The 105981-nt window shown below is 33.9% G+C and overlaps 2 protein-coding genes across 3 annotated transcripts; one reads left to right on the top strand and one right to left on the bottom strand.

Annotated features, from left to right (window-relative positions):
- Positions 1 to 7862: 7862 nt before the first annotated feature.
- On the bottom strand, positions 7863 to 12507 carry LOC121375226 (cytochrome b-c1 complex subunit 8-like). Of its 2 annotated transcripts, none has more exons than XM_041502544.1 (3): positions 12374 to 12507; positions 11144 to 11302; positions 7863 to 8101 (listed from the first exon to the last, which is right to left on the bottom strand). In XM_041502544.1, exons 2-3 carry the CDS (start codon positions 11295 to 11297, stop codon positions 8007 to 8009), a joined length of 249 nt encoding a protein of 82 aa, XP_041358478.1. In that variant the 5' UTR covers positions 11298 to 11302; positions 12374 to 12507; the 3' UTR covers positions 7863 to 8006. The 2 variants fall into 2 exon arrangements, with proteins under 2 accessions (XP_041358478.1, XP_041358479.1); XM_041502545.1 differs by having other exon boundaries at positions 12349 to 12473.
- Positions 12508 to 18085: 5578 nt separating this feature from the next.
- LOC121375527 (phosphorylase b kinase regulatory subunit alpha, skeletal muscle isoform-like) lies at positions 18086 to 100446 on the top strand. The gene is given in 35 exon segments (XM_041503022.1): positions 18086 to 18244; positions 21526 to 21684; positions 22365 to 22581; positions 23225 to 23307; positions 23996 to 24076; positions 24415 to 24513; positions 24794 to 24835; positions 25116 to 25220; positions 26437 to 26490; positions 26909 to 27031; positions 27677 to 27772; positions 28805 to 28912; positions 29678 to 29756; positions 30172 to 30306; positions 32236 to 32345; positions 41473 to 41617; positions 55564 to 55639; positions 56061 to 56149; positions 58112 to 58181; positions 58183 to 58292; positions 61078 to 61122; positions 63977 to 64000; positions 72370 to 72568; positions 78177 to 78203; positions 81593 to 81668; positions 83273 to 83350; positions 84140 to 84216; positions 84761 to 84839; positions 85875 to 86004; positions 86698 to 86796; positions 89250 to 89341; positions 93784 to 93927; positions 94793 to 94846; positions 95233 to 95439; positions 96288 to 100446. Coding segments are annotated over 35 exon segments (3567 nt in total). The 5' UTR covers positions 18086 to 18166; the 3' UTR covers positions 96465 to 100446.
- The last annotated feature ends 5535 nt before the right edge of the window (positions 100447 to 105981 follow it).

Genomic DNA, 105981 nt, shown 5'->3' with positions numbered 1-105981 from the left:
GAATAAGGACTATTAGAAAATTTGTTTCTAATTTCATTATTATTCATACTTACCTAGTGCTAGCACAACAAACTATACCTCCCACCCACCCCTATGAGGCTTTCCCTCGGTGGGTGGACTTTGAACCGAGAATGAAGTTACAGGTAGCCCGTGCAAGGATAGCATTGCGCATATCCGGCAAGGGAGAGAATTCTGCAGTGTGTAGGTATGACTCAGGTTGAATAGCATATTTGTTGTGCTAGCACTAGGTAAGTATGAATAATAATGAAAATTAGAAACAAATTTTCTAATTAATAAGTAAACTGTCACATGGGAAAGCTACTAATTGGGGGGATATATACATGTATTTTTTGCAAATAATAAGTAATAACCGTAACCCCTCCCCCACTAATCTCAGGTATTAGCCCACCATCTTAATTATATCTTGTAAAATTACAGCATCAATGGTATTGCTTTTTTCAATATTAAAGTAAAACAACATCACACTTTTAGCCACCTTTACTTGGTTTTTGACATACCATGTTGTCGGGTTTTTGTTTTTTGTGTGACAGCTCATATAATTTTTCTTCAAGTATTATTAACATTATTTTATTTTAGATTGGTAATTATTCTTCACTACGTTTTGTTTTTCATTTTCAGTTAGTTATGTCCAGTGATAAGATATCTTCATTACAAACCCCCTTGTTGAACCTCGATCTTCAGGTCAAAAATGGTGCCAATAAAAACAAGATGGTCTCTCTTGAACTGGATCAGAAAGATTTAAAGAAGTTGATAGCCTCGTTAGATAATGCAGGAAAGGTAACCGTAATAAGTAATTTGTTAATTAATAGTTATTCGATGTAGAATTATTCATAATTACAATTTATTTTTTTAATAGAAAGTATCAGTGTAAAATATATAGTACCGGTATATGAAACCAGCTACTAATAAATGCCTACAGTGATACTGTTATGTAGTACTGAATGAAATATCTCACTGAATTATCAATATGTACAATCAGCAAAAAAATCTTCTAAATATTTCCTTCTTACTTTTTTTGTCTGCTACTTATTTATCAGTACCTTTTTAATTAGACCTAAAAAGATAAATATATAAAGTTTCTTATGAAAAATTCTCCTTTTTTCCAGGCCCTACAACAGCTAACAACGTGACAGTGAAAGGAGTTGTGTTTTTTCTGGGACAATTGAATATAACATTACATAAAAATCAGCATTGTTGACTGCCAAGATGGTCTCTGTAATCACGTTATAACATGTTTTTCAGCCCTTGTTGATAAAAAAGTACCATCACTTTGTAATACAATTTCCTAGTATGAAACATTGAGTGGTTTCAAATTGACTATAGTAGGTACGGAATGAAACATAGCTTTATTAAACTATGTTGTCAACTAAAATGAAAAAAATAAAGTTTTTACAACATAGAAAAGAAGTTTACAAAAATATGTTTAATTTTAAATATATCCACACTTGACCTTTTTATTAAATTTAGAAAATGGTTTACCCTTTTTCTCTATATGCAGAATTTTTTTATATATGTATGGATTGTCTTAAAATATTATTCCATGCATTAAATGAAAACATGGAGCCGCAAAAAGTGTGCGAATAGCATTTACAGGGTGTTTCACAGACTGTATTTCAAGAGAAATGGAAGAAATAAGTTGACAGATCAATGACTTAATTAATAAATGATTACACACATAACTGAACATTGGTGTTGATTTAATAGTTCTGTATTCATTGCATGGTATTAGTTTTTAATAAGAAAATTATATTACAGTATGCGTATCTGGAAGTTATTTCTGAGGGGTGGGTTGTAGTTCAGTGGTAAAGCATTTGACCAAAGGCCATAGCACTGATGACAGTTGATGGACTGGGTTTTTTTTTATGGTACATCAAAGGCTGTGGTATGTACTGTCCTGTCTATGGAAAGTGCATATAAAAGACCTATTAATGCTTTATCTTTAGGAGTAATCTATGTGAAGGCAGCTGCTTTACAATTTCTCTCCTGACCAAATGTTAATATACCAACATGGTAGACATCACAATTGTAGTTTAAAATATGCCAAGCTGTTATTAAACAAATATTCCTTCCCTTTCTGAATTTACAATCAACTAATAGTACTTGATTACAAATTACAATTTTTGTCTTAACAGTTTAGCCTCATTTATTTTCAGAATATTTATTTCAGAATATGTAGCCTACATTTATTTTCAGAACTATGTATTTCTACTTTGTTAAAAAAGGGACTATTTGTTTGCCAACACCTAGCATGTACACCTTTAATCAGTCCCTAGCATGTACACCTTTAATCAGTCACTGTAGTTTTTTGAGAACCAGAGAAATAACACAGCTTCCTCCTTGGAGGCCTTTCCTTTTAACTTATTCATTAATTTCAACTTATTTCTGTGTGCTCTTATCAATTAAGGTTCAAGCATGCTCTCCTGGGTACACACCTCAGTTATCGGGGCTGTCTGCTAGTGAGAGAGAAGTCGGTGTAGTGGTCTTATACCTACTCACGGAATCGTTAAAATTTGCTCTGGATGGGAGCAGGTACTGGGCTGCGAGCCCAGCACTTACCAGCCTCATGTCCAATGGCTTAACCATGACATCAATGAGGCAGGTCTTTCAATTTACAGTGAGGATCCTTTATATACAGTGAAATTTGTTAAACTGGAAACTCAAGGGACCAAGAAAAAAGTTCAGAAGAATCTGGTTTACAAGGGTTTTTACTGAAGTAAAGACCTTTGTGAAACCTCAATAATCCAGACTCCAGTAGTCCGGAAGCCCCACCTTATGGACACCCAACATACAAAACAAACTCTCCACTATATAAATGCATTTGTTAATCCGGATATTCAGCTTCCGGAACTTGACAAACATTATGCAAAACAATTTGTAAAAAATAAAGACCATTTGCTTCTCTTGACCAAATTAAATTTCTTCTCTCTGACCGGATGTAATTTTCTTATGGCCAACAGGCGTGATCATGGGGTAACCAGGGCACAAGAGCAAGCTATTGTAGCCGCCTCGGGCACAAGAGCCGGCCTCGGCCAGCTCCTCCATCCCGGACAGTAAAGGTGGGAGAGGGGTGATGGTGCTATTGAATTTGGAATGGAGCAAAGTATTATGCCAAAGAGAAAAGGTGCACAATTTGGGTAGAGGAAATTGGGCGCAATTTTGAACGGTTGGCCAAAAAGAAAGTTCCAGAGCTAATAATTTAAAGTACTTGTTAATTAGACCTCTGTGATGCTGTGGGGGTGGCACACACACACAGTGGCCAGTAAGCAGCGGTATCCACCACCTTGGCCAGTACACGTCAATACACAACATGTGCCAAAGTTTACATCTCACACCTCCAACTATGTTTAATTGTTGGTCCTTTTCAATAGTTTTCCTTCAATGTGGAAATGATATGGTTCACTGATCTGGCATATCGTTTTGTTAACATGTTCATGTAGTAGTGTAAGTATAAAATGCTCCTACTGGCAGTAGCTAGCCCTATGGGCCACCTAGGGAGACACCACAGCATCGTAAAGGTCTAAAATTAACGAGCTATTCTCGATTCACTAATATCAAAACCTATATTAGCTCGGCCATTTACCTTTCGACAGACCGTTCAAAATTGCACCAAATTCCCTCAATCAAAATTGCGCACCCTTTTCTCTTTGGCATTTAACTGCTCCATTCAAATTCCATAGCACCACCATTTGATCGGGCTGCTGGTGCTCCCTTGCACCTGCCAGTGCAGGCGGTCCCTCCTCTCCCCTCCCCCCACCTTTCCTGTCATGGATGGAGAGCCGGCCAAGGCCGGCTCTTGTGCCCACGACAGGCGTGCGCTACAACAGCTTGTTCTGAATGTGCACGTAAAACCCTATGACATGACACGACATAAGTAGCTAGTGGGAATTTACCTACTAGCTCAGTTGGTAGAGCACTGGATTCTCGTACTGAGAGTCCGTGGTTCAAAACCCCTCAGTGGAGGTTGATTTTTATCTGTTACATTCATTGCCTTTATAAAGTATAATTACTAAAATTAAGACCAATTGTCACTGGCAACACATAACTGTATATTATTTTTACACTATTTCCAAGAAATTAAAATGTCACAAAAGTACAGCCTTTAAATTGAATGAAAAATGTCTGTACAAATACATTTTAAAATTCTAAATCTACTAAATGATTTTTTTTTTTTTTTTTTTTTTTTTTTCTTAAATATTAATTTAGAATAATTTTTCACCAATAGATGTTTAGATAAAAAACCAAATGTTTATACAAATCTGTATTTGTTGCTTATTTCTTTTATTGGTTTGTCATTCAAGGGAAATAAGTGTTTAGGTACGATTCAGTACTACGGACATTTGTTAAATCGGACACTTTCAGGAAAAAACATTTCTGGATTATCGAGGTCTTACTGTATCTTAATTCGGTTCTGTAGGCCTACTAATATAACAAGTTTTTAAAACTGCAAAAAAAAAAAAACACCAATGAAATCTCGTCATTTTACACTGATTTTGCAATAAAATATGCTATTGACATACTTTTGATCAAACTAAGTCAAATTTTACCCATGCTTACTCTTTGTTAAATAAACATTACAAAAGAAAAATGAATTCAAACAATGGATGGTTGTAGGGCATTGTGGTAAATCAACTGACGTGTGTAATGGGATTACAATAATTCTAAAACCTGACCTAATTCCAAGCTTCGAATACCTAGGTTTACTGTAGTCTGTTAAGCATCAACACTGCCAAGTGGACTTCAACTATGTGACTGTTATTTGTTCAATTATGTGACCGTTATTTGTGAACAAAACATGAGCAACCTGTAAAAATCATTACAATCAACTCTTGACAGATAAGTTGAGGTGTATACCACTAAATCAAATCCCAGATGACAATGGTAACATGTGGCTAAAGCTACTATACACATTCTCATAACATATGAACTGTAAACAAATATTACAACCCCTCACTCTTAAATACATTTTTTTTAAATGGGGATTTAATCTTGGGTATACTGCTAGTTTCAGGCCCAATGCTCCAATAGAAGGAAGGAAATGTTTTATTTAATGATGCTCTCAACACATTTTATTTACAGTTATATGGCATCGGACATATGGTTAAGGCCCACACAGATATTGAGAGAAGAAAACCACTGTCGCTTTTCATGGGCTACTCTTTTCCATTATATGCACAATCCCATAGACAGGATAGTACATACCACGGCCTTTGTTACACCAGTCGTGGAGCACTGGCTGGAATGATATAGCCCAATGGGCCCGCTGATCGATCACGCATCAGGAGAGCGCTGTACCACTGAGCTACATCCCACCCCCTGCTCCAATAGTGAGACTTTTAATGTCATGGCAACACCATACAAATTGCATGCGAGTTGAAGTAGAATTTTATAAGCCCAGATATATCAGGAAGCTAGTCCTGTTACATATCTCAATAATGGCAGTATTTAATGTGCTATTTAAAGTTAGGCGAGCTTTGACCTGGTGCGATGTATTTGGTATACCAATTTGACAACATTCACATTTTACGCTCTTGTTTTGGCTTCGTACACAATAAATATATCTTGCCATTGTTTTACTTTATATCCATATTTCATAAAGAGTTAATTTTTTTAATTGCAAAATTTTCTTCAGTCAGGTGCATCAGCAATTTCCAAACAAAACATTTTTAATAGCAATTTTGCATTGGAATTTTTCCAGTGTTCTAAAAATGTATTACAAATGTAGGGAGATGCAAAGTTACAGCATTGGAATACTGATGTAATTTAAATAAAAAATTAGCCATATTATTACAATGCTTCGCCACAGTAAAATAACAAGAGGCCTGAGTAAATGGTTGAATGCAGGATACCCATTTTCTGGGAGGTCAGAATGACTATGATTTTGTTTCTCCACAGGTCAAGGAAGCTTCCCACCAAATGTAATTGGAATTGGCCTAGTAGTTGTGAAGAAAATACAGTATAAATGCATTGCTCTATATCATGCGCCAGGAATTTAGCTCATTCAGTTGAGTGCTTGCATCGCAGGATCGAACCACCTCTATGGATCTATTAAACTCATTGGGTTGTTTTTTGTTCCATCCAGTGCACCACAGCTGGTCAAAGGCTGTAATATGTGCTCCCCCCCCACCCCCCCCCCCCGTCTGTAAGAAAGTGCATATAAAAGATCCCTTGCTGCATTAGGAAAAATGTAGCAGATTTATTCTGTATAGTAAACTTTAACCACTCCCCAGGTACCTGACATTCCCATGAATCTTTAAATATTCGAAGACTGTTCAGTTAAAGCATCTTTGGTAGACAGGGCAGGATGTCACCCAGTAGTAAAGCACTAGCCCGAGCTATTTCTCATTCTAGCCACAACTGGTATATCAAAGGCTGTGGCATGAGTTATTCTTCCTGCCACAGTGTGGGATGGTACACATAAAAGATCCCATGCTACTAATGGAAAAAATGTAGCAGGTTTCCTCACTTGACTATATACTTTGACATCCAATAGCCAATGATTAATAAATCAATGTGCTCCAGTGTCGGTAAACAAAACAATTTATGGTAAAGACTATTTTTTAAAAGTTGCTTATTTTTTCCCTTTGGGGCCCTACCCCTCAAGTCCTAAATTCATAAATTAGGTGTTTTTTTGCTCAGATGACCTAAAATTCGGTCTACTTAGACCTGTGAAAATAATTCTGAATTATATTTTGAGCAGACACCATTCACATGTCTGCATGTTTTTATTTTCTTAAGTTTAAACAAAGTATTAAGTTTAAAAACAGCAATCAAATATATTGTATAAACAAATTTCCAAGAGTACGAAAAGTGACTGTTGTTGACCTTTAACTTAGTACTGCTATATGTTAAGGAAGAAATAAGAAAAGAACAAGGCCAGCATGGTATTTTCCAAGTTCTCTAATTGAACTTTGAACTTTGCGAACATGACCACTGCACAAATGCAAACAAGGAAGCAGTTGACACTATTCAACTAAATTCTCATAATTAAACCAGTTAAGTTTGCTTTGTTTAACAACACCACTAGAGAGCATTGATTTATCAATCATCGGATGTCAAACATGTGGTGATTTTAATTCGGTCTTAGAGACGAAACCCCCTACATTTTTCCATTAGTAAAAAGGGATCTTTTATATGCACCATCCCACTAACAGGACAGTACATATCATGGCCTTTGTTACCACTGGTTGGAACAAGAAATAGCCCAATGGGCTCACAGATGACGATCGATCCTAGACTGACTGCACATCAGGAGAACACTTTACCACTGGGCTACATTCCACACCTCTGTGAACAAGACCACTGCTGCTCCATCAGAAGGAAGCAGAGGTGAAATTATTTACCAGAATTCTCATATTTAAACCAGTTTAAAGTTTTTGTTTAACAACACCACTAGAGCACGTTGATTTATTAATTTTGACAGTCTTAGAGAGAAAACCCACTACATTTTTCCATTAGTAGCAAGGAAAATTTTTATATGCATCATCCCAGAGAGGACAGTACATACCACAGCCTTTGATGTACAATCATGGTGCACTGGCTGGAAAAGGAAATGGCCCAATGGGATTGATATTTAAACCAGAGGCAAGAAAAGGACGAGTTACCAGCATCCATAGTGGTGAAGCTATCAGACTCGAGACTGGTAGATACTGGGTTCAAATAATTCTACGGACTTGAAAAAAGCAAGACATTCATAGCTTGATCATGCAAGCTTTTATTATCTATTAACCAACACTAAAATGTATTTGTAGAGTAAATGTTGGCATTTGTTTATAATATTCCCAGAAAGTCCAAGGTGTATGACTGTGAATACATGTATATCAAAGTAAGACCACACATGCATGTCAGTGTTTCCAATAAGTTTTATTAGTCTCTGATTTTTAAAAAGTATTCCAAAAGATATCTCTATCAATATCACTTCTAAAAATGTTCTGTGGATCTTAAACTAAGCCTCACATATCTCAAAATATATTAAAGAGCATCACACATTATTTGTCGTTAACAAAATCTGTAGGAGTTTTCCTTTTTGCTTGTTCAAATGCTTTGTCACCCCAGTCGATAATCAAATAAGCTCCAATGAAAGCTGAAAAGACAAAAACCAAAAATAAAATATGGAATTTATTAGATGTATATATATTTACATACAATAAATTATTAGATTTAACATGTTAAAAAAAAAGCTTTCTTTAATGACATCCATGTACTTGGCACATACACACCAATTTACATTCATATGTGGCCATGTTCAATTCACCTTCTAGTTTTACTTTAGTTTATTGTTTAAATTTAGGTTTTGTAAAGTTTAATGTGCATCTGCTGCAACTTCTATAGCGGAGTCGAAGACACCATAATTTAAACAAGGAAATGTGAAAGCGGAGCTTAAGTTAACCTGGTTGAAAGTGGATATTGACCCTGGTATGACTATAGAGTTAAAATAACCCTGTGTTAAATTTTAGCTGTGCTATTTTCACTGCATACACTCAACTTGGATTAAAAAACCTCGACTAGATGAGCCTTTAGTTCTATAGGTCAGAAATTCATAGTTACAAGTAACAGTATTAGTCACTGTTTAAATACATTACAGAATATTTTTAATTTTTTTAATAAATAACACAAACTTGTTGAATTATCAGTGCACATCATTTAAGCATGGATGTCTTGACATTATTTTAATACCGTATATCACTGTGTATTAGCCAACTTTTCAAGCCTCTAAATACCATCATGAGAAGAGGGGTCAGCCAATACATGGAGTCAACAAAAAATGTCTAATAAAATACAACAAACTATTGGCGTGTACAGAAATGTGATACTAACGAAAACACGTCGGTCAATCTCGGCTTCAAAACCTTACCGTTGCGTTATTTAATCAGTATTTTTAACAGCCTGTATTAAGTCCAATACAAGTATGCATTTGATTGTTTGATATACACAATAAAAGTTATATTTTATTTGAGAAATTAAATTTAGTTTATTTTCATTGTGTCGACAATTTCCAGTAAAAGCCATAATATGTAGCACCAGTATTTGGCACCAAATGTGTCACATGATCTGAATGGTCATTAAGGTTTTTTTATGACCACTGATATTTTGTCCTCAATTGCAGATTTAATTTGTCAGAACTGACGATTTTTAATTACCGTCATTGTTAATTAGAACTACAATTCCTAATACATTTTATTAGAGATATCACAACTTAAAAAAATAACTGAATAGGTTGTGTTCATCATTGCAATTATCTGTCGTGGGTGTTAAATAATATTTACACCGCCGTATAAAAGTGAAACTACATTTATCAGCGTGCAATCAATTCAATCGAGAAATAAAATGAACAGAATAATGTTATCCCACATTAGGGGATTTTAAAAAATAAACCTTTATTCTTTTTCAGCTATTGAAAAATCTTTATTAAAATAGTTTTTGTACATTGTACTTAGATCGGTTCACCAAAACAAATTCCCGCGATTTACTGTTGCCCAAGATTGACAATATCTTGATCTATGTTTTTGCCCATTTTAACTATGTTGAGTGTTCTTGCGGGTGAAAATTAAAGGAGGGCGGCCGCTCGGCACCACACCCTTCAAAAAAAACCGAAAAAAACTCCCACACCAATAAACGAAAAGCAAAAAAATAAAAAGATAAAAAAAAAGGGGGGGGGGGGGGGGGGGGGGAGTAGTAGTTTGGTTACCATATTATTGTGTGTTGGTAGACTTTGAGAAAAGACATACTCCTTATTTTGCCTACAAAAAAGTGCAAAGGGGTTTATAAAAAGACTCGTCTTTTAACTGAACCGAAGATGATATCGGTCTGACATTCATGGGCAGTTCCGGTTTTGCTGGACCGATCAAAGTTTTAATATTATTATTTTTAATAAAGATTTCAAGATATACGAAAAACAATAAAGATGTTTGTAAAGTGATCTCCTAATGTCAGATACATTTTTTTTATTTCCATCTTCATCGAATGAATCGATCACTTTGATAAAATATTATCACCAGCTGATAAAAAGTAGTTTTGTTTTTGTAAAGACGGTGTATATATTATTTGGCACTCAAGATAAATTATTTTAATGATAAACACTACCACTTCCTTTGTTTTTATAAGCGTTCATATCTCCTCAAAATGAAAAGTTTACAATATTTTATAAAGAACTGCTGAATAAACAGAATAACAGAAAGTAAAAATCATCAGTTTCAACCAATTATATCTGCAACTGAGGACAAAATATCAAACGGATAGTTAGTGGAAACAAAAGACAGAATGACTGTTCTGATCACGTGACAAATTTGGTGCCAAATAAGAGGGGTTTTTTTTTCAATCGGAGATTGCCGAATCCGTAAAAAATTAAATGTTTTCGTTGCTTACATAAAATATAACTTTTATTGTGTCTATCAAACATACAAATGGATACAGATATTGGATAAAATATAGGCTGTTAAAAATACTATTAAATTACGTTACGGTAACTGTCGTAAATGTTTCATCAATTGCTTTTTTGTACACAATGCAGCTTGTTTTCTTTGATGTCCAGTGTGCAGACTGATCGTTGTTTTTTGTGTGGAAAAAAGTGCATTTGGAAATAGCAGAGATAGGTGATGGAAAATAAAGAAGGGCGCTCAAAAATAAAGGAGGGCGGGGAACGTGAAAGGAGGGCGGCAAAATGGAATAGCGGGGTGGGGCGCCCCGCTTAAATGGGGCAGCGAGAACACTAAAACTACATAAAAGTTGAGTTGGCTTATACATCATACCAACTATTTTGTACCAGATATTGAGTCGAAAACTAAGGGGTCAGCTTATCCGCAGAGTCTGTTAATACATGACGATACACAGTAGTTTGCTACTTCAAAGTCTTTTATAACTAGAACAAAAGATTTTACAGACTGAGTCTCATAATGCTAGGTTCAGACTAATTATCACAACAGAGTTGGGCTACTCGCCATTCTCACGACTTCTACGACTATCTGTTGCTAGTCTGAACGCTCGTACAACTCAACTATTGTTGTATACAACTTATACTTATTGTAAGTCATGAAAATTACAATGCAACCGTTGTGTTGGTCAACTTTGTTGTGATAACTGGTAGTCTTAGCCTAGCATAATGATCAATTTATAAAATAAAACTAACGTGGTACAACTCTAAAAATCTGTTCACGGACTCTTCTCCACATGTTTGGAATTCCTTTTGAGATGACACCAGCAAAGGCCCGTTGTTCAAATGGTGATAAACTGTGTGAAATGATCCCCCGGACATAACCGAGATGTCCAAAATGACGACCCATGGCAACTGCAAAAAATTCAAAGACAGAGGGTTTTTATATTTACTAAAAATCGTGAAATTAAGGTGTGCAAGATATTAAGGCAAAAAATGTGACCAGTGTATAGGTGAAATAATTACTTAATTATATTTTTAACCAATATCACCACTAAGAATAAATTTTAAAAAAACCCCTGCATAATGGGACTTAAAAAATAGCATACAAAATGAGGGTTTAATTTTTTTTAGGTTAGTACAATGATTAACAAAATGACCATTTCTCAACAACTACTTGGAATACACAGCCCATATTTCAGATTTATTTTTAATTTCATGTAGATGACAGGAATGTTTGGTACTAATCTCAAGTGAATCTGAAACCGAAGTGCATGAGGAATTGGTTGATTTGAAATGGAATAACCCAATGCAAAAAGGGCATATGATGATCATTTACATGTTTATATTATATACACATTTAGATCCAACTAATTACAATTGTTATAGTAATAATTTAAAATTGCAAATTTCCAATCTATTTTACGTTGTATTATAAATATTTTCTTTAAACACACACACAGAGAGAGAGAGAGAGAGAGAGAGAGAGAGAGAGAGAGAGAGAGAGAGAGGAGAGAGAGGAGAGAGAGAGAGAGAGAGAGAGAGAGAGAGAGAGAGAGAGAGAGAGAGAAAGATATGCAACTAATTTCCTAGTGACTAGTCCCGACAAATTTACAATATGTGAAATGGCATATGCAAACGATTTTAAAGAAATATTTGTAAATTAGTTTAAGGTTAGGGTTAGGGTCTAATGTACATTTCCGTTTTTTTAACATTTACATCCCGATTACGGCACACCCCAAACATATCGTGCCGGACATCTATATTTGGTCTAAACAAAACGTTCTAAAAACCAACATAATGTGAATTTGTTAAGGAACTCTAAAAACACGTACATGATATTACATTAGTGTCTTTCCAGCAAAGGACAAACTAAAGCAAGGTCAGACAGTAAAACAAATAATACAGTAATTAATATGCAACAATTAATTAAGCAAATGAATTTATCTATATCATCTTACATATAAAAATAAATAAGTATATTACATTTGTTGATAAATAGTCCTGAAAGTTAGTTATTAGACAATCATTAGCCAAAGAAACCGACTGCAATTCCCATCCACAAATAGTGTTAGTAAGTCGTAAATTCCTCAACGTGCAACTGGCGCTCTTGAACATTTAACAAACAGAAGTGGATTTACGGGAGCGAATCGGCATCCCATTAAATTTGATGCGGTCACTGCATCCTGACAATATTCTGTCTCGTTCGTATTCAATATTAATATTACAAAAACATGTATAAATACCCTCATATCTATGTTCCCTCAGCTCTACGCTCCCCCAGCTCTAATGATCAGAAGATAGCAAGGCAAACTGAATTTGCCAGATCCTCTACCTCAGTGCAATGTCTAAACACAAAACACTAAATAAATACACAAAATGTTATTATATCATCAACTGCCCTAAAACATAACTCATTACAGTCGCACAACTCTGCTCAGATTTGGACACAGCACGAACTACTCTGCTAACCAGACCCACTGCCACTTAATATTATTTATTTTAATTTACCGATTATCGAAGATCAGACAAAAGACAATAAAATCTGTTACACTACATGTACTTTATTAGATAGAGTTGTAATTTTTTAATGTTAGCGATTAATATTTTATGTAAGCTACTTTATTATTGTTGGTCAACCAGACTATGTTTTTATTATTCATATATGAACATGGAAAATAAAGTTATTGTATCGTATAAGCAGTATAGTTTTTTATTAAATCATCTAAATTATACACAAAATTGTGTGCTATTATTAACTTTAAATCCATGCATGATTGTATATACGTTCTTAGTTAAATATTCTTACTTATGTTTTAAAATGTGCTATGTTCTTTGTAAATATTTTTATTCATATATAGGCTCATATAAAGAAATAAAATTGTATTACACTGCATTGAATTGGGGGTCCATCAGACCCACAAAGACTATAAATGTGTCAGCTGTATGGCATTTCAGATCAAACTAAATATAATTTATAAAATTGCTGATTGTTATTCTTTATTTATATTTACTGGAACAAGTAGAAACGTATATATTTTGGGAATGTTTATTAACACAATTACCCCGTGTAAAGTGAAATTTAAGTAATAATATAACAAAAATGGATATTCATGGTTTAGAAGCCCTTTTGGATTGAAATCAACAATAAAAATTGTGAAATATTACTTGGCACATTTTATCGTGCTCCCTCTAGTAAAATTGATTCATGGAATTTAATTGAAGAATCTTTCAATAATGGTATTGGTGATCGTATAAATAAGGTTGTGATCGTTGGGGATTTTAATACGAATGTACTTGAACGTAATAATGTAAATATAGCTCATTAAACATCATTAACAACATGACATTCATTTCTGACAAAAGACCTGTATTACCTTTTAAAATGAAAATTATGCTAAACAGAAACACTAAAAGTAGAGAGACATACACTATTTTGAACAAAAAAGCACATCACAAACAAAATATGCATCCAAAGGTTTAATGTTTGATTATCATATGTGGGAACAGTTTTATTCGTTACCTTTCAAATATATGAAAGATACAACCTTGTTATGGTTTCAATATCGATTGCTTCACAGAATTCTAGCTACAAATTCTATGTAGATTCGATAAAATGTAACTATTGCAAAAATGCTCCTGAAACATTACAACACTTGTTTTATGACTGTCATAAAGTTAAAATTATATGGGAAGCATTACAAGAATGGATATTTGAACAACTGAAAATTAAAAGTTTGCTAAATAAACATATAGTTATGTTTGGCATGATAAATGGTGAAATAAACTAAGTATATGTAGTTAACTGGTTAATAATTAATGTAAAATATCATATCTATTGTACGAAAATACTCGGCAATCATCTTAATATTAATATTATTAAAAATACACTGCAACATTAATTTCATATTGACAGATATATTTACTTCAAATTTAATGAACGTTGGGGAAAGTGGCTTCACCTTTTTAATGATGATACATAAAATTATATTTTGCATATTTGTATGCCTATGTTTCTATCTATAAAATGACATAGCTTGTTTGGAAATTAAAAACATATCTTTGCTATATCTCTTTTTAAACATCATACTTTTACTTTCATACTTTGTCTCTTTTTCTCTGTTAGATACCAAATGTCATTATTATTATATTAAATATCCAATAACAATCAGTTTTAAAGTTGACCTGGGTATCTAACGAATCTCTGCTTGAATTCTTTTCCTTATCTTCCCTTACCCTTTCCTTCTCTTCTCTCTTTGTTTTTTAAAAATTGTATTCCCTTTTGACCCTCAGATTACAAGTTAGAAACTAATTGTATGAGGAAGCCTATATAGATTCATATTTGTAAACAGAATATATTAAACATCACATATAATATATATTTTTATAATTTTGTATGTCATAATATTTGTATATAACTTTTATGTGATACTGCAAGACAATGATTCAAGGCTTCCCAACCTTGACATTGTCTATGATCTGGGGGTAATAATAATTTAAAAAAAAGTAAATATAAATTATTTATATGCTCGTTTTCAGCTTTCACAATTAATTACAGAACCCACACGAATCACTGAGTACAGTAAAAGTATTATTGATTTAATGTTTGTATCTTATCCATTATTTATTACGAAATCCGACAGGAAATGGATGGAGGGAAAGAGATCAGAGCAGTATTCTGTTATATAAGTAAAGCATTTGTTGGTCATAAACAGTGTGTAGTAGGCCTAATACATGGTCATTCTTCGAGAGCAAAGAAATTCCTTCTGGTGTCCCTCAGGGTTCTGTGATTGGTCCAATCTTGTTCTTGATTTATATCAATGATATTGTAAATGGAATTACATCCAACATACGACTTTTTGCTGACGATACCGCTCTTTGTATCTCAGTCGAAAACCCAGAGGCCGGTGCAAATATTCTTAACAGAGATCTTGAGCAAATTAATACTTGAGCCAAAACGTGGTTGGTTAAATTTAGTCCAGAAAAAAACTAAAACTATCATATTTTGTCGCAAATGTTTTGCTATGAATAATCCATCCCTGCTTTTAGATAATGTACAAATATCAGAAGTTGAATCTCATAAGCATCTGGGCCTGACATTTCAAGGACCAGGAGACTGGCATTATCGATAAAACAAGTAAAATGATAAACTGCCTCAGGTCTTTTAAATATCGTCTTTCTAGAAAGTCGTTAGAAATAATATATATAAGTCATTTATTCTTCCAGTATTTGATTATGCTGATATTATTTGGGATAACTGTTCCTTTCAGTTAGCACAAAACCTTGAAAATATTCAGTTAGATGCTCTTAGAACAATTTGTGGTGCTGTTAGGGGAACTTCACACGATCTTATTTATAAAGAAACCGGTTTCGCACCACTCTCAAAAAGGCGTGAACAATGATGTTTAAACTGTCAAATAATTTGTTACCTATTTATTTAATTCTTCATTTACCACGACCTTTTCGTTCTTTCCCTCGTCAGTTAAATTATGGAATAATACGTCTTCTAACATCAAAAACCGTAAATCACTAAGTAGGTTCAAGCATGCAACTAATGCAACTGAACCTATCCCATCATACTTTTATTATGGCGAAAGACGTCAGCAGATACTACACTGTCGACTTAGAATGGGTAACAGTAACCTAAATGGTCATAAATTTAAGCGTCATCTCATAGATAATCAAAAATGTGCTTGTGGACATCATGTGGAAAATGATGAACATTTCTTGTGTCATTGCCCTCTGTTCAGGGTGCATCGAAATACCCATTTACAGAAATATCTACATGTTAATCATAACATTTTATTATTTGATGATCTACACTCAACTATTCAGGAAAATATAGAAATATGGTATAGAGGTATGGTACAACGCCTTTCCAGTCGGTGAGTGGGAGATTTGCCTTGAAATTTTGACAGTGGCCAGCTGTTGGCATACGCATTGCATGTAAGGGGGTGTTACTAATTACGTAACGCTCTAGGGGTAGAGGAAGAGGGTACTGTGTTCGATTTACGTAACATTTTTATTCATTACTTAGACCTAAAAAGGTGTTTTTTGGAAATGCTCCCCCCAAAAATACATTTCGATTTTTTTTTAAGCTTGGGCAAGTAAGTGTTTCGACCTCCAATACCCTCCCCCTGCACATGCACCCGATTCCTCTCTAAGATTATATGTCAAAATTACCAAATGTTAGACATCCAACAGCAGATGGAAGGAAGGATAGGATATGTTTTATTTAACGACGCACTCAACACATTTTATTTACGGTTGTATGGGGTCGGATGATTATTAAATCAATATGCTTTATCTTTGATGTCGTTAAACCCCCCAACTTTACACTTTCCAAACGAAATAATATTTATTTGAATTTGTCGATTTTAACACGTAAAATTAAGAAGTAAAAACATTCATTGTCTACTTTAGTATATTTTATTTTAAAACATATATACATGATTAATGTGTTACTGGTATACAAACTTAACTTTGAAAGTTCTACTAACACTTTATAAAATATCAATTCTGAAATAGGAACCCTACAATTTGAAATCGGCAAACGCACGTGTTAACTGAAACTGACAACAGGCTGTCGTTTGTGCTTTGCCGAGCTATAGCGGCACAGGCGACGAATCAAGCGTATACGTTTGACGATATCCGTTCATAGCGAACACACACGACTTTTTTAAAAGTGCATTTGAGCTTGTATTTCACATTTGTACATGATGTTATAATATGGTAACCAGAGAATGTAACTTTAATAGCAGTTTCAATTCTCTACTAGTCTGTCTTAATTCTCTGTACGTACTTTTGCTTTCTGTAGCTCACTTAAAATTATGTTAACTATCTACTATTATGTTTTATTATTGTTAGTTATTATATGTATTTAGTCTGTCATTTTGTCACAGCTTGTTTGTAAAAAAAATGTAGGGAAAGGTCCTAATATAGGCTTGTCGACCAATCCCACCAGAAAACAAAAATGGAATAAATATTGTTTAAACTAAATTTAAGTAATAATTTAAACCCGTGACATAGATTAAAGAGCTGAGGGAACAAAAAGCTGACCCTGTCCATACCGACAAAATAACACAAAAAGTAAAAACTACTAAAATAGCTAAAACTGCTGATGACTTCAACTAAACATGGGCGTACATAGGATTTTGAAAAGAGGGGTTCCAAAATAGATTGCAGAGATATTGGGCATATATTTCTATGTTAAGTTTTGAAAAGGGGGGTTCCAAAATAGGTTGCAGAGATATTGGGCATATATTTTTATGTTGAGTAAATATAATAATGTCAGATATATTAAATTATAAAAAAGCGATTTCGGGGGGGGGGGGGAGGGGTTCGGGGTTCGGTCGAACCATCGAACCCCCCCCCCCCTATGTACGCCCATGACTAAAATAATGTAACAAACGCTTCGACCTACGTCATGGCGGATATCCTAATACGCGGATTAAACGTTTGTTTCAATGTAGATTAAGCAAAATAATAATGTCTCTTTTTGTCAATTTCGTAATTATTTGTAAAAGTAATTAGCGCATCAAACATAAACTTTATCATTAGCTTGTGAGATTTATGAAATACCCCAGGATATGTAAACACACTTCTATAGAATATATTGCGTTTCACGATCCTTAGGCCCAAGTTCTATATTAAATTTAAAATAAATAACTCAGATGCGCAATTATGGGGGATCACGGTGTTTGGTTCGACCTCAGCCTTAACCCAAGAACAAGGTCAAGGGATGTTGCTAACAATTTATGTTATGACTTAGGACTAACAATGAGGAATAGAAGCAATTCGGGACTTCGTCTTGACTATTATCAAAGATTAGTTAACAGAAGTATATTGAAGTATCAGGTAAACGTGTCCCTTTTATTTGGACTTCGGGGCTCTATCAAATATCGTGATAGTGTGTTGTTACGTAACATGAAAACGACGGTGGTTTGCCTCTTTTTTTGTTACTGATAGTGTCCAGATACCATTGACGTCCCTAACTTCGTTCACCTGATTACAAAAACACGAATACGATATTTACGGAAATACTATTCTACATTTTTCAGCTACGATACGTGAAACAAAATAAGATTGCAATCTGTTAAAGGGACATTCCTGAGTTTGCTGCATTGTAAGATGTTTCCGACTAATAAAATATTTCTACGATTAAACTTACATATTACATACATTTTCTTGTTTAGAATATCAGTATCTGTATATTCAATGTGTTTCTGGTCGTCTTAATATTTGTAAGAAGCCCAAACTTGATTTTGTCTTCAAATAATTTCATGATGTATGAAAAAATAAATTTAGGAAATAAAATGAAATTTAACCTAAGGTTGACGACAGTCACTTTTCGCACCCTTTTTGGGGGTTCGTACACAATAAATATAGCATATCTTAACGTAATTTGACTTGAAATCCATATTTCGTAAAAGGTAAAAAAAAATAATTGCAAGATTTTCTTCAAACACATTCAGATGCATTAAGGTTGACGACAGTCACTTTTCACACCCTTTTTTTGACTTCGTACACAGTAAATAAAACATATCCAATGATAATTTTTTGATATGATATATTTGACAAAAGGTATTTAATTTTTATTTTTTTCATCTTTTGAAACTTAAAATTAATATTTTGTCCAGAATTATGAAAAATAACAAAATACCAACCTGTAAAAACGTTGTCCACTTGTTATAGAAATTTTACGGGTCAAGGTTAGTAGACCAGTTTTTATTTTAATGTGGCGAAGCATTGTAATAATATAGCTAATTTTGAATTTGATTGACGTCAGTATTCCAATAACATCACTTTGAATCGCCTTACATTAACCATACTCTGGGTACATGATGTTTCTGTTTTAAAAATGCTGGAAAAATTCCAGTGCAAACTTGCTATTGAAAATGTTTTGTTTGAACATTACTAATGCATCCGAATGTGTTTGAAGAAAATCTTGTACCTTTTACAAAATATGGATTTGAAGTGAAATTATGGTAAGATATGCTATATTTATTGTGTATGAACCCAAAACAAGGGTGCAAAAAGTGACTGTCGTCGACCTTAGTAATATTCAAACAAAAAAATTTCAATAGCAAGTTTGCATTGGATTTTTCCAGCATTCTTAAAATGGAAACGTCATGTACCCAGTGTATGGTTATTGTAAGGTGATTCAAAGTGACGTCATTGGAATACTGATGTCGTTCAAATTTTAAATTAGCTATATTATTACAATGCTTCGCCACATTAAAATAAGAACTGGTCTACTAACTTTGACACCTGTCAAATTTCTATAATAAGTGGACAACGTTGTTTACAGGTTGGTATTTTGTTATTTTTAATCATTCTGGACAAAATATTAATTTTAAGTTTCAAAAGATGAAAGAAATAAAAAGTACGAAGCCAAAACAAGGGTGTGAGAAGTAACTGTCATCGACCTTAGTACAAATATTAGAACGATCAGAAACACATTTAATATACAGCCACTAATATTTTATGCAGAAAAATATATTTGATATATAATTACTATCGTTAAAAAGTCTCTTTTAGTCGATAACATCTTAAAAATTACAGCAAACTCAGGAATGTCCTTTTAACTTAAAAAAAAAATCAACAATGTGGACTGAAACAAATCCATTCTAGGCCTAAAGTCCAAACCAAATTGTTAACAACTATGATACATTACTTTCCTACCTTTAATTATCGTTAGATTTCACCCAAATTTTGTCCAGATACAAATCGTGAAAAAAACATTACAGTGACAGAGTTTCCACATACGAAAATGTAGCGATGTCACTGATATAGTCAAGTTGAGATTACATAGGGCAAAATACATGCAGTTTTCTGCCGTCTGCCAATTTGCATGTTTATGGTATACTCTTCAAGACTGATTGGTCAGTATGACGTAATCTAACATCATGGCATGTGCTATGTAATAACGCACTCATGATGTCAGATTAATTACTTCACATACTTAGGAGGCTTCCACCCAATCGAAAGAACCATGCAGACATTTTTTGCATGAACACCTATGCAGAGTTGTACTGTGTGACATGGTCAGTCACCTGATCAGAGGTCATGTCCTCTCAAAAAGCATATATTCCACAATGTGAAGAGATGATAAATATTACATGGGTGTCTCTTCCACTGCTGTTTAATAAAAGCAGGGGTGCAGAAATAGAAAGTATTTGTCTAGCCCGCTGGACCAGAGCAAACTAAAATTTACTAGCCTGTCAGGATTTCTACTAGTTCACAAGCCTAAAGAAAAATATATGCACACTGAAATCTCTGAATGGCCTGGCAGTCTTTGCAAGAGCGTGTGTAATTTTAAATAGCATGCTTGGAGACCGTCGCCCAACCATTCACAAACAAGTGAAATTTGGTTTTGTGGAATATTCTTCAAGTGGGGTGGAAGCCTCCTAAGTATGTGAAGTAATTAATCTGACATCATGATGAGTGCGTTATATCATAGCTCTTGCTACCACTTCAGATATCGTTCCTATTGGCCTGTTTACTTAGCTTTATTATTCCGTGACAAAATCACCGGTTGCCATGGCTATCGTGTAGTTTTAGCTTGCACGAACATGATTAACTGAAACATGGTTATAACAGTACGTTTGCATGTTTTCGTATTTTTAAAAAACGTACACAATATATTTTGGCATACATTAAAAAAAAAATTCTTTCAATCTTATTTTATTAGTCACATTTACAATATACACCAGACAGTGCACATGATTATTATACAGCAACATTTAGTTTTGATTTTGGCTGTGCAGTTAAATTTTAATGTTATAACTGGAGGGCTAGTTGGATTTGATAAGGGCCAGTAAAACGTTTCTTAAACTAGCCCTGCTGGCGACCATGGTTTTCATGTTAAGTTTCAACCCTGTTGCTTCGGACTAACAAGAGTAACAGAAGTGGGACCGGCAAACACATGTTTTTCGGTCTCGGAGACAGAGAATCTGTCTCAGATTGGGGAGAAAAGTGCTTTTATTTCCCCATACTGGGAAAAAAAGGGCTTTTTCCCATCTCTAGTGTATAATGAAAATATTTAACCATTGCTTTATGTGTTTTTATGTTATTATCATTAAAAAAAATCATATTTATAAATGGAAAATGTGACATAGTCTCTGTTAATGTTTCAGAATGCTGCATCAGGTTTGCTGTCCACCAGTGATACGAACAGCCATGCGTGGGTGCGAGACAACCTGTACTCTATTATGTCAGTGTGGGGCCTCGCACTCGCCTACAGGAAGACTGCCGACTTAGATGAAGATCGAGCCAAAGCTTACGAGCTGGAACAGGTTTCTAATAATTTTATGCTTTCAATATGAGTATATAGATATACGAAAACTGTCGATGTACATTCATAAGTAATGTTTACATAATTGTTTTAAACAGTACAGTGTATTTCTGAATATCATTGCAGGATAGTACATACACAAGATCCCTTACTGCTAATGGGAAGGAATAACGTATATCGTAGCACAGGGCTAGAAATAGTGGCCTTTGAAAAGCACTCCATTGTTTAGACCTAGCAGATGAGATAGAAATTCACCTGCTAAAACCACCAAGCAAAAATCACAGGTCAATTTTCAAAAGACCGATGCATGTTTGATTATCTCATCTGCTATTCATCCTGTGATTCTGTGATATTTTAATTCCATTAAGCTCTAAAATAATCTATTTTTCCAAACCTTGTTCTGTCTTATTTCCATCTCATAATATTTCATGTACAAAAGACAAACACAACAATACTATAGTTTTAATCAACTTGTGTGTTTTTGCTATCATGAACATGGTGATATGATAAACAATTGTGTACCTTAGCTGGTGTATGATACAGATTAAATAAACTGTTTTACAATAGTGTTTCATCAGACTGGGTGATGTCTTGTTATAGATCTGTATTTATATGTATGAATGATATTACGTGACAGTTTAATAAACAGCTTGATGATGATGCTGCTGTATCTGATTGCAGTCTGTTGTGAAGGTAATGAGGGGACTCTTGCGTAGCATGATGATGCAGGTGGACAAACTGGAAGCGTTCAAGCATACCCAGAACCCACGTGATGCTCTGCACGCAAAATACTGCAGTAAGACCGGGAAGCCGGTTGTGGGCGACCTCGAATGGGGTCACCTGCAGGTGGATGCTACGTCCCTCTATCTCCTGACCCTCGCTCAGATTACTGCATCAGGTAACCCTTTTTTGTTTTATTAATTAAAATTCAAGTATGCTACATGTAAGAGCTCTAGGTGATCAGAACATTTCGCCAAATTATTTCAAAAATGCAAAACCCATATATATTTCCCAACACATTATCGATTATTACACTAATTGTTTTCACCAAAAACAAACAAATCACCAATTATTCTTAAAATTAGCAATTGGCATCTATATGTTCCAACTCCGTCCATCTGTCCGTTCATCACACATGTAGTTTACTTGATGTTTCTTCACAATTGCCTTGAGATATTGAGCTGAAATTATGTGTATAGCTTTAACATATATTGTTACAGATCAGGTTTAACTGTCGTGATTTACCTATTTTTGACAGAGTTATGGCCCTTGGACTTGGGAGATACGAAAACAAATTTCCGGACTTTTTTGTTTTTGGTTTTTTGCAATTCCTCAAGTTATTGAATTGAAAATCAAGTTTAACTTTCATGTCGACTTACTTATTTTCACATAGTTATAGCCCTTGAATTTTGGAGATATGAAAAAAAATTGAGCCCAGTAGGGGACTGCTTTTGCTTTAGCAGTACTCTCAGAATGCTTGTTGAATTGTAAGATTGCAAAAATAATGTATTAAAGTTGAGAATTTCATTTTTCCCCCATAGGTCTACAAGTTGTGTACACATTGGATGAGGTGGCATTTATACAAAATCTAGTCTTTTATGTAGAGAGTGCCTACAGAACTCCAGTAAGTTTTAACAACATAATTAAAATCTTGTAGGTTTTACTACTAATGGTTGACAATATTGATTCATTGAATATATGTAAATATAGTTATGTGATCGGATGCTGATACTCCTGATACAGTGAAAGAATCTTGCCATTTCATTGGCTTTTGAGGTATTTGTACCAGTCGATGAGTAATGAAAGGTATGCACTGAGGTTGAGATATCATAAAAAGAGGAAACAAAAAAAATTTCACAGCAAATTTTTATCTTTATATGTACTTGTAGTTATAGTGATTGGTATATTAAAGGCAAAATTCAATGCTTTTGCATGTATAATTATGTACTTTATGCCTTTCTACTCACCCATAAAGGTATTGAAAATGCAATGTACTATTATTCTAGCTTAATTTGAGGTGTTTTAGTTAAAAGAGCTTGTCCTTGATGTTCCATTAATCTTGGCAATGATAACTGTCTGTTTCCACCAGATAAACTAAGATATTAAATGCTGTTTGACAACTAAACTAGTAGTTGCTCACTGGATAATGTTCTGAGGTTGCTTTCGAACTAGCACGTTAATAAAGTGTCTTTGTTTGGCATTATGCCATTATCCCTCAATGTATTTTCATTTGATTAGCTATTATACTCTTGTAAATCTTTTTTTTTGTTCTTGTGATAACATTTGTTTTTTAAATTTACATTTTATTTCAGGATTATGGGGTTTGGGAACGAGGTGACAAGACCAACCATGGACTTCCTGAACTCAACTCCAGCTCAATTGGCATGGCTAAGGTACTTATGTTTTTATTACACCATCCATTTAAGTATTTTACATACTTGGTTGTTAAGAAAATAGTTCAGTTTGTCATGTTTTTTTTAGTTTTTTTTAGTTTTGGGAGTTTTAAACCTGGAAAATGCTTTAATCGATTTAATCTTTGAAACATAATGTTTTGACATTATGCATAAATGCAAAATACAATTAACAGTACATCTTTCTGATCTCATAAGACAGTTCTGTTAAGGTAATAAATTATTACAGGGTTTTATTTTTAATTATTTTTAAAAGAATATGAAATTTGTTTGATATTTTATTGGCTTTTTAAAAATGTTTATTACATTTGTTTCACTAGTCGGCACTTGACGCCATTAATGGACTTGACTTGTTTGGGGCTCTTGGTGGTCCGGCTTCAATCATTCATGTCCTTCCAGATGAAGCACAACAATGTCAGGTGTGTATATTATTAACATATATAAGTAGGTTTTTAAAATTCTTTTATTTAATTGCTAAAACCTAAATGCAAGCCTGTGTCCTTTCCCAACCCCTATGAATCCACTCTAGTTTGCTTTTTACAGATTGTACAAGGGTGTCCTTGAAAATGTACATGACCCTTCTATTCTATTGAATTTTTATTTTATTTTATAGTAACTATACTTAAATAAAATTAAAGTAGCATAGCACTAATTAAAAAGTACTTATTAACTCATCATAATTATAATGTTTGTTTTTAGGCAATTCTGCATTCCATGCTTCCAAGAGAATCAAATTCAAAAGTAAGTAATTTGTTTTTTTTGATTGGTACATCAAAGCAAAATATTTCTTAACATATTATAAATAATCTGTTGACAAATAGGTTTGCTGGTAGTATTTAAATGAAAATCACACGTTGTACATACTACACGCTAATAAATATCACAAAACCATATTCAAATAAAGGTATAAAGTATTTGATTTTTATAATATTAAGGAATCACAATCACATTTTGAACATTAATTTCTTGCAGTGAAATGTTTCATTAATAAGTTGTTTTTTTCCGGGTTTTTTTATTATAGGAAATTGATGCTGCTTTGATAGCCATTATTGGTTATCCTGCGTTTGCTGTGGATGATGTCGACATCATTGATGAAACAAGAAGTACAATTGTGAAAAAACTTGAGGTGTGTGAACGTTATTTTAAAATATTTTATTGTTACATGTATATTTACAACCTTAACACTAAGTTTATGATACAAATAACTTTTCTTTTACTTTTTAAAGTTTTATTGTCTTGTTCAAAATAAAAACAGTTGGTTTGCTTTTGTCAAGTGAGAACTAATCACTACACATATATGAAGGCTGTGACTCTCTGTTGAAGATCCAGGTCAATTAAGAAACAAGCAAAACAAAAGTTCCATAACTTAAACATATCTTAATTTTCTGCTTTAATTTTTATAATACAAAAGCGAGTGTTCGATGCTTTACAACATATATCCTCTTGTTGACAAAATAAAGTTTGTTTTGTTTTATGACACCACAAGAGCACATTGATTTATTAATCATCAGACCGGCCTCGGTGGCGTCGTGGCAGGCCATCGGTCTACAGGCTGGTAGGTACTGGGTTCGGATCCCAGTCGAGGCATGGGATTTTTAATCCAGATACCGACTCCAAACCCTGAGTGAGTGCTCCGCAAGGCTCAATGGGTAGGTGTAAACCACTTGCACCGACCAGTGATCCATAACTGGTTCAACAAAGGCCATGGTTTGTGCTATCCTGCCTGTGGGAAGCGCAAATAAAAGATCCCTTGCTGCCAATCGGAAGAGTAGCCCATGTAGTGGCGACAGCGGGTTTCCTCTCAAAATCTGTGTGGTCCTGAACCATATGTCTGACGCCATATAACCGTAAATAAAATGTGTTGAGTGCGTCGTTAAATAAAACACTTCTTTCTTTCTTTCTATTAATCATCAGCTATTGAATTTCAAACATATAGACTTAGAGAGGAAACCAGCTACATTTTTCCATTAGGAGCAAGTTACCTTTTACATGCACCATTCTATAGACATGATAGCACATACCACAGCCTTTGATATACCAGTTGTGGTGCATTGGCTGGAATAAGAAATAGCTCAATGGACCCTCTGACTTGGATCGATCCTCGACCAAATGTGTTGAGTATGCAAGGGTTTATAAATACTACAACTAACATCACCATACTGTATAGAACAAAATTATGTCTGTCATATACATGGAAATATAATTTTGTATTTTAGTTGTCAATTCAAAACGTATTTAGGAAATACAATGCCAATAATATTTTATTCAAAACTTACATTTGTATTTAGTATTTGTTATTTGATTTGGCTTTTAGAATTCATTAATGTGTTTTAATATTTCAGGGTAAATATGGCTGCTGTAGGTTTCTGAGGGATGGCTACAAGACAGTAAAAGAGGTGTGTAAAGTAGCTAGTTCTTTATCGAGTCTAATGATCTTATTGACTAAATTGTGAGTTTCTTTTCCCAAACCTGTTGTAGAGTTTTCCTAAAAGTAGGTTTCATGTAACCATGGGAGAGGAAAAGATTTTAAAACATTGTGGGGAAAAATTTATAAGAGTCTTTAAAATTTTGTTTTCTTGTAGTAAGAAATCAAGAATTTAAAGAGATTTTAAATAGATAGTATTTTAATTGAATGTGTCATTGCTTGATGCCCATGTCAGTATAATTGATTTTGGCTGGGGTGTCATTATAATGCATTCATTATTAGGTTTTGTTTCTTGTCTTTCTTTCCATGTAGTTCTAATGACTATTCAAAAACTGTTAATATTTTATGATCAGATGCTTTAATTATTATTATTTCTTTAAAAAATTCAGGATCCAAATCGTCTCCACTATGAACCTTCAGAATTGAAAGTCTTTGAAAACATAGAATGCCAGTGGCCATTGTTTTTTGCTTTCTTCATCCTTGAGGGGTTATTCCGTAATGATAGAAAGCAGGTATGAATAACTGAGATCAGAATTCAGGAATAGGTTGTAATTCTGTGCAGGGCTCTAAATAGTCGTCTGGGAAAAACAAAATGTAGTCTATTTTTAGACCTAGCAGGTAAAATAAAAATTCATCTGCTAAAACCATAAAAAAATTGCAGGTCATTTTCTCAGAGACAGATGTAAATACTATTATCTTTTCTGCTATTTTGTTCCTGATTCTGTTATATTTTAAATCCATAATGCTCTAAAATACATTTGAGACGTCCTGATTTTGCACACACTGTCCGAAAGTTAAAAACTTCCCTTCACTCTATTCTGTGACTGTCTTATTTGTATCCCTGCAGTGATAGAATGTACTCCTGAGGTGTGATAGTTCTAGAATTGAAGCTCCTATTAGGGTATTCATAGAGTTATTTTCCGTTCTGTAATTTCAATAGCAGTTTCTTGAATAGTTGATTTAAAAGATCCTTTGCTATTAATTGGAATAAGTAGCTTATTTGACAACAGTAGGATTTCTTCTGTAATAATATATATATTTTTTTGGAGTGGGTTGGGTTGTAAAATTTTTCTAATATTATTTGTCTCAAAACTCTGCACTACCTTTGAAATAAATGTGTTGTTTAATGCACAGCGTACGTAATTGTGTTTTTAAAGGTAGAGGAGTACAGACAGAAGCTTGACGAAGTCATGTTGAAGACAGATGACGGAATCCCTTACCTACCAGAGCTGTACTATGTTTCTGCCGAAACGGTTTGTATAACCAATTCAACCACTTCCATATCAAAAAAGATATATATTTTTTACTTATCTGAGTGAGACTGGGGAATTTGCTACCAGCAATCAGTACATTGTGGTGTTTGTGAACATAAATTACATAAATTTACAAATAATTAAATATTTTATAAGTTGATAAAATAAGTGTTTTAATTTGGCCTAAAGAAAACAAATTTGGTTATGATAGTCTGTTCTTTTGGTGATACACATTCAGTTAATTAATAAGATAATAATTTATTCAAAGAACCAATTAGCTATTGACAGTGTATTTTGAAAACCAATACGTTGCCAGTATATTTTTTTTAAAGTCACATTACATAACAACAGTTTACAATGACTACTGATTGAATGTGAACTTTCTATCTATGTTTAGCACAAATTAAACACCTCATAACAATAATATATATGTCTTATAGATAGACAAATCAGTGAGTTTAATATACACCAGATTCACTTGGCTCTTATGCAGCTTACTGTTATTATTTTATTATTATTATTATTATTTTAAAAATCCCCCTGCCCCCTTTGTTTTTCTTTCCTTTAAATTCCATCTCATTTCTTGCCGATCTGGCAGCTCCACCTCCATATTCCAGTCCTTGTCTCTTACTGTGACAGGTGCTTGCCTTTTGTGGCTATCCGAGCCACACACCTGCCATTTCCAATCAGTTTTATTTGTCGGCTTTGTGTGACCACTTCGGAGTTCAATAGTTACTTCTGGCTTTAAGAGGCACTTGTAGCCACCTACTATACTCCCCTATTACCGCTGTCATTTGAGGCTGTTATTTTGGTTATCTGTAACATTAAAAGTCCACATTCTATCATTCTAATTCACTGTTTTGAAGAATAACAACTGACATTATTTTTTCCCTATGAATAAATTGGTAATTGTTTTTTTATATTATTTACATGTTTTAGATGCTGTATGACAGTGTGATAAAAGTAGTAAACATGCAATGTATTTTATTTGACCATTATTTATAATGATATGTATGATTTTTGTTTATTCAGGTTGACGAGGAATATCGTTGTCCTAAAAGCCAAAAGCGCGTGCCAGGTGGTAAAATGCCACACATGTGGGCTCAGTCAATGTACATCCTGGGCAGACTGGTGTATGAAGTACGGTCATAAAACTTCTTTTCAAATGACAGACCCTAGTTTTTAAACACTGCCACATATTCACTATTAGAGCCATTTTTTGTAATGGAAATCTGACATCCATATGTCCAAGTGGTTCTGGTCATCCTGGTGTTTGTAATACCATGAAATGCATTTTCCATACTGCTAAAAATGCACGTACCTATGAGAAGTAATGGTTATGAAGATAAGCTCTTGGTCTATTTTTAGAGGATATTTCAACATCACAGACTCTTGTTTCACTTTATTGTAACTTTATACAGATGTGTTAAGGTTTGTAACTAAACTTGGTGTCCATTTTCACGGGATGTAACTAGGATCTGCAACTTTAATTGGTATTCATAGAGTTCATATTTGATTATTATTGAAGTAAAATTAAGGCTGGCCAGTGATTTATGGCATCCAATCCTGACGTTGTGATTTGTGAACTGGGTTAGTGAACATTTAAAAAAAAAAGAGAGAAAAAAGGGTAGTTCATCCACTGTATTCTTAAAAATGTTCACTACAGCTGTAGTCTCTAGTTACTTATTTGCCATTCATTATTTATTAACAGACTTTGTAAAATTCTATCGACTGGCTATTTGACATCCCAGCTTACTATGCATAAACAAGATATGAGCATTACAGGAATGCACACGTTTGACTATATGTTTTATGCTGGTCATTACTGGTTTGTAAAGTAGTAATCTGATCAAGTTCAAATATTAAATAATTTCAATATATAATCATAATGGATTTCTGTTCTAGGGATTTTTATCACCTGGAGAACTTGACCCACTTAATAAAAGACTTGTCTTAGAATCAAAACCTGATATTGTTGTTCAAGGTAAGTAATTGTTTATAATGTAGTATTTTATTTATTAGTTAGTTGTGTGGATCATGGTTTTGAACAATTAATATTGTTTAATAACCAACATTCATTCATTAATGATTACAAATTTGTTTAGCTGAGATGAAAACGTGCACTATTTTAGTAATAATATCATTCTATTTATTGTATCAGTCCAGATGGTTATGTTGGGCAGAATTCAAAACAATGCAATTAATATCTAATGAGGTCAGAACATTTTTCTATATAAGAATATGGTAAAGTCATCACAATAACAGCGAAACGTACTGATGTTCTTCTTTTTTTCTTCTTTCTTTTTAATAGGCCTGGAGATGATTTAATCTCTTCATTTTTTTTATATATTAGATTTAACATTTTATGATTCCATCCAAGTACTATGTTATTTTTACAGTTGTTATCCTGGCAGAGGACTCGATTGTTCAAGACAAGCTTGCTGAATGTGGCATTGAGGTAGCTACAATATCCCAGGTGGCACCCATCAAAGTCTACCCAGCTCACGTTCTTAGTCAGATCTACTCCCTTCTAGGTGAGACTGAGCCTCGGTTCGATTGCATGTAGCATAATAATGTAAAGGCGCTTTACATTATGGCAGCTTAATATAGTCTGGTTTAGGAAACAGTTCTTCACTGGACAAAATAATACAACATTCTGAAATTCCTTTCTAAATCTTTCTTGGATGGTTACAAGCAGATTCAGTACTACAAATAAGTTATTTAAATAATACAATGTGATAACAACTGTGCAATTGGTATACTTTGACTTATATAACAGCAAAATGGGATGTAAGGGTGACTACCTGAAAATATTCATGGTCAACAGATGTTGATTGTTTGCAAGGTAGTTGTCAATGGAGAGTACTCTCTAAAACTAGCAGTCATGTAGCCCTCTCAATATTATTGTAATTTTCACAATATATACTGACAAAGAATTTGTATTGAATTACATGGTGTAATGAATAGTGCTGTGCAACCTAAATAATAGTAAACCATGCAGCATAATAAAGTAAATAATAGTAAACCATATATCATAATAATGTAAATAATAGTTGATTAAACAACATAATAATGTAAATAGTAGTTGATTAAACAACATTATAATGTAAATAGTAGTTGATTATACAGAGTAATAATATAAATAAGACTTGATCATACAGCATAATAATGTAAATAATAGTTGATTAAACAACATAATAATGTAAATAATAGTTGATTAAACAACATAATAATGTAAATAGTAGTTGATTAAACAACATAATAATGTAAATAATAGTTGATTAAACAACATAATAATGTAAATAATAGTTGATTAAACAACATAATAATGTAAATAGTAGTTGATTATACAGCGTAATAATATAAATAAGAGTTGATCATATAGCATAATAATGTAAATAGTAGTTGAATAATAGTTGATTATACATCGTAATAATGTAAATAATAGTTGATCATACAGCGTAATAATGTAAATAATAGTAATCTATTCTTTCATCTTTCACGAAGTCCTAGTTGATTATGTTTAATGCATTCTCAGGTAGGGTCATTTCTAGTGATCAACAATTCCATCAGTGTACAAACCATATGTAAGTGGTGAGGTGATTAATGTCAGCATCTACTTACAAAACAAACAGAAATGTTGATAAAAATATTCCTTACAAAATCAGTACAAAAAATTATGTGTGTTTTTAACTGCAGGCGAGATATCTCATCTGACGTCACGCATACTGTACTCTGTATACAGTGCATTCACCAATTCATATTTCCCACAGTTTTGCACGCAGTATTCACCAGAAATAATAATAGACCAACTGGAAATAGATTATTTAAGAGTATGGCAGCTTTAGGTTTTCGTTTTTCAATGGAAAATACCTGGGAATTTTGAGTTGAAAAAGTGATTTTCGGCAAGTATTTTCACTTGACAATAATTGCGGAATGTTGCGATCATTTTCAGGGATTGACAGCTGATTGTGCCAGTTTTACCAACAACGAAACTCACAAAATACTGGGATATGAACTGTAGTTTGTTTCCCAAAACAGTTATTGTAAAATAAACATAGTTATAGGGAATAATGGACATAAATACTGGACATCTGACCACAAATGCCTGTGAATAAACATGAGTTTTTGTGGGGGTTTTTCCTAATTTTAATCAACTGATCTAAAATATAAAAATTTGAAAAACCCACGAAAATAATACTTATCGATTCAAATATAAACTTTGTTTTATTTATTTATAAAAATTATTAGTGAAAATTTGAGAGTAAAAGTTATAAATTTGTACCCCCTCATTGTGTTTTTTGTCAAAAATTAGTTCATAAGATTAAGAGGTAGAATGGAGATTATCAGATAAAGATTATGGTTTACCTGCTTGTGAAATTGTTGATAATTGTGAACAGTCCCATATGAATTAAGAACTGTAATGTTGTAACCCCCACTGAAATGACAAATTGATATTTCAGGAAAAAACAAAAGACTTGGCCTCACAGGGAGACCGTCAAATGAGATTGGTATCTTAGCAACCAGCAAGCTGTACTGTCTACAGGATCAAATCTTAGCTTTTATACCGCAGGTAAGACATTTTAAAAGTTTTTTTTTTTTAAATAAAAGTAAAATTATTAATTACAGTTATAAGGTGTATGTATAGAGATAATGTATAACAACTAACAGAATTAGTTGTATATTTACATTAAAAGGGTTCTAAATATAACCCTGGTTTTGTATTTTTACATTAAAGGGACATTATCAGTTTGCATTTATGTTAAAGCAATTCTGTCAAAAATGGTAATTGTAGCAATTGATTGAATTGGTACAGTAACTGTTTTTAGTTTTAAAACATAATCATGGATTTTGTTTTCCAGCTAACATGTTTTAGTATTATTTACAACTGTACATTGGTCATTAATGATTATAAATTAATGGTAATACTGAGCTGTGTTATGTGTGCCAATATTTATTAACACTGTATGTATAAAGCATAAAGGATCATAAGCAAGGTTAACTGTAAGCAAATTATTAAACACAAAATTAGCCACTTTTCATAAATTAATAATAATTTCTTTTGAATAATCAAAAAGATATTGATGGGTGTGTGTATTTGAAATATTGGTTGCTAAATATAAAAAGAAAAGGAATATTTAATTATGATCCCAGCACATGTTTAATAAATGACTAAAATAGTCTTCATATATAATAATTGCCACATTTGGTCTAGAGAATAAGAGAAGAAACCCGCAGCCATCATATAGGATACTTTTTCCAGTGTTGCAGCAAGGGCTCTTTTATAAGCATTTTCCCCACAAACAGTATTAATAGAATATAATACGGTAGTAGCTATCTCAGTAAAGGAGATTTTTTTTTTTTTTACTATATTTTATGATCCAATACATAGCCTAATAATTACTAGATTTCTTGTCATTGTAATGGATTTAGTTAAAGTGGCGTTGTCATGTTGCGATTTGTGTAGTAACAACTTGTAGTAGACTTGAATCATAGCATGTGAACCCCAAAATCACAATGACTTTTATAGGTATTACAAGTCATAGCAATTAGAACATGTTCACTTCTCTACCACACATCGCCACTATAAGTCATCACTACAAAAATCATAACATGAATACTTTAGAGTCAAGTTGTAACAACATCATAGCAATTAGAACATGTTCACTTCTCTACCACACATCGCCACTATAAGTCATCACTACAAAAATCATAACATGAATACTTTAGAGTCAAGTTGTAACAACATCATAGCAATTAGAACATGTTCACTTCTCTACCACACATCGCCACTATAAGTCATCACTACAAGAATCATAACATGAATACTTTAGAGTCAAGTTGTAACAACATCATAGCAATTAGAACATGTTCACTTCTCTACCACACATCGCCACTATAAGTCATCACTACAAGAATCATAACATGAATACTTTAGAGTCAAGTTGTAACAACATCATAGCAATTAGAACATGTTCACTTCTCTACCACACATCGCCACTATAAGTCATCACTACAAGAATCATAACATGAATACTTTAGAGTCAAGTTGTAACAACATCATAGCAATTAGAACATGTTCACTTCTCTACCACACATCGCCACTATAAGTCATCACTACAAGTCATAGCAATTAGAACATGTTCACTTCTCTACCACACATCGCCACTATAAGTCATCACTACACAAATCATAACATGAATACTTTAGAGTCAAGTTGTAACAACATCATAGCAATTAGAACATGTTCACTTCTCTACCACACATCGCCACTATAAGTCATCACTACAAGAATCATAACATGAATACTTTAGAGTCAAGTTGTAACAACATCATAGCAATTAGAACATGTTCACTTCTCTACCACACATCGCCACTATAAGTCATCACTACACAAATCATAACATGAATACTTTAGAGTCAAGTTGTAACAACATCATAGCAATTAGAACATGTTCACTTCTCTACCACACATCGCCACTATAAGTCATCACTACACAAATCATAACATGAATACTTTAGAGTCAAGTTGTAACAACATCATAGCAATTAGAACATGTTCACTTCTGTACCACACATCGCCACTATAAGTCATCACTACAAAAATCATAACATGAATACTTTAGAGTCAAGTTGTAACAACATCATAGCAATTAGAACATGTTCACTTCTCTACCACACATCGCCACTATAAGTCATCACTACAAGAATCATAACATGAATACTTTAGAGTCAAGTTGTAACAACATCATAGCAATTAGAACATGTTCACTTCTCTACCACACATCGCCACTATAAGTCATCACTACAAGAATCATAACATGAATACTTTAGAGTCAAGTTGTAACAACATCATAGCAATTAGAACATGTTCACTTCTCTACCACACATCGCCACTATAAGTCATCACTACAAGAATCATAACATGAATACTTTAGAGTCAAGTTGTAACAACATCATAGCAATTAGAACATGTTCACTTCTCTACCACACATCGCCACTATAAGTCATCACTACAAGAATCATAACATGAATACTTTAGAGTCAAGTTGTAACAACATCATAGCAATTAGAACATGTTCACTTCTCTACCACACATCGCCACTATAAGTCATCACTACAAGAATCATAACATGAATACTTTAGAGTCAAGTTGTAACAACATCATAGCAATTAGAACATGTTCACTTCTCTACCACACATCGCCACTATAAGTCATCACTACAAGAATCATAACATGAATACTTTAGAGTCAAGTTGTAACAACATCATAGCAATTAGAACATGTTCACTTCTCTACCACACATCGCCACTATAAGTCATCACTACAAGAATCATAACATGAATACTTTAGAGTCAAGTTGTAACAACATCATAGCAATTAGAACATGTTCACTTCTCTACCACACATCGCCACTATAAGTCATCACTACACAAATCATAACATGAATACTTTAGAGTCAAGTTGTCACAACATCATAGCAATTAGAACATGTTCACTTCTGTACCACACATCGCCACTATAAGTCATCACTACAAGAATCATAACATGAATACTTTAGAGTCAAGTTGTAACAACATCATAGCAATTAGAACATGTTCACTTCTCTACCACACATCGCCACTATAAGTCATCACTACAAGAATCATAACATGAATACTTTAGAGTCAAGTTGTAACAACATCATAGCAATTAGAACATGTTCACTTCTCTACCACACATCACCACTATAAGTCATCACTACAAAAATCATAACATGAATACTTTAGAGTCAAGTTGTCACAACATCATAGCAATTAGAACATGTTCACTTCTGTACCACACATCGCCACTATAAGTCATCACTACAAGAATCATAACATGAATACTTTAGAGTCAAGTTGTAACAACATCATAGCAATTAGAACATGTTCACTTCTGTACCACACATCGCCACTATAAGTCAGCACTACAAGAATCATAACATGAATACTTTAGAGTCAAGTTGTAACAACATCATAGCAATTAGAACATGTTCACTTCTCTACCACACATCGCCACTATAAGTCATCACTACAAGAATCATAACATGAATACTTTAGAGTCAAGTTGTAACAACATCATAGCAATTAGAACATGTTCACTTCTCTACCACACATCGCCACTATAAGTCATCACTACAGAAATCATAACATGAATACTTTAGAGTCAAGTTGTCACTTCACTAGAGTCCTTACACGTCCATAAATTTCATTGTTCCAAACCTGAATTTTTTATATTATTATTTTTAATTGTTTATTATTTGTGAATTGTATGTAATAAAAGCATTTTTGTGTACATTAACTTTAAAGGTGCAATCTCAAAGTTACAGGTGTCATATTTAGCTTTTTGTTTTACATATACAGTTAAACCTGATTTAGCAGCCACCAGTATTAAGCAGCCACCAGTATTAAGCAGCCATCTATGTTAAGACAACCCCTGCAATTGCTCACAGAGATGGCTGTGGCGTTTTTAATTCTCCACAGCACTTTTTGTTTTACATATAGAGTTAAACCTGATTTAGCAGCCACCAGTATTAAGCAGCCATCTATGTTAAGACAACCCCTGCAATTGCTCACAGAGATGGCTGTGGCGTTTTTAATTCTCCACAGCACTTTTTGTTTTACATATAGAGTTAAACCTGATTTAGCAGCCACCAGTATTAAGCAGCCATCTATGTTAAGACAACCCCTGCAATTGCTCACAGAGATGGCTGTGGCGTTTTTAATTCTCCACAGCACTTTTTGTTTTACATATAGAGTTAAACCTGATTTAGCAGCCACCAGTATTAAGCAGCCATCTATGTTAAGACAACCCCTGCAATTGCTCACAGAGATGGCTGTGGCGTTTTTAATTCTCCACAGCACTTTTTGGCCTTGGACTGTTTTCATGTTTTTTTGCTGTGGACATTTTCTTAATTGCATGGGTTATAAGAGACCACATTTTGATACTCCCAAATAATCTAAAATAGTATCAACTGACTGGTATTAATCAGCTTCCTTGTCTTAAAATTCCATTTTTTAATTCTCCCTTTAATAGCTGCTTATCACAGGTTTGACTGTATATGTGATAAATAACTGAAAGTTAACTGATCCAACTAAAAAAAATTCAGAATTATTGTGTGTTGGCATTTGGTGTAAACAGTAACTTACTTAAAGAATCCCAGGCAAAAAATATATAAACTACTAACAAATCTTCATTGTGTATCCATTAAAATAGCAGCCAGTTCTTAACAGTATGTTGTTCACTTAATAATTAATTTGAGAATTTTTTGCAAATGATTTTACAATAATATAAATTTATAAACAGTTTAAAATGAAATTTCTAGTATTTGGATGAGATTTTTGTGTGCAAGTTTTTTTGACATTTCACACAAAATATGAATAAATATTTTTGATCAATTTTGAGACTGCCCCTTAAATTATTTTTTATTATATTATCTTGCATTTACATGCTGCCACATTAATATCTGGTGTAAGTCGTATTTTCTGTACAAGTGAAGCTCGTTAACGTTGCCTTGCCTTTTCATGCTGTTAATGTAATATATGCATTTAAGTTGCACTCACATGCTGTTAATTTAACATACCTTGTAAGCTGTTCATTAAATGTGCATCACTGAAAGTTGCTTTTACTCCCTATTCATTTGATATGCATTTACAACCTGCTACTGCAAGAGAATAAGCTGTATGAAAAATAATGTGAGCAAGTTGATAAAATGTTTTTATTTAAATATATGTATGTAGCCAAATTCAGTGTATCTTAAAAAGTATCAAAAATAAGTCTCATGAAGTAAACAAGCTAATTGTTTTATTTCCTTTGAATACATTTTTTATGAAATATATTTGGCAAATTTAATTTTTATTCTTATTTGGTGATTATGACTGTATTTTAATGTACAGTCAAACCTTTCTTAAATGGAAGTAGTTAAAAGTTGCCACTTAACAGAATTGTTTTTGTTTGTGTGTTTTTTTAGTCTGTATTGCTAATTAATGGATGTGTGCTCTATAGTTTACTGTGAATTTTTTTTCGACATGTCGCCTTCTTCAGAAATAATAAAGTGTAGTTTCCCTATTTCGAATAATTTATTCTTCCATCAGTTTTTCTCTGTTCATGTAAATCCCTACATCATATGATGTATTGTTATAGTAGATAAATCTACAGATGTCTAGTTTAGCTAATATCTGTTGCTGTTTAAAATAACCCAGCTATAGAACAGTAAATATTTACTGTGAAAGTGTAACTCTGGTATTTTAGTAATTTGGGATCCAGTTTAGGTAGGTGTAGGCCGTGTTAGGCAGGTACTTATTTAATACATATACAGAACTTCACATATGTTGTTTTCGCTTCCTATTTATTGCACAAGTTTATTTTATGCAAGAATATACGGGGTATACCACGAGACCAGGTAGCAGTCAAGTGGTATGTTCTTGTGCAAAATAAACTTGTGCAATAAATAGGAAGCGAAAACAGCGTATGTGAAGTTTAGTATTTATTACATACCTTCTTATATGTTTTACAAAAACAGTTTTTAATTTAACGTCATAACAACTCTTTCTTAAATATTCCTTTCATGGATTTACGTAATGTTAAGAATCATACTCTGCAGCAGTCTTGTGTAATGTTTCAAATACGATGTGATGTAATTTGTAAATCATAGATGACATCAGTAACTAAAAGGTACTAACTGCAATAAAAATAAAAAGGGAGTTCCCCATTTAAAAGTTACTGTCCAGATTGCACATATGTGCAATACAAAATAAATTTATCACACAGTTTGAAAATGTGTTTATCACTATAGTAAGATTGAATAGGTCTGTAATAAAGTGACTTAATACTGCTTGGGCAGGTTTGACTGTACATTGAAAAATGGAAGCCTCATAATGACCATAGTACTCTATTACTGGCATAAGTATATCAAAGATCATGGTATAGGTTATCCAGTCTATGGGAAAGTGCATATAAATGATGCCTTGCTGCTTATTTAAAATTAGTGAAATGTCATCTTCAACATCATCAACTTTGAGAAGTGTATTTTTGTTGAGCTTTTCAGTTTTTCCATGTGTAATGTTAATGCCATCTTTAAGATTTGTGTCCTGTTTTTGATCAATGAATGTGCTTTTGATGCAAATGACATGTAAGTTTTGTTTTTGTTTGTTATTTTTTTTACAGTGTATAGTATGCCAATTTAAGTTTAGATTATACAATTTAATAGTCTTTGCTAACCCTTTTTATAGATCCATATGTAATTCTGTTATTTCACATTTTATAACAAGGAATGAATTGTATCATGATTAAGTATTATACTCTTTCTGTTAGGTCAGATATATTTTTGTAATTAATAACTTTATTATATTTTAATGTCATTATCTTGAAACATTAAGTGGGTTTTTGTTTTTGTTGTTTGTTTGTTTTTTTGGGTTTTTAATCCCACTGCTGCCTTTCTTTTCTCGCCATAATTCCATTTTATTTCTTCCTGATCTGCCAGCTTCTTTTATCTTTCAAGTTGTTTTGCTGTCCACCTCAAAGTCCCAGTCCTTGTTTGTACAACTGGCACAAGTTCTTATTTTTTGTGGCCATCCGTGTCACACACCTGCCATTTCTCATCAGCTTTGAACTTTGGGCTTACATGTAATCTGATGAGGACCCCCCCCCCCCCCAATCTTCATAAATCAAGGCTAATATTCGTTCCTCGTATTCAGCCTTGATACATGTAGTCAAGATTACTGATATCCACTACTAGCGCCCTCTATTGGAAGAAAATTTGTAACACCGATTATGTCCCTTACACAATGACATTGCTGACCAATCACAGCATCAGTAACATGTGACAATCTTGAAAGCAATATCAAAAATTAACCGCCGGACGCTGCCGCTGCCATCTTTGTTTACAATAACAAGGGAATCTATAAGGAGCGTTGCGATTCGTTGCAATCGGATCTCATCGCATCCAATGAAATTTAAGCATTTTATGGCACGATTTCTTGACGACATGTATCAAGGCTGAATACGGGGAACAAATATTAGCCTTGATTTATGAAGATGCCCCCCCCCCCCCAAAAAAAAACCCAGGTGAAAGTGATAAAGCAACTTAGTAAATGACCTTTAACATCAGGTGGCTTTTCAAAGAATTAAAATATACATGCTTCACTCAGCTTGCATGATATATCTGACAGATTGTTGCCCTTTATCACTGGTTTGACTTTTTAAATTGATGCAAGGGAAGTGATGCCGCCTGTAAAACATGCCTGATATTCGAGATTGCAGAATTTGAGAAAATGTAATTTCACATTTCCAAATTTTTTGCAACATTTTGTTATACATGTATTTTAATTTTTCTTTATCAGTGGTCTAGAATTTTACATGTGCTTGAAAATATGTTTGCATCACAAATATTAACTCGTAACTGCTTAATGATAATAGGTTTTTAAAAAATCAAATATCTTATTTTAAGTTTCTGTATTTTACTACAGGAAATGATTTTTTGTTTCATTTTGTTTTCATCTTTGTCCAGTTGTAAGATAATTGATATATAAATGTATTACATTTTAATAGAAAATTTAACATAAATGTTCTACTTACTGGTATATGCACATAGTGTGTTTTACATTTACATCTTACCATATTTTACCTGTACATCAATGAATACACCAATCAAATGTAATTACATTTATACATAGCTTGTTCTCTACATACAGATATATTAACTATTAACTCTATCTTTGTCATATTTGAAACTGTGGGGAAAAAAATTGTATTTCAAATCAATACATGTTAAATCTCAATAAAAGTAATAATTATGAAGAGGAAATGGCAAAATATTGTGGAAATATATAAGATTTATCAACCTGTATTAAATTGAGCTATATATACTAATCTGTGTCAAATGCCTGTGCATAGGATATGATAAATGTACAGATTATATATTTGTTAATGTCTTTATAATTAGCATTAATTTGATGTAGGGAAAAAAGTATTTTATTTTTGTTCAATATGGAAATTTATTAAATGCAGTTATTCATGATGAACAATATTCTATTTTTTGTAATGAAAATTTTCCTTTTCTTTTTTAATCCTAGTGCTAAAATTTGTATAAATTCGTTTGTGTCCAAAATGACTAATAATACAATTAACTTGCAGTGCAGTAATATGTATCGATAAACTTATTTTATTTATTATATACAGTCATATTGCACTGCTCTGTGGTTTTGTGACCCATAAATAATCATATTGCACTATTTCCAGTGTGAAACGGGGAATCCCCTTAGCACTGATTTTATCTGTTTTGTCGACAGAATTCCTAAGTTTTAGCATTTTACAGATAACGACATTGTGTTTCAAGTACGACATCATACATGTAGTGCAAAATACTTGTGCTTGCTAAATTGCAAAATGCTCCCTTACTTGTATATAATTTGTGTAATTATTTTTTATTAATTTGATTCAAGTAATAAAACAATTAAGGCACTGTGATGAGACCATTATGATGTTTTATGGAGTGCAAAAAATAAACATTAACTTCAGTGCTCTGGTCTCTGTCCATATTATATTTTTTGGCTCCATAAAACATCATATGGGTCTTCTCACAGTGCCATAATTCATAATATTGGCCAGACATCATTAACTGTGTACAATTAACCAGTGTCGTGTTATATGAAGAATATTTGTTCATCTTTGTCAACAGTTCCTGGATCAACACCACTTCTATCTGCCGCTAGATGTGGACTTCCTCATCGACCATTTCAAAACGGATGCAGAATACCTGGCACGCAATTGGCAGATACTCGGCCGTCCCACAATGCTCTTTACCCTCACCAGTCAGATGTTAGGTGTGCAGTTCTTACCTCTCACCCCTCAATTCCTAAATGTGTGTCAACTGTGTAGCTGTAGGTTTTCTCCTTCACAACTAACAAAACAGTAACTTGAATAATTGTTCATTAATTCCTAAGTGTTTGTGAACCATGTATTGCAATCAGGTTACTCACCGGTTACGCAAATATAAAAATCATGTGTTCGGTTATCTAGGATTTTAAAATATTCTTCCCTGTACTAATCATCTTCAATACCACTAAAAAGACGACGTCAGTTTCAGTAGTGCTTTTTAACAATATGTTTTCTTTTCTAGCTAGCCTGACCTCATACAGTGACCAATTTCCCTACTGAATGAGGTCAGGCTAAGTATTCCTAAAAGAAAAAACAATCCACGTTTTCTCCAATTTACACATTAGTAACTAGCAGACCTTTTCATACCAGGTGAGCACTGTCTCACGCTCACATCTTACTCACCCACAGAACTCTTTTTGCACTTGGCTTTCATCATTTTGCAATATATTATTAATTGTTGTGATGCTTATTTTTCAGATATGTGTAACAGCTCTCCTTATTTAAAATTAATCACCTGGAATTCTTATTTTCAAATAGAGAGGCCTGACTTTTAATATTTTATGGCCATATGCTATAATAGTCCTTCTCATAGGGATCACCTTTTTTCACATTATGAAATTTACTACAAATGATTTATTTCCTTAATTGCATACAAAAATAGTGGGTTTTTTAATTATTTCAAATCAAACTGAAATTATATACCAAAATGTTTTTTTGTAAGAGGATAGGACGGACTATAAATGTTTGAACATAGCACTCATCTCCTTCAACATTACTAAAAAGACGACGTTGATTTTAGTTTTTCCTAACTTGATATATTATGCTGCCCTTGAAATTCAGATCTCCATGTGATGGCAATTTGTTTTACAAATAATAAAGTAAATATCCAATAATGATAAAGATGTTACTGCAGATCCATTTTGCAACTGCTTTTTGTAGCAGCATTGCTGATGGCCATCATGAATTCCAAGGTCTGACTATGGCACCTTGGTGATATGGTCTATTAGCAGTTAATGCACGTTTACATTCTGCTGTACACTACCTGAGTTCTTTGCTGTTGCATTAATCTGTCTTAATGATTGTTTTGCTGCCCAGTGTCATTTTTGCTTGCTGTGTCCAAATATTCAAAGGAATCGAAACCTGTGTTTATCAGTCACCTAAGAGTGTACCATCTTAAATAATACAGGTGTGTGTACTACATTATTGGTACCTATTTTTGTAGTAGAGCCTGCTTGAGTACCTTTTACAGTAAGAGTAGCATTATTAAAGTATTGCAGTTTTAATAAATGAAATTCACCTGTGATCAATCTCCAATTATCAGTACTAGATAACTTGGCTTCTCGTCTTAATAACTTGCATTGGATGGCACAACATACTTAAGTTAGTCCATTTGTTCAGCTTGGCTCTCAGTGTTTCTTGTAGCTATGCATGTTTGCACCACAAAGTACATAGGTGAATGCTACATGAGTAGCCATTAAATATCATTTATCTTATAGGAATTTGTCTCACAACATATCCAATGAGCAAAAGCAAGTTGGATACATTTTTGAACAAGTTGCAAGATAACAATGGACACAAATGTAGTTTTATGTTTCTCTTCAAACACCAGGTTTACAATTAATGTAAATATGTTTTGCAACTAAACCTTAAGGCACTTGCACCTGCAGTTACATGTAACTTATGTGTTAGAGAGCAAGCAGAAGTTATGTTATGTATTAGAGTATAATTTTTTACTATGGACATTTTTTTTTTTTTTTTGTGGGGGGGGGGGGGGGGCTAGGAGGTAATTAATTAAAAAAAATGTTATTTTTTTATTTATTTGTGTACCTTTTTTTACCTGTACGGCAGTACCTTGAAAAGTGACAGCTGCATACCATGTTTGATGAACAACTGGTCAGAGTTTTTCAGTTTTTAGCATTCTGTAGAAGTATGAAGTTGATTTTACATGTTCATGTTCTTATACATGACTATATATCCTCAGATGACACGTGTATTAACAGGATATTGGCAAGTGTTTTTTGTTTATAAAGATACGATATATGGAAAGTTTCACATCTTCCCTTTAATATTGTTATTAAGTGTAATGTAATAAGTGTATTCATTGGAAGAATTGGTAGATCTCTTCAACTTTATAGGGTTAATAATTATAGCTGTTATTATTTTTTTGTTTACCATGTTTGCAGTACATAATTATATATATTAGTATCAATCATAATAAAATTTGAATCTGAAATTCTACCAATAGACATTGGAAATCCAGTATAATTATAGATTCTACTGGAAGAATTTAAAAATTCAGTCCAATTTGTGATGGCAGTTTAGAACAGCTGTTTTAGGTTAGCAGTATATATAACCAAAGCTATAATGATAAAAATACCACTGCACATCAGTTTTACAAAAGCCTTTTTGGTAGCACGGTTCCATTAATATACAGTATTTCAGCATTGTTCAAGAAAATGATTGGTGTATCACAAGCATCATATTGTATACAGTCAAACTTTGTTGTCTCATTGTTGAAAAAAAACTACCAATAAGCTTGACATATCAGTAATTTGAGATAAACATAATACATGTAGTTGTTGGTAAAATTGATTCCATAAATAAAGAATAGTAAACGAGTTCCCAGTTATTATCTAATTTATCTCCCTAGTGAAATAAAGCTCGTGACAAGTGAAAATTATTTCATGAGGTACATAAATTTGATAATGACTGGTACTGAATTTGTTATTCTATTTATTACCCCAGCTATTTTTTTTTTTTTTTAAAAGCCTTTGTGTTTGATATGGGTCCATGTATATAGAAACGATGTAAACCACCTAACACACTGTTCTGAGTATTGCTATAACTTTGTATTTTAATCATGTTTAAAGAAAAGTTTTTAAAAATAAGTTCTATATATTCTGTAAAAAGAATTTATAATTAATTTGATTAAACTACCATTTTATTTCAAGTTTAACACTGAAAACATAGACGTAAATGCAAACACTTTAAACTATGTGATGTTATTTTGGTGTGCTTTGTCAAATGGTGATGACATCATATTTAGTACCGACAAGGTGATTGGTTTGTCAGTATCAAACAGGGTCCGAAACTTGCCAAAAAATATGGTGGCCCCAAAAATAATAATGCATGTTGGCAAATTATGGTAAGCGAACCAAGAGTATGATTTTAATGTGGAATACAAATATTAATAGTGGCTCATATGTTATGCTCTAAAGAAGATAATATTATTTGGGTGACTAACACCATTATTTTTTAACATTAAAGTCTGCCAAAGAGGACATTTTTTGCAATTTGGCGACCTGGCCACAGGCTGTTTCGAGCCCTGGTCAAATCGTCCAATAGTATGTATATGTATGTTAAACCAATGCAGAATATTTCCCACTGAGAAAATATGAAAAATATTTCCCCATTATGAGTGACCGCTGGAGTAATAATACAGCTCCTGTCATTTAAAATGTCTCACCTTGAATGCTCTCCTGATTTTTGCAAACAGAGATGCCTGTATTTGGCTCTCAAGATTACAAAAGTCGAGATAACAAGTTTGATTGTCTTAGTTTATGTGGATGTTGCATTTGTTTGATAGTGGTGGGTTGGGTTATGCTTACATAACTTATTGAAATATTTTAGCAGGACATTTAATGACTAACATAGAAAAATATATAATCTAATGATATATGTAGTTTGATGAACTGTATCTTAGATTCCACCAATCATTTTACATACCAAACATGAAAGCAACAGATACATTGGATGTTACTTGTTAGTGTTTAGCCAGCAAATTAAAGTGAAGTGTTCTTATGTAAGCCAGAGATGTGATTTTCCAGTATTTTTAAAATTTAGTTTTAGATTAGAATTTTTACTTTTGAAATTTTTTTTCTCATAAAGTAATGTTTACAAAGTAGAGTTTATCTGATCTAAAATGTTTAAAAATGTCTTTTATTTAAATATGGTACAGTAAAGTACTCTTATAACGAACTGCATGGGACTACAGCAGTAGTTTGTTGTAAACATTTATAGAAGTTAGCCATTTTCATTCAGGAAGTTGGCCATTTTGGATTTTTCAAATTTAAACACCATAAACACAAGAATTAGTGGGGTGGTTTTTTAAAATATTTCATTTATTATCACCAATAGAAGCAAAATATGCAAATAAATACAACATGTTGAATCAAATGAGTGCTCAGTCAGTCACGGTTTGAAACAAAGTTGCTTATTTTTGTTTGCTTAGTGAGCTTTGGTCTCATAGTCTGCAGGGCTGTAGCAATGTCGGCAATCGAATGAAACAGGCATAGCTACATCAACTTTACTTTGGAAAAACAGTGTTATTGTGTTCATCATGATTCATCTACCGAATACTGTTCAACATTTCATAATATTTGTGTTACCTACCTTTAAAACAAAATATCTGATTATTTAACGCTAATTACAATGACTGTATTGTGAGTTTCACATGTCAGTCTTATTGTTGGATACCGGCATTTAAACAAGCACACAATAGCAGTGAAGTGAGAGCAGATGGTTAATTGCTCCATACATTAATCCCTTAATTGATACCAATCTTCTACATAACGACAAGCGGACGTTATCTGATTGGACTTATCAGTGCAATTGTTTTGGATACATTGTCGCTAATGCTACTGATTGATAAAATGCAAGTGAGTTGCAGGTGTCAATCTTCTTGTTGGATACCGGCAAAATGTCAAGGAAGCAATGGGGACTTAAACAAGTGGACTTAAACAAGCGAACAATAGCAGTGAAGTGAGAACATACCGTTAATTGTTCAATACATTACTCTCTTAATTGATGCCAATCGACTACGTAAATACACGCGGACATTATCTGTCTGATCTTATTAGTATAGTCGTTTTTGATGCATTGCCGTTGATGATACTGATTGATAAGATACAAATAAGATACAAAACAATTATGATCGGTTCGCTATATATACACTAATTTACATTCAAATTCACAATTTTGACAAAAAAATTGGTTCGTTTTAACAGTTAATTCGCTATACATTGTTCGTTCTATACATTAAAATTTATTAATACTATATAGGGGGAAAATCGGGACTTTACAATCAGTTTGTTCTAACCGGTAGTTTGTTATAAGCGTGTTCGTTCTAAAAGTACTTTACTGTATAGAGTTTTATCAACTTTTTAAAGATCATTTCAGTTTAATTTTTTTACAAAGAAGAGTTGATCTGATCTGAAATGTTTAAAAATGTCTTGTATTTAAATATTGTATAGAGGTTATCAACTTTATAGGGTGTACACTACCAAATCAAATCCCATAGACGACAATAGTAACATATACGGCTAAAACTCCTACCTGCAACGTATCAACCGACAAAAACGCCACGGATATAAATACTACCACCCCTTACACTTAAAGTGAATCAGAAAAAAATGGGGGTCAAGCTGCTCGTTTCTGAGATAACGAGTAGCGTCTATGACTACCCTAGTTTCGCACAAAATTTGAGTACTTTTTTTTACAGGTACCCCATACATGTTTCAAGCACAAGGCTACTTGACACATTGGTACTAGATGAAATAAAATTGCACATTTATTTTACCCAGATGAAACTATTATTTTTTACAACCAACACACTCACATTTATAACCAATCACAGGACTTGTGGTGTTCACTTCTCTATCAAAAGTTCGGTGCACCTCGAACTTTGACCCAGCCGGAAGTTATTTGGTATTGTACTACCTATAAAGATCATTTTATTTTTATTTTTTATTTTTCTCTCATAAAATAATTTTCACAAAGTAGAGAGTGGATCCAGTTTGAAATATTTAAAAATGATTTTTATTTAAATATGGTGTAGAGTTTTATCAACTTTCTAAACATCATTTTAGTTTTATTTTGAAATTGGGTGTCACATTTCTAGTATGTTAAAGGGCTTGGTTCTAACTGCTGACTGTATATCTGCAGCTCTTTGACTATGAGAGGTTCTACATAGCCGATGACATAGCCCAGTCTCTCAATTTCCTGTCCTCTGAGATCGAATACTTGAAGATTAACTGGAAGTTTTATGGTCGCCCTGTTCTTACTATTAATCTGTCAGACATGGTACTCGGTATGTGCTGAAGTTATGTTCATATTGCCTTCTTTGTCTTTCATCGTACAGGAGTCTATTGTCATTTAAACATAAACTTGGACTTTTAAATGTGAACTTGGTCAAGGATTTAAATATGACTTTGGGCCAGGATTTAAATATGACCTTGGGCTTGGACATAGATATGAAATTGAGTTTGTACTTAAATACATACATGTATGAACTCATGCTTGAACTTGTATATGAACTCAGGCTTGGACTTAAATATAAACTCAGGCTTGGACTTAAATAAAAACTCAGGCTTGGACTTAAATATAAACTCTGAGATGAGACAGCCATTTTTAATTTTTTTTTATTATTATTATTTTTAATGACATCACTAGAGCACATTGATTAATTAATCATCGGCTATTGGATGTCAAACATTTGGTAATTCTGACATGTAGTCAGAGGAAACCTGCTACATTTTTCCATTAGCAGCAAGGGATCTTTTATTTGCATTTTCCTACAAAAGCAGGAAAGCACATACCACAGCTTAGACCATTTGACATGCACTAGATAGAATGAGACAAAAACCAATCAGCTGAATGGATCCACCGAGGTGGTTCGATCCTGCGACACAAGGACCTCAGGCAATTAGACTGCCATTGTACTGGCCATTCTTTGCTGGTACTTTAAGGTTACCATTATTATACAGCTATTTTAGAGGTGCTTTTGTATGAACACTGGTCTTAGTGGCATAGTGGTTAAGTTGTCAACCATACACTTGCTAGATACTATAGGTTCTTATTCCATCCAGTACCGGCCTCGGTGGCGTCATGGCAGGCCATCGGTCTACAGGCTGGTAGGTACTGGGTTCGGATCCCAGTCGAGGCATGGGATTTTTAATCCAGATACCGACTCCAAACCCTGAGTGAGTGCTCCACAAGGCTCAATGGGTAGGTGTAAACCACTTGCACCGACCAGTGATCCATAACTGGTTCAACAAAGGCCATGGTTTGTGCTATCCTGCCTGTGGGAAGCGCAAATAAAAGATCACTTGCTGCCTGTCATAAAAGAGTAGCCTATATGGCGACAGAGGGTTTCCTCTAAAAAAACAGTGTCAGAATGACCATATGTTTGACGTCCAATAGCCGATGATAAGATAAAAAATCAATGTGCTCTAGCGGCGTCGTTAAATAAAACAAACTTTACTTTTCATTCCATCCAGAGTAAGTTTTAATGCTTAAATAGAGAAATGTAATGCCACTAAACCATCTTCTCTGACACTAACCACTAATGATTAACTATCATCCCTGATATCTCGGCCAGATATCAAAGGTGTGTGCCCAGGACAGCCTACTTGAAAATTAATTGGATATAAGCATACATATCAAGTTGATGAGGAATCAAATCCTTAAGATTGTTGTCATGGCAGTTACATGTATCTTAGAATACCATCATGGCAGTTACATGTATCTTAGAATACCATCATGGCAGTTACATGTATCTTAGAATACCATCATGGCTGTCACGTAAGATTAATATTATGCAATGTTTTAAACAAATCTTTCAGGAATTTTACCTTTTGAATTGATACCAGATACCACCAATGTTTAACAAAAAGTCGTTAGTAGGTCATTAGCTTTTTTTTAGAATAAATTGTTTAAAAAGCCATAGTAGGTCATTAAGTTTAACTTTTCTTTAGTTTAAATCTTAAAATAAAAACAAATGAAAACCCCCAGTAAAAATGGTTGAATATATTGCTGAATAAATATGATACTTATTACTATCCTTACCCTGAGAAGCAATAACAAGGGACACTATTGCTTATTACTATCCTTACACTGAGAAGCAATAACAAGGGACACTATTGCTTATTACTATCCTTACATTGGGAAACAATAAAGGGACAGTATTACATGGCTGAAACTTGCTTCACATGATTTCCACCATACCTAGGTAACGGATTATTCACTGACATGAATTATATTGGCATATTGATTAATAATTCTGAAATTAATTTATAATTTTTGAATGTAATGCTTCACCATGTAACCAATTGGTATTCGCATATATTTAAAGTTGCATGACCAACATGGTAACAGAACAACGTTTGTACCATATTGTGAAGTAAATAAGAATATTAAGAGCAGTTGGCATAATATATCATTCTGTAGACAAAGAAGGCAATACTGAGATTTTGCTTTGTTATGCTTGTCACGATAACCATACTCGTGTTGACACTGCTTGCTACTTGTACTTTGTTGCTATATTATAGCGATTCATGCTTATTTTTATCCTCGCAGTTTTGCATGATTATTTTATGATGACTTTCTGTAATGATCAAGTTTCAGTGGGGCATGGGGAAGCATCTCTGGGGGTGATGTTCTGGGGGGTTTTCTTTCTTTTAATTTTTTAATTTTTAATTTTTTAATTTTTGTTCTCTTTTTTCTTTCTTTTTTTATGTTTTATTTTTTCTTATTTTTGAGGAGAGGGGCTATTCCAGTTTGGTTTTTAATGCCTGATAGGTCTGATGGTTGGTTCTGATAAAATTTTATTCAAGGCATTTTGGGTGGTGAGGACACAGGAGGGTTAAATGTGAGTTTTTTAAGGGTTATATTCAATGTAATTTTATTTTGTGGGTTTTGAAAACAAAAATATGTCCCTGACAAATTCACAGGCCCTTGGTGCATGTACACCTTTTCATGACTGTATTCTCAATCTGGTCATTCAGCCTTAACTTTTGATGAACTTCTTTTATGTTTCAGTAAGAATACACACACACACACACACACACACATCCCCAGCATAAAATAAATCCGCAAAATATGAATATTTTACTGACTTCTTCCCATGGGGCATTAGTTTTAAAGTGAAATAAGAGAAGAAATCTGATTAGTTTTAAAAACCAAACAAACATCAACAACAAAACAAAACATTGAAGAGAAAACAAAAAAGTGAAAGTGGTGGTGGTTGAGGTTTTGCAAGGCCAGTTTATTACAAAGTACATTTAGACCATGAATCACCGTTCAGAATATAATATCTTGTGGAGTCGACAAACAAGAACCAATCTTGTGGATTTGATCATTAAAAATAGACTAAGCCATCGCTAGTCCAGTATACTGTTCTTGGTGGTAGAAATGTATGGTGGGTTTTCAGTTGAAGCTGCAGTCTCATCCATCTATCATGTAACATTGTTTACAAATACAAAATAAAAATAACTAATTTTAATAAAGTCACCCGTTTCCATTACTAATGGATCTTTTTGCTATTTTTTTAATACATGTCATTGTACCACTGAATTGAATTAAGCATCCCCTATTTTGAACATTAAAAATGGTTACATGACATAGATTACCAGCAATTGCAGGTAAATGATATTGAAAAAATTAAAGTGAATGATCTAAAGAGTTAAATAATAAAAATATACTCAAGACTACAGCTTTAAAAAATTTCCATTATTTATATATTTGTACATTACAGTTGGACCTCATTACAACGACCATTTTTACTATGACATTACACTATCCGACCACAAATTGTCGGGAACAAATGTACATCAGTGTTATTCGGTAAACAGAAAGAAAGAAACAGGAAAAAAAGAAACAGGAAAGAAAGAAACAATTTTGGCTAGGAAAAAAAGAAATGGAAAGAAAGAAACAGTTTTATTTCATACTTTGTTGACAATTTTATTCTCATATATGAATTTCTTTGTATAATTTAGGTCATAAGCACTTGGTAATGCGAATGTTGTGTCCGACTCCATGCAAAAACTCAGGAATGGACTTGGAACCATTGACACGGTCCTGGCACAAGGATTTGAGTCTCCTCGTTGCATTTCAGAAATATAAAATATAAATAAAATCATATACAGTACATGCACCCTTATACCAAGACTGACTTTCTTGGAGCACTTCCACCAAATCTTGTTCTTCCTAGTAGCTAACTTTGTATACATGTGGCCATGATAACAAATTTTTGATCCACCTTTCTGACTCTTGATGACCTCCATTTGTAATTTTTTTCATATATTTGTGCTATTTATTCTAATGATGGCACTAATGATTCTGAGGAATGGTGCTCCCTCACATCTTTTATGTTGATATCATGGGTAATTAAGTTGGAAGCCATCTGGGAGGCCATATATGGGATAAGATAAAGGGATAGATCTGAGGACATAAAGAGAAGGGATTATCCTTTGAATGGGTCAATTAGAGAATGGCTTCTTAAAGGGCTTCTTAAAGACAATGATAATTGAGACATTTAAAGAACCCATTGGATAGGTCAAGGACTCAATGACAATTAAAACTCAATTGGGTAAGTTAATTGGGAAATATTATATATAAATAAATTTAAAAAAAGAGGAATTTTAGTAAAAATGTAGTGTTTCTTTCTTTCCGTTTCTTTTTTTCCTGTTACTTTTTTTCCGTTTCTTTCTTTTCTTTCTGTTTCTTTTTTTCCTGTTTCTTTCTTTCCTACAATCGTGTTATTCTGTACATTTGACCAGAATTCACACCTTCCAACACTGACAGAGCAAATTAGGAACAAACATGCATTCGAAGTCTGAAAACACCTCTTTACAATGACATTACATAATCTCAGATGCCGTAGCACGTTGCCAGTACACACACAGCCACTTAGAATCCTTGAACTTGTAGTGAACTGACAGTGTCACATGCTGTCCGAGTTACCAATGTCTGCTAAATCTGTAGATGCGTATTGCTTTTAAAAGTAAGCCTTTAGTCAACCAATTAAAGGATTAACTTTCAACAATCAAGTTCTATTTTTAGTATATTTTGTAAATGAAGTACAATGTAGGTACCTGTCATAGATGTTTTTAACCGATTAAGGAATGATTAGACTGACAGTGAATACGCCTTAATCAGTGGCGTAGCCTTGGTGCGGGGCACGGGGGCCATGCCCCGCAATCAAACCTTTAAAAAAAAAAACTATTAAATTTTATAAAATTATATATAAATACATACATAGGCCTACATACATAATGTGGGTTCCCCATATGTAAAATTCTGTGTACGCCAGTGGCCTTAATTAAAGGGAGAGTAAACTAAAACATGAGCCTCATGTGTTGGAAAGATGCATACCCGGATCACCAACACATACTGACACTTTAACAAGTGAAAAACACATAACTTTAGTGATTATTCCTTTCTTTTCTATTCGAGGCGTCCGGTACAGCTAGCTTGGGGTGAAGTGATGTCAGCTCAGGACTGACCAAATCCTGTATGCACAGTGTAAACAAAAGCAGTAATTTTTCGACAAGGCGCCTCTCTGACTTGACTACCTGACTTGTAAAACACCATAAATGATGTGATAATATAATAAACTATTTAACTAAATGTATTTCAAGTTGCATTAATGGAACGAAATGGGGTTCTAGTATTTTTCTCTGTTAAATAATCCAAAGGAAAAAATGTACACTATAATAGACCTATTGGTATGCTACGTTGGAGCAAAATCGACAACCCATGATACCCAAGTGATAATTTTCTTTTCTTTGAGACTTAAGTAATTGGTCAGTTCTGTGGTTTTAGATGGGAAAGTCTACTTAATCAATAGTTTTACAGAACTATTTACAGTAATAAACCATGTCCATTTTTATTTTAGGGGCGACAGGTAATATTACACAATACTGGTATGTATTTTTGTGTCTAGACAGCGTCAATTAATTGGCTCATCTGGTTACCACTCAAATACACACCTGCCAATCAGGAATCACAGGTAGAGGCAACTAACAGCATAGACCAATTAAATAAGAAAACACTCTGTGTATCATTTCAGTGTGTAGGTTAATGCATTGACAAAACATGATGTATTTATTTCGACTTGTTGTGTAGCCACTTTGACAATAGTGATTTATTTTGCTTATTGCTGGCTTACCGGGATGTATATTATTACAGAACATTGCAATGCATGACTATTTTATCATCCCGAAAAAACTAGGTAGATTTGTTTCTTTAGTTCTAAGACTCATTCCTGATGTTATGTGTTAAGTATTACGTAACCACCAGCTCAGCAGAGGGTATATTGACTGGAATGGAACAAAATGGCTGCGTCCGTTATATCTAATAGCCATCACATTTAACCATTTTATTAATTAAATATAATAATATACTTGTTGATATTAAGCAATAATGTGCATTATATATCATTGAATATGCATACCAGTCCAAAAGCCTTGCTTAAGCATTCCTTTAATATATTTAATAATATCTTTTAAAACATTTATTTGTTGTTTTTAATAATAAATGCAATGCACTCATTATTTAAATGCTATTCAGTCATCAGTTAATATTAATTAGTTGTTTGTTTTTGACATCATTTTGGCAAAGGAGATAATTGGTGACAAATTAATTCGATACAGCAGCAATTTCGATATAACGACAAAGTGACCCAGGAACGAATATGGTCGTTGTAGCGAGGTCTGACTGTACATGTAATACCACAAGAAAACATTAACATTTTATTAAGATTAACATGTTATTTATGCTTAGGGGTTCCATAATTGATCATATGGGGGTGCTGCTGATGAGATCATTGGGGGGGGGGGGCATTTCTTATTCAAGCCAGTACTCCACAACTGATGTAACAAAGGTCGTGGTATGTACTATCTTGTCTGTAGGATGCTGTTACTTGGAATGATCAGTAGCCCATTGTGTGGCAGCAGCAGATTTCCTCTCTCATTATCTGTGTGGTTGTCAATCACATATCCAACACAATATAACCATAATTAAAATATTTTAAATGTGTCATTAAATAAAACATTCCTTCCCTCCTCCATATGGGAGGTAGTGGTGACTATGACTATGACTAAGAGGTTTACGTGCACATTCAGAGCAAGCTGTTGTAGCACACGCCTATCCTGGCCACAGGGACCGGCCTTGGCCGGTTCCATCTGTCCAGGACAGGAAAGGGTTGGGGGAGGGTTGTAGAGAGGGAACGCCTGCACTGGCAAGTGCAAGGGAGCACCAGCAGTCCAATGTTGGTGCTATGGAATTTTGAAAAGTCCCGTAGGATTATGCCAAAGAGGAAGAGGTGCGCGTTTTACATGAAGGAATTTTGGCGCAATTTTTATGGTCGTTCTGATTGAAAGAGGTAGTGGTGGTGAAGTATGTTATTTATATATCCATAAACCCACAAACTAAAATTGCATGAAAACCATCTATGCAAAGAATAAAAATACAGCAAACCCATCATGCAGAAAAAATTAATTTTGGTACCATTCACTACCATGTGATCAATCCTGGAATAGACCTCAACATTTGTTAATTTTAATGTTATTTTTAGTTTTTTTAAATAGAATTTGTTAAATTTGATGTGGGAGACAGAATTGTTATTATCTTGCCTTTACAAAGCCAAAAAGGCAAGATATAGTTATTACTTTTCCAACAACAGCAGTGACAGCAACAATGTTTACAATAAAGTTTTAATATTAAAGTTCCGCATCTAAACCAGTTTCTCACAGACTAGAAGTTCTGGTTCAATGAAACTTGGTTTATAGTTGCACCTATGAGTGTTCATCATTATGCACCAAAAATGTTTATGACAGACGAGACATTTAATTCTGAGGAATTCTTCTTTTTAATTCTGAAAACTGACAATTATAAATATTTTGTTTCTAATGATTATGTGTAGGGTATATTACTTTCAGTATTAAATATAATAGTATGTAAAAGTTATTACTAAATATGATTTTTTTTTAATTTGCAGTGAAATTTATAGAACATAAGTTTGACATTTGTAGGACATGAGTAATATAAAATATGCCATTGGTAAAATCTGTGTTCATTGACATTTACTAGATTTTCTGATTATTGTTTTCAGACAGTGCCGGCAACCCTCCTCCAGTTTTGATAGCTACTATCAAGAAACTACAGACTGGATATATTAATGGCACACGGTAAGTATAGACATTAATATTGCTTCAATGAATCATTTACTTTTCTCTTCCAAAACTGCATTTTTATTGGAAACATTGAAGACAATTTTTAATAAAATATGTGATTTTCGGAATATAGGAAATCTCTCAACGTTTTACCATTGTGGTAGTGATACGGGTATTAGGGTGGCTTGTTATCATTTGCCACTGGCTTCTGGTGGTGAAGTTTCTTAAGTAACCAACACTTTACTTACTTAATAAGTATTTAGGAAAAATATATCTGTAGGGTCAAAAAGGTCTTCATTACTGTGACTAAATTAAATGGTTTTATAATAAAATAAAATACTAGTTACAAAAATGTTGGGTCATTTTACAGCAAGCAGCATTTTTTAAGGATAAACATGACATTGTTAATTTATTCGTTGTTAATGTTGTATTTCAGAGTTGAAATGGGCAAGTTATCTGACTTTCAGACAACATCCTGTATGACCAACCTCAGTTTCATTCGTGACAGGGATGATCCAAATCAAGGTTTCTGCAGTTTGTTTTTAAAAATGTTTTTAAAGCTGCAATCTTGCCTCTCTCTCCTTTTACATCTTTTACTAATGCAGAAAAAAAACACATTTCAGGAGTCAAAATTCTGCCATCCCAACCGGTTTTTGCTAGTCAACATCACCACGGGCCAGGAAATTATTTTACATTTATACTTCATGATCATGTTTAGTCTGGCACTTTTTGATTTAGTCCAGTAGAATTTGTATCTTACTGGACCGAATTACAGTTAGCATTTTCCAATTTTTCTAAAACTGATGGTCGCTTGATGCACTTCGTATTCACCTTTAAAGGTAGGGTCAACTCAAACAAGAGCCTTATGTGTTGAAAAGATGCATATACAGACCACCAACACATACTGACACTTTAACAAATGAAAAACGCGTAATTTTAGAGTTAGTATAAAATAATCTATTTAACTAAATATATTTCAGGTTGCATCAATAGAATGAAATAGAGTTATAGTATTTTTCTTTTTTAAAAAACCAAAGAAAAAATGCATACTATTAGGCCTATTGGTAGGGCACATTCGAGCAAAAACTACCACTCACATGTGATACTTTTCTTTTCTTTGGGACGATGTAATTGGTCAGTTTTGTGATTTTAGATGGGAAAGTCTACTTATTGAAGGGTTTTACAGAATTACTTACAGTAATAAAGCAGGGCGGTTGATAATGTCCATTACGATTTGAGTGGTATCCGTGCTGTTATCACACAATGCCTGTGATCTTAATAATAGAGGCACGTCTTTTTAGTGTGTCTGGGAACTGTCTAAATATACACCTGCCAATCAGGAACTACAGGTACAGGCCACGAAAAGAAAAGACCAATTAACCAAGAAAACACTGATTATTGTTTCAGTACGTGGGTTAATTTATGTACGAAACATAATACAGTTATTTCAATACTTTGACAATGGTGGTTTATTTTGTATTTAAAAATAATATATAATTGGTGCTGGCTTACTAGGATGGATATTATTACAGAACTTTGTGATGCATCCGCAAAAATCAGGTATGTTTTGTTTCTTCAGTTCGAAGACTAATTCCTGACGTGACATGTTAGGTACTACATAACCACCAGCTTGCCAGATTGTGTATTCACTGGGATGATACGAAATGGCTGCGCCCGTTATATATAATAGCCGTCACATTTAACCGTTTTATTAATTAACTATATGATTATACTTGTTGATATTAATTAAGCAATAATGTGCATTATATATCGTTGAATATGCATACCAGGTCAAATGCCTTAATTGTCCCCTCCTTTAATCAATAAAGGTCATCTTAGTCAACCAGACGACTGCTGGTTTTTGACCCAGTTGTAGTCCATTTCTAGATACATTGTAAAACTAAATGGTATGAAAGCAGAGGATTCACAACACGGCAGTATGGCTAATATGTATTTTCATATGACCTAGACTGGAGATTACAGCAAGATTATCAAAGAATGGTGCATCTTGGGAAGATAATTTTACATTTAAATCTATTCTAAATGCTTCAATATTAAAATTATAAATGTGCAAAAGAGCTGTGTTTGTGTGATTCATAAGATGAGGATAATGTAGGTAAAATAAGAGCCAGCATTCCTTGCATGGCGATAACTGAAAATTACCTATCGGTGATAGGTACTAAGCTAATATTTCAACCCCTGATCCAAAGTACTAAGCTAACATTTCAACCCCTGATCCACATACTACTAAATGATATATTCCTAGATCTGCTTCATGTAGTAATCTTAGTGCTAAGATCACCTTAAGTATGTAACTACCGTATGCACTTACGGTGACCTTAGCCCTAAGATCACTTGATGGAAGGGGGCCCTGATGTATAGTAAAGCTGTGAGTTTAATAGATGTTGTAGTACCGTAAAAGTTTTGTGTTACTGATTTATAGGTTTTCTTCATCGAAATCTTTTTTTTTTTTTTCTTTTTTTTTAGCTGAAGAACAGGTGATTCGCTTTATTGATAACATCACCAGTCCAACCTGCCCTCGGCCACATTTGCTGTCGAAACATCCGTACGAAAGCTGGAAAATCTCAAAGGCACCAGCGATCCATGTCTGTACATGGCATTGTGCGCAGGTCAAGGTCAATACAAATAGACCGGGATCAGTTACAAGGTATTTATGTTTAGTACTTATGTCTGATTTCTCAGATTGTTTACATTTTGGTGGGTTTATGTTTAGAAAATGTTTTTTCTGGGAATTTTAAAACCAAAAATTACTGCAGTAAGTCTGAAAATTCTGCTTTTGTTAATCCTTACAAGGATGCATTGTTTTAAAGAATTTGACCAATCATGTATTTTTGATTATATGTCTCTTAGTTGTTAACATATTGAAACAAAATTATACACACACACAAACATATTTATTAATTTATAAGTAAAGAAATACACTTTGTTATCATCTTGGTATGCACTTAAGATGTTTTTACAATTTACTTTCCAATATCAGGTAGAAAGATTGTAAATACTTGTTTCAGTATATAAAGCTGACACATATCATACATTCAGCATACATTTTAGCTATTTGAACTCAATGCGAGTACATCTCTTTAAATTTGGTAATCTATTGATTCAGGTCCAAACCATGGTTAGTTGGTTATTTATACTTAGCTATAAATGACTGAGTCCAGTATTATTCAACTGTACACATGGTGCAGCAAATATTTTCATATCACAGGATGAGACTGGTTATTGATCATGTACATATGATGTACAGATTTATTTGAATGTAGAACTTTTCTTCCAAGTCAGATGTCCATTGCTTGTTGATGATGTAAAAGTTGTTTTAAGTCAACTATTTGATCTACAATGTATGTTGAGGATGTAGAACCATTGATCTTAGTTAAATATTTGTTCTATGTTGAGGATGTAGAACCATTGATCTTAGTTAAATATTTGTTATGAGTTAAGGATGTAGAACCATTTATGTTAGTTAAATATTTGTTCTGTGTTGAGGATGTAGAACCATTGATCTTAGTTAAATATTTGTTCTATGTTGAGGATGTAGAACCATTGATCTTAGTTGAATATTTGTTCTATGTTGAGGATGTAGAACCATTGATCTTAGTTAAATATTTGTTCTGTGTTTGAGGATGTAGAACCATTGATCTTAGTTGAATATTTGTTCTATGTTGAGGATGTAGAACCATTGATCTTAGTTAAATATTTGTTCTATGTTGAGGATGTAGAACCATTGATCTTAGTTAAATATTTGTTCTGTGCTGAGGATGTAGAACAGTTGATTCTAGTCAAATATTTGTTCTGAGTTGAGTATGTAGAACAGTTCTTAAGTATGATATCTTATTATCACTTGTTACACATTTCAAATGAAACATTTGATGTTTACATTTCTTACCTAGTGTGAGACCAGTACCATAAACATGTTACAATAAACTGCAGTATCCAGTCAAGTTTGAAATTCTAATAATAATTTGATTCTATAGAGATCATTTCACTCATGGGATGTGATCTGGTCCACTGCTTATAAAACGTTTAAACTCTAGACTCAAGTCGTTAACAATGTCATGAAACTTTATGTCATGGCAACGCCATACGAATTGTAAGCATGTGATATACCATGATTAAAAATACGAGTCTAGATTCAAGTTACAAGTTACATGTATATAAGCACAGGTTCAGAATTTCACACCAGTCTCATTCATGTTCCAGTGTCAGTTTATTTGACTTTATGCTGAGTCAGAGACAGACAATTGGCATATAACAGATGGAATAAATATCATTTAAACCAATCTCAATAGTAGCATTGTCTTGGTAAGATTTGTTTTTCCTAGCTTTAGGCAACAAAGAAAATAAAAGTACTTTCTGATTATATACATTCACTTAATATGCATAAAAAACCCTTGTACTGGATATTTTCCGTGGTTATTTTTCAAACATGATGCATGATTTCTCCAAAGTTTCATTTAGTGATCCCGTTTACCAAACTGCACAGCCCATATCTTTTAAGCTATCTTAGCCCAACAAAATCATAAAACCATCATGGCTTTGGCATAGTTTATGATGGTTTTATGGTATCGTAGCGCTAAGATAGCTTAATAAATCTGTAGCCAGGTTGTTAATTGTCATGGTTTCAACGTCCTTCCTTATGTCTTGATTGTGGTATGGGGTGAGATATAGCCAAGTGGTAAAGCGCTCAAATGATGCGCAGTCTAGGATCAATCCACGTTGGTGCGCCCATTGGGCTGTTTAACATTCCAGCCAGTGCACCATAGATGATATATCAAAGGCAGTGGTGTGTTTTATCCTGTCTATGGGATGGTGTATATAAAAGATCCCTTGCTACTAACGGAAAACTAGTGGGTTTCCTTTCTAAGACTCTATGTCAGAATTACCAAATTGCCCAGTGGCAAGGCACTTGCCTGCGCAATAAGTCCCCATTGGTGGGCCCATTGGGCTATTTCTCATCCCAGTTAATGCACCATGACTGGTATATCAAAGGATATGGTATGTGCTATCCTGTCTGTGGGATGATGCATATAAAAGATCCCATGCTACTAATGGAACAATGTAGCAGGTTTCCTCTAAGACTACATGTCAGAATTACCAAATGTTTGACATCCAATAGCTGATGATTAATAAATCAATGTGCTCTAGTGGTATTGTTAAACAAAACAAACTTTTAACTTTTTTGGTTGGAGGTTGGGATCAGGATGTACAGGCTTGACCCTTCATTGGATATATAGTTTTGATTGTTTGGTTCTTCTTCTTTCCACTGTATAACAATTGCTGATTGAGTATGGGAGCTAGCCTACTAGTGTGTAGCCTTTTTTCAGTGGCACATGTATATACTTGACAGAAATCTCATCTCATCTCAAGGTATCCACTTTAATTTGGTTTCTTAAACTGGGAAATTGAATTTTATTGTTTGTTTTAAAATTAAGATCTCCATTCGCAAATATCTCAGCTCCAAGAAGGCATGTCAAAAGGTAGGTCTCGGTACAGCACACGTCTACCTTGTTCTTTCAAACTTTCCTCAGTTGGAACACCTAATACTGTTGTTCAGCGTTCACTTTGAGATAATGTTAACACATTTTGATGATATAATTTTTTTCACTAAATGCAGGGCTCACACTGAAATAGCTTTTGTTTTGGCATCTTTAAAAAAAAAAAAGAAAAAAAAAAGTAAAATAAATTGGTATTTTTTGGGAGGGAAAGTCAAATAATATTGGTCATACTAAGGGCCAAATTTACGTAGCCTGTTTTTCTTAAACACGGTTGTTTAAGCTTTATATAATCATGTAAATATAACAATGACTAATAAAGCTACTCACAGGGTGAGCTCTGTAAAAACTTTGCAGTTAGTTAATTGAAGACTAACATGGACATAATTTTAGTTTTCATTCAGTCTTAAAAATAATTTAACAGTTAAAAAAAAAAGTTTTTATTTTGAAATGGTAAGAAATCACAATTTTTAATTAACTTTTCCTTTAAGTTGTTTCTTGGGGGACTTGTTTTTTGTTCACATTTAAAAACTTTTTTATTTATTTATTTAATTTTGTTACTTGGGTTAAAAATGTTCTATCTACAGATCATATCATAATTATGAAAAGTTATTTGAATATGTTTATGTATGCACAAACTGTAATCACATATTTTATCTGAAACAAGCTCAAAGTTCAAGATACATAGTTTTGTTTGTAAGATTATAATTTATTTAGAAAACATTGATACAAACATTGATTTGGTGGAAACATGAGACAAAATGGCCAATGACAGTTCAGACTTTGTGTTGTACAAATCACCATATCTTCTAACCTGTGAGATATCCATTGTGGAGTTTACTTGTTGATTATTTTGTAACTTTTCCTACCTTTCACTTCCCCCCAGTGATCTCACTGCTATTGTATCAACGTCTATGATCTGAATACCTTCCAGGTGCGTGTGCAGGAATTTTAGCAGGGGCATCTAAACTGGCGAGCAAGGTTTATGACATGGGGTGGGGGTCGAGACATGCTCTCCTGGAAAATGTATTGATAAAAAAAGAACATTTGTTTGAGTGGGGGTGGGGTTCGACACCATAACCTTCATCCTGCACACATGCCTGCTTTCATGTCATTATATCTGTATTATTAGTATTTAAATAGACCATTTTTTAGCTATTAGTTGTTAATACAAACCATACATTTTTGTCTTGAAAAAATAACTTTTCATATTAGTATTTTAAGAAATTCCGTATGAAATTTATTATACAAAATAGTTACTTATGCAGATAGTGTATTTCTGTATGTTAATGTTTTTGTATTTTTAAAAATAACATAATCTGATCTTTTGAAATAGTTTTAAACTGGATTTGCTTGAATTTTAACCAGTCACCAATCACGAGTCGTCTCATTAAGTCTGTGAACATTAATTTTGTTTTATTTTGGTTTAACAGTACCCATAATAATATTAAGATTTTTTCCTGCTGTAAATAATGCAGATAAGAAATTATCTTAAGTTTGTACAAAAGTGCAATTTTTACCATTTATTTTATTAAAAATGAAATAAAAGATGTATTACTATTGTCAGCAGTATAACATACAGATTTTGTATCATACCAGTACTTATTCTAGTTATAGTGTTTACATTATGAGTGTCTAAAATTATGAAATATCTCAAATGAGAGCAAAAAAAATACATGTATAAGAATTTGGCATTAACTCTGTAAAATTTTATTGTTAGACATCTTTTGTTCATGAATGTGTACGTACATACGTGTGTGTGTGTGTGTGTGTGTGTGTGTGTGTGTGTGTGTGTGTGTGTTTGTGTTTGTGTGTGTGTGTGTTTGTGTGTGTGTGTATGTGTGTGTGTGTATACTTACTTACTTGAGAAAAATCCATACAAGTGAGCATACACACTAACATTAAAATCTGTTGTCCTGGTAACATACATGTACCTGCCTTTTCTTTTTCATTCTTAGCTGATTTAACAAACAAAAAAAATCATTTTGTTTTCAGTTTGTTTGATTGGATTGGTTTTCTTCAAGTTTATATACACATACAAGTCTGAAGTTGTACCCATTGCAAGTTTAAATAGGGTGCACCTAATCATCGCTAATGTTGGCGTTTTCCCCATCCAGGTCTTGACCATCGAGTGTACCACCACATGTACATGCAAGTTGTAGCTCAGCCACTACAGCAACATAACCATCTGTACAGTGATTTATATATTATGTTCTGTTGGCTATTCCAGCAGTATAACAGTGTTCAAAACTATGTCATCTGTAAGCTACATTTTTTTTACAAAGACATGTAGTATGTGTATTGGTATTGCAAATTAGTTATACTCATAACCATCAGGTAAGTTAAATGTGAAATAAATATTTAAAAGACAATTGCTAATTTCATGTTCCCAATGTCAAAACTATTCACAATTAAGTTATCTGAATGTCAAGGTCATTTCCACCCTGTGACCTTTAAATAACCTTGATAGGAATGATTAACGGAATACTGGATGCTGGTGGCACCTCAGCATGAACATTAACTGGGGCTGTTGGTCACTAATATCGCACCATATGATTGCAATTAATGTATTTGCTACTTCTTGCTATTGCAAGTTATTATAAATGCCTAATTCTATTATTTCTTTCATGTTAATGGCGGTATTTATTTCAGACTGCAATTTTTTGGATCCTACACCTACAAGTCCGTCTGTTTTGGGTATGACTTCTAAGACCTACCCCACTCCATACAGTTTTAAAACTTATCTACTAATAGTGTAGTGTGTACTTATGTGTTGTGCCAGTTGTCTCATCACCATATTGCATGTAATATTGTCTCTGATGCTTGCTTCTTTTTCCAGACAATGCTCTGCTTGAAGTCGAAGGTTGTATTATTCAAGACCTGTTCCAATTCAGACTTTTTTCTTTGATACTTGTTGTGAAATCATAATGTTCAATAATTTTTGTAAATTGTTTTTTTTTTACCTTGTTAACTGGTGTTTCATCCACCTGTCAACAGGTATTCTAAATTAAAATGAAGTTTCATGCAATAAAATACAAAAAATGCATGTTATAATTTTAGTTTAAGAATTATATTCTTACCTTAGTTAATATTTTTAAACTGTCTACTGTGACATCATGTTGTACATTTTGGAACCAAAACTGTTAAAATATGCCTTGAAACATTCTTGGTGATAAATCCATACCAGTATTCTAAAATGATTTTTTCTAATAACATTCAGTTCAAACTACAAATCACATTCATCAGTTTGACTGTAACATGGTGTCCCTCCATTATTATTTACATGATGTCCATAGCTCAGTTTATGAATCACTCTTTATAAAACCCCAAGAAAATGAGAAAATTTGAGACCTTCAACTTTTCATAGTGGACGTCTAATGTGCAAACAAAATGTTTCTTTTGTTATAGATTTCTATATATATATATTAGTATATTAGCAAATTTCATAATTTTATACATTATTAATGGCACATGAAACCACTGTGTTTCAACAAATTTGTTCTGGAATGTAACACATAACTATGGAAATACATTGTTGTTTTAGGAAATGATACAGCGTCTTGGATACTAAAACTGTGCCAGAAAAATAATAAAATAGATAAATATTCAGCAAAATTCTATACCATGGTGAGCTTTTCACCTGTGCACTAGACAACCATATTATGATGTACCCTGTACATTGGAGAGTTTGGAATCACATTACAGAGCTTTACGGGAGCTTTGACAGTATTATATATGGCATGATGTCAGTATTTTATAATAAATCTGATATCAGTGATTTCTATACAAACTATAAGAAAAAAGTCTGAGTATATTTCTAAGACAGGCTATTCAAATGGACATATATATTAAATTTTACAATAATATTCAGTAGTAATAAAAGTAAATTTATTTCTGCACTATTCTACGAATGTTAGTATTCACAGAACAACTTTGATGGCATTATGGTTAAGCCATTGGTTTTTAAGGCAGGTCAGTACCAAGTTCACACCCCAGTACAATTTCCAACCTATTGGGGGGTGTCCCAGTACACAAACTTCTCTCTCAATTAATCACTAACAATTAAGCAATAATTTTGTCTTGGACAGACAGCCCAGATTGCTGAGATGTGTGCCCAGGACAGTGCGCTTGAACCTTTTGGGATATAAGTGTGAAAATAAATTTTAAAAGATGATCACTTTGGATAGCCTGTCTGTTTTCTTGTTTTTCTATTTTTAAATTTTGTATTCTTGATAATAACAAATATACAATGTATACTCTTCAAAAGAAGAAACGCAAAACCACATTGTCGTAACATTTGGAGAATTGATTTCATTATTGAATGGTGAGTCCGATAATTACCAAATGTTGCAGGATTGTTCACAATTGTCCATTGACACACCACCAAGGTCAAGGTCATCTGGAGTAAAACAACTGCCTGGCACCGCCTGCCCATTGAAGCAACCAGAGTACGGATGACGTCAGGGGGATGGTAACTCGGCCTGCAAGGCTGCTGCCAGCTTGGGCAGGGTTGGGGCTGTGGTTGTCACTATCGGTCCAACTCTCCCATAGATGCTCAATTGGGTTCAAATCCGTGATATCGATGGCCAAGAACGTTGTCATGTTGGAACACTGCGTTGGCGTTGGCTTGGAACGATGTGTGGCCGGAGGATCTGGTCAATGTAGCCCTGTGCATTCAGGTTGCCCTGCACGTGGACCAGGTCAGTTCTGCCAGTGTGTGAGATGGCTGCCCACACCATGACACTACCCCCGCCGAATCTGTTTCCTGCACGCAGTTTGCCGCATAACGTTCACCACGACGCCTATACAACATTTCGGAGCAAAACCACCTGTCTCCATGCAGGGCCATTGTCGATGAATCTGGCCCACTGTCGGACACAAACACCTCTCTCTGGCAATTAATAGGCACTAAAACAATTAAGCAATAATTTGTAGTCTTGGACAGTGGTCGACAGGGAGGTCCCAGTTGCTGACAGTCTGGAGATGGTGCCCATGGAATGCAGTGCGCTGAACATTGTGTTCTTGCGGTTGGACGTGGCATATAACTGTGTGAAAAGCGAACCCTGCATTTTAAAAGTCATGATCACTTTGGATGGTTTGCCTGTCTGCGTTTTCTTGTTTTTGTCTATTTTTTAAAATTAACCGTTGTGTTTGGGACATGCATTCTTATATTTATAACCGGTAACAAATATACAATGTATGTCAGTCTGCAGTGATTTCGGGAAGTGTTTAATACACAATGTATGTCAGTCTGCAGTGATTTCGGGAACTGTTTGATACACAATGTATATCAATCTGCAGTGATTTTGGGAAGTGTTTGAAACACAATGTATGTCAGTATGCAGTAATTTCGGGAAGTGTTTGAAACACAATGTATGTCAATATGCAGTGATTTCGGGAAGTGTTTGAAACACAATGTATGTCAGTATGCAGTGATTTCGGCACATATCATGTTATATTTTGGAATTATTCATTTTATAACTACTGTACCACTGGTACTATATTTTATGTTTTAAAGTTTTTGTTTGTTGGTATTGTTATTTGTTTGTTTGTTTGCTTTAATTAAAAAGAAAACCCTTAATTGTCTTACAAATTTAATTACACATTTACTCATTAGCAGTAAAACAGACGGTTGATGTAATGACTGTTTATTCCTTTTTGTTTTTTGTCTGGCAACAGAAAATATCAGAATCTTGTTTTATTTTTTGTTTGTTTGTTTTTTCTTTTGTTTTTTTTTGTTTGTTGTTGTTGGTTTTGTGTATATACATTCACGGAATGGACTGGACTTTGATATGCAGTTGTAATGTTAATTAATTAACCTCTTTATTTTTTGCCATAGCATAGTCACTGACAGTTAAAACTGAAAGCCTGCAGAATGATCTGACTAAATAATCCAACTCAAAATGGCAGCCTTAATTTAATTTCTTATTGCAAAGATGTAAGATAGTCAAATATAAATAAATTGAATATAAATATTGGATAAAAGACTTTAAAATGTTTCTCGAATTTATGATTTATTAATTAATTGTTTAATTTATGTTCAGTCTTAGTGTGATGTATCTGGTATCAAAATGGAAGGTTGCTATTGGTACATGTAGTTGGATTATCAAGTCATTATCCTCTTTGTTGCACAAACAACTGTAATTGTTAATATTATTTTTATTTTTTGACTAACATTTTGCCTTTTCAGTACAAGCTGTGTTCATTCCTCATAATCACACAACACTCATTATAACGGTTGTACTTCAATTTATGATTCATTTAATATGTGATCAGAGTTCATTGTATGCAACAAGTTGTAAGATATTGGGATATCATATGACCTACATTTTGCTGGAATAGTGTGCGTGTTTTTCATATATGGAACACTTTGGCCTATCTCGGTTATCTGACTTTGGATGTACATGTATGAAGTGAAGCAGTTTCCTGGTGTTAAACCTAACCGTCCACATGACATATAGTGCCCAACTATGTCATTAATCATATATAGGATTGTTTACCTTATTTACAGTAGTAGCTTAAGTTTTATTTTACAATAATTTTATTAAAAATACTTTGTACAAACCATTAACCTAATTATTTGACTGTAAAGATTGCTTCAATACTAGTTATTATTACATTTTGTCTCGCTAAACTGAAATATTTTAAAACAAACATCTGGATTCGCTAAGACTATTATATCACTGTCATACATCCGAGGTATGATTTGGGGAATTGGCTGACGTGTTCCAGGTGTTATTATGTTTGTTTTAGTTTGTTGTTTTTGTCTTTAATAAAATATAATGCTTAGCTGGTACTTTACTGTACTTGACTAACAGTATCAGTCAGACCTGCTTTAGTGGCTACTCATTATGAAGACCTTGGAATATAGTCATTAACAGCTATGCAGTAACCGTGACATTGCTTTGGATATAATGTTTTTCAAGTACTCAGTCTAGTTTTTAAAACTAAATTCCATTTCCTTACGTCATTAACAAAAATAAATCGGTTATTTTACAACAACAAAAAATCTATTGTATCACAAAATAAAACATATCTTTGAGGTTTTTTTTTAAAAAACAATCATTGGCAATAAAGTCAGGTTTGCCTGAATACATCAGGGGTGGGAATTCTCCTCGGATCAGCTGTTTTCCTCTCATAGAACATTGTGTTTCCTCACATTTCAATCGTCCTTTCCTCCAAAATGTGTCAGATGGCACAGATTTTAACCTAGGATTTCCAAGAATTTCCAGGACCCCTCTAGATTTCCTCTTTTTTACAGTTCACCAATTCCCACCCCTGATACATCTTAAAGTTTGTGCTAATATCCACCTGCCATTTTTTATAATGCAGTAGCCAAATATCACATTATTTTGACTTCTGCCCATTAACAGTTACTGTAATGGAAATATTATCCTCATAATCAACCACACTGACTCAAAAAGTTCAAAATACCTGACTCAATCTCTTCCACCTTGCTTTATTTTCAGTCAGTAAAAAACACATACAAAATCTACTCTAATGTATTGCAGTTTGGTGTCAATATTAGCACATTCTTCGAGGCATATCTATTTCTTAATTTCATTGTTTATTTACTGAGGGTTTCTGTTTTTGTTTTTGTTTGTACTGATATTTTGTTTTCAATCTTTGTGACCAATAGAACTTTGTCGTAGTTCATCGAGCAGTCCTACATCGTCAATTCATGACGAGGGTATGCACAATATTTTATCTAATGCTATTCTGCCACCACCGTGTGCATGGTTGATGTTCTTCATAATAGCAAGAACATCTGTGTACGCATCGTGCTTATTTACAGTATTTAACATCTGTGCATCAGCTTATGAACAAATCCTACGCTTTTCACAAAAATACAAAATATTGCAATGTCAACATTTTATATAAAGCATGTCAATTACTAGTCATTTATTGGTAGTACTGCAATTATTCCAGAACAAACCAAGCCAATAGTAAAAGTGACAGTTGATTCAGATACTGATATACAATGTAGCCACCAGTAAATATTTTGACGTACATGTACAGAAGCATTGTCTATAATATATATACCCATGTATTAAAAGGTACTTGTATATTAATAAATTGTTTTAATTAGATTATTTACACCTATATCACAAATATTGAAAGCACTGAAATAGTTGAGTTGCTTTTGTACTGCGGTCATGTTCATATCTCCTATTATTGCTTTTAATTTTACTTTAAAATTTGCTTTTTACTTTTTTTTAAATTCGGCTGTCTGAAATGATGCACACACTTTTGGCATTGCATGTTTTATCATAGATACATGCATTTTAAATGTTGTATAATTGTTACTTTACTATCAGCCTATTAAATTGACATGATTCTTGCCACTCAACCTTGAGGCTCTAACATTCCTACATAATTGTTTTAATTTCACAGTAAAATTGTAATAATTTTAATAAATATCCGAGCATGACATTTCATAAAGTTGACAATGAAATAGTTTGGGCGTTATAATGGCGTCTGTTTTGTTATTACATGTACACATGTAGTTTATAAATGTTGTAGTTTTCACAGTTTTCTGTATCCTACCTATATTAGTAGACTTCTAAAAATATATTCTTGTTTTAAAAGCAACAAAATAACAACAGTGACCAAAATTACCAATGCACATCATGGTTTTGTTATGCTTTATATAATAGTATAGGACATCTAAGGTATTTTGTTTGTATCAAGTCTGTTCATGGTCATGCAAAATGTATGTTGGTTACAGTTTATTTAAAGTTTTGAAATATTTTTGTATATATATGCATAATGTTTGGCTTGCTTTTGCAGTTAGTGGTCATTCACAATTATCAGAATTTTTATGAACATAGAGACACAGACATTACTTTGGGTGGGAGGGGGTTAATACTTGCTTTTTTATTACTCTGGGTGGGAGGGGGTTAATACTTGCTTTTTTATTACTCTGGGTGGGAAGGGGTTAATACTTGCTTTTATGCTTTTAAAATGAAAAGGGAGGGATCTAGCTCAGTTTAGCACTTGCCCGAGGTGAATTGATCATAGGATTGAACCCATTCTCTGACTGGATTTTCCCCCATCCCAACCAGTGCCTCACGACTGGTATATCAAAGGCTGTGGTGATGCTGTCCTGTCTGTGGGAAAGTACCTTTAAAAGATCCTTTGCTGCTAATGAGGAAACAAAAATTATTAAATCAGTCAATTAATCAATTCAGTGTGCTCTAGTAGGGTCATAAAACACAAACTTTTTTTTATAAATGAAACAAAAAGTAGATAAAAATACCCTTTGTAAAATCAAAGTTCTTGATGTACATTTGTAGGGGTAGGGAGCCAGAGAGTACATGTAGATGTACCAAAAAAAGAAAAGAAAAAAGAGTACTTCACGTGAACATGTTGAGAGTTGCAAATATAGCCCCAGAAATGGTTTTAATAGGTTTTCTATTAAAGTGATAGACCCTAATTTTAAACAGTACAACATATTTGTAACTATATAGCCATTTATTGATAATTTAACCTAGAAATTACATCAATTTTATTGATTACAATATGCATTTTCGGACATTCAAAGTGTTTCTTTGGTTATCCTGATTTCGTAATACCCCAAAATACATTTTTTATTATTCTAAAATGGCACACCCCTTTGAGAAGTAATGGTTAGTGAGCCAAGATCTAATCTATTTTTAGACTTTCCCTGTTTAAACATCACAGACTTTAATTTCATTCTTATTATATAATTTTATCCAAATTTGTTATAGGTTTGTAGATTAACCAAACTTAGTGTCCATCTTAGTGGGCTGAAACTAGGGTCTTTAATATGTGTAATAAAGACATAAAATAGTCAAATACGGAGAAACTGTATTGCATGATGATGGACAAATTATTTTGATTATTATTTGTGTTTTCATGCAAAATGTAGGTCATTGTGGGTTAAATTAATATTTTATTGAAAACAGAAATTGTTAGTGGGAATAGAAGAGGAGAACACAGATTTGTTAGTCTTGCATGATCACTGGAAATATAACAGAGAAAAATGAAAAGTCACTAAAAAAATTAATAATAACATATTAACCTAGAACATTTTCATTTGCCACCTTGGGGAAAACTAACCCAGAATATTTTTCATGCTGGAAAAGCAACTTAGAGCATGTGACTAACAATTTATTAAGCTTTTCACCATGCTGTTTAATTATAACTAGCACATCTCTGTTGCTTTGAATGCTCATTTACTAAAAAAAAATTGAAAGTTTTATATGTACTATTTAAAAAAAAAAAATTGCAAAAAAACCCCCACAGCTTAACAGTCTTTTCATATCTGGTTTTTCGAGTTAATGTTGGAAATTAAAGTCTTAAGATACCTACTATCATTTATGAAATGTTTGATATTTAAATGATTTAGCCAAAAAAATAAATAGACTACTAGTATCATGCATGTACATCAACCTCCAGTGAGGTGATTTGAACCAATGACTCTCTGTACAAGGAAGAATCCTGTGCTCTAGGGTAATTCTTGATTACTACTGCCAGTGGGAGCAATTGAAATATTACAAATACTCACTGGGTTATAACTATATTCCATTGTTCAGAACACATGGAAACCCCAGCTACCCAGTAAGAGCATTTCATACCAACTGAAATATTGTATTTGTATAAAGCACACCCAGACTTCATGTCGACTCCTACATCCTCCAGGGAACATTTTGTTCAGTATCACGTCACAAGTTTCAGAGATCACTGCACAATTTAAAAATATTAAACAGTAGTTGCTAAGGTCTCCCTCCCCCCCCCCCCAAAAAAAAGTTTCAGAATAGATATGGCGATGCAGCTTTTTTTTGTTAAAGCATGGATTGCACAAAAAAGGTGGGTATATTTGATACTGAAATAATGGGCATATTTAAATTGAAAACAGAATGCAGGTCCTAGTTCATGCACAATAGCAGTTTGGCTCCAAATGCGGTTTAATGTCATAGCAAGAAAAGTCTGGCAAAAATTGATGTCATACCGAGGCGGGGGGAATGTTGACATGCAAGGGTCAAAATCGACATACCAGAGACCTGAAATTTATTTTGTTTGGCCTAATCAATTTTTAATTGACTAGCAATATCGCTAATAAAGATTTCGAAAACAAAATGTCTTCTTGATACACACTGTAATGTGTGTCAGTGCTTTTAATAAAAATCCATATGATTTGAGTCCACCTCAAATTAATTTTTACAAATATTTTATATATGACGTTAATTTGTTTGGTTGTTATCTTAGAGGTGCAACATGTTGAACATCTTCGGAGTCATTCTGGGGAGCACGTTCAAAGTCCCAACATGTCGCCATTGATGCATCGCAAACGAATCGGTGTGAGCGAAAATGAGAACATTGATATCCGTGAACTGATTGAGAATCTTCAACAGACGGAGAACTTGCAGGAGCAGGCAGACATCATCCATTATCTCTTTGTGACAAAGTAAGTTGTAGGTGTTTGAATTCAGTAATAAGACATCATCCATTATCTCTTTGTGACAAAGTAAGTTGCTGGTGTTTGCATTAAGTAATAAGACATCGTCCATTATCTCTTTGTGACAAAGTAAGTTGTCGGTGTTTGCATTGAGTAATAAGACATCATCCATTATCTCTTTGTGACAAAGTAAGTTGTAGGTGTTTGCATTAAGTAATAAGACATCATCCATTACCTACCGGCCTCGGTGGCGTCGTGGTTAGGCCATCGGTCTACAGGCTGGTAGGTACTGGGTTCGGATCCAGTCGAGGCATGGGATTTTTAATCCAGATACCGTGAGTGAGTGCTTCGCAAGGCTCAGTGGGTAGGTGTAAACCAGCACCGACCAGTGAATAAGGTTCACATGGTTTGTACTATCCTGCCTGTGGGAAGCGCAAATAAAAGATCCCTTGCTGCTAATTGGAAGAGTAGCCCATGTAGTGGCGACAGTGGGTTTCCTCTCAAAATCTGTGTGGTCCTTAACCATATGTCTGACGCCATATAACCGTAAATAAATGTGTTGAGTGCGTCGTTAAATAAAAACATTTCTTTCTTTCATCCATTACCTCTTTGTGACAGAGTAAGTTGCTGGTGTTTGCATTCAGTAATAAGACATCATCCATTATCTCTGTGTGACAAAGTAAGTTGTTGATGTTTGAATTCAGTAATAAGACATCATCCATGACCTCTTTGTGACAAAGTAAGTTGTTGGTGTTTGAATTCAGTAATAAGACATCATCCATTATCTCTTTCTGACAAGTAAGTTGCTGGTGTTTGCATTAAGTAATAAGACATCATCCATTATCTCTTTGTGACAAAGTAAGTTGTTGGTGTTTGCAGTTTTACAGACATCATCCATTACCTCTTTGTGACAAAGTAAGTTGTTGGTGTTTGCATTCAGTAATAAGACATCATCCATTATCTCTTTGTGACAAAGTAAGTTGTTGGTGTTTGCATTCAGTAATAAGACATCATCCATTATCTCTTTGTGACAAAGTAAGTTGTTGGTGTTTGCATTAAGTAATAAGACATCATCCATTACCTCTTTGTGACAAAGTAAGTTGTTTGTGTTTGCATTAAGTAATAAGACATCATCCATTATCTCTTTGTGACAAAGTAAGTTGTTGGTGTTTGCATTCAGTAATAAGACATCATCCATTATCTCTTTGTGACAAAGTAAGTTGTTGGTGTTTGCATTCAGTAATAAGACATCATCCATTATCTCTTTGTGACAAAGTAAGTTGTTGGTTGCATCATCCATTACCTCTTTGTGACAAAGTAAGTTGTTGGTGTTTGCATTAAGTAATAAGACATCATCCATTACCTCTTTGTGACAAAGTAAGTTGTTGGTGTTTGCATTAAGTAATAAGACATCATCCATTACCTCTTTGTGACAAAGTAAGTTGTTGGTGTTAATAAGCATCATCCAGACAAAGTAAGTTGTTGATGTTTGCATTTAGTAATAAGACATCATCCATTACCTCTTTGTGACAGAGTACATGTAAGTTGCTAGTGTTTGCATTCAGTAATAAGACATCATCCATTACCTCTTTGTGACAAAGTAAGTTGTTTGTGTTTGCATTCAGTAATAAGACATCATCCATTATCTCTTTGTGACAAAGTAAGTTGTTGGTGTTTGCATTCAGTAATAAGACATCATCCATTATCTCTTTATGACAAAGTAAGTTGTTGGTGTTTGCATTCAGTAATAAGACATTATCCATTATCTCTTTGTGACAAAGTAAGTTGTTGGTGTTTGCATTAAGTAATAAGACATCATCCATTACCTCTTTGTGACAAAGTAAGTTGTTGGTGTTTGCATTCAGTAATAAGACATCATCCATTATCTCTTTGTGACAAAGTAAGTTGTTGGTGTTTGCATTCAGTAATAAGACATCATCCATTACCTCTTTGTGACAAAGTAAGTTGCTGGTGTTTGCATTCAGTAATAAGACATCATCCATTACCTCTTTGTGACAAAGTAAGCTGCTGGTGTTTGCATTCAGTAATAAGACATCATCCATTACCTCTTTGTGACAAAGTAAGCTGCTGGTGTTTGCATTCAGTAATACAGCTTCAACCATCTAAATTTGCAACAGCAATCATCAGCACCACCATAAAACCCATTTGGAAAATTCATAATTTTTGTTGTTATCAGATGTTTGCTTTGTTACTATTTCTGTACCAGATTTCTGTCACAAGATTATCTCTGAATTTCGAGGTCTGTGGTGTGTTGATTGTTAACATTACACTTTGCCCATGTTTTAATACAAAGCTTGGGAATGATTCAGAGGGTGACCTAAAGAGCCAAAGTTGTAATTATGAGTTTACAACTCAGAAATGTCAATGTCAAAGCACACCCAAACGTAGCATAACAGTGGTACAATGGTACTGCAGTGAAGTCACGTGGTCAAATGATTTAGCCACATGTCGATGAAACTTTGCATTCCTACATATCTTTCTATAAAGTTTGTATACAAACAGTACTATAAATGTATTCAAGGCTAAAAAAAGTACTAAGATATTATGTATTTTTGTTAAATTATATGGCTAAGTATTGATAGCGAGTATTTTTCTAATTATAAAAATGTAATTAAATTTTCTTTTGCATCTATACACTTTATGGCAATCTGATTGGTCGAGAGATGCTTTCTTTTTTTGCGTTCATATTTCGATGAACTGAAAATAATTAACCACGTCATTTGGCAATCACCAGATTCAAATAATACTGAATGAACGTTTGCATTCTTACGCGACGTAAGTATCCATGAAGTTTACACAAACAATACAAGTATGAGTCAAAAAAACAATGTGTACACTTTTGTATGATCCCTATGCGGAGTCATACAGTGTGCATATAGTTTTTTCGGTTCATACTTGCATGAACAAAAAGGTAATTGCGATCAAATCTTATATATTCATATACATATTTTAACAATACATGTCTGAATTTGTTCTGTTTAGCTTGAGGTCAATTCTTAAATGAATGGAAAGAGCCATGTGCACACTAATTATACTGTGTAACACAGGCGTTCAGATGATCGGAGGTCATGACCTCATAAAAGACGTAGTTCACACTGGGAGACGGAAAATATCACATGAGTATATCCTCACCACTGCGGCGTAATAAAATATATTATTTACTGCCAACCAACAATTATATGCCCTAGAAAATGTCATTGGTAAAAACCAGTGTTATAATTACTGTTAAACAATAGCTGACTCTGTGTTGTTGACCGGCCTCAGTGGTGTCGTGGCAGGCCATCGGTCTACAGGCTGGTAGGTACTGGGTTCGGATCCCAGTCGAGGCATGGGATTTTTAATCCAGATACCGACTCCAAACCCTGAGTGAGTTCTCCGCAAGGCTCAATGGGTAGGTGTAAACCACTTGCACTGACCAGTGATCCATAACTGGTTCAACAAAGGCCATGGTTTGTGCTATCCTGCCTGTGGGAAGCGCAAATAAAAGATCCCTTGCTGCCAATCAGAAGAGTAGCCCATGTAGTGGCGACAGTGGGTTTCCTCTCAAAATCTGTGTGGTCCTTAACCATATGTATGACACCATATAACCGTGCGTCGTTAAATAAAACACTTCTTTCTTTCTTTCTGTGTTGTTGATATCAGGTTTCGTCTTGTAGTGTTTATAATGGTTACCAATGTGTAAGTTTAATAACATGATTGAACTTGAGAACTATCAAACTAAAGGTCTGTTGTATTGGATTTATGAAAACTGTGCATTTTAGACACAGTACTTTGTGATCGTTTGTAGTCCATGGCAACAGTGGGTTTTCTTTATCATTATCATATAGCCATAATTTAAAATGTGTTCAGAGTGTTGTCAACTAAAATATTTCTTCCTTTCGTCTATATCTGTGTTCACTTACACCAGTTAAACTAGTTGAACTTTAATGATTTAGCTAAAACACTTAGGAGATAACCATATGGAGTTTTTAGATTGGCGGGTGTTATTGTCTATTTGATCAGGCAACACCTTCGGTCAAAAATGACATTTCCGGGCATCAAATAGACAATAACACCTGCAAATCTAAAAACTCTATATGGTTATGTCCATTGTAAACTGAATGATTTTTCTACAGAACTAACTGTATATTTGGTATTTCTTGAAAAAAAATACCTGGCTATAATCTAACTGTAAACCCTTGAATCGTCAACTTCGCCTGTTCCAATTTCTAATGGCGTCACTTTTTAATGACATCTTTAGCTTTCCGGGTGTTATTTTCTTTTGATCCCGGAAAAATAATGTAATTAACCAATCACAATACAGAACACACCCGCCGTCAATTTACAATTTTGGTTAGAAACGATGAGTGTTCACACGTGTAATAGCTATACCGGTATACGGTGGAAGTGTAGTTGTCCACACTTGTGCAAGACATCAAAATAACAATGGACTACGAGTTTGTTAGGCCGTTTCTTACACACTGTTTATTCTGACTGAGACATCACAGTCACTTCCACCTTATACCAGTTTAACTAAAACAGTTTGAATTTACACTTACATTTTAAATGTTTTAGTTATACCAGTTTAACTAAGCCATGTACCGAAGTGTTTTAGCTATACCGGTATAGTGAAAGGGTCACGTTCACATTTACATTTTAAACTGGTTTAGTTACACCAGTTTAGTCCAACTAGTGTAAAGTGTAAGTGTGAACGCAGATTATTAAATTAACACATGAATGCTTTCTTTACTGACATTGATTAAAATAATTTGTAATTTAAATATCTGGGTTTTGTGTGTGTGTGTGTGTGTGTGTGTGTGTGTGTGTGTGTGTGTTTATGAAATAAAAAGGCAAGATATAAGTATTACTTTTCCGACAGTGGTTGTGACAGCATCAACGTTTCCATTAAAGTTTCATGTTTAGATTAGTTTGTCACAAACTACACGTCGTAGGTCAGTGAAACTTGGTTTGTGGGTGCACCTATGGATGTTCATCTCAGGGCATCAAAAAGGTTTATGGTAGGTGAGACATTTCATTCTGCAAAATTATTGTGTTACCACGTAACCCATAAACTATAAAATGAAAGTTTAAATGGAAAGAAATTTGTGTTTCATGTAAGAATCAATATTATATGATTATTCAGTTTAAAATCTGCCACCAAGGTCTGTACTTCCAGTACATACAATACTGTTTGATAATGATATACATGTATATAATAATTATATACTAACAATTACCATTAACTTGAAATGTACTTCTGAATATTCACAACTCTTCAGTGGTTGTAATTATAACTGGTAGTATACTGTACTAAAAAGACTTGTCTCGATCTGCTCAGAACAAATGAAAAACATTAAAATATTTTGAAAAGCTGTTTTGATAGAAATAACTTGAAACATCCCTATGTTATATTAATTTTGTTTCACAATAATATGAAAGTCATTTAATTTTGACTGAATTTTAAAATATGGTACATTGTTTTTGGCCCACTGGACACCATATATAAAATGTAGTCCCTAGCATATTTTTGTATTCATTATTTACTACTTTTTCTCAGTAAAATAAGTGTGTTCACATTTATTTTTATTGTTGTTGACTTTTGTTATTCTTTTTGTAGAGGCCTTTTGTTTCGTACAGGAGTTAGGTATTTGTAGTTTTATTTTTGGTACTTTTTTATGTCTGCTTGGATATGGCTCCACAGGGTTTGTTGTCGCTGTACTAATCTGGGTATGTGCAAACTTGTCTTCCTAAAATAACACTTGAACGTCACCAGCGATTAGCTACTGGGTAGTTTATTACGGAATGCATGCAGTGGGGTTTAAGCTGTACACCAAAAATTAAAAACATCTTGGTCAATTTGATTAAAAAATTTGTAGCCAGATTCAAGTGACATTTAGCTAAACAGGATTCTGTTTTTAAAATAGCTATACACATACTTGTAAATGACACACAATCTTCGAATTAGCTTTTTGGCGAATTGGTATTCGTCAAATTTAACTTTAAATCGCATTTAATTGGCAGTTTGGCAAATGACAGCTTAAACTCTGATGCAGTGTGTCAGTTTTGACTAGGTTTGTGATCCTTTATATTTATAATGCATGGGTTTTATAATGCAGCGGAATTGGTTACATTTGTGTGATATTAATAACAGCTCATGCATTTTATTAACTTTTTTTCCTGTGTGACTGAGTACATTTCGAAACTAGAAATTTCTATGCTTTTTTTCTTTATTTTCTATTCTTTTCTTTTTTCAACTTCTTTTTTTAATTTTTTTTTAACATTTTATAGATTAAATATTACTGGTAGTTTTGTCTTAACTTGTTGCCTTTTTTTGCCTGAATAGATGTTTCTAAAATTTGTATGATTTCCTTTTCTTGTTTTTTCTTTTTTCAGCATTTTGAGCATTTTGTTGATTAAAAATATTTAAATCTTAGTGTTTTGCAGTATGTTTATGGTGTTTTTCAGTGGTTTGGTTCTTGAGATATATTATATGTAATTATATAAATAATTATTTAATTTATTAATATTTTTATTTCACTCGATCAAATGCTTGTAGGCTATACAAAAATATTACTAGCAAGATTTTAAAAACAAATATTCAATGGATGTACAGTATTACTAATTTTAAAAATTTAAATTCTTAAGTCAATAATTTGATGCTTTTTATCATTTAAATTCTAAATATTTTGAACTTTAACAACAAAATAAATTAACCTTTTAAGCCAACTGTTACAAAGTTAACTACATGTACATGTAGTTACATGTTGACTGTGTCTTTTAACAATTATACTTAATAATAAATGTTGAAATATACATTGTTAAAAGTACTTATATACTGAAGGCCAAAAGAAACTTTACCATTTTTAATTTGGAATTTAAAAAAAAATTAATTGTTTTTAAAAAGTAACTTAATCCAAAACACATAGCCCAAACACAACAATAATGTATGCAGAAAATTATACCCACCCACTGCACGTTTTGGGTGGAACACACAGAAAAGTGAAAAACTTGTGCACTATGAACAACAGCAATTGCACGTGCAATAAGGGTATAAAAAAAGGGTATGTCAGACATCCACACAGATAAAAAAACCCGCCATAGGAATGCCACGACTGACACCAGAACAACGCGAGAGAGCCCTGGGTATGATACAGATGGGAGCCACTCATGCCCACATCGCCAGAACCTTCGGTTGTTCCCGTGTTACTGTTACAAACTTGATGCAACACTACAGGCAAACAGGGCAGACATCAGACAGGCCAAGAACAGGCAGACCCAGGGTGACTTCGCCCCATGATGACCGGTACTTGCGTACCTTGCATCTACGAAATCGCATCCTGACAGTGACGTCATCAGCAATGAATGCCTTAGATCACAGGGTTAGTAGACAGACAGTGGCCAGGCGACTCAGGACTCATGGGATAAGGGCTTACAGACCATATAGAGGACACTTACTGACACCACAACATTGTCGTTTGAGATTGACATGGGCTAGAACTGTACGACGTTGGCAGCGACGTGATTGGCTGCGGGTTCCTTTTACTGATGAAAGCCGGTTCTGTTTGTTCAGAGTTGATGGAAGACAGCGTGTGTACCGCCGTAGGGGAGAACGAGTGGCGGCTTGTTGCGTTCAGGAGGTCGTGCCATATGGTGGAGGGAGTGTCATGGTGTGGGGAAGTATCTGTGCACAGGAAAGGACACCACTGGTCATCGTTCACGGAAACTTGACAGCTCAACGTTACAGGGATGACATTCTTCGTCCAACTGCAATACCATTTCTCCAACGGCAGCCACATGGTGTCATTTTTCAGCAAGACAATGCCAGACCTCATACAGCCAGAATCGTACAGAACTTCCTATGAGCCAACAACGTAAACGTATTGCCGTGGCCTGCACGCTCCCCAGACATGTCCCCCATAGAACACCTCTGGGATGTTTTGGATCGCCGTGTTCGACAACGACCACACCCTCCAGCCAACCAACAGGAACTGATCCAGGCCCTTCAAGAAGAATGGCAAGGTGTCCCACGTGACCTCATCAGAGGACTGATTTTTTCTGTGTCGGAGAATTATTGCTTGTATTGGGGCAAGGGGTGGTCACACACGCTATTAATGTGACTTGTTATTGGACTTGAGTGATTGTCTGTATACTTTGCATGTCGTCCATGAAGTTGAAAGCTTGATTTGTGTACACCACCTCGCTTTGGGAAAATGTGACATCATTATCAGATGCTGAATGACACTCATTTTTAGTTATGTTAATGTTGACATATTGATCTAGTCAGTATATTTTACCTCATGCGACTATCTTTTGTTGTTTTTACACCAGAGTGATTTAAAACTATGGTAAAGTTTCTTTTGACCTTCTGTATATTAAGAACTCAATGATTAAGTACATGTAGATGAGCTCTATAATGTAATAAATTATAAATATCATTAGGATATTATTGCAGAAACCTTCAGTTCTGCATGTTTTTCAAGTTTAAAAAAAAATATATATATATTTTGCCACAAACGTTATATTTAATTTGTAACGTTTGTTTTTATTTAGAGCACATTGATTTTTTATCTTATCATCGGCTATTGGACATCAAACATATGGTCATTCTGACACTTTTTTTTAGAAGAAACCTGCTGTCGCCACATAGGCTACTCTTTTATGACAGGCAACAAGGGATCTTTTATTTGCGCTTCCCACAGGCAGGATAGCACAAACCATGGCCTTTGTTGAACCAGTTATGGATCACTGGTCGGTGCAAGTGGTTTACACCTACCCATTGAGCCTTCCCATGCCTCGACTGGGATCCGAACCCAGTACCTACTAGCCTATAGACCGATGGCCTAACCACGACGCCACTGAGGCCGGTTATTTAATTTGTATGCGAAATTCTGTTTCTTTTTTTGACTTAAACTTTTTTTATTCAATAACTTTGCTCTTTATATTCAATGTTATTGTTAGCTAAACATTTAATGTTCTTTTTTAGCTATACCTGTATTTATCTTATATTTCAATACTATGATGCTGTAATTCCAGAGGTGCTGACTGGGACACACAGTTGGGAGGGCAGACGTGCACAGTGAAAGAACTTCTGTGTGAGCTTTATGAAAAGGTGAGCATCCTGAGTAAGACTGTCCACAGTTTGATGCCATTGTAAGATGTTTTGGACTATTTTAAAGACTAATATTACATACTATCACTAAATATATTTTTTGGTTGAGAATATATCAGTAGCCCGATCTAGTACAAACACTAGAACATTCAGAAACATATTTAATGAACAACCTGTGATATTTATGTAGAAAAATGTATCTACTTGCCGTAATATGTAAGTTTAATCATTAAAACATCTGTTAGTTAGCAACAAACTCAGGAACTCAGGACAGTCCCTTTCATAGAATCTTATCACCCTCGTGACAGTCCCTTCCATAGAATCTATCACTATTGTTGGGTATATGTAAAGAAATTCCAACCCAAGGGAGAACTTTTTTTTATTAACAATAATAAACAGTTGAGATTCAGAGAGATTCTTACAAAAACATTTGATTGTTTCTTTTTCTTGCCTGTTTGACTATAACAATATTAAATAAACAAACATGAATTAAATTGTTTTTATGCTTGAATTTTTCATAAAAATTACAGCTATAAATTTGATTAATCATACATTCAAATATATCTGGGTGTAAACTAAATCTGTGTAAGACTCGAGGTTCGAACTTGATGCATGGATTGGAACATGATTGATCTTAGCCTGTTGAGATCCTTTTTAAAATGGGATTGTTGTACTCCGGTAAGAGTGAGTTGAGGTTGAGAATGTTAATTACGGTAATAATATCCTCTTTCTAACAGCAGGAAAGTGAGTTTTTAAGATTAAAGGTAGGGTCAACTCAAACAAGAGCCTTATGTGTTGGAAAGATGGATACCCGAACCACCAACACATACTGACACTTTAACAAATGAAAAATGCGTAATTTTAGAATTAATGAAAAAACATGATTATTCCTTCTAACTGGGGGCAGCCATTTTGTTTCGTTTTTGTGATGTCCGGTGGTATAGCTTGGGGCGAAGTGACGTCAGCTCCGTCTAACCCCTCTTAAGCACAGTGTAAACAAATGCTCTAATTTACGACAAGGCGATTCGCTTTCATCAACCTGACTTGTAAAACAACATAAATGACTGGATAGTATAATAAACTGTTTAACTAAATATATTCCAATTTGCATCAATAGAAAAGACCAATTAACCAAGAACACATTCCGATTATTATTTCAGTACGTGGGTTAATTTATGTACAAAACAAGTATATATTATTTTTCAATACAAAATAAGCCACCATTGTCAAAGTGTTGAAATAACTGTATTATGTTGCTGGCTTGCTGGGATGGATATTATTACAGAACATTGCGATGCATCTGCCAAAAATCAGGTATGTTTTATTTCTTCAGTTTGAAGACTAATTCCTGATGTGACATGTTAGGTATTACTTAACCACCAGCTCGCCATGCAGAGGGCATATTCACTGGGATGGTGCAAAATGGCTGCACCCGTTATATATAATAGCCGTCACATTTAAGCATTTTATTAATTAACTGTACGATTATACTTGTTGATATTAAACAATAATGTGCATTATATATCGTTGAATATGCATACCAGACCAGATGCCTTAATTGTCCATTCCTTTAAACAGATGATATGTGTTTTTGTTAATTGTAGGCGGGACACTGGCACCAGTGGTGGCTGGTACGACACTCCGCGGGCATGCTCAAGAAACGGGTTGAAGATCTCGCATTGGTATGTCAAAGATTTTCTTTTTAATTTTAACTGAAAATAATCCCGATGACAAAGTATTTGTTTGTAATAACCTTGTTGGTTTGACATGAGTTCTACGCATTAACTTTCAGACCTGTGGTAAATGTGACCACCGAAAAAGGATTATTAAACATTTCATATTTGGGGCAGGACATAGCCACATGGTAAAGTGCTCGCTCGATGCGCGGTCGGTCTGGGATCAATCCCTGTCGGTGGGCCCACTGTGCTATTTCTCATTCCAGTCAGTGCACCACGACTGGTATATCAAAGGCCGTGGTACATACTACCATGTCTGTGGGATGGTGCATATAAAAGAACCCTTGCTGCTAATTGAAAAGAGTAGCCCATGAAGTGGCGACAGCGGGTTTCCTCGATCTGTGTGGTACTTAACCATATGTCTGACGCCGTATAACCGTAACTAAAATGTGTTGAGTGTGTCGTTAAATAAAACAGTTCTTTCTATCTTTTTTTTTCATTTCGTATTTTAAAGGCAAGTGGCAGCTTAATGCAAGTCACTTTCTACTGCTGATATATTAAATTGTTTGGAAAAACAAGGTGATCTTTTAATACAAGTGGGTTTTTAATTTGTACTAGCAGATTTGTAAGACAAAAAAACAGTAGCCATGTAAGATAAATGATTGCTTTATTAACAGAGGTAACTGTTAGAGCAAGTTTCACCCTCCATTTACGAAAACAATATTTTGTTCACCTTACACGCTTTAGTTGGTAACAATGAACATAATGAATCATTGTCATCTCTGTCTATTTTAGGCTGCCACTGATCTGCTGGTGAGACAGAAACAGCTGTCTGTTGGAATGCCACCAGATAGAGAGAAGATCATAACATCGTGGGTGTTCATTTTTTAAATACTACAAACTACATGGGTCTACAGAGGTTTGGGTGGGTGGGTGTGGGATACAGCTTGAATTTTACCCATGCCAGTTTGATGGATGACACTTTACAATTCAGTTTTTCCCAATTTTATTGATTATGAAAAGGGTTAAATTATTTTCCTGAATTTGCATATTGTTTCAGGCTTCCTGCCAGAAAATAATTTGAGGTTACATAATAAAAACAAAACAAACCAGAAGTGCCCCTACTAGGTTGTTGTGGGTTTGAAATGTTTTGAAATTGGACACTGCATTTCATGCCCTTAGATAAATTTTAAACAGCAGATCTCTTACTATCATCTATCTACAAATTAAAAAAATATATCCATTAATTTCCATGTTTTTATGCTACTTAATTTTACTGTCCGTAACAGATGGTGGTAGTGTGCTATAATGATTCCTCAACCCTCCCCACCTATACAATATTTAAAAGTTTGGGACACTTTCAGCTTTGGCCTGTTTGAGCTGTTTATACGGTATTGTTTTGTTTCTGTCGTTTAGGCCTCTGCCCCCGGATGAGCTGTCAGCCATCATCTACAATGCGTGTGGTGAAGATACGAGTACTGCTTCTCTCACTCAGGTGTGTTGTGCTTGTCACACATTTACTTGTATATACTTCTCACAAAGTATTAAGTAACTTATGGGTTTGTTTCATAAATGATCTTTCTAACCATGTTGACTTTGTTTTAACAATAGCCATAAAATATCATACAAACATGCCCATACTACATTTGTAAAACACTCCAAAAATGTCAGCACCACAAATTGAACAAGAACGAAGATCTGTCTCATTGCAATTGCAATTGCAATTAAAAATGTATATCAAGTCTTATAACTGGTTTTTATTTTTGTGGGTGGAGTATATGTTTCATGACCCTTTGACTTATTTTAAACTATGGCTATTTGGTTTCTAGTAAAAGGTTATTTCGACACATTGGCTAGATAATAAGAGAGAAAACCAGCTGGTGCTTCTAAGTAACAACAAAGGATTTTTTATTTGCACTTTTCCATAGACAGGCCCTGACTTGTAAAACTGAACATAACTTCCAACATGTAAATGTTTACTAAAACTGTATAATTTATGCATTTTGTGTTATTTTAAAACCTGCAGAACTTAGATTTCTTAACAAATAAATAGCTATTTTGTTATCTAATTTTCCAGTATTAATAGACATTAAATACTGCAATATTAATTGTGAATCATGGTGGTTTTTGGGGATCTTTTATAACAGTATTTTGTGTATGTTCTAATAAATGAAAAATAATTGCAAAAACAAATGGTGGTTTTGGGGGATATATGACATTAAATACTGCAATATTAATTGTGAATCATGGTGGTTTTTGGGGATCTTTTATAACAGTATTTTGTGTATGTTCTAATAAATGAAAAATAATTGCAAAAACAAATATCTTAAAAGTTAATTAAACATATTCTGGTTGGGATATATGAAGTGTCTTGGGTTTTTTTTACATATGATTATGATAACTGTTGACAAATTTGTTAGTGAAAAATCTTTGATTCAAAGACATTCAATCATGGAACAAACACTGTAATAAGGCCTTACTTATTTGTGATTTTTTAAGATTACAATTTCTCTCTTTTTTGTCATTACAGGAATTGTTGATCTATCTGGCAATGTTTATCCGCACTGAGCCGAAACTTTTCCGTGAAATGTTGCGTCTTCGAGTTGGTCTCATTATTCAGGTTATGGCTTCTGAGCTGGTCAGAACACTGAACTGTTCAGGTTAGTGGAACAAAGAACACAGTTTAAAATATTCATACTATTGGTCTTGTAATGTGTGACAAAATAACAAATAAAATAACAAGAATATGAGAGAAATACATTGTATTTACAAATTATTACAAATCACAGTTCGTAATGTATAGATTAAAAATTTTATTTTCAACTTGGTTTTTGTGTTTTTGTTTTGTTTTGTAGTTTGACTCCATGTAGCTTTTTAAAGTACATGTTTACACACCCATTAGTGAGAACATCATTAGTTATTTTGGTAACACATACTAATAACACATATGTGTGATAACAATTCAAAGATATATGACTGGCTGCTCCATACCATCTGTATTTAAAAAAAACATGATTATTATTGATTACACTGTGATATACAAGTTAACCTGAAATTAATTCATCTGCTGCTTTGGTTAGCTACAAGTGCTAGGGCCGTCAATAGGTTTTAGTTGGAAAAGATGTTAAAATTTGTTTAAAACCTGGTTTTTGAGGATATGTAAAAAATGGAATACTACAATCAAGTCTGTTTAATACCATTTATGTTACAACTTGTTTAAAAATGTATCCAACTAGCTTATGCTTGTTATGCATGTTTTAAAACAACTCGTAAGATAAATGGTAAATGACGGCCACTCATATACTATTCTCTATTTATCGTTATTTATAAAAATGTAGTTATTTGATCTGCAGTGGAAGAAGCATCTGACCACCTGCTGAATCTGAGTCCCTTTGAAATGAAGACGTTGTTACACCACATTCTCAGTGGTAAAGAGTTTGTCATCAACAAAGGTAAGTCTTACTACACTCTCTTCTTTTATTAGGTTTTGGCAGTAAAAGTATATGAAATTTTTAACATTAATATTACTTGAGAAATTTCAAAGTAAAACAAATGTAGAAATATAATGATGAAAGATTTTAAAGAGCATTGGTTCATGTAAGCACATTAACAATGAATCTGTAATCATGACTTTTTTATTATTGTTTTAATTACTAAGATATTTTGTTGACAAAACATTTTTGCAGAATTTTAAAATACACTGCACACATTAAAACAATATTTATCAATATATACTGAGATTTAAATTTTATTTTTTAAAAATATTTTATAATAAATTTATACTTATTGTAAAATTATGCATTGATATCCGAACGTTGCCAATATTAAAAATTAATTCCACTTTAAATAGTACTTGTTAATATGTTTTAAAAAGATATTTTTAATAATGATTTTCACAGCATCAGTGCATGTTTTGTTTTTTCATTATTCCTTTGATTTTTTCACTTTTGTTTTTACTTTTATTGGCAATTTTGCATTGTGTTTTCTTGTACCTTATCAAATTAACCGAAAATATATACTACACTAGAATATCAGAGAGTTCATTAATAGGTGGCAGGGAGCAAGATCAGCAGTTACTGCCACTGCCAATTGATCTACTTTTGATTCTTTAAGTTACATATACATATACCTCATTGCTCTCGGTAGATATAACTGCCTACATTTGTAAAGCAGCATCCTACTTTTAAAAGATAATGAACACCTTGCACTAATATACACTACACTGCATGACAATACGACACGACACAACTACACTACACTACACTACACTACACTACACTACACTACACTACACTACACTACACTACACTACACTACACTACACTACACACTACACTACACACTACACTACACTACACTACACTACACTACACTACACTACACTACACTACACTACACTTTTCATTTTAAAAGTACAAGGCAAATTAGACAGCAATTATATATAAATAAAAAGACAAAGAAATGTAGGTGGCTTCCAGTTACCAGCTGAAAATAAAATGTTATATACCAGTACCATATTATACCACACCTCACTATATTACACTTGCCTTTCTTTAGAGACAATGAGATAATAAAGTGATCCTAGTCCTATTTTACAGGCAGTCTTTTCTATAGTCTTTTAGATTTAACCTTGTTCTAGTGGCATAGAGATGAAACTCTTAATTAGTATTCTAACAGTGTATAACAGACCTTTATGTTTATAAGATGAGATTAACTAAAATTTAGCTCTTTAGACTGAATAAGTTGTAAATTGATAAAGAATACTATTTTGTGTTTAACAAAAAAAAAATTGCTTTACATTAATAAAAATTTAAAAAGTATTTTTAACTTGAATTCATTTTTAATTATCTATTTTATTTTAATAGTTATAGCTATAATTTGAGTTCTCAAATACAGGTAGATCAGTACACCTGATTATTAAATCTATATTCAGCATGAGACTGATAATTTGGAGTGTGATGTTTGTTGTTGGTTGTTGGTTGTTTTGTTTTTGTGTTTGCTTATTTTATTATTTTTTTTTTACTATTATTATTATTAATTATTTATTATTATTATTATTATTATTATTATTATTGTTATTTTTTTTTTTTATTTTTTTATTTAATTAATTAATTGTATTTTTATACTAGGATACTTGGTGGATAAACAATATTTTTATATTATCAACATGATGGTATGAGGATATTGAAAATACTTTGCACTAAACTAATAAATAACTTTAACCAAATGACCATGGGTATTAAAGGTTACTCCAACCCAACCTAGCTCTCTTCTGTTTCACACTATACTATGTAGTAAAAACTGTTCAGACTTTTAACACTGAATTAAAGTGGGAAGGTAATTCAGTGGTTAGAGCATAAGATAAATCATACTTGGCAGATTCACCGAGTCTTTTCCTGTTTTCAAAATGCTCATCAGCCTCCGCTAATTTACCAAAGGCCTTTATATGGGTATCTTATGTATTGTAAAGTACATATTTCATTAAAAAAAGAGACGCTATTGTGAGTTTCTTCTCAAATTTTCTACGTCAAAGTTTACAATTAACATAATATATCAGAATATCTTTTTAAAAAGAAGAAAAAAAAGTTATCTAACATCTCTCTGAGCAATGAAAATAGTTTACGCAAAAAATTCAGATTACCAATTTCATATTTTCCATAACCTATCAAGATCATGACATTGTAAATGATGTCCTTAAGTTAAAGCGTGAAAAAAAATGGGTTGCACAAAACTAAACTTTCGCGAGTGTTGTGTTAATCCAACTAAATTGTTCTCGTAATTTTCAGAGCCTTGTCTAATAACCACAATAAACAATGCTCCGAGTTGTTGATAACATTCCTTTCCTTGATATGTATTGAGTAGATTGTTTTGTACATCGTTTCACTGTTTCCCCTGTGTTCTCTAGTGGAAACTGAGTTTCAAGAGGATCGACGAATTTCTGTTCACTCAAAATACTGCAGAGATGAAATGAAAATGTTTGCCAGAAGAGGTTCCAAGGTTATCATCATGGTTTTATGTTGAAAATTATATTTCTAATGGTTAAAAGTATTGACTCAATTTTTGTATCACATGTTTCGCAGATGAGACTGAAAGACCCTTTTTTTGCTACATACATTTTTTATGTGCGTGTACTGTGTGTGCATTTGTAAGTGTTTGCGTGTGCATGTGCGTGTTATGTGTGTGAGTGTGAATGCGGGTGTTTGTATTTTGTTATGAAAACAGCAGGTAAGTTGAAGCAACTTTTATTCCTAGTTTCTTTCTTGAGCCTGCATAATCTGTTCTGAATGACCTGAGTTGATGTTTATATTAACATCTTGATAGATTCAATTATTTCTTTCGTGACTCAATATGATTGGTAGCACTAAATAGCTGACATAACAGTGTGATATTTTGACATTTTCTTCCCTTGCATGTGACTTAAGTATAACCAATGTGCATATATCCAGCTTTTTCTTCTTCTTTTTTTTCATTCAGATTTTTAGCACAATTAACAAAGATTTCTTAGCTACTTTACTAATCATTTTTAGATAAAATAATAATAATGTATTTTTTTACTGATGAAACTTTAAATTAACTACAGTCAAACTTCAATCACTCCACCTTCGATCTCTCGAAAACTTTGATCTCTCGATCTGAAGCGATGGTCCTGGCCGAGTTGCTATACAAACTAGTAATAATGACCTTCGAAAACTCAAACTTCGAAAACTCGATAATTTCCATCTCTCAACTTAATTCTTTGGTCCAGCCATAAAGATTTAATAGAGTATGCACCTCCAAAACTCGACACGTGTGGATTGATCAAACTGTCGTTGCCGATAGTATTTTAAAGACGAATATATTGTCAATCATGTCAATCAAGCGAAGCAAGCTTATCTCAGGTGGTCTTGGCCGTTGAGGATTAAGGTGATAATTACAGAATAATAGATCGCCGACTAAGTGGAACGAAATGATCCTGTGTTTAGTTGTCAGTATTCGTACATGGCGGAGAGCGTCGCTACGTAATACATAATTACAGACACAGTCTGGTTAACTTCAAAGAGCATTTGTAATAATTGTTAGCGCTGTTTGTTTTTACTCTCAAAGGCGTGAATCGTGTCAAACTTTAGCTTTTCTATTTATATATCAGTTAATGTTTATCAAATACCAGTCATTTAGTTATGTTAAAAAATTGATACATCATAGATCGAGCAATCTGGGGAAGGACCCGATAACGTGGGGTTTGCCAGATCGGTTTTAAAAAGTTCTGCTTTCTTGTCATCCAAGCAGTCTTGCGTAGGGTCCAGAAATGGGAGTGGGTGGCCAGATTGCGGAAAGAAAGTAGATGTGCGAAGTGTAAATAATTTTGTGTAAAACAAATGTACTTATAGTGTTTTTAGGCATTCAGTGTTTTATTTCTTAGTTACGTTCTGCCATGTTTTGACACCTGTAAAATACATCAACGTTACTTTCTGTTATTTATATATGTATGTAAATGCCTTCTTTTTTCGTTTTTCTTTTTTCTGTCAATAAATACATGTAGCCTATATCCCCAAGCATATATTTGAAATTCATATGGGTTATCGTTTTTGTTTTATTTACTTACTTTTACAATATACGCAAAATGAATGTACCACAGGTGTCGAAGATGCCAACAGCTGGGATGGGGTGGGGTGAGATGGGGTGGTGTGGGGTGGTGTGGGGGTGAGGTGACTGATATATTAATCCGCCTTTCAACTGGGGATGCAGAGTTCAGAGGTAGGTAGCGATGTGCACGCTTCTTACAATATTAAGCGAAATCAACCAGCTGCAATGCAGTTTCAAATTTGAACTCGTATATTAATTTCGAAAACTCGAACTCCTTGAAACTCGAACTATTTCCTCGTCCCCTTCAAGATCGAGTTATCGAAGTTTGACTGTACTTGTCTTTTGGCTGAGTACACTCATTACACTACATCTTTTTATACCTTGAAAAACCATATACGAAACAACGAGGGCCGAAACAACAAATGTCGAATTTGGGGTATTTTTTAGACACAGGTGTTCAAGCATTGTAAATGTATGTAGTTACATGTACACACATGTAAGACATAAACAGGTTTTGTAAATTCGGCCATAAGTTTTTAATGCTTCTGTTTTTTAAGTGAATGGTTTTAAGACACATATGTACTTGAGCAGGGTGAAATTGCCATACAAAAGACCTGTTTAAATTTGTACATCTGCAGGTCTGTGACAAAAATGTATGAAGATTATTATTGTTGTGGTGCTTTATTGAATTTTTTTTGCTATTGTAATAAACTGACAAAAAAATGCAGTAAACTGACCGAGCATTGCAGTGTTAAATTGACCTTTTAATTTAATTAACTCAGATATGCCATGGTTAAGTACTGGAGAACAGATTATGCAGATGTCAACAAAGAAAGTTTCGGTGAGTTTATTGTCTTGCCATTAAAGGGACACCACTCTAGGAACGTGCCATCACTCTAGTATATAAGTGCAATATGCAATTTATGCCTATCTATTGTTTCAAATAGATATTTGTTTCAAGTATTTAGGGCTGTGGTTGGATTCAGTTTTAAATGTTTAATTTAGAAAAAAATTATGCAAAGGTGAGCATGTGATTTCAAAAAGAAAGAAAGAACACTTTTTTATTAGATTGTGAAAACCTAAGAATATAAAGTTCCAGTTTCTGTGTTTGTAAAACTTCATCCAGACTCCAATGTTCTTCTCAGTGTATAGTTTGAGTCTGTACTTTTCATTTGGGTCATGAGTCCAGAGTCTGAGTTTTGAGTCTCGACATTTATGGTACAATGTATCATACATACATACATGTACAGTGGAACCTCATTATTCTGTTGTTATTATTGTTTCCTAGATGTCGGCCTTACTATGTGATTCATGAATCTGTAATGGCTCCATGGCTGGGATTATGACTCACTGTTAAAGACTCCTGGCCATATAGGTTTAACCTGGATTGACAGTGTTCTAGCTAGGATTTTGATGGGGCAGGGCGCTAATTTAATTGTAAGGCATTTTTAACGCGAAAATCTTATTTTTGAGGCAAGTGCTGAATATGATAGAATTTTTTACATTCATAAATATCGTATGCAATATTATTGTACTAAATATAGACACTTTTAAAAAAATCTCGTTCCAGCCAGTACAACACGACTGGAATGTGCCGTGGTATGTGCTATCCTGTTTGTGGGATGGTGTATATAAACGATGAAACTAATGGACAAAAGTAGCTGTTTTTCTCTAAGACTAAATTTCAAAATTACCAAATGTTTGACATCCAGTAGCCGATTATTAATAAATCAATATGCTCTAGTGGTGTCGTTAAATAAAATCAAACTTTAACTATTAAAATGTTTTACAAAAGGTTGGATCACCTAAAAAATCATATTCTTTTTTTTATTATATATAGTATTTATACAATTTAATGTCTTGCCCAAATGTAATTTAAAATAAATAAATGAAATAATTAAAAGAAATCAAGAAATGAAAAAAAGAGAATGATTAGAAATAAATAAAAAGAAATAAAGAAATAAAAGAACAAACAAATTAAAAAATTGACATAAGGATATATTTGTAACAAGTTGCTCACTGCATTTAAAAACGGCTTAGCTTTTGTAGACATGCTTTTAACAAAACACAGTTATGCCTTCAAAGACCAAATGACCAGTGTTGCTAGTTTACTCTGTGCCATATTATAAAGATGCATTGTGTAATTGATAAGGATTACTGACATCAGTTAAAACTATATGTATCTTGGTCTGGGTATTTGCAAAGGCAACAATTACTTTCAAAAATTTACTTAACAAAATAAATTTCGCATTTGACGTTCTGTCGAAGTTTATCATGATGGTCTACTTTCAGCTAGGTGTTTGCTAGGTGGTGTGTGGTTATGTGCGTGACGGTGTGAGGATTACTTCGCATTCAAGCTTTGTAAGACTGCCTGTCCGCTCGTCTGCAGTCATATCGACTAACAATAGAAAAGAAAAGAAAAAACATATTACGTTACTGCTGTCGGCTTTCACAACTGTTGCCAAACAATGTATTGTCAAACGTTTTTTAGTTGGGAATACAGACCCGTAACAACACTGTAGACGCTTTGAGAGGAAAGCAAGATTTTGTATTTTTGTTTGACAATGAATTAGGGCAGGGCGGCGATAATCAGGGTCGGTGCGGTAAACAAACACGGCAGGGTGGCACAAAACGGGGGCAGGGCGCAGCGCCCCTCTATTTATTGCTAGCTAGAACACTGATTGATTTTCTGAGTCCTGGAAATCATGGAAATCACATAAATTAGTGAAAAATCATGAATCCCTGATTGAAGATGATCATGTGAAGGTTGAAAAAGGAATTAAAATGTGATTAAAATTTAGCTATGCTGTTACGGTTTGTCACTCACAGACTACTATTATATTTATATGTTAAAATATAGGTGTTTTGTTCGTTAGGGTTTATCTCAGAGAGAATTTGAAGATGATGACGATGACATGGCCGACCGACAGGGCCAGTGGCTGCGACGCCGACGTTTGGACGGAGCTCTCAACAGAGTGCCTGTGGGGTTCTACCCCAGGGTGTGGAAAGTCTTGGAAAGAGTAAGTTTGCTAAAGCCCTAACCTCACCTTCCATAAAGGTGCAGGTTTGTTTTTGCTGCTTTTAGTGTTCTTTTGATAATAGACATTTGTTGAGTTATATTTCAAATGACATTTACTTTTTTTTAGGTGTCATTTAAAATTCTCTGTGTAACTTTTGTTGTATTATTACTTGAAAAATTATGAATTCTGGATATATTTTGAAGAGAGAAGAAAAATCTGCTTTTAAAACTCAAAGTCCAAATCAAATTGTTAACAACAACAATAAATTACTCTCCTACATTTAATTACCATTACATTTCCCTCAAATTTTGTTCAAACATAAATCGAGAAAACACCATTACAGTGACAAAGATTCCACATTCGAGACTAACAATGTCACCGATATCGACTTCGCTGAGATCGCGTAGGGCAAAATACATAGTTTTCTGCTGTCTGCCATTTTACTTTTTTTATGAAATATTCTTCAAGAGGGGTGGAAGCATCCAGAGTATATGATGTAATTAATATGGCATCATAACATTATGATGTATACATCATATCCTTTCACCCCTTTTGGCGAGTATTCCATAAAGAAACTAAATAGCAGCTGGCACAAAATTACATGCTTTTTGCCCCTTTGCGATCTAAGCGAAGTCGATATAGATGGCATAGTTATCATCTAGTATGTAGAATCTGTTTCATTGTAATGGTTTTTCCAAAATGTGGTGGAAATCTAACGAAAAATAAAGGTAGGAAGGTAGGAGAGTATTTGATCGTTTCAGACTTTAATTTGTATTGTGTGTTTTAAGAGACATTTGCTTCCTGTCTATTTCAATATAATGTATTTTAATTGTTATTAATATATATGTGTTTATTTCTATTCTAGTGCCAAGGGTTGTCAATCAAAGGATATGTTTTATATCGGGGTTTAACTCAAGAGGTCAGTATTGCAGTTTTGAAGATCACAATTAAAATGGGATTTTTAACCTAACATAGCTTTTTTTTTTTCTTCTTCTCAAATAGACAATTTAGATGAATTTAATGTTTACAATTCTCAACACAAAACTTGATATTTAAAAGATTCCAAACAGTGGAAACAAAATGAGAAGGAGACCCATTACTGTCGTTAAACTTTCATTCTTTCCCTTTACAATTCTTCAGTCTAAATTTCAGTTTCGCATTGGGGGTTAGCAAAGTATAAATTGACGTTTGAATTTTCAAAACCATTTTATCACACTTCTTGCCAGAGTGAGGGTTATAATCATAAATATACATTTCATGATGTGTGTATGTATGTCCTGTGATGGCGTATGTTGTTGACTGTAGATGACGTCGGGAGAGTTCAAGTTTGCGCTGCAGGTGGAAATGGTTCTGAACCGGATCCCGCAGCCCGAGTACCGCCAGCTGATGGTGGAGGCGCTCATGGTTCTCAACCTGCTGGCCGAGAACGACGGACTGCATGTCAACATGAACCTCATCATCGAGGTCGACCGCCTCGTCATCGACGCCAACAACATCTTCATCGAAGACCAGGTAGCTGTAATTTTGATGCTTTGACATACAAACATTATAATTCATTTTTCTTAAATCTTAAACACTTTTAGTGGTGGATCCAGAAAATCCATTTAGGGGGGCCCCAATGACATGAGGTGGAATGCCAACGGAACTTTGAGGGAGGTTTAAAGGGGGATTGAAAAAAAAAGAATATTAATATATAATAAAATTATAACTGTCGCAACTTATTTTCGTGCTTGTATCCAATTAAGGTTCAAGCACACACCTCAGCAATCTGGGCCGTCTGTCCAGGATAGTGGGTTAGTTGTTAGTTGGTTAGTGATTAGTGACAGAGAAGAGGGTGTAGTGGCCTTAGACCTACCCATTGAGTCCATAAGAACTCGTTCTGGGTTGGAGCTTAACCACTGCGCCACCGAGGTCGGTATCTTAAACACATTATTTGTCTCCTACCAGGCCAACTGGAGGCAGTTCTAGGTTTCATCTCCATCCTTCTGTCTGTCGGTCAGTTTGTTCGTATGTCAGTCAGTCTGTCTATCCCACATAGTTTTCTGGATGTTTTTTAACAATGCCTTGAGATATTGAGCTTAAATTGTGTGTATAGTTTTATCATGTACTGTTACAGATCAGATTTGACTCTCATGGCAATTAACTCTTTTTTCACAGAGTTATGGCCCTTGAATTTAGGAGGTATGAAAAACAATTGGGGCCCTTAGAGAACATGTATTGCTTTAGCATTACTCTCAGATTACTTGTTAATAGATTGATTCCATAAATGTATTTAATATAAATGTTGGAAGGGCTGGGGGTATTGTTCAGTATTCTTTCACAATAACCACATACTGATTGGGCAGTATTTTTATTTTTAGAAAATGCCTCGTGAAGCAACATCTAGCTCTACTGGAGTAGCAGGTATTAACCAACACTTTTACGACAATGCTCCTAGCGGACGGTTTGGAACAATGTCTTATTTATGTCGGGCATTGGCTAAAATGATGAACCTGGCTGTATCCCCCACCGACAATATAGACTGTGTGGTCAGCTGATCAACATCTACCTCTGGCTAGTATCAGCTAATGAGACAGTCTGGTGTGTGGTCATGTGACGGGCACTGACCAGTAAGAGGTTTCACCATGTGACAACAAATACCTACCCCAGTCAGTTGGAAAAAATGTCACTACATTGTCAGCTGATACATGTTTGTGGACAACCCAGGTCTTATTTATTCGTAAATCCCAACCCTGTGAGGAATTGAATTCTGTGGGAAATGTGTCATCAACAGAAATAACTACAGTAGAAAGATCTATATAAAAATGTTTTATTGAGACTACTTGGTGATAAGCTAAGATATGTTCCAGAATTGATCAAACCACTCACAAAATAACGTTTTATTTAAACATTGTATACATAGAGAAAAAAGGTGTGGTGCGCCTACCAGGCATAAAATAAATACTTATGACTGGAAGTCGGTTTACATGATTTTTTTTTTTTTTTTAACTATCATAGGTTACTGATTATCGAGTTAAGTGAAGTGTATTTGCGTATCCTAATCTATTAACTCAAAATTGCTTTGAAATTGCAGTGTATAGATGTCTTCAAAACGTTCACAACTTTTAATTTTATATCATCAGCTTCTTTCTTAAGCATAACTGCCTAATTATTTTTTTTAGAGCTTTGGAGACCAATGGAAAAAACTCTTTTTATACAAACAGAAATGAATTCCATAAAAATTATATGAACAATAATAATAGCAGCATTTGTTCTTCTTATTCTTGTTCAAATGATTTTTTAAGGAATTAATTTTTGTTTGTGTAGAAATCAGGTTTTTTCTCACTGGTCTCAAAAGCTCTAAAATGTGTTTGGTAATTATGATAAGACTAATGCCTGGCACACACCTACCGATTAATGCCGATTTGACAGTCACATTAGCATTAAAACAGTAGGTGTGTGCAGGGCAAAGACGCGACATTTGCCTCTAATCTCCAGTTTTGCACCAATTAGACTGTCGCATCGGCCGGTGTGTGCAGATACACAGTTTCACACTATTGCAGACTCGACGGTCGAGTTGGCATTATCGGTAGGTGTACACCAAGCATTTGAGGCACAATATGTACTAGTTCACCACATTACCGACTGGAATTTGCATAAATTTAAAGTTGCCAAATTTACATGCAGGTTCACGTGAAATATTGTAACCTCATTCACGGTGCCTCACACTCCCTCTGTGATCATTTTTGGAAGAGCCGTTATTTATTTATTTTATTTATGCTCTGTCTGAACCATATTGGTTTTATAGTCCGATGTTGGTTGCTAACACATGAAAGGATATTCAGCCATGCACTTGTTAAATGAGCACATCTTACTAGACCTTCTTGGATCTGGTGTTGATGGTGCAGTGTACTGTATGTCAATGGTGATCATACAGTTATATTACATCTGTGCAAGTGTTTTAGTTGCGTTGTCAGAATTTAAAAATTGCAAAACTTTTAAGTGCACTCACTGTTAATTTGATCAAGTGGGTGAGGCAACATACTTTGTTATGGTAATATACTTGTACCTCCTGAGTATGTAGAACAAGTGATTCGAACCAGTCATATTTCTCACCTCTTCAGCAATGAAACAATAATAGTGTAGGTCATCATGTTAAAAAAGCAAAAAAAAACCCCAAAAACATTGTGTAAAATGTTATGGTTTAGATGAACTTGTCAGCTCCAGGAAAATGCTACGCTCACAAAGTATACTAACAATAAAAAGAAAAGTGTTGTGATCAGTTTTTACAATTAGTAAAAATTACACAAAACACAAGTTAAGTAGAATAATGAGTGACAAAGGTTTTTTTAACTGTTATTTTATGCTACATCAGAAGCTAAATTTTCAGGACAAATTATGTCTGCTCTCCCCCCCCCCCCCCCCCCCCATCAAATAAGAGTGCCATCCTTTTTACCTATGGCAGCGGAGGACAAGAAGCAACATTATTCCAATCGCCAAGATACCTATATCTAGATTTTATCACCAGCAGGGTTGTGATAATAAATGGCATTTGTCTAGGTCTGTTTCCTTTTACTAATTTATTTTAACAATCTGCATTTTGAAATTTCAGATTGCAGGACGACATATGAACAAAAATGTTTTGTGTATTTATTAAAATGTGTATCCATTTTTAATATTTCATGAAAGTAAGATGTTAAAAATTATAATGTGAAACAAACATTTAACACAAAATTGAAATGCCACATTTTCTTCAATGCCGGGCATCCAGTGAGCACGACGGCCCAGATCCACAAAGCAATCTTAGTGCTAAGAACACCTATGTGCATAAGATAGTTGTACAATTAAGGTGATCTTAGCACTAAGATTGCTCTGTGGAACAGCAACCCCTGCAATTGCCCATGACAGTCGGCAATGTCATGGAGTTTTTAATTTTCCACAGCACTTTTTTTCCGTGGACTATATTCAGGGTTGGTATTTTTCAATGGCATGTTGTAGTTTTTTTGCTGTTGACATTTTCTTAATTGCAGGGGTTGAACTAAAGATAGTCGATAACCGATAAGTGATGATATTGATTGTATAGAAAGAGTAGGTCTATGAGTAAGAACAAACTATTGTGACGTTTATTTTAAGTTAAGTCCATTGTTTTTAATGTTAATTTTTATTTTTTATTTTTATTTTTTATTTCTAAAGTTTGCTTGACAAAATAAATGTTGGGCCTCCAATAGTTACTGGTCTCTAATAAGTACCAGGTCTAGGGACATTTTCAAAGGAATATACTCCAGGGTACAAATTAGATAAGCATCCCAAAATGGTAAGCATCTCAGTTACAAAATTAATCCCCATTAAAAACATTTTTAAAATCTTCATTAAAAAAAAAATATTTGTATGAAATCTTAGGAAGTTAGTAATCTTGTACAGTCATTAAAAACAAAATATTATCTATCTTCTGGGCTCAAAACTCATCAGAAAAGTATGGTGGCCCAAAACAAAATATCTGGGTAACTTGCATTAGGTAGCCCAAAACACAAAATATTCATATTTCAGGTTTGTTTTATACAATTGAAAACCTTTAATTATAAAAGATTTAAGTAAGCACATGAAATATGCTTCAATAAAGTAATATTGATTTGAAGAACCACTTCTAGATAGATATTGAAATAAGATGTTCTAAGTGGTTACGATCTGGACGAGGAAGTCTTTTTTTTATCAAGACTACACCCAATTACATCTGGTCTACAAAATCAATGTTTATAAATAGATGTTGGCAAATTACAGTAAACAAGGGTAAGCCAATTTTGTGAACCACAAGCAAGATTTTAATGTGGAATAAATGTTTTTTACAATTATTAATAGTGGCTCATATGTTTTAGAAAGAAGATTGTCCAAATGATATTTTTGAGCGACCAACACCCTTATTTATTTAAAGTCACCCAAATGACTGGCATTTTCGAGCCCTGGCCCCAATTTCACAAAACGTAAGCCTAGTTTTGCACATAAAAATAAATCTATGACTAAACCACAATTCTTATTACTGTTAAAAGTACAATAAATGTAGTTTGAAGTATACATATTTCATTTTCGTTCGTCACAAAAATGCTCCATCTAAAGTAATGATGTAATTTTCTGCATGAAATAGATGCCAAACACATATAAACGTATGTCCGGTATAACTGCTAGTCGCAGACGTAAACTTAAGATGTTTTGTGAAATTGGCCACAGATCTTGGGTCCGAAGTATTCAAGATAATTTTCGACTTTGTAATGCAACCTGTATTTTTACATGTACCATAGTTTGACACCCAGTAGCCGATGTATTTTTCGTGCTGGGGTGTCGTTAAACATTTTTAGATTATTCTGACACATCTGAAATTGTAATTTAGTGTAGAAATATATCTGGTATGAATTAAAAAACATTGTTCTAGTTCAGTTTCCCTTTTTATTGAAATCCAATTTCATGTTGCTAACATTTCCAGTTTGTTAAGAATTCATTTACAGATTTTGACATGTTAAGGTAACAAATAAATTAATATGGAATGTTCTTATGGTGTCCATTTTTTGTTTCTGTTTATAGTAAAATGATTCACAAGGAGTGACCATGAATAATTTTGATTTAAACTAATAAAGGGGCAGGCATTTGAGTGCTCGCTTGAGGTGCTTGCATCGCAGGATCCAGGGCTTCCAGATTATGGTAGCCCCACTCTCATGGCTAGTGATATTCAGTGTTGGGCTAGTAAATAACTATTATTGCCATGCCCGACGGCTAGTGATAAAAGGTCGGATGTTGCGATTAAGACTATTTTGTATATATGAATATCCTACCCCTACCCCAACGTTAGTCTTTTTAAGCTCTATCTCCCTCTTTAGGTGACATGATTTTTACTAGTATTTAGTAACATTTTATTAACTTAAAGTAAAGTAGGGATAGTAAATTTTTAATCATGGCTAGTAAATGTTTTAAATCCCTGATCCCATGGCTAGTGGATTTTATAAAAATTCTACAAGCCCTGCAGGAATGAACAATCCATTCAGCCGATTGTTTTTTTTCTTGTACCAACCAGTGCACCACAACTGGTCAAAGGCCATGGTATGTACGTTCCTGTTTGTGTGATGGTGCATGTAAAAGATCCCTTGCTGCATTAGGAAAAATGTAGCAGTTTTCCTCTGATGATTAATTGTTAGAATTACCTGTTTGACATCCAATACCTGACGATTAATTAATGTGCTCTAGTGGTGTCACCATCATATGTTTTTTGAGTTTTTCTGAAAGCTTATTCCTTACTATTACTATCAGTAACATGACTTCTTGTTTGTATATTTACATATTATTTCTTAACGGTAGTCCAAACCTAACCTCCCGAAATCCGTGAATTTGACCACGTTGGAACAGGATATCGTCAACTCGCCAAAGAAGGTGACAATGCTACTGAAATTCACAACAGATTATTATTTGTTCAAGAATTTTAACACCTTCATTCATGGTACACAGTCTGGAGATAATGAGTCTGAAGGTTGTGAAAATAGTGATTGATGAGCCAGCCACTTCTATTGTGTAGAAATATTTTGTCCGTCATTGCTTTCAGTATCTACATGCAGTTCTACAAACATTTTGACTGCCCCTCGTAGATTATGCCACTGTTAACAGTAGCCTACAATATTTTAAAAGACGATTGTATTTTTGTTTTTGTTTTTTTTTTTTTAGATAGTTGATTGAATTTGATCACAAATGTTGAATAATTACCTTCATTTAAGTACGATATAGTTTTCAGCTTTTATTTATTATGGACATCACATCCCTGTGTATATTATTTTCTGTACTGTACCTCTATTATTATGTAGTCATCAGACAAAACCCACTACATTTTTCCTAATGCAACAAGGGATCTTTTATATCATTGTGATGCACTGGCTGGAACGAGAAATAACCCAATGGGCCCACCGACAGGCCAGTTGGTTCTGTTCTGAAAGGGATTGACAACACGCGGGTAAAACCAAGTTATATTAAGAACAGCCAGTCTGTTCTGTTCTGAAAGGGATTGACAACACAATGGAGTAAAACCAAGAGTTTATTGGGAACAGCCAGTCTGTTCTGTTCTGAAAGGGATTGACAACGCACAGGGGTAAAACCAAGAGTTTTATTAACAGCCAGTCTGTTCTGTTCTGAAAGGGATTGACAACACCCAGGGTAAAACCAATAGTTGTACTAAAGTACTAATCAAAATTATACCCAGGTGATTTTCCAGTCATATATTATTTATGAAAATCCCTGGAATAAAAAACATAAAAATGTGTCAGTATTATCATGACCTGTTACGGTATTCAAACAACCGGTACCTAAAATGACAATAAATGACCTGTTATAGATATACTACTCAAAAGAATTTAAGGGTCAGATGATATTTTCGACATTATTTTCTGAATGTCAATTATATTAGCTAGACCATGTCACGCATGGTATTGTTCCATTTTGACGAAAGTGGGTCTAAGCAACCCATAAATGAATTAAAATCCACGGTCATTGACACTGTCGACTAGTTCTAATGGCGAAAACATGCTTACATTTGCACGTAAATTAGGACGAAAGCGAAAGGTCTGCTAAGTGCCCATAACTTGCTTTTTCACAAAGCGCTTCATTTTCACGCTTTGCACGTGTATTCCATGTTTTCAATGCTGAATTTCCGTATAATTGGAGCTTGCGTTCGTGTACGGTGCACACTCCAAATTCGACAATGGTATGACTTCAACTGACTATCGAAGATCGAGGAAGGGCTATTGCTTGGCTTCAGGATGGCAATACGCAAAGAAATGTTGCTCTGAGACTTGGTGTCAGTCAGAGTGTCGTTGGCCGACTGTGGCAACGGTACCAAGCAACGAATTCTGTTCGAAATCGTCCACGTTCGGGAAGACCCCGAAGCACTACAAATAGAGAGGACCGCTACATCACCAATATGGCTCTACGTCAACGCACAACCACTGCACGCCGATTACGTGACAATCTGCGGACTGCGACTGGAACTCGAGTGTCTGATCAAACCATACGCAATCGTCTGAGAGCCAATAATCTATGCTGCCGTCGCCAGGCTGTTCGACCACCACTCCTACCACATCACGGGTGCACGCTTCATCTGCGGTGGCAACGTGTTCAGTGGGGTCGAGTGATGTTCACTGATGAGTCCAGGTTTAGTCTCCAGTTCAACGACGGTCGGGTTCGTGTCTACAGACGTCCTGGGGAGCGCTTCGCTGACGTTAACGTTAGACAACGTCACCGGTTCGGTGGTGGCAGCGTCATGGTGTGGGGCGGCATCTCTATCCACCACAGGACCCCCCTCTATGTGGTGGATGGCAATCTGAATGGAATCCGCTATCTGAATGAGATTATCCGGCCGTTGGTTCTCCCAGGCCTTCAGCAGATTGGCGGCGGGGCAGTTCTGCAGGATGACAATGCCAGACCCCACCGTGCCAGGGTGGTAACGGACTTTCTCAGACAACAAGGTATCGCCAGGATGGATTGGCCAGCATATTCGCCTGACTTGGCCCCAATAGAGATAGCCTGGGACGAATTAGGCAGGAGAGTTCGGGATAACCATGCCCATCTGGCCAACCTTCATGATCTGGGTCAACTTCTTATGGCAGAGTGGCAGGCCATTCCCCAAGAGTTCTTCAGACGTCTGATCAACAGCATGAGGCAACGATGTGTCGAGTGTATTCGCGCCAGGGGTGGATTCACACACTATTAAACGAATGTTCTAATGTGTAAAATCCATGTTTGACAACCTTCAACTTTGACAGCATGTCATGTGACTTTCTTGTATACAGTGACGTTTATTTGTTGTTTTTTTGTAAATATGGAACAATAAATAAAAAATTTGGTGTAGTTTACATCATCAATCTAATACACTCTGAAACTTATTTGGTTATACATTTTTGACCCTTAAATTCTTTTGAGTAGTATAGAAATATGAGATCTATTTACAATTTTACTGCAAAACATATGTAATATGAAACAGACTATAACACCAAGTTTGATATTGAACACGCCTGAGACCACCTCTCTGCTTAGCTTAGTACTTGTGATTCCACCTGTCAAGTGTAATCAATATAAACCTACCGGTTGTTTGAATACCATAACAGGTCATGATAATACTGACACATTTTTATGGTTTTCATTCCAGAAACTAATATATAAGACTGGAAAATCACATGGGTACTTAAGGACAATCGCCTGAACCCTCCCTCAATCTGACACTGATGACCATAAGTGAATCACTACCTTTGGGACAAATGCTACTCTGGTTCTGTGATCAAAAACAAACTAAAGTGTTTACTTTCACACATTTATTTTATATAAGAAAATAAGAGTAAAAATAACAAAGATATTGAAATATATGTATAGATGTACTGCAGCACACACAAACTCAAATATAATATAACAGATGTACCAATCAACATTTTTCTCTATAATGAATGTTACTCACAAAATGTTATTTATTGTTTTGTTTTTCTCAAGGTTTTTTTAAAAATATTATTTTGGAAAACCATTAAAAATTAAAACCAAACAAAAAGCAACAATGTGTTACAAAATGTTAAATATCAGATGTTAAATATCAGGAGATGACTGTACAGATCTTCATTTCCAATAAAGCCCATTTCACTTTTATTAACATTACAAAAAATCCTGTGGATAATCTACAATGCAGAATGATGTCATGTATACAATGTTCGGTGTTTTCAGATAAAGTTTGGAACATTTAGTGAAGGTATTTTGTAAGACGCTTTGCAGCACTTCGCACTTAACTTCTTTTTTTTTTATTGGGAATTCAAAGTAAACGGTAAACTAAATTATGAACCGTATAGCTTTTAATTTTAATTTAATGTAAACCTTTAAATATAAAATAATTTTTTAAAAAAGGAAGAAAAACAACTTTTGACTGAAAAACCACCTAAAATCGGGAAACTTGCACAATATTTAATCAGAAATAGAACTTGTTCTTCAGAATTATAAATTAAGTAACATCAAAATACCATCATTAATTTATTTCATTACTGCTACAGAAACAATTTTTGATTGGTAAACAACTTGCCATATTCATTCATATATGAAATTTTAAATATTACTAATTATGTACATGTGTGTATAAAATGTATCTAGGACCTATGCTAATAAATCTTTTCCACATAACTTTAAATTTTAGATTCCGGTCCATGTAGTTCTTCCATGGTTATATTACAGTGAAACTCCACTGAGAATCTGGGCCCGGTAACATAAAGCACATGTCACACTTACGTCAGACATACACCATACATAATGTATGGCGTACGTCTGACGAAAGTGTTACGAGTGCTTTGTGTTACCGGTCCCAGTTTATGGTGTTCCATACACAAAGTCTGTGCTTGTATATAATGTCATATTTAATCACATTGTGCTGGATATATTCATCACAACGCACTACGGTTAAAAAACTTAATCACATTGTGCTGGATATATTCATCACAACGCACTACGGTTAAAAAAAAACCTAACAACATGAAATTGAAAATAAAACAGAATATGTGCAGAAAGAAATGGACATTTTTTGTGTTTAAAAGTTTGGTTCTCCAATAAAATATGAATCGTGAAGATCACCACCATGTGACATATTTATCCATTTATCTCCCATATGATTCAATAAATATACAATGAAATAAATTGCCAGTTTTTTCTTTCATCTATGATGCATTTTTCATATTTATACCTCTTACATACAGGTAATATTTTGTTTTTAAAATTTTGATTAGGGACGGTACTTAGCAATCCTGAATAAATTACTCCCTGACATAGCATGTATTATTTACCCTGGTAATAAGTTAAAATTTGTTTAATGACACCACTTGAGCACATTGCTTAATTAATCATCAGTTACTGGATGTCAAACATTTGACCATTTTGACATGTAATCTTCAGAGTTAACCAGTTACATGTGTGCCATTTTTACCTTGATAAAGTCCCAATTAAAACACAAATATTGCATTAGACAACAGGATCAACACACAGTCCGAACAATTACCCACACCGTACATTTAAGGAGCCATTCACAAT

Source organism: Gigantopelta aegis, chromosome 6 (assembly GCF_016097555.1).
Source record: "Gigantopelta aegis isolate Gae_Host chromosome 6, Gae_host_genome, whole genome shotgun sequence".
Lineage (NCBI taxonomy): Eukaryota > Metazoa > Mollusca > Gastropoda > Neomphalida > Peltospiridae > Gigantopelta > Gigantopelta aegis.
This window is presented reverse-complemented; position numbering and strand designations above follow the sequence as displayed.

Bases quoted from the DNA above. Each gene is read 5' to 3' on its own strand.
- LOC121375226 (XM_041502544.1), bottom strand. From the start codon at position 11,297: ATGGGTCGTCATTTTGGACATCTCGGTTATGTCCGGGGGATCATTTCA. The intron at 8,102-11,143 runs GTTAGTTTTATT...TTGTCTTTTCAG, and splicing joins GATTTTTAGAGTTGTACCAC to CTTTCATTGGAGCTTATTTG.